Raw genomic sequence first — 144,179 nt, forward strand, 5'->3', positions numbered from 1 at the left:
CATTTGCATTTTTGAATTCACAAATAGGAACCATTAGATATTTTCGGAAAAATTCATAATTCTTCTCAGTATATATTTTGCATGCAAGTGAATATAGCTATGCTGAATGTTGACATAATCTTTAAAAAATAATTTGTGAGCAAAAATATGTCATTATGCATTCCCATCTTTCACAATATTTATCAAAGCAATGAATACAGCAATATTTACTCATCTTCTAAAAAAGTCAATTTTGGAATAGAGGGGCATTTTGTTTTTTAAGAAGGGGTACCTAAATCATTGATTAAAGTATCTGTATTTACTTTCGTTTTTAAACATACGGGTACTGTACACGTCACCCAGTAAGTGTGCCAAGATATGTTGGTGAGGTGCGCAGTTTATGAGTGTACTTTAAACGGCTTTAAAATGTAGCTATACAGAGCGTTAAACATGACTGAAATTGTTTTACGGGAAAATTGTATTTCTTAAGAAGAGTCTCTTTGGGGATTAAAAATTATTTCAACGGATAGAGGGCTGCATATAATCAAACAAAGGTAAGCGCAAAACTTTGAACAAGTTTGGTAGTTTTGTTGTGTCGGCCATTTCAGGAGGTAACTGGCTTTTAAACACAGGTACGCATGAAGAACTTTAAACAGCTATTTCGCAATTCTGAGAAACTGCACTGTCTGTTTTATTAGAAGAAGCATGCAGTTTTAACGTTAATTAAATTTTTATGTATCTTTATGTATCTTTAAGGACTTCAGTGATAGAGAATGTCTTTTTCATTTTAGTCTTTTTGCTGATAAAAATCATTTTAGAATATCTAGGTCAACAAATATGTCCTTGTCTTATTGAAATTGGGGGTCTTCTTAAAAGACATAATTGATGTTAAATTTTTCACTTTTCGGTGTTTTAAAACGTTGCCACGGAACGTTTTGAAATACAAATAGATATTCGTCCTGTTGTCAGATAATACCTGTGATAAGGTTACCTAGAAGAAAGCTGTCAGACAGTTTTGAATGTACGTATTGATAAAATGTAAATGAAATGCAAATTAAGCATACACATTATATATTTTGCAATGTAAGCAGGACCCATTTCCGAACTGAAAAGACAACCTCAATAGTTCGGTTTAGGTTTTATATTTATATTTTTTCATAATTGAAAGAAAAGAATATAAAATGTCAAGACTTAAATAATAGAATATATAATTACAATTCATGTTATGCAAAGAGAGAAATTATAGTGCGTTAAGTATCATATTATTGAATCAACATTAAACATCGACAATAAATTAAAAATGACTTTAAAATGTTAAGCTATATGCCTACAGGAAAAACTTTCATTCAACCAGTGAGTAGCAAAACTTGAATGAAATGAGATTTTTTTTTTGTTTTTTGTTTGTTTGTTTGGTTTTTTTGTTTGTTTGTTTGTTTGTTTTTGTAAAGCTGTGTTTTAATCAAAACTTTCTTTTTACACAAATATAAGCCACATTTTTTATTGATTAAAACATTTCTAACCAGGTTGACTATCTATATCATAATAAACGTATTGACCTCATGCAGACTGTACTAGATTTGGTCTAGGAATGTTGGATAAGTATTCTATCTTCAGTCATGGGAATTCCATAAGGCCTTTCCCATTAAATTCAATAGTTTATGTTTTGCACCATATTGAGGTCAGAGCGCAGGATGTTCAAACACACTTACTTCTTTGTATCAAATTATCAAGTACACCTTGGTTGCATATGTGACAGAATCAAGCGATCCATTCTCGATAAAAAAAAATAATTATCTATGGTAGTATGTGTCATGCCAAGCATAACAGTAGGGATGATACTAGTCAGCAATGAATTGTTGAATTCTTTGTCACATTAACCAGTTGATCCTTATTGGCTTTGAGAATTCTGACTACATCCCATCTCAATTACTTGCGGAAGAAAGAACAATTAATTGTGTTAATTGGTACTTATGAATGAAAATTGTTCATTTTCTTTATAAATACGAAAGAGGAATCTAAAGACTTGTGGATGTCAATCATATATGTTAAGCCTTTTATCAAACAACAGTCACATGCTTTTTCATTAGTTCTTTAAACAATCTTTGATTTTGAAAAACACAGACTCTGTTTATATAATTAGATATATGTAACAAAGCAAGAGTAATTGTCTGATAGTAATGGATTTAACTTTGATTACTGATTTAACTGTTTAACTAAATTAGTAGTCCATGAATTAACTTGCTTACGTCAGACGATTTTTTTTTAGGAACGTTTATAAATACTTTGTGGTAAATAATGCTCACTACATTTTATTTATATAATGTTAAATACTTAAGATTGAGCAAGGTTTCATTCTATGGCTAACAATTTCTGTAAAGTGATTATACTGAGTTAGAACATTTAATACATAAGCGATCTGAACCTTTTATACTCTTCACAACTTCCGGTTATAATTTATATCGTTCAATCCGATGTTTACGGCATGGCTATAGTCTTATTCGGTCAAAAATTGAAAAACATTTTCACAGAACATACATATTGTTACTGGGAGAAAAGTTTTTGAAAGTTTCTATTGTCTCACTTATTTGTTTATAAAACAACAAAACAAAACACAAGGACATGGCATAGAACACTGAAATATCTTTGTTTCACTTGAGGGAAACTATTTCCTGTTGATTTAAAAAAAGAAGTCATAAAAGTGGATTCATATTACGGTTGATACATACCTCTGTTTTCTGATTCTGAGCTAATGGCATTTTTAAGGTGCCAATTGCATTTACTACATTATTCCCTATAACCTCATTATTCTATGCATTTGAGCATATATATGCTCCCAAAACCAAATATGATAGCTTGAAGAGGCAAATTGTTTATTCTCTTTACAAATAGCCCGCAACATTTGAAGAACTTTGTATTTGCAAAAAAGCACAATTAACTTATGACTAGACCATTTGTCATTTCCCTGACCAAAGGTCAAATGATAAAAGGTCACATTGTCCCTGCCATAATTTTTACAGGTGGAAAACTTTAAGAGCTCGCACTTCGCACTAAGGAATATTATATTAAAGGATGTCAAGGCCCTGACTCAAGATCATTTGTTCGAAAGGTCAACTTTGTTAACACCATAACTGGGACTTGCTCGTGGACTTCAGTGGCGGATCCAGGATTCTTGAAAATGGGGCCCAATAGATCTGAGAACTGCCTTAAGGACCCCAGTGGGTTCAGGCTAAAAGGATTTATTCATCTTTACTAAATTTTGGGTCACGAAAGGGGGCCTGGGCCCCCTGGCCCCCTCTAAATGTTTGTTGCACAAACACATTTTTTGTAATGTAGAACAGTTTAGAGAATCAATGTTTTTAAACACTTTTTTAATGTGATATATCATCAAATTTATGTAATTGTTATGTATGAAAAAGATACCAATATCTTTTTTTTTCTTTCATAAACTTTGAATTATGAAAATCAGGGATACTTTTTTGTAAATAAAGGATATATTCACAATTTCAAAATAATTGACTATAGGAGAGAACAATTTCCCGGAAAAAGTCACATTTAAAAATCATTATTCTTTAGTTGTTTTCTATCGTATATATTTCTAAATTTTTCAAATTTGTATTTTGCACCTAAAATTTATTATTTACAACTTTAGAATAAGCCTCCAAAGTTGGCAAAAACAGCATTTGTCCGTTAAAACGCCGATTTTTGCATGACTTTTGGCGTAGAAGTCCTTCAGGGCAGGTCTGCCCCTAAATAAAATTATGATATTTTGATAGGTTGTGATGTAAGGAATAATTTAAGATTAGATTTTATTAGGAGCACCCCTGCCCTACCGTTGAAATTCATCCAAAAAAAAAAAAAAAAAAAAAAAAAAAATACAAAAAAGGAAACTAATTAGAACTAGGGTTGAAATTCACCAAAAAAAACCTACAAAAAAGGAAACTAATTTGACCTACTAATTCAAATTTATACAGTATATTATTATAGTAATAATAGCTCAATTGATATAACCGCTATATAGTCAATATATATATATTCAATATATAATTGACTATTCACACCTCAGGTACTTTTTTTAAAGTCGTCGGTTTGAATCCACCTGGTGCCACATTTTTATAGTTTTTCAAAGACTTTTTAAAATTTTTTGATAGGCTTGTGTATTTTTCTTCAAATATTTATCTTTTATGTATGTTCATTCTTGATATAAAAGACACTAAAGAGAGAGCAAATCGTAACATTCCAGTATATCTTAAACACAGTCAAGCGGAATTATACCTCAACATAGCACACTTTCTTCGAGGACAAGAATAACTCACTCTGTGTTACTCGATACAAGTACATGTATTCTGGGCTGCAATGAGCTGCTATGAATTTCAGTTGTATGCATTCCTTAGAATTTAATCACATTGCTTTAATTCCGTTTGTGCTACTAGTGCTTGTCAGAGTTAATATGTTACGCATTGCTTGTATTATTTGAGCTTACTAATTTAGAATGACATGCATGTATTTTGTATGTTATGAATGTTCTAAACTCAGACCTTAGGTTTTGAAACAGTAGGGCTACATATCAGTAACTACACTCCCCTGGATTTCATTTATATAATTTGCATATATTATTGGCATGTTTTCATCATATCTACGGAAATGAGTTGTAAAATAAATACACATCAAGAACAGAATTAAGACTGTAGACATTACCATTACATAAGAAGAAAAGAAAAATATACATGTATCAATTATTACATTTCGAGATAATAAACTCAGAATACATTGACAATATCATGCTACATGGTCAATATCTATGAAAGGGCTCCTCTTCTTACTGAAATAAAAGTTTATGAAAAACAAATTATTATATGCATTTAGCCTGAAGTCATTCACCGGAACGGAAATCGAAGAGCTTTTTGTAAAGAAAAAACCAATCCGGGACCCACAGGTCAAATCCCTATTCATATAGAAGTGTACCTTTTGATATTATTCTTGAATTTGATAGTGGTATCTTTTGGTATGTAAAGAATTCTATTTATTGGTCAAAAAATATTATTTACGAGATAAGTGCATGAAGGAGTGCAGTTGTAGAACCTAAATTTTTGCCTTCATTGCCGTTGGTACATATGTAAACAACTCTTTTGAAAAGCATATCTAGGGAACTGTGAAAAAACTGGTTTGGGAGAGCAACAGAATTCGTGAAAGTAATTAATTTCCTTTCTCAAATTCAGACTGTAAACAGACTCACTTTGGATGTTGATCTATTTATCCACAAGATTTACATGCACACTCGTCTATTTAATAATTGTAGAACTCGGAGATTATATATCATAGTCCCCTTGAACGAATTAAGATGCACGCAAGTGCAAAAAGACTCTTGATTTATATATTTTTTTTTTATTTGGAAAGAGCAATGCATTATATGTTTCAAATCAGAGTAGACAAATTTACGTCCCCAAAATTGATCATTCGAAACCTTATCCGAAGACATGTCTTATGAGGTATGAAGTGATCACGTGCTCAAAAAATGATTAAAGGTAAATTCTTTATTTCCACGAATTCAAATATAAAAATAGAATTGTATGTTGAGCATGTTGAGAGCAGGCTGAAATATGACTTCCATACAACAACTGAATTGCTTTGAATTGTAATAAATTGAACTCAAACATTTTATAATTTCAGATTTAAAAATTCGTTTATGGGTATATCAAAAAGATATGTCCCAGTCGTTTTGACACCACTATACATGTAACTGGGAATTTACATAAGGGGAATTTTCTTTGGAATACCCGGGGTTATAAAGTGTAAGGCGCTTTTGCATGGTTGAACAACTGTGTAGACTATATTGGATACGTATCGGCTTCTTATCATTTCATTCATAAAAATAGGCGGTATATTTATGACATACTCTTATTAGTGATCAAAAAATATGTGCTGTTATTAAAAAAAAAAGTTTGTTATTGAATAATTAGAAAATAGAGGGGGAAATTATGCTGACCCTATAAAAGACTGAATTCAATTGTGCTTGAAATCATTTCATTAAATGTGTAAGCAATATGAAGAAACATTATTCATATAAATTTTTGCAATGCAGTGCTTAGATATTAATTTTTCCCAACTCACAATTTTTAAATGTTTATTACAAAGAAGTAATTCCATAAATGCAGAGTTCCTGGTCGAAGTACGTCAATCGTAAACCCCAAAGGTGAACATAAATAGGTGGATAATGCTACCATAATTTCCAACTAATGTGTAGTGGTCTAGGGATTTGTATAATAATGTTTATCAACCCTCTCCCTACATTGGAATAATTATTTACTAGTAATAGTCACTGTAGGGGACGAAATGTTCATATATTTAAAAATCAATTTAAAAACACATTAAAGTAAATATTTCTTAATATATGGCTGGTGTTTTCAACATTGTATTTTATCTTTTGAAAACAAGTTTGTATTGATGAGAGCTATAATGAGTCAGTATTCATATTGATATTTCCTTTATATGTTGGACTTTAAACACCATACGTGCAAATCATGCCTCATGTCTGAATTTTTAAGCGACACAGTTGTAAAAGGAGATTAAGTAAACAACAACTTATCAACAATACTTTGTATAGTGTCCTACTTTCCCAACCATGTGCACTTAAAATGGTTATCTCAGTATTTACAATAGTTATCTCTACATTTTTTTAAATAAAATGTTTTGAGTTGTCACCAAATCTTACCACCGGTTTCACACAATCGTAACCTTAGTCTAATAAACATAAACATATGGTTATAAAACTATAAAAATATTCAGTAATATAAAACCGAATTTGTATACGATATCCTCGTTTCTAGACTGACTCACGTAATGTTATCATAAAACGGTCACGAATGTGAACAGGTAGAGAGATAGCGAGGGACAATACCTCTAGCCCGACTCTTTAACATACAATCGTGGATCGTTATGGAGTTTGGATTATTTGTTGTGTTTGTATCCTGGTTTATTGACAATTACAGTAAAAGCCAAAACAGAAATATTTTTGCGGAAGGCCTTTTTTATGGTCATCATGCCATTTCTGGGATATTCTCTGGATATTCCCTGTTAGTCTGAACATATACAATAGGAAACAAGTACTGTTGTGAAAATAAAGATGTTTTATGTCACGATTTTGAAGGATTTCATGTTATAAAAAAGAAAATATTATATAGGACTGGCAGTGTTTTACAGCTATTTGTTTTTCATAATATATTTATGTAAGTGTGTGTTATTACTGTGCGGATTTAAATATGACAACTGATTTTCTACAAAGTGAACCCGAAGAAGAGGTTATTTCATCTAAAGGTACTTACAAATGCATATATGTTTATGAACAACTTTGACAGACCGCTGCAATCATATCAGAATATTAGTCCTGAAACGAAGAAATAATTTGTAAAAATAAATGACAAAAAGTAGTTTCTGTCATTTGAAACTGTTATGGCGAACATCTTTTCAGCAGGAAAGTCTTAAGTATGCGCTTAAGATTTTTCACTTTGGTTAGTGTGAAAAAATATTGTAAAATTCAGTAATTTCTCTTTATTGATGTTTGTTCACGTCCTTCTAGTTACATGTATTTTTGGTCTACATTGGCTCTCATATATACTTTCAGCGATTTTAATTTTTACCCACACTTTCCAAAAGCGTTCAGTTATTCCTAATAATGTTATCCTAGTCCATTTGTCCGTCATATTTTTTCTTCCTTTAACTCCTCTTATATTCTAAGAAGTAGCTAATTCATCTTTTTGACTATGATTGTTGGTGTACGTCCTGTACATATGAATTAAGATTTTAGAGTTTTCATTTTTATCTTTAGACCATATTGAGGGAGGGGGAGTGTAAAACGACGTTTGCCTACAAAAACCCGATTCCCACATTTCCTTTTACATTGTACACAGTAGCCAAATCATCCTTCAGAATATAATTTTGGTGCCGTTTAGACATTCAATAAGGATTTTGAATTTTCAGTTTTGTAACTGTAGCCGAAGGGAGTGGAAAAATCACTTTTTTTCTTTAAAAAACCTGTTTCTTAACACCCCCCCCCCCCCTACATTTTGTGCAGAAGAAAAATAATCTTTTGGAAAACGATTGATGGTGCCCTGTATATGTGCAATAAAATTTCAGAATTTTCATTTTTTTCCGGGAGATCTATTGGGAGCCCAGATATTGAGCTTTATTCTACAAAAAACCTGCTACCATAAACTCTTCTTAAATTTAACACTGTCTTCAATTGATTCATCTTTTGAATCTGATTGATGGTGTCCTGTAGAGCGATAAGGTATAGGAATTTTCATCTAGGAGGTCGTTTGGGGACGGAAAAATCAAAAACTTTTTTAACACAAAAACTATCTTTCTAAAACTCCTTTTAAAAATAATTTCTGATCATAAAATTCTTTAATTTCAGATTGGTAATGAAGGCATTAAATTGAATACTTACATTATTTACAGTCCAAAGGGTCACATGCTCAACAGAGCATTTTACGCCCAATTTGATACATGTATATTTTTATAAATATTAGAATAACTATTATAGAATCTTCACAAGTCACCTAGGTGTGCAGGAGCGTACATTTAAAAATAAGCATTTACACGCAAGTTAGTGTTATGAAAGTATTTAGTTTATAGTACATTTAGAAACAAAACATTTACATGCAAATTTTAGTGTTATGAAAGCATTTAGTTTAATGTTTGTTGCATTTCGAAATATTCAAAGAAGACTGCTCTTTTTTATAGGAATGGCCAGGAGACTGAACGATTTGCCCCCTTATCCTTTACATTGCATACCATATAACGCCTTGAATGAGCTTGCAGAGGTCTTTGATTCGCCATCTGTAGATGGTCAAAGGACACTGGAAGGATTAGCCGAGGCAATCTACACACTTAGTGACTACACAATCAAAGTCGATCACAATAAAGTATCGGTAAGTTTAACTGACTTCGATATCTGAACAAATTCATCACATGCCAGTTATTTCTTTTTTTCTTCATAAAGCTTATTTGATTTCAGATATTGCGATCTCGCTGTGCATCTGGAGAAAGTCCAACAGTAAAGTTTATCCAAGACCTCGCTAAATACAAGGATGCAAATCTTCGAATTTTACAAATGGCGATCTGTTCCCTCGAAACCCGTGCAGATGATATATTGGTGAAGTATTTAGGAGGTCAGTAGATAAGGTTGCTGATGCTGTTACAAAAATATCAATCATATATACCAGGAAATTGATAATATGACTTACAATGGGTTAAAATACTGTATTTTTAACTTTATTATAGAAATTACTCGACGGTATAAAAGAGAAGAGAAGCCAGGACTTGTGCTTACCCCTGACAATTGGTCACAAAATGATTGCAATTGTTATGAGTGCTCAGATAATGGAGCATTTTCCTTACCTGTAACTGATCGCACATTTCAAAATGCAAGGCATCCAAGACATAATTGTGGTATTAAAGACTGTGCTCACAATGGACCAAAACAATATAATCATAAGCGCAAACAGTCTAATTCTGTTAACAGAAATCAGATGCCATCTCATCATAATAATTTTAGAAGTGGCAGAAGCTTCTCAAATAATTCAAACTTTAGTGAAATTCAAAATGATGAAGTGAAAACACCTGTAATGGAGTATGAAATGAATACCTTTTCAATGAATCTGTTTGGCAATGGCACTGAATTTATGCCACCCGCAGACTTTGACCCCATTCCTCCAAGTGATTATGAAGGGGAGGATGAGGAATTTGAGGAAAGTGTTGTATTATCTGAAAGGAGAATACACAGTGAAAATATCCAAAGACAAAAGACGAATGTTCCAGCAAGGCGTGTCCAGTCAATGCCTGTTGGTTCAGATCAATTGAATACAGACCCAGCACGGAGACATTCACATCCGGTTTTCAACAAAAAAAGTCCACCAAAGAAGGACTGTGAAAGCGACGGTGACATTCCCAATATTCCAGACGCCTGCACATGTTATAGAAGTCCTGTTATCCACATAGGTAAATCTCTCTCTCTCTCTCTCTCTCTCTCTCTCTCTCAGTGAAATAATGACTGGTTGGTAAGGCATTTAGTTATAAGACTCTATGAATAATTAAATTTTCATTTTTTTCAGGACCTAAGACAGTGTTTGTATCTCTGGCAGATGATTCTAAACATCATATCAAGGAAGTCCTAACCATGTGTACCAAACTTCAAGAAGCAGGTTTTGAGGTTAAATGTGATATGATGGAGTCTTTGTTTACAGAACAAAATATTAACGTGAATGAATGGTTAGACCAATGCTTCACAAGAGCGGTTTTCGTGATTTTTTGCATATCGCCCAAGTATTTCAAATATATTGGTGTGGACAATTCGACAGAGGCTCATGCAAGTGATAACAAATTTCACACAAGATACATTTTTGATAGAGCTCGAAGTGAATTTATTCAAAATAACAGTATGAACAAACGTTTTCTACCAGTACTTTTCCGCAACTCCGGTGCAAAACTTGGGCATATTCCGGAATTTTTAAGATCAACCATAAGGTACGTGTTTCCAGAGACTTTTGGGCATTTAACAGCATTCCTGCAAAAACAGTGATTTTATTTTTGGGGAACGTTAAAAGAATAGTTCCTCGTCCTTGTGTGAATATACCAATGAATTTGAACAATGTATTGACATTTATTATTTGATAAATCTCATACATCTGTTTATTTCACTCAACATATACATGTAGATATGTAAATACACAAAGAATGTAAGTGTTTATTCACATAATTCAAATAATTTTGTCACAGTGGATCTTTCTTGAAATACGTACTCTATTAATCTATGTTTTAATGTTTTTAAATGTACATTTGTATATTGATTTATGTATTGATTAAAATTGAAAAAAAATATTTTTCACTCATTCTGAATTTTCAATTATGTCAACATTTGAAGTGCTTTAAGCCTTTGCATAGGAAAATGAGTGTACCTTGAATATTTCAGTAGCTTGCTTGACTTTGATTGCAAAATGTACAATCCATTTTAGAGAATTTTTTATGCTCTGATATCGGTTCTTTTCAGTGTATTAAGTTGTTCTCAAAACGGTTATTACTGTTCGTCAAATGCCGGTTTGTGAATTAAGGCAAAGACTCGATGAAGTTCATTTTGATGTTAATTAAATTTGTCTCTACTTGTCTTAATTGATACAATTCAAAATGAAAATCGTCTCTTCTAAAATAATATCTTCACTGGTAACATAAGATGCGATTTTTACCAAATTAGCAGGCTTCAATGTAAGTTTCTCCGTGGGTATTTTAAAGTATTGCACATTTAAAAAAAAAAATTGATAAACAACATGCCATTGTATCGTACGAGATATTTGAAAAAGGAATTTCTCACGATTAAGGTTTTTTTCGTGCGTAAGTCACCTTCTTTCAACTATCTACATCAAATTGCGAAATATTAGGAAATAATCTCATGGCTTTTATAGAAAAATATCTACCGACAAAGAAACATGATTTCCATGCCTTTTAAATCATTATAAGTTAGATAATGCTACAACTTTTTTGCATTATATGATACCCCTATTGTGAAAAAACTAGTAAAGCAATACAGCTTATATTATTACATAAAACATAAGTTAGTAAAAAATGTATTCAATAACACATTGGAAACTCGAGAAGAAGCTAAGATTAAAATGAAGAAGAAGTGGGACAGCAGTTACATGTACATGCATTCTTTTCTAAATTAGATATACATGTATATAAAAAAGAAATTTCACAAATTATCATCAGCACTGGCTTTATTCTTCTGAATAGTTCTACAAGATTTTTAATATCAAATTTAGTGTGAACTACTTTAAAGTTAAAAAAAGTGTTTAATGAAATATATTCATGAATAGCATTGTTTGAGCAATATCAGGGGTAAATTGCATAATTCTAATACTAAGGCATTTAAATTGTTGGGGGTTTTTTTTACGAAAGGTATGAATACAATGCGATATTACAGTACAATGTGAAAATTTGCCTGGAGTTAAGTATAGAGTCTGTAATATGAAAAACGGTATGAAAACTTTTTTAAAACTGATTTTTAAGACAGCGACTGCAGATACTTTTAAATTATTTTCTTTACCTGTCCTAAACATTAAGTCTCCAACACCCGGGGAAAATTGATGGAAAAATGTCAAATCTTTATTTCAAACTAAAATTTTGTTATGAATGAGAAAGATGAAGATAACAAACAGTGATCGATATATAAAAACTATTAACAGTACAAATATGTGAAAAGTGCATAAAACACGGACCCTTAGAAATTCCAGAGGTGGGATCAGATGCCTAAGAGGAGTAAGCATCCCATGTTGACTGGTCACACCCGCCTTGAGACCTATGTATAGATCAGATAGATGGAATATTCAGTATAAAAAAACAATTTGTTGTGAAACACACCAGCCAACATATGACCCAATGACAGGTTATATTTGCTAACAAGGTCATTATAAAGACCATAGAATTTACGAAATGCTGACTAATAACGGGGTTGTCGAAATCCTTGTAACATCAACTTAGCTGTCAGTAGCATGTACCTGGGTATCTGTTTAAAAATTGATCGTACTCGGAGCATGCTCGTGAGTATCGGAAAAGTTGGGAGATGTAAACACCACAGGCAGGTAATATTGGGATATTACTACATAAATAAGAAAAGTTGACGATGGAAAAGCTGAAGGCATCTCGTTTATCGGTCAATTTAGTTGTTAGTTTGCCTTTATCGTCTATAGTTCATAAAACACCCAAATATGAAACGGATGTGGTAGACTCTGTAGTGTCTTTTATTTCAAGTTCACAGGGATATATATATCGAGTCGACATATGAATGGAAGTAACTAATGTTAATAAATAATACGTCGTCGATATATCTAAATGTCGAGTTAAAGGCCACATTTTGAATAAATTCTGCTTCATAGGAATTTAAAAACAGATCGGAACACAATTAGAACCCATCGAAATTCCAACAGTTTGTTGGAAGTCTTGGTCTCCGAAGACTATATCAATGTTGTCAATGAGGAATTACAACATCCTTTTAATATCAACTTCAGAATACTTATTTGTGAATCAGGGTGAATTTTAACAAAGTAATTTTGTAGATGACCAATCACAAGATACCAAAATTTTCGACTTCCACTTCCATATTTATTGAAGAAGCAGTTGTCTATAATATCAAAAAGCCTAGTTTTTAATTTGTCGTGAGGATGGCTGCATAAAGTGTAGAAAACTCATAAGTCTTGATGTGACTGACTTTTGAAAAATTTGGGGATTTTAAATTTCTGTAAGTTCTTTGGAGATTTTAACTGAGAATCCACATCTAATTTACACCACTTCTAGAATATGCTGTAGCACAGTACATCTGATGTTTCTCCTTTACAGCAATCAATGTTTTTGTAAGGAGTAAATTAAAGACAGGGGCTTGGTAGAACATTTTCTGGACCCTGCAATGTATCTCTGTCTGTAAGGATATTTATGAAGTTTAGGAATCCAGTAAAGGTATGGTAGATTGAACTCACCTTGGTTGACTGGAATGTTAAAAGTATAAAACACTGAAATGTGATCTTGAAGAATTTCATCTTTAGAAAGTAAATTGCGAGTATAAGTTGGATTTCCAGACGTGGAATTAAAACCAGGTTCTTCTAAAATACAGTTACATGTATGATAATGAGCCTTACAAACAAAGACGATATAAGGTTTACATCAGTCCATGTACTCAATAGATTACATCACATGAACTACATGTATTTTATTTCAATTCTTTTGTATTTACAAAAAAAAAAAAAAAAATCGTATAAAGCCGAAAGATAAAAGAGAGGAAATTCAGAATACATTCAATATTCATTTAAACCGTTAATTAAAGATGTATCATCTGAAGCATAAAGCGATAGTACTAAAGAATGTAGAACTCTATGATGTGAAGAATTAATTTCTTTAAACACGAGTAATTTTGTTAAAAGGGAAAATGAACGTTAGGACGTGGTGGTTTTGATTTGATGATCAACTGTGAATTAAATATGCTTTCATAGATAACAGATATCATCAGTCTTTCAAAAAATATCAATCATATAATAAATTTTAAGCTGTGTCACACCGATGAAGAGAGGATTTTTGAGCTTTTGAGATCAATGTTTTGACGTTTCTAACTAAGCAAATAACGCATGCATTAAGTATTAATATTAATAATGATTTGATATTTGAACACAACACACAAATTAAATTATTCGTTGAAATATACATGGTGAATCGAGAATCATATATAAAGGTGACAAGGTGAGGATAGCGAACAGTGATCGATCTCATAAAAATATAATCAATTCAAATTTGTGAGCAGAACATAAAGCACAGACCCCTGAACTTCCAGATCTATAATTTTAAACAAACCATGAAATATGGCATCTCAATTTTATCTGTTTTCTTTCCCTTTTCGGAGGAAAAAAAGACTAAATGCCTTACAAACAATCTTATCTGATTCTAGTCGTACTAAAAGCTATTTGTTCAGTAGGAGATGATTAATTTTTGAGACCCTATATCCTATTACTGATCTTAGGATAGACGCTCCACCCTTTTGCGATGTAATGGAAAATAAGGTGAGATTATTACAAATGCTTATTCTTTTGTACAGAATATTCTTTTTGTGGGTTTCTTCGTCAGGTTTTTATTTTCGATAACAATATTTGAGCTACTATTTTGCCATGCATGTCTGAGGTTTAAATATTGAAGCTTAAGCATTTAATATTTTTAACTCCCAATCAATGCAGTTGAAGATGTAAAGCAGATTTTCATATTAATTGCGAATAATAAGATATAGATTCCCTCTCACCTATAGTTTTGTGTTTAGAACTTCATCAAAACTAATGTCTAAAGAAAGTTTCTTCCCCATAAAAAAAGAGCTAAATTATTGCATCTTAATTATTCATTAATTATTATATGAACAAATCAAAAATTGTAATAACTCAATCTGTGATCTCATATCAGTTAGATTCATACATTTTCTCTTAGCTATCAAATTACTTTAACTCTCTTCTTATATTTCTACCGACAATACAATTTAGTAGGTAACTGAATTTTCAAAGTCATGATTTATTATCTGATAGACTGCTGAATATTTCACAACAAACCCTGTTACCTGGGGTGGGATTGATTCTTTTGGAACCTTTACATATACGAAAGTAATCTACTTAGAAGGTGTGCAGTGGTATACGTGCAGTGATTCTTGGTCACAATGGCATGCCAAAACATTATGTAAGATCTGGGTCACCCAGGCATAGAGTCTAACCAGGTCTCTGGTCTAACAGTGTTTAAAAAGCAAATGCAGAATGGACTGTAAAAGAAATATGAACATTCATGCACTTGTACCTGTACTTATATTTTATTAGAAGAAAAGATATGATGAAATTTCAATGGAAATATTAAAAATGATTAAAAGAGACTGTCTTTTAACAATTTGTTATCACTTTTGAAACAGACAACTTATGTCCTATTCCTTTTTCTTAAAAACTTTCACTACTTAATATTAATGTTTTTTTTTTTTAAATTGCAGTAGCTCTGTTTCCATTTTCACAGCAAAATTTCGAACCCGAGGGTTTTGGTTAAGGGAACTGACTATTTCAAAAATTCATGACTAATTTACCTTTTGCAGGATCAATGGGTTATGTAGAGCAAAGGACCACACTGCTTACCTCCGGGTACTTTTTAGGCTGGGGATGACGCCTTTCTCGATAAAATCTGCTATGCTGCTATTGTGTAGAGACATTGTAACATTGATTTGGTATCACTCATCCAAGTTGTCTAATATTGAGCAGGATAGCAATAGAACTTTGATGTCGGAAAAGTTTGTTGCAATATTGTAATTCATTATTTCAATGACAGAAAAAAGGACGTTTATGAACTTCTATTATTTATATTTGCGAAGGAAGAACTAATTTTAAGCTTTGATTGAAGCAAAATTACATTATTGTCGTCCTGTGCAATACTGATTTCTTCTATTATAATTTACATTCCATTGCACAGAAATCTTTCTGATGAAACAATTAATACCTTATTTTAGTCTAATTGATCATAAAGGTTTAAGTTACATACAGTTTTATCATAACAACACATTTTAACAGCAAAGTATAATTCTCAAAATGCAGTTCATATTGCTTTAACATAACAATAACAAACTAAAGTTTACCTATCAAGGTAACTTTAAATTTTAGTCAGGTATTTTAAATTTGAATTAGGTGCTCGAGTACCGAGTACAGTACATCAAGGCAGTATTTGTATTTTTGACTGTATACATGTAGAAAATAGGTTTTGATGCTTTTGTTCTCTTGTCTTTGATTTTGTGTATTAGAAATATGCCGAACACAGTTCTGTATGAAAAAATATAAGACAGTTTGAGTCCCGTTAGGGTCGAAAACTGTCTGATATTTTTTCATACAGAATTGTATTCTGCATATATCGTACTTAAAACAATGTCCTATAAACATCATTTGCTGATTTGCATGTATCTGTTCTAACAATTGATAAAAGTGGTAATGATCATTGAAAAAATTCTTTAAAATATCCAGTCTTGAATGAAAACTACTCCGTAATCTTTAATCAGCAACATAAATATTTTAGGTACTTTGTCAATGATTGTTTGGAGTTAAATGGAGAGTGGGTATGAACATTTCCCTGTTTAAAACATGCAAAATAGTTTTAAGCAATGTGTTGGACTTAAGATATAAACAATCTAGTGAACTATATTTTTGGGAATGGAAAGGAAAATGCAGATGTGAACCCTGATTTGAGCTGAACAAACACAGAAGATAAAGCAAATGCTGAAGGTAAAATTTCTAAGTCAATTGCTAAATTGAGAATAAATTTACAAAAAAAAAAAATCATGTATTATGGATTGTTTTGTATCATAACCAGTATTCAACCTAGATGATGAATTCTTAAATTTTTAATTCTAAATGAAGTCATTATTTAATATTTAATAAGCCTATTGCAAGTCCAGAGGGCTCATGATTGATTTTTGGTCTGTTTGATTTCATTTTCACCCTTCCATTTACGGATTTTAGTTTAATTGTCTGCCGAAATACAGCTTAAATAGTGCCGACTCGGTGTTAACGAGGTTCGCTCCTGAGCTTTTGAGCAGATTTATATCTTAACCTATATTTTAAAAATTTTGCATAAAGTTTTAATTCTTACAATAAATTTGGATTCTACGATGCCAGTTAAACTATATTCAGTTAAAACTCCATGATTAAATTCCATACCAAAAGCATTAAGTGAGGAACTATATTTTGTGGCGGAAGGTTTTTTAGAAGAAAATGATCATTTTTTTCTCTTTCGAAGTGTTTAAAGTATGTTAAGTTTGGGTTCCTATTTATCCATGCAGCCTGCGCACAAAGTTATTTTGTACAGTGAACTGATTTATACTGGTCCTTAATTATATATCAAATAAATTGTCATGAATTCTATCATCATATTTCATAAATATAGCAAATATATTGTGAAAATCAAGAAAAAAAAATCCCTATTTTAAGCTTAAAATAAGCACTATTTTAGTAATATCTGAAAATTAACATCACAGACCCCCACTTTTTATTTTCTTTTCTGAATATTTAAGATACTTTTAACCATTCTTCTTAAATTCAGTAAAATGTCATGACTTTCAAATTATTTTTTTGCTTGTTAAATTTTTAATGTCAGAAAAATGAATCTTTTTGAGTGCAAAAAGGTCAAATAATTGAACATGTGGAGTAATTTGAAAATTTTTTCGTTGTCACAAATTTTAATGTGTCTCTTCAAGATGAAATAAGGCTGTGTTTGTTCCCATAATTTATTTGAATAAAAAATATTGTAGGAAAAACTTTAAATATTGATTTATGTGTAAGACGTATTTACACTGCAAAAAGGTCAAACTAAATGCTCTGTAGCGCCAAAAGAAGCGCATTGACCCCCATTTTTTGTTTTGATTTTTAATTAAGCTATGTGTATAAATTCTTAAAATATACTTGATAAAAAATTCTCATTACTTTTGGTGACAGGATCCAACCTCCTTAAACAATATCAATCAATCAAACAAATTAATTAGAAGGTTAATTTATCATTTTCAAATTATGAATGATTAAAACATTATCTTCTTTTTTAAAATAATCATTGTAAATATAAGATTAAACATAGCTTAAACTGAGGTAGGTTGAGATAACAAATAATATCAGACTGCTCACTTATATCGGATTGTCAAAGGTAATTTTTTAAGACTGCAAGAACAAAGGAATGCCACCACACCAATGTTTTTAATTCTGGTTATTCAGTATCGAACATGCGTAATTTTTATGACATTAAAGTTTAAATAGATGCTTTATATACACAAATAATAATGCTTATACCTTTGTTTGAAACAAAATCGAAACTAAATAAAACAAAATCAAAGCACAAACAAACAAACAAAACAAATAAGAAGAATGTTTACACAAAAAAATAGTGTTTTATAAAAGGGTAATAAATGAATGCTAATAAAAATCAATGTTAAGACATTTTTTGTTATTGATTTGAAACTTTAAAACTTTTCACAGGTAAATGAAATATGATGAAAGTTTTTATTCAATTACTTAAATCTTCTTTATTCAATCGTCATTTCTACTCTTATCTAAGATTTAGTGCAAATCTGGAGTGCACCATACCTTTTAAATACTGAAGCATATTGTTTTAAATATTTTCAAAGTAAGATAATCGATAAACTCTAGTTCAAGGGGTCGTGCACATCTAACACAAATGCTTCAATCTAACTACAGAAGTTTAAAGAGGCCTCGACACAGTTGTATATTGTCGTTTTATTTACAATTTTAAATTTCTATTTTTATCGAAAATAATATCAGTTTGATAATTGAAACTTGCATGAAAATTCTTAAAATTTAATGAGGAGGAAATTCTGGGAAAAAAAAATTACGCCAAACATCTGCTTTGTAAACAGGACCTTACAAAAAAATTACTTTAGTTAACTAAAGTTTACTAAAGTTAACTTTAGTGATAACTTTGACACTATGAAAACTAAAGTTAACTATAGTGATAACTTTAACACTTTGATTTACTATAGTGATCATTATGCAGACTTTCATCTACTATAGTGATCACCATATCACTAAAGTGATCACTATGAAATCTTTGATTTACTATGGTTATCAATCTTATACACTTTATATCGTTGTTTATAAGGTGATAACTCTATACATGTAAATCTTGTCTTATGTATTAAATGCTTTTAATATAATGTGCTTTAATAATATAAAAAAGACCAAGAAAAATGAAAGATAAAGAATATTCATTTTAGAAATTTTTAACAAGTAGTAGTCATTGAAAAACACGAGGTTTCAAAAAGAATCGCTAAAGATAAAATTTAAGTAAACCGTGCTGCATGCAACGTGCATGGAATTATTTGAAATACAAGACGTAAACAAATAAATTTGGTAAAATGAGAAAATCTGTAGAACTGGATATTATCTATGTTGTGCAATTAATGTTGAATTAATTGAGACTTCTATCACAGAACATTAAATACAGTTGTGATAAATCTTTAACTTTAATTTACCATAATGATCACTTTTGACACTTTGATTTACTATAGTGATAACTATGAAAACTATGATTTACTATAGTGATAGCTTTCAAAACTTCGGTTTACTATAGTGGTAACTATGACACTTAGTGATAACTTTGAAAACTTTGATTTACAACAGTCAACTATAGTTAATTATGATATTTTTTGTTAGTGTTATTCTTAATGTTTATGTTTTACTGGGTGTGTTCAATTCGTTTGCTCTGCACACATCACTTAGCACAGACTGACAAAACTGGTGAATTGGATTTGCTTTTTTATGTTTTTACTCTGAATTTTCTGTATTAAAGTTATGATATTGTTCATTAATACACAACAAATTTTGCCAAAAGTTTACTTCGTGGAAGTGCGAGGATGCGTGTTAATCAAACGCGTCCCAAAATTCGTAGTTTTGATAATTTCTAGACAAAAGAGTTGCTCAACACACTTTTGTAATATTTCTGTGTGAAATGCCCTAGCAACATTTAAGTCATGATATTAAACTGAAAATACTAGAAAATATTAGCCCCAAATCTGTAACCGAGCCCCTTTTAAGTTTTATGACATATTCAATATGTTTATACAGGATTTAATAACAGAGTACTACATTTTGGGCATTTCTTAATAACTGTTTTCTGAATTTGATGTCTTTATTGAAGTATAGAGCATGTGTGATATTAGTAATTGCCAAAAAGACAATTTAATTTGTAAAATGGTTCATTAAGTAGTTGTAAAGAATTCGTTTAGTTGATCAAACTCTTCAGCGTTAAAGTTAATTACACTAATATTTTACATGTGAGAACTGTTTTGCCGTAAATATTTCAACATTTAGTCCAGTCTATTCAGATAACCAGTACAATATGATCACACACGGTGAAAATCATTTCAATCCATGAAAATGCAAAATTCTTTGGCCTAATTACAAACACTGCCAAAATTTTCCGATGACATTGTCGAGGCTCCCCATGAGGTAAACAACGTGTTTAATGACGTGTGATTCACTGAAGATTAAACATCGTGTTATAACTTCTGACAATGTACTTTAGAAAAAAAAAGAATAAGAAAAATCAGCTTTCCAAATTGAACATAATTCTGCATGTAAGTTATCAAAATCTGTTTCATAATGCAGAAAAAAAATATTTGCATTCAATGCTGTCTTTGTATCTGATGGTTTCGAAAACAATTGGAAGGCTAACAAAGAAAAAAAAAACCCATTTAACTCCATTCATATAAATGTTGGCCAGTACTCAACAATTTTTCGGTCGCTATCTCTATATGGAAAGTAGGGTACATGAGGTGTTTTTAAATTTAGACTATTATCTGTATTTCAGAGAAATGATATCTAGGGTTAATGTTTGGTCATAACAGCTGCAAAACATGGACCTAGGACAACAAGGTACGTATAGCAATGATTTAAGATTTATTTCCGTTAATCGCTACAGTCTTTCAATTAATATATATGTTTTTTTTAATTAAAAAAGCGTGAACATTGCACCCGTAGTTTTTGCAAAGAAAAATAAATACGCCCAAATCTGATGTTAACTAAAATACAATAATGATAACTCCCCACCAAGTAATTTGATGCAACGATGATAACTAATGTAATGTACTAATGTATTCTTTTCGTTGAAATAAAATCTTGATTTTTTTCCCTAATGTCTTTCCCCTTTTATAATAGATTACGGGAATCTTGAAAAACGTCCTTCCAGTAAATGACTCTTTAAAGAGTAAACATGGAATATCCAGGTAAGTATTTTGCATTTCAGTACATCTCTTATTTTGTGTTCACATAATTGATTTCTTTGCTCAAGGCGTTCTATATGTACATTACCTGAGTAAGGATTGTAGTAATTTGCTTTCACATGTTTTAGTTGCACTATTAAACAAACTTTTCAAATTTGGCGAGTCGTCGTAGTGTGCGAATAAGACTTCTGTGAGTTTTGTAGATGATTTGTCCCTTTCTTAGTGATATCTTTTTAGAAATTCGGCTTCTCATATTTTCGCAGTGTACTTGTATTGTCGGTTATAGCAATCACATTTATTTTTCAAAAATACCGTTAAGGATTAAATAAAGAATTTGATTAATCTTTATTATAATAAAATAATGGATGTTTTTTTTTCTTTACAGCGAGCACAAAGAAAGCAAAACAGACCAGATGTGAATGTCCTGACTGTGTACGTTTCCATTCCCTTGAACATAGCACTACAAATACTGGCTCTGAAATTCAAGGTTCTTACGATCAAATAGATGAAACCCCTTTGCAAGTACCTGAAGTTCATGCTCAGGATGAAACTGACAGAAACAGACTTGAGGGAGCTTCTGCAGATTTATCTATCAACCAACAAACAAATTCTACGGAAATTTCAACCTCTTCCAGAAATCTTGATCCCACATCGGAACACGGGGACTGTACCTGTTACAGATATAAGAGTTCTGCTGCAAAAAGTCAGCCCATTCCGACTAGACCAGTCTGTTTAGAGAGCAGTATATTACGAACGATGTCATTTACAAGTCTTTACAGCATTCCCAGAAGGTCCACTACTGTCAGTAAGTTTCTAAGGGCTCTGAAGTACTGTCATAAAAGCAGGACAAGGTTTAAGAACATTTTTTGGGCTTGAATTATGATTTTTCAACACCATTTATAGAGACAAAATGTTGCAGACACTTTGATAATAGCAAAATAACATTATAAGCTTGTCCATATAATAAACATTTGTCTACTGTGATATACATGTAATTCATTTTATGTTATTCTATTGTTTCAGATGCAGGAAAACCAATTATCTATTTGACATTTTCCGATGAAAGTAAGAGACACACACGTGAAATTAGGAAATTGTGTGAAGAACTGAGGGATTCACTTGAATTTTCTGTGAAATGTGATAAATACGATGCGCTTAGAAAAGTAGGAGAACTGAATATTCATGGTTGGAGAGACTTAAACTACAGAAAAGCTAAATGGATACTCTTCTGTATTTCGCCTGGTTATAGCAAAGCGCTAAGAGCAGGAGAGTACAACAGTCCAGTGGCTGAAATAAATGAACAAGAGCAAGGCATTGTCTACATTCATAACATTGCGAGAGCAGAGTTTCAGCAGAATGGTAGCAAAAACTACCGTATGATACCGTTACTGTTTACAAAAACTAAAGCCTCTGTATCTGATATTCCATACTTTTTAAGTTCCTCGCCATATTTCATGTTTCCAGATCATAAAGAGGATTTATTTCGCTTATTAAGAACCCAAAGGCAGCATTGACAGTTAGTAAAACTGTCTTACACATCTTACACCATTCTGATTCATGAACAATGTGTATTTCATATTTCCAAATAATTTTGAATGCATGCACAGTGATACAATTGAATTCATAACAAAACAGTTCTTGTATTAGCTACATAGAAAAAAATCAAAATCTCTTAGAATAATGTGGTTTATCTTATTTTCCCTGATACGGAAATAAATATATCCAATGTATTTGTCAATATATTTTAAGATTACGGTTTTGTATCTTTTACAAAGAAAGAGTTAACAAGTACTCCTTCTTGTGGCATCTGATCAGATGTCCGTGTTTTTGCCCTGTTTACTACCCGTGTAATGACGATGACGTAAGAGATCATATCATATTTGGCGTTATTTCAAAAATAATTCGGAGCAGGTGAATGCAACCATAAGTTTCCATTTGATCATTTTGAGAAAAGCAAACATAAATGGATTTAAATGTTCAAATGTATGTCAACTTCAAAATTGGGAACTTGACTTTCATGGCAATAATTCATCTTAAATCAAAGTGATATAAACATTTTTTTGTTAAATAAATAACACGAATACTGTATTTGATTGCACATCTTCATTAAGTTCATATTTAAAAATTCAAGGAAAATTTATTATTTCAAATCTATAATTAGAAGTAATCATTTTTTTTTTCTAGTTGATGCTCATTGATACAATACAATTCATAAAGGCAAATTAAGGTATCAATTATTTGAAAAAAAAATGTTTCCATGAAATGATACAGTTAAAAAGTTCCATATAACATATAAATAACAATGGATATAACTATACAAATCTCAATTCGGCCGCAATTGCCATCTAAAACCTCACGTAGACAATGTAACCAATGAATGCGTTTTCAGCTTACCTGATCCGAAGGCTCAAGTGAGCTTTTCTGATCAAAAAGTGTCCGGCGTCCGTCTGTCGTCTGTGAACTTTTCACATTTTCGACTTCTTCTCAAGAACCACTGGGCCAATTTCAACCACACTTGCCACAAAGCATCCTTGTGTGAAGGGAATTTAAGTTTGTTCACAGGAAGTGCTGTGCCCTCTTTCAAGGGGAGATTATTAGGAATTCGTGAAAATTTGGTGGCATCTTTTAAAAATCTTTTTCTCAAGAACCACTGGGGAAGAAAAGATGAAAATTATGTGAAAGCTTCATTACATAATCTAGATTCAAATTTGTTCATATGATAACCCCCTGGGGTAGGGCGGGGCCACAAGAGAGGGTCAAAGTTTTACATAGGAATATATAAGAAATGTATTTAAAAATCTTCTTCTCGAGAACAGCAAAGCCATGATTAGTCATATTATTACAGAAGTATCCTCAGGTAGTGTAGATTCAAGTTTGTTCCAATCATGACCCCTTGTGGTAGGACAGGGCCACAACATGGGGGTCAAAGTTTACCATAGGAATATATAGGTGTAATTGTTAAGGGCCATTTGAGTAAGACACATTGAAGACTTTAAATAGTGAAATGACCTGAACTCCCTTGGAATGGACTAGCCTAAGGGTATATAAGGCAAAGCTTTGGGAAAGTCAGGCATTCAGAAGCTAGCTGTAGAAGTTGGATGATGAATCAGCAATGAAGAAGTTAAGGTATTCCATCCCTAATAGAACATATTCAATGAAATTGAATGCAAAACGGATGAAAGGTGATGAATACTCGGTATATTTAGACATAATTCCCATTTATAACTATTAGCATGCAAGGATGGGATGTGTCCTAATTTATGACATTGAATTTTAGTAAGAGTTATCTCCTTCTGTTTTTATTCAATAAAAAAAAATCAATGTTAAGAAACTTAGCTGGTAAAAAAATGTTTTCAATTGTCATTCTATTTCTAATGTTTAAGTGCATTTTTCCACTGCAGTTTTTATTGATAATCTTATTATTTGAATTTTTATTTTTAAAAAAATTGCTCCATAGACTTCAATGCAATCTTTGTTAAGTACTTACTGCTTAGTTAATTGCATTTTTGACGCTTTCTCTTGGTAAATCCTTTTCTACTGTAAAATGCTTTAATTGATATCAGAGTATTATATATGTCAGGGACATTTAAGGATAGAGGATGGAAAACCTTAAGGGTAAGAGCAAAATAAAAGTATAAAAGTTATGAACACCAGTGGCAAGTATCCTAGGGAATTGATGTTAAACTCTGGGTGTAGTAAATCTGAAGAAGATTGAGACAACTGGTTCTTATCTATCAATGGGAACGTAGGGAGAAACACGGTGCAAGCAGTACCATACCCAGTTCCCATCTCTAGATAAGAGAAATTTAAGTACTGTGTGATATACCCTCAGACAGAGATGTCTTAATAATCATTCCAATCATTACTCAGACAGAGTAAAAGGAAAACTACATGTATATATCCCTTGTAAGAACCTGATCATACGTTACATAGGAAATTTCTTTGAAATCTTCTCAAGAACAACTAAGCCATTATTAGTCATATTTATACAAAAGCAACCTTAGGTAGATGTATTGTAGAATCAAATTTGTTCAAATTATGCCCCAGGGGTTGGGGCACAACAGAATGTCAAAGTTTTGCATAGGACTATATAGGAATCATCTTGAAAAAATCTGCTATCCAAGAACAGCAAAGCCATGATTAGTCATATTATTATAGGAGCATCCTCAGGTAGTGTAGATTCAAATTTGTTCAAATTTATCGTGGGAAATGTGGGGCCACAATGAGCAATCAGAGTTTTACATAGTGATACATAGAAAAGAAAATCTTTAAAAGTCTTCTGTTTAAGAACAGCAAAACCTTTATTAGTAATATTGATATTAATATTGAAGCATCTTGAGATAGTGTAAATTTAAGTTTGCCCCCTCCCCGACTTTTCAATACTGAACTGATTTCTGGTTCTCCCTAGCCAGTGTGCTCGGGTGAGCGATGTGGCCCATTGGCCTCTTGTAAAAAAATCTTTTGATTTTTTTGAAAAATTATAAGAATGGAAGCAATGAATGTTACGAGTACACGAGTCTTCATCGCTAGTGTTATGAAGAATTGACCACTAAAATTAACTGCTCAATGTAATTTATAAAGGAAGAAACTAGGAGAAATGTCAAATTGTAGGAAGTGCGCATGTGCTGATCAGGACTGAAAATTGCGATAGCTTAGTTCTAGTTTTCCGCGTGGTATTAATTTACGCCATGTATGCAGTCACATATTTTTCTGCGGAAAATTGTGCCAGCGTAATGAAGTATATTTAAGGATATTGTGTAAAATCAAAGGTGAATATTTGCATATTTTATTCCAAAATGAAAGCATGCCTTATACTTATTTCGGGATTTTTACTTTCAGCTTATTTCCTCCTATAATCTTAAGTAGGCCTTTTTCCTTTGGTTGGGGGGGGGGGGACCATTTCTTGAATAAGGATACATGTAAGAATGGTTACGTACGGACTTTCTATAAAAAGAAAAAATGGAGACCAGTGCTTCAATTTTTGTTCTACTGAGAATGATTTGTTCTTATGTACGTTTATGACAAAATTGCTTTTCCAAAAGTTAAAATCTTGCCTTTGCTATTGTGGACATAAAAGAGAACATACAAACTTTATTTCCTTTTTAAAAAAGTTGTTTAAAGTTTATAATCAATCTGGAATGGCCATTATCGGGAGAGAAAAAATCATGGGTAAGTTGTTCCCAAGCATATCTGAGGTCATTCAAGGGCTCTTATCAAGCTGGCTTTACAGCAGACACCTAGCAAACGTTTGCTCTTTATATATGGTAATTACCCAAAATATATAACCAGCCAAAGTCTTGTGCCCTCGATCATTGTCAACTGAAAGCTACGAAATAGAACATGCATTTCACAACTGGACATAATGATGGGGAAAACTTCATATTATCATGTAGACTTCTGTGACCGATTGATTTCTTAATATAAGAAAGATTTAAATTTATCTTTAAATTGCTTTAATCGCTCAGGTCACAGTCAGGTGCTCTCGTTGTTACGATAACAAACCGTCACCGGTGACCCAAATTTGCTCTGGGTATAACCACGTGACGTGCTTGTATTTACATATGTGTTTATCAACAAAGAAGGGGTACTGAAAATATGTCTGCTAAAGGACTTTCAATCAGATTTGGTAAGGACAAGATAGAGTTGAACTGATAACTGGTTTTATAATTGCTTCTAAATGCATTCTATAAGTCTTAAATTTTATTTCAGATGACTCATGCTCTTGTCGGGACTGTCAAAGTTATCAAAGTCATATAAAAAATGAATCTTTTGCAATTTATGTGATATGTGAAGATTTAAGTCCGGGTCGATGTAAAAACTATTTGTTTCACCAAACTTCAATTGAAAGTAATATACAAAGAATTGCGTTTCCCAATCCATTTCCGAAGGACTACAACTCAACCTTGTCTCTCAATTGCCCATCTCTTCCCAAATCAGTGTTCGAAAATGTGTCTCAGTTTCAACGTACAGAACATTTGAGCAGTAACGATTTAAGTTATACAGGAAATCAGTCAGAGCAGAAAAATGATCTTTCCAGCATCGGAAACCATTCAGTCAGTACTGGACATTTACCAAACAATTGTTATGATATAGACAATTTCAAAGACCGACCATCCATTTCCCATAGTGCACCACAGTTAAGCAGCAACATACCACGTTGTAAGTACAAAAGTCATGTATACTTATTATGCTTATGTACAAAATATACTACTCGTATATTAACATGCACTTCATACAATTTAAACAATAAAATGCTTTCCTTGGTTGGTTGTTTGAAAAAAAAATATTGCAGTCGTTGCATAAAAAAATTACCAGCGTAAGCTGGTTATGTAATTTTTCTGCAATAGCTTCAAGGTTTAAGTCCACAGTTTAACAAAGAAAGAAAGACATCTTATTGTTTATATCTAGGACAGTAAAAATAATCATATAAAGAAGGATTAAGTACGTTAAATATTGTATCATTGATGTGCTCGTCAAATTGTGTTTCATTGATGGAAGAGCCACTGCTCAAGAAATCCATATAGATGGCTTACTTAACGGCGTTAAAGTATTGTTAAGTTGCTGTCCTTCAAAAGGACTGCAATACGTGGACAATAGGCATGTTTTTCTGTTAAAAATAAAAAAAAAATATTCTTTTGTATAAATGAAAATATGTGGGTACAGCCCACTAATACATTTCCCATAGGTGACAATGATAACGTTTTCTCACACAGCTCCTCCCCTAATTTTCGTTCAAGGATGGGACACCCCTCAAATGAAAGCTCGTCAAATTCTCTCTCACTGGTTAAAATCTCGAGGTGGCATGTCAGATTCGTTTTCCGCTAAAATGCACATGTTCGCAAAAACATCTGAAAATGAAAGTAAAAGTACGGTAATTCCCAAAGTCAGATATCAACAATTCAAACAAGAACATATCAAACAATTCAATTCCTTTCCTTCCAAAGTTAACACAAAAATGAAAATGGTTTTGAACATGGAATTTTCCCTTCTTTCATATATATCAAGCATCTTTAGTTCAAATGGCCTACTTATTTTATATAATGCTTGCATGTTAAGGAACTATTTCGTTTTAGTGAACTACTTTCTTCCCCTACTCTAAAAATAATTAGAGGTATGTATCCATGTGTTGTAAAAAAGTTTTTATCTTGAAACTTGTAATTTTTCACCTCAATTTGACGTAATAGTCTAATTACTAAAACTGTAATGCATGTATCTAAAACTGGATATCGATTATTCTTCATCAAGCATCTGATATAGCCTTGAACTTCAAGATGGGATGTTGAAATGAAATGGGTCATCCATGTATCACAATTACCACATATGTGAAATGGGTTGCTCAAGCCAAGAATTAAAATATGGTCCATGTCTAAGCAGTGCTGATCGCCTTGACTGGGAAGATATTTCCTTTGAGGAAAGGAGACATTTCTGTTGACGATAGCAGATATGATGCCAGGCCCATAGGAATCGGAGAGAGGGAGGCAATAAAATTTACAGTTGTTCCCGTGCAATAATTTTGTCCGTAAAACTATACAATAGAAATTTAAGCTAATTTACGGTCATACCACCATCAAGAAACGTCAGATTTTTCTTTTGCCATCCCAATATTTCAGTAATTTGTTGACTCCCACATCCCCAAATTGTTTTTATTGCCAGCTGTAAAGTCATCTGTCATCTTCCACATTTTGAAATGTTTGTACCATAGAATACCCTATCTTAACCGTAAATGTTATTTTTAGCATATATGTACACCTGTACATATCTAGAGTAGAGTATTTTTATTTACAGATTTAGAATCTTATTTTGGATATGTAACAGACTTGTGTTGATGATAATACAATATGATGATGAAAAACAACAAGGCTGTTGGTTCGAGTTTTAAACAAGACGGATCTCTTTATTACGATGAATCAATAGTGATGGAAAAATAAAGAAACCCTGTAATGAAATAACAAATTATAAGTATTCAGCATAAAAACTATAGAATTATTGATCAATATACAATCAATATATAGTTGTGTCAGAATCAAAGGGAGATAATCCAATTATATGAAATATACACAATCAAATTTCCCATTTCTTTAATCAATATATATCTATCATAAAAACTTTACAATAATTATCTTGACAATGCATATGTACATTATTAATTATCGTTGCTCATAAAAACAATATTATTCATACCATTCAATGGGAATGGGCCATAATGCAGCGCATATATAAGCTGCATAAACTAAACAGACAGATGAATATCTACAAATTAACAATGAACAACTTTGTAGATATCTACACTAAGCATAAAATAAAGTTTACTTTAAAAAATATGAAAAAGTGAGACATCCATGAATTTACTATTTACATATAACTTTATATTTACAGTCTCACTCTCACTATTCATTTACTCCAGGAAAAGTGACTTTAGGAATTAAGTGCAAAATTACAGATTTCACATTTAATAAAATTAGTATAATATATATTAACATTAGTATGAAAGAATTACTTACCATGCAAGTGGAAATATAAGTCTCAATGTCAAAGGTCTTTTATGACAACTTGAAAAAACTCAATCACCAAGATATGACTACAGCTTTCCACTGCTAAAACAGAATTAACCAAAAACACAAAGAAAACTTGGAGGGAAAAACAAAACCCAATCCAAAAGCATGAGACAAACTAAAAATACCATTGAAATAAAAAGATACAAAATGACCTTGGCCAGAATATAATTACAGCCCTGAGGCTAACTCTGGACCTCTCTGGAAAAGAACAATTTAAAAGTCAATACACTTAACTACAGATTAAATGAATAATTCTTTAATTCAGCTGTAGAAGTGTGCTGCAAATAAAAATATATACATAATTAGATCAATGAATAAATGCACATGTAATATGCATTGCTATGCACATGTGCATAATAAATAAAAACATGAGTCTGTCACAGATACATAAAAAATAAACAAATAAGATGTACAGAATTTATGCATATTGTCCTAGAGGCGAACTGTCTAGCATTCTGAAGCATATACAATCTTATACTTATCCCCATTGCATCCGGTTTAACCTTGCTTATATATTTTATATATTTTCTGCGTTGACGTCAGGGTCAATGCAATAAACGACTGAGCATTTCATAAAAAAATAAAAGAATATAACATTCAGAGGATGGGAATATATAATGATAAATACTATGCATTGTGTCATTTCAGGCATCTGCAAGGATAGTCCAATTGTCTACGTAACATTTGCTTCTGGAAGCAAGAGGCATGAAGATGAAATAAGGGATTTGTGTGAACTATGTGACAGAGCAGGATTTACTGTTAAATGTGACAGTGACAGGGCACTGATGGAGAATGGCGAGTTGAACGTTAATCAGTGGCGGGATATCAACTTTCAGCGGGCTGCACTCGTTTTGTTCTGCATTTCACCAGCTTATAATGGAATGGTTTATTTGCTGGAGGAAGATAACATAGCCACAGCAGAAGAAAATGATCATTTAAAGGGAGCTTTATACATCTTTAATTTAGCTCGAGCTGAGCTCGTAGACTCTTACTCAATTGATAAGCGCTTTTTCTGTGTTTTGTTCACGAATGCAGGAGGGAAGCTGGGAGTCCCGAGGTGCTTTACACCTTATTCAAAGTTTAAATTTCCTGGAGAGTCAGAAATTCTCATCAGTGCAATGCAACATCGTTATAAACGTAATCAAAGAAGACAATGAAAATTTACAATACTTCATTTCATATCAATATTACAATCTTTTCTACTGTAGTTAAAATGAACAAAACCCCACATTTTTCGTGAATTTCAATAGTTTTCTTTGTGGATTCTAAAGCTCTTATTTACATAACAATTGTAGAAAGAGAGAATTCTTTTTAAAAGATTGCTTCTGAAATCTGGCATTTAGCAATACTGAACTAGAATTTACAGGGAATTCCAGAGTTTAAATTTAAATCTGCGTCATTAGGGGTGTGTCTGTGTACTATCAAAAACTGGTTTTCAGTTTTCAAAAAAAGATTTTATATATATATATATATATATATATATATATATATATATATATATATATATATATATATATATATATATATATATATTCTCCTTGAATCATGTTGTTTATCAGAATGTAATAAAAACACCCGGATCGTGTCCATTAATTATCTTATTTAAAAAAAATAATTAAGATATCTGTTTAAGTTTAGTCAACAAGCTTTTTCTGTTCATTCCATATCCTTTTATTTTAATCCTTGAGATACAACATGGTAAGTAAAGATTGTTCTATTCTTTGCGATGATAGGCCATGGTTGTGTAAATCATTTATATAATATTAAAAATTCTTCAAATAATGTCAAATATTAATGTTTACTGGCAGATACAGGGTTTCTCGAGCTTTGAAAATGACGGCTCTTCAAAATAAATTTTATAAACTTAAATTTGTTGCATTTTAACAATATTATTATATGTGTGGTTTAGTGAAATGAGATGGAATAAATGATATTTTACGATTTTTTTTTAAACTTAACTCCAAGCCTTTGAATGCATTGAACAATAGACTTTAATCGCAGAGACATTTCAATTTCATGTAGACAGAATGGAATAAACATTCTTTCATCACTGAAAAATCTGAAACAGAGATATCTGAAAGTAGATACCAAGACAACCTTTGTGAATCCTTGGCAATGTTTTATACTACGTATACAAAGCAAATTTTCAAAAACTTAATAATGCAAGAGTATCTTCCCGTCATAAACAGTATATGTATTCACTGCGCTTTTTAAAATGTGTAGACACTTTTTCGACTCAGTTGATTGTGATAAATAAATTTCTTAAACTTTTTATCTCTTTCACACCACGAGGCCCATAGAAAAGATTGGTACAAATGTATTGTTACCTAAGATAAAAATAGGAAACTGTGTACGTGACAAGATAAACCGTGTACGTGACAAGAGAAAGGGCAAGGTCCCTCATTAACTATTATCTGTGACCGACACTTGGTATTCAGAGGTTGTTTATTGTTGGGTGGAAGTATACATATGCAATTTTTCAGCAATCTTAGCTTTTTTATATAAATTTATATGCCAAAATCAGATCGAGAAAATTCAACCTATATAAACATGTGTTATACGTTTTCCAATAATTTTTCATCAATTGCAATTAATGATAATCATATTATGTATAAGGCATTATTTGGATTGTGAAAGCTAGGGAGTAGGTCTGACTTTTGTCATGAAAAAAGATAGGATAAAAGGCCTTTTTTTTTACATTTGCAGCAAGGTAACTTCATGTATCCATCAAAACTAAGGTATGTACAAAGTAACTATCAAAATAAACAAATGACAAATATATAGTTTTCGCATTTTCTTTTGAATGAAGAAGTTCCTTTCTTCACGTTCAATGTTGTTTGAATAATTTTAAACATTTGTAATGAAAATAAAATTTCGGGTTTTGAACTAATTTCTGAAAGAAAAAAAAACTTTGCTTAAAAGCCGAAAGATAATAATGCTTATTAAAAGTAAATTAGTCAATTTTTAAAAATGATTTTACAAAAGGTGTAAACAATGTGATACTGCAGTACGATTCAACAATTCAGAGTTCAGTGTAGAGTGTATAATAGATGAAACGATGTTTTAAATTTGATTTTGTTGAATTATACAAACAGTGCGTGCAGGGTTTTTTTTTCTTTTCTTCAACTAAACAAATTCCTCATATTGGGTAAAACATTTTTGAAGGGAAAATGTGAGATCTTTATTCTAAATGATTTTTTTAATTACACCCTACATCGTTCAATGCACACATGTGCATCATACATACCAAATGACGAGAAAAAAATTATGTTTTACGGATAATCCTATCTGATTCTAGTTATTCTAAAAACCATTTCTTCAGTGGGAGATAATTAATATTTGATATCTCGTTACAATAGATGCTTTTGTGATGTAATGGAAAATAATATGTTTATTTTCGTATACAAAATACGTATACTTTTACTTTTATATTTCCAAAAACGGAATCTGTATTGTTCTGTTGCAATGCTTTTCATCTCAGTTACCCAGAGACATGAAAAAATTGGAACTGAAAAAATTTACGAGGATCTTGACAACAAACAAGTTTCTGTCAACGTCCACACACATGACAGAAATATGTCAATTAACAAACTAGTCAGGGAACGTGAAAATGGATTTACCTGCAACCAAAACGACATTTGGCATGGCATAAAAAATATTAAGAAGGCCATGTCTGTCATTTCAAGTGGACCACGGTACAGGGAAGGTAAAACGTGGTCCGAGGAGCTGTACGATAAACCAGAGGCCGTGTCTACACATTTCTATTGGGCCATCAAGCACTGCGGTGGAGACATAAGTACGCTCAGAGAGATGTTGGAAAATATTGTAGACCACTATAAAAACAATCATGAAAGATACCATCCTTCCTCAAGATGTAAAGTGGATCCAAACTACGAATCTTCCCGAGTGGTGATTCAAAACCCTGTCGCAGAAAAACTATTAAACGGTGTGATAATTAATTCGGTGATTTATAAAAATCCGGATGATTTTCGATTAGGACGTGATACTTATTTTGTTGAGAGTTTTAATAACACTTTAAATATATATGAGGATAAAAGAATCGCTTTTGGCAGTGAACAGTATAAAGTGCGAGCATTCCTGGGAACGTGTCACTGGAATGAAAATGTGGGTAGAGACATTATTTCCATTACCTATACACGTAACCCCAAAACCCCACGAAAGCAACTTGGGAAAAAGAATTATAAAAAACAAAAATTTCAGTTCAGGAATAACATTTGGAGCCGTTACATAAAACATGTCTTTTCTAAACGTAAAAATAATTAAAACATTTATGTATTTGCACAGTCTTTGTTGTCTTAGTTTTAGCACGTGTTAGTGGTATGCTGCTGTCTATTAATAGCATTACACTGCAGTCTTATCAGTGGGGAGGTGTGACCTGCTCCCTAATATGCTTAATTGCTGTCCGTGTGGATATTTATCTAGGTCAGATCCGGCCTTTAAATGATGCAGATTTAAAATCCTCAAAACTTTGAACTTTCTTATCAATGCAAATGAAGATGGAAATCCATTATTAGATTATGTGAAATAAAGAGATTTTTTTAGTTTTTGACTCACTGGTTAGTTTTATGCATAGAAATTTTTCAAACTATTGTTTAAAAGGGACTCTTTAACAGTTTTAAAAGAATGACATTACTTGCTGTTTTATTTTTTTTTTAATCATAATTTAAAATATTCCAAACTTTATTTAAATGCTGAATATATGTATTCATTTTATCTTGGTAATGAGCTCTTTTCTTAACTCTCCACCAACGATACAATTCTGTCAGTAACCGAATTCTCGAAGGCTGTGTAGAATATACATTGTAATTGACAATAAAACTGTTACCTGGGTAGCATTGAATATTTAGTAGCCTTTACCTATAGAAAAACAATCTTCTAGAAAGTTGAGGAGTGCTGCACGTGCAGTGATTCCTGGTCACAGTGGCATGCCAAAACATATGTAAGATCCGGGACTTCCACGGATATTGTGCACGCATTGAGTCTTACATGTTCACTTGACCGGTATTTAAAAAGCAGATTCAGATTGCATTTTAAATGAAATATGAACATTTTCAATGAAGTCTTCAAACATTTATGATGAAATCTAAATGGCAGTGGTTTTAACTGAATAAAACAGAGAGTCATTTTTTAATTTACAATGTTATATCAGAGTGCCTATTTAAACACAATGCATATATATATAAAATGCTAGGAGACAGATTCCGTAGGTAGAGAGTTCAACCCCGGGCTGGGGCGGAAGTGGGTATCCTTATAAAAGTGAATTTCTTTGTGCTTTCTATATTAATATTCCTTCACTTAGGGCAGTTATGTTAGTTTAAGAGTTGTTGTAAAATGTGCTTTATAAATAAAAATTAATTTCATTACAACGCGTATTGGTAACGATCCTCTAATAAAATTAATGTCCAAATAACTGTATCTCACTTCCATTCTCAATGACCGTGTAGTGTAGAGCAGCGCCGCGAGAATTCCATCGGCATCGCAAGCATTTTTTTTTGACTTGCCTAGATAGCCGAGCGGTCTAGCGCGCTGTTCCTGTACTGCTAGGAGACAGATTCCGTAGGTCGAGAGTTCAACCCCGGGCTGGGGCGGAAGTGGGTATCCTTATAAAAGTGAATTTCCTTGTGCTTTCTATATATATATATATATATATATATATATATATAGAATTTTCACTGTGGCATAAATTGGGCACGGCTGCAGAGCCAGAAACACGGATAATTAGGTGGGTGACTATCAACACTATTAATGTCTCTTGCAAAACAATGGATGGTCCGCCAACACAAAGAGCACTGCCTGCAATACATTAATGGACAGACCGCCAAACAAAGGGCAGCAATAATGGAAATTTTACAGAATCATCAAATATTCAAATCAAGTTCAAAGTTCATAATGTCACAACAAATGGTAAAATCCTTGATCCTGGGAGGTGCAGAGGCCCAGTCCTTGACCCTGGAACTTATTTATATACTATCTAGAATGTTAAGTTTTAAAGTTTAAACAGTAACATTACTTTTTTAGCTCACCTGAAAAAAAGGCTTAAATGAGCTTTTCTTATCAAAGAGTGTCCGGCGTCCGTCTGTCGTCTGTAAATTTTTCACATTTTCGATTTCTTCTCAAGAACCACTGGGCCAATTTCAACCAAACTTGCCATACAGCATCCTTGGATAAAGGGGATTCAAGTTTGTTCACAGGAAGTGCTCTGCTCTCTTTCAAGGGGAGATAAAAATGAATTTGCGAAAATTTGGTGGCAACTTTAAAAAATCATCTTCTCAAGAACCACTGGGCAAGAAAAAATGAAACTTATGTGAAAGCTTCATTACATACTTTAAATTCAAATTTGTTCATACGTATGTAATGAAGCTTTCACATAAGTTTCATTTTTTCTTGCCCAGTGGTTCTTGAGAAGAAGATTTCTTAAAAAAAATCTTCTCAAGAACCACTGGGCAAGAAAAAAATGAAACTTATGTGAAAGCTTCATTACATACTTTAAATTTAAATTTGTTCATATCATAACCCCCGGGGGTAGGGCGGGGCCACAAGAGGGGGTCAAAGATTTACATAGGAATATATAAGAAATGTCTTTAAAAATCTTCTTCTCAAGAACAGGAAAGCCATGAATAGTCATATTATTACAGAAGTATCCTAGGGCAGAGCCACATAGGGGGGGGGGGGGTTCAAAGTTTACCATAGGAATATATAGAAAATATATTTAAAAATCTTCTTCTCAAGAACAGTAGTCAGTATTAGACGTATTAATACAGAAGAATTCTCACGTAGTGTAGATTCAAGTTTGTTCAAATCATGACACCTGGGGGTAGGGAGGTACCACAACAGTGGGTCCACAGTTTGCATATTATAGTGTAATATTAAGGGGCATTGGAGTAAAATGCATTGAAGACTTCAAATAGTGGAATGACCTGACAACCCTTGGAATGGACTAGCCTAAGGGTATATAAGGCAAAGCTTTGGGAAAGTCAGGCATTCAGAAGGTAGCTAAAGAAGTTTGATGATGAATCAGCAATAAAGAAGTTAAGGTATTCCATCCTAATAGCAAAAGATTCAATGAAATTGAATACATAACAGATGTGTAGGTTTTGAATACTCAGTATATTTAGACATGATATCCATTTATTATTATTAACATGTAAGGGTGGGATGTGTCCTAATTTATGACCTTGAATTTTGGTAAGAGTTATTTCCCTCTGTTTTTAATTAATAAAAAAAAAAATCAATTTTAAAAATCTTACCTGGTTAAAAAAATCATTTTCAATTGTCATTCTATTTGTAATGTGTTTTAGTGCATTTTTCACTACAGCATTTATTGATATTGTTATTATTTGAATTTTTATTTTAAAAAAATCCCCCATAGACTTTAATCTTTGTTAAGAACTTTTAAAAGTTCTTGGTGTAGTAAATCTGAAGAAGATTGAGACAACTGGTTCTTATCTATCAATGGGGACCTAGGAGAGAAACACGGTGAAAGTAGTACCTTACCCAGTCCCCATCTCTAGATAAGAGAAAATTTAAGTACTATATGATATACCCTCAGACATAGCTGTCTTAATAATCATTCAAATCATTAACTCAGACAGAGTAAAAGGAAGACCTATATATCCCTTGTAAGAACCTGATCATACACTTTACATAGGAAATATCTTTGAAATCTTCTTCTCAAGGACAACTAAGCCATTATTAGTCTTATTTATACAGAAGCAACCTTAGGTATTGTAGAATCAAGTTTGTTCAAATCATGACCCCTCAGGGGTTGAGGCACAACAGAGTGTTAAAGTTTTGCATGACTATATAGGAATAATCTTGAAAAAATCTGCTATCCAAGAACAGCAAAGCCATAATTAGTCAAATTAATATAGGAGCATCCTCAGGTAGTGTAGATTCAAATTTGTTCAAATTTACGGTGGGTAGCGTGGGGCCACAATGAACAATCAGAGTTTTACACAGGAATACATAGGAATAAAAACTTTAAAATTCTTATGTTTAAGAACAGCAAAGCCATGATTAGTAATATTTATATAGAAGCATCCTGAGGTAGTGTAAACTTAAGTTTGCCCCCCCCCCCCTCCCGTAAACTTTTCAATATACTGAACTGATTTCTGCTTCTTCCTAGCCAGTGTGCTCAGGTGAATGATGTGACCCATGAGCCTCTTGTTAATTGTTTAGTTTTAAAGTATAAGCAGTTACATTACTTTTTTTATTTGTATAAGCAGTTACATTACTTTATAGATAAGTAATATATCTGAATAATATCGAATTTGAAACACACACATTATGTCCAATTCAATTCAATTCAATAGTAATACTTGTGAAAGATGCAATAGCTCTGTTTAAATTTTCACAGCAAAATTTCAAATCCAAGGGTTTTGGTTAAGAGGACTACCTATTTCAAAGATTGATGAATTCTTTATCCATTACAGAATCAATATGTTTATATAGGACAAATGGCTACATTGATTACCTGTTAGTGCTTTTTTGGCTGGAGATGACACGCACATTTCTGTATATTGTACATAGACATTGAAATATGTTTTGATCAGTGGAATAAATCATCCAAGTCGCCTATCATCGGACACATTAGAGCTGATAATAATCTTAAAATTATAATCCCATTGTGCATATGTTTATATTGAAATATCACTGCGCAGCATAAACGACGTAATATTATGTACATGAAGGATACCTTAGATATATTAGTTTAAAATGATGATTTCGAATTTTTTTTTTAAATTTGCTCTATTTTAGCAACTTACAACATTTTAAATGCAATGTAAAATAGATTTTCAATGAATTCTTTAGTGATAATGAAATCAATGACCAAATCAATAAAGGAACACACATTTCCACTGTATATTTAACACTGATGAAAGAAATAAAATAGTATACATGTATTTTTGAGGAGGTCCAGAGTTTGTTGTTAACGCAAAAAAAAAAAAAACAAATAAACAAAAAAATTAAATTCAATTGTGTATCTTAAACATATTAAAAAGACTTTTTTTTAAATTGTTAAAATGTACTGTGACGGTACATATTGTCGTTCTGTGTATATTGTCGTCGGCGACAATATGTACCTACCTTAACTGCACATATTGTCGTCCAACGGTACATATTGGCTACAATATGTACCGAGATAAGTCTTATTTTCCTCCTGCATAATGGAAGCCAAAATGTACAGTCATGCACAAATCGTCGTCATGCACATTTTGTCGCCGATATATTGTTTTGAGGAATATTTACCAGGTTCGTGAAGAGGGAGATTGACAAATATACACACAAACAGGGAGGGATAGACAGCATTTCTCGCAATACTGTAAGGAAAAAAACTTTTTGGTCTGAAAAGTGTGTCCAAAATCGTTGTAAACAATTATGATATCCCGTACAAATATAGCTTACTACAGTTATATTAACTATAGTTTACTACAGTTAACTGTAGTTACGATAGTATCAAATGTGTTACAATAGTAAATTAAAGTTTTACTTTATAATAATGAATCAAAATATTTTTTCTTTGGACTTCAGATTGTCATATGTTATGTTCTCCAATTCATACATACACATTTTTTTTTTATTTTAAAGGGAGCTATCACTTGCATATTCACATATTATTTCCAAATTCCACATCACTGTTACCGAATTAAAGAGATTTTAAGCTTTGGAATCTGGAATAAAGATCTAGAATAAATCAAAGTGTCAAATTATTTACTATAATAGTTAACTATAGCAAACTATAGTTAGTTATGGTAAATTTTAGTTAGGGATATGCTAAAATACCGGAATTCTTGATCTGTGGTACATGTGTACCTCTTAACAATTGTTCAAACATCACAATATATTACAATATTAAGGAACTAAAGAATATGTTTTTTAAGAAACAGGTCGTCATAGCTATGTAAGGTAAACACTAGAGATTATTTCCATTTTTTAAAACATCAGGTCGATATGTATTTCAGATTCTTTAAATAGTTACACAAGTCTATATGCTGTTATATACTTGATCATGTAATCAAGTTTTAGCCAGTCAAAGAGCTCAGAATAATAGAGAGAAATATATATATATATATATATATATATATATATATATATATATATATATATATATATATATATATATATATATATATATATTAGGGATGTCAACGAATATTCGAACAATCGAATATTCATTCGATGAGTTGATATTCGAATATGAATTTAAGATTCGAATATTCGGTGTTTTTTTCAGATTTCATAAAAAAAAGTACTGTGAGTAATAAATTTTGATTAGAATATTGCTGGAATCATCCCCGTTCAAAATAAATGTGTAAATTACTTGATTATCTTGGGTTCCACATAATCCTGAATTTTATATTTTATTATCGGGAAATTAGTTAATTACATGTACCTGGGAAAATTGTCTATGAAATGTTTGTTTATATTTTAAAAACATTGTATCAAAGATTATAGTCATATCTCTTATTAGGCTGATAATTGTAATTAATTACATGGATTGAAATCTGAAAAGTATACGGCTATTCTGCCTTTGGTAGGACGACTGGTTCCTCAGTTGGAGCTACTGTAGAAACACGTGTATCATTTGTTAAAATTATACTTTTCTACATTTAAATCAAATATTAATTTCAGACATGCATTGACAAATATCAAATGGAATTCCTTATTGTACACCTACAAAAGTCTCCATACAATTTTACTTCCAATATAAGAATACCTACGCTGAACCTTTCATGAAAGTAGGATGATGCATCTTTAAAATAAACCAGATTTTATCTAATATTCGAATATATTCGAATACTTTCATTGAATATTCGAATATGAATTATTGACAAAATTGACATCCCTAATATATATATATATATATATATATATATATATATATATATATATATATATATATATATATATATATATATATATATATATATATATATATATATATATAGCAAAAATTAAAATAATATGTTTAAAAAATTATGATAATCATGTTTAATAAAAATGGGATAGGCATATAATAAAAAAAACAATGTAAAGAAAAATACTTATTTTTTAAACTTTAATACTTTTTATAATGTTTTATGTTATTTGTTGATTTTATTTCTAGTCTGTTTATAGGAGATTCAATAATAGAGCAACATATTTTAGGCATTTCTTTGTGACTGTTGAGTGAATTAAACATATTTTCTGAAATTAGTAAAATGTGTAATATTAGTAATTGTCAAAATAATATTTTATTAGTAAAATAGTTTATTAAGTATTTGTAAAGATATTTATTTGGTCTACCATTGTCTCCAGTGTTAATAACATTGAGGTAATAAGAATTGTTAAAAGTCATGCATTGTTATTTGTGCTGAACATATATTTACATTTACTTCTTGAATACTATATTGTAGTATAATAACTCAACTATACTATCTAGTCTATTCACACAACTGGTGCGGTGTGATTATACAGATAATTTCATTTTGGCCCAGGAAATGAAAAATTCTTTGGTTTACAGAGAATTTGCTAATTTTTCGCAAATGAATAAATTTTTGTTGAAGCTCTTCGTTAAGTAAACAACTGAATAAATTATGTGTTCTTCACTAAAGATTTACCTTCGTCTTGTATCTGCAGAAAATGTTATATCTAAAAGAAATATAACAGGAAAATTCGGAAAATTGCCTTTCAAAAGTAGAAATGCATGAATCATGCATTCATTGCTCTCTTTGGATCTAACGATTTCAAAAACAACTTACACTTACAAAGAAAGCACATAATGGCATCATAATAAAAAAAATACTCTTGGCCAGTATTCAACATTTCTTCGCCTTCTATTTCAGAATGAAAAGTAGGGTACATGGGGTGTATTTAAATATAGACTATTATACCTGTATTTCAGAGAAATGTTCATTTTGGCCATAGCAGCTGCAAAATATGGACTTACAACAACAACGTAAGCAAGACTAAAATGCTTAAATCTCTTCTGTATTTCAAAATGATTAATTTATATATGTATAAATTTTAAGTTCCTGAATATATTGAACCCGTATTTTTATTAAGAAAAAATAGACCTCCCCGGACCTTTGCTTTTTTGGATAACTACATCTTGTTATATTTTCTTTAGGGTTCAAACAAATGGATTCAGGTTTCATTGCCTGTTTAAATTTTAGACAAACGTGGATAACTACTGTTTTTGATTTTAAAAAATTGTTTGGACATTTTTACTAGCTGCCGTTTGCACTCATTTGTCAAAACATAGGGTAACCGTTTACTAAGCTTTTTCAGTGTCAAATGTTTCTTTAAAGCAGTGTGAACTACCCCAAAAGTATACCTACTAAATTTGCTTAACGTCTAACAGCCAATCAAACATCATCAGTGATAAGTTGTTAAATTTTAGCAAAAATTGCATCGATTGTTAGTCTTAGTCACCAAGGACGGTAATTATCTTTGATGCTCTTTTTTCATTTTTGATCATTGAAATCCACCTGCTCTTTTGTCTATAAGACAAACATTATAGTTGCTGGAAACATCACATATTTCTTTACGATTCTAACCGAGTTTTACAGTGCTTTAATGAAGCTTCTAATTTCAGTCTTGTTTACTGATTCTTTACCAGTCATTGTCATGCAGTGTCTCGAATAACTTTTATGTTTTCCAGCCCTCATAATGGACCTATATGATGAAACGTGGTCACCTGAACGATTGTCAGTTTATAAGGAAAGTCCTATAAACTGCTGTTCTTAAGCAGAAGATTTTTTTCAAGTGATTCCTATATATTCTTATGCAAAACTATGTCCCTCTGTTGTGCACCACAACCCGCGGAGGGGGGGGGGGGGGGAGGAGGGTCATAATGTGAACAAACTTGATTCTACAATACCTAAGGTTGCTTCTGTATAAATATGACTAATAATGGCTTGCTTGTTCTTGAGAAGAAGATTTTAAAGATATTTCCTATGTAACGTGAATGATCCGGTTCTTACAAGGGCTCAACAGGTTTTCCTTTTACTCTGTCTGACTTAATGATTGGAATGATTATAAAGACAGCTCTGTCTGAGGGTATATCATATCTAGAGACAGCAACTTGGTTAAAGTCACTACTTGTATCATGTTTCTCCCCTAGGCTCCCATTGATAGATAAGAACTATAGGTGTCTCAATCTTCAGATTTACCACACCCAGATCTTAACATCAATTCCCGAGAATACTTGCCACTGGTGTTTACAACTTTTATTTTGGTCTTACGCTTTTTCATCCTTAATAGGACCAATTCTCTATCCTTTAATGTCCATCACGTACATAATTTAAAGCCTTTTGCAGTAGAAAAAGATTTACCAGGAGTAAATTTCAAAAAGGAATCAACTAAGCAGAAACTAATTAGCAAAGATTGTATTGAAGTATATGGATACAAGTGATTTCTTTAAAAATAAAAATTTAAATCATAAGAATATCAATAAATACTGTGGTGTGGTGGAAATATAGCATTAAAACAAAAGAAAGAGAATGACAATTGAAAAACGATTTTTTCACTAAATAATTTTTTTAATTGATTTTTTCGATTAATTTAAAACAGAGGGAGATAACTCTTTCAAACATTCAAGGTCATAAATTAGGACAAATCCCACCCTAACATGCTACAGAAGTAATAAAACAACAATTATGTAAATAATTTCATTTATGTGTTGAATGCTGTTTAGTTTTCTTTTGTTTAAATGTAAGTAAGCAAATATTGTATTTTGTATTGTTTTAAATCTCAATATTTTGATTTTTCTTCATCGGCTGGAATTCTCCCATGCCTTGCAGGTGTCAGGTGCATGTTATGCAATTTTTCCCATTTCTTCAGTTTCAGCTACTTGTTACGTGTTACACAACTCCAAAATTTTCTATGCTCAAACCTTACCCCTATGTATGCTACTAGCCAATCAGAAATGACCATCATGGTCACGTGTTTTGATGCTGTCGGTAGCTGACCAGTCAGCGTTGGGTCATTCTCGCCTCATCTATGCTATTGATAACAACAAAAAAACTTGGCACACCCACCACCACCCCAGTCTTTCCTACCTTATTTTGCATTTATATATTTTAATTTTACTGGCATATTTATTTTTGATGTGCAATCTTTTTGCTGTACTGTTTTCTATATTTTTTGCAAATATTGTTTATCTGTAAATTTAGGGGATCAACATATTGATATGTATTGTGTGAATACCTTTTGGTCTGATCCCCTATCATGTTTATGTATATATATATTTCTTATTTTCGTCATTTTTAATAAATGACATATTTCATCTCAACATTGGTGTTGATTTCATTGATCATAACTCAGCAAAAACACAGCTGCGGTGAGATTGTGCAGCATGAGGAAACATAAATAGGAATTATGTCTAAATAAACTGAGTATTCAACCCCTTCACATCTGTTATGTATTCAATTTAATTTCATTGAATCTGTTGCCATGAGGGATGGAATACCCTACCCTCTTTGTTGCTTATTCAACGTCCAACTTCTTCTGCTAGCTTCTGAATGACTGACTTTCCCAAAGCTTTGCCTTATATACCCTTTGGCTAGTCAATTACAAGGGTTGTCAGGTCATTCCACTATTTGAAGTCTTCAATGCGTTTAACTCAAATACCCCTTAAGGTGAAATATCCCTTTGCTCTAAATTTCACGAATTTTTTTTTAAATTTCCATCATTGATTTTCATCAACACCAAATACATTAGATGCAAACAGAAAAAAGTTTGAAGTATGATTTTTCAGAAATGAATATTATGCCTAATCATGATATGAAGAAAATTTGATATGGTGAATAGAAAGATTAATAATTTTTTATCTCAGCATAAAATTAAAAATACGGTATATGAAAATAATATTTACTGTCATGCCTGTTTAATTCACATTAGAAAGCACAATGAAGTGTTGCTTTTTTAAAATCAGAATATCACATTGTTTTCTATGCTTATAAAATAACAAAAGGCCCATGGGCCACATCGCTCACCTGAGCACATTGGCTAGGCAAAAGCACAAATCAGTTCAGTATTGAAAAGATAACCACCGGGGGGGGGGGGGGCTTGAATTTTAAACTATGATGCTTCCATGTCAATATAACAAATGGCTTTCTTGTACTTGAGAAGATGTTCAAAAAAATTTCCCATATATTCCTTTGTAAAAATTTGATCCCCCATTGTGGCTCCTCCCTATCCCAGGGGTCATCATTTGTACACTACCTGAGGATGCTTCCAAGATATTATCCTATATATTTCTATTTAAGACTTTGATACTCCATTGTGGCCCCACCCTACCCCCGGGGGTCATGATTTGAACAAACTTGAATCTACACTACCTGAGGATGCTTCTATATTAATATGACTCATTATGGCTTTGCTGTTCTTGAGAAGAAGATTTTTTAAGGTTTTTCCTATATATTTCTATGTAAAACTTTGATCCTCCATTGTGGCCCCGCCCTACCCCCGGGTGCATGATTTGAACAAACTTGAATCTACACTACCTAAGGATGCTTCCACATGAGTTTCATCTTTCCTGGCCCTGTGGTTCTTGAGAAGAAGATTTTTAAAAGATGCTATTAATTTTTCACTAATTCTTTATTATCTCCCCTTGAAAAAGGGTGTGGCCCTTCATTTTAATAAATGTGAATCCTCTTCACCCAAGGATACTTTGTGGCAAGTTTGGTTGAAATTGGCCCAGTGGTTCTTGAGAAGAAGTCAAAAATGTTAAAAGTTTACAGACAGACAGACAGACAGACAGACAGACGGACAGACAGACAGACGGACGCCGGACAAAAAGTGATCAGAAAAGCTCACTTGAGCCTTCGGCTCAGGTGAGCTAAAAATGTATCCATCTACAAGAGTTATCATTCCATCTACAGAAGTTATCTTTCTTCAAAATTTTTTTAAGAGAAAAAATATTGATTATAAAAATTCTGCATCTAAAATTCCTGTAATAATTAAGAGAATTATATTTTGAGAGATAGAAATATCTCAATTTTAACAGTTTAACGGAGTTGAATATAAATGTTTTAGGTAAACTATTATAAGTAATTAATAAAAATTTTGTCATTGGAAAATAGAAATCAATATTTGTAACCTAGTTCTGATTTGTGTAATTGACAACATATTGATCCTCATTAGTAAACACTGGCAAGACAATTCATTGGATTGCTTGGAATAATATCCTTCAAAAGTTATCTTTCTTATCAGATGGACATAACACCTTAACCATTACACATATATATTCCTATGTAAAACTTTGATCCATTGCTGTGACCCATCCCTACTCCCAGGGGTCATGATTGGAACAAACTTAAATCTAAACTACCTGAGGATACTTCTGTTATAATTTGACTAATCATGGCTTTGCTGTTCTCGAGAAGAAGATTTTTAAAGACATTTTCTTTATATTCCTATGTAAAACTTCGACCCCCACTTGTGGCACCGCCCTATCCCCGGTGGTTATGATATGAAGAAACTTCAATTTAGAGTATGTAATAAAGCTTTCACATAAGTTTCATCTTTTCTTGCTTAGTGGTTCTTGAGAAGATTTTTAAAAAATGCCACCTAATTTCCTTAATTTATTTATCTCCCCTTTCAAGGGTGTGACACTTGCTGTGAATAAACTTAAATCCCCTTCACTGTAGAATGATTTGTGTTAAGTTTGGTTGAAATTGACCCAGTGGTTCTTCATCAGAAGTTGAAAATGTGAAAAGTTTACAGACAGCAGACGACGTAAGACAGACAGACGCCGGACACTCTTCGATCAAAAAAGCTCACTTGAACCTTCGGCTCAGGTGAGCTAACAAGTCAATGTTAAAAACATTTGTCTTTGCCAAAGGGTTGCCATGTAAGAATTTGCCAGTAAATGGCTAAAAAAGTGACACCTGTTAAAACGAATTTTCGAATATTTTGGGATCGAATTTTTTTGGAAGTTATCACTCTTATCAGAGGGACATTGGACTTTAATTATGTTTTATTTTATTGTTTCAGATACAGGAAATCCCATTATTTGTTTGACAGTTTCTGATAAAAGAAAGAGACACAAACATGAAATTAGGAAATTGTGTGAAGAACTGAGGGATTCTCTTAATTTTTTCTGTGAAATGTGGTAGTTATGTTGTGCTGAGAAAAGCAGAACTGAATATTAATGGTTGGAGAGACATAAACTACAGGAAAGCTAAATGGATACTCTTCTGTATATCACCTGATTATAGCGTAGCGCTAAAAGCAGGCGAGTACAACAGTCCAATGGCTGAAATTAAAGAACAAGAGCAAGGCATTGTCTACATTCATAACATTGCAAGGGCAGAATTTCAGCAGAATGGCAGAAACAACTATCGATTTATACCGTTGATTTTTACAAAAACTGAAGCTTCTATTTCTGATATTCCTGATTATTTAAAATCTGTGCCATATCATATGTTTCCAGAACAGAGGAAAGATTTAATACAATTATTGAGAACGTAAGGTAGCAATGACAGTAAAGAAATGCAATTTTCATCTTATTCTGGTTTGTGGATAGGTGAACATTTTACGTTCGCAATTGTGTTTGAATGCATGTAAAAATAACCGATTTTTATATTTTCTTGTAACAGGTAATGCGCGTGTAAACCAAAAGTCTCTGACGAGACAAGCTCTACTGGTGTGTACTTATGATAAAGAAAGACGTGTATTAGTGTAGTCTACTTGTGTAAAGAGTCTAAGCAGCCTAAAACTGTAGGATGAGTAGCGTTTTAAAAGGATTTTAAAGGAATTTCTTTTTTAGTAACCATGGCAATACTGTTGAAATCAAAAGAGGCCTATGGGCCACAACGCTCACCTGAACCAATATGGCCCTATTATTCTTGGTCAGCAGATTTCTTCCCCTATATATTCATATGTAAAGCTTTGATCGCCTGTCATGGTTGAAACAAACTTGAATCTACAATACCTGAGGATGCTTCCATATCAATATGACTCATCATGGCTTTGTTGTTCTTGAGAAGAAGATTTTTAAAGATATAAAGATATTTCCTATATATGTTTTTTGTAAAACTTTGATCCCCCATTATGGTCCCACCCTACGACTGGAGGATGCTTTGAACAAACTTGAATCTACAATACCTGGGGATGCTTTCATATCAATATGACTACATGTAATTATGGCTTTCCTGTTCGTGAAAAGATTTTTAAAGAGTTTTCCTATATATTCCTATGTAAAACTTTGATCACCCATTGTGGTCCAACCCTACCCCCGGGGGTCATGATTTGAACAAACTTTAATCTACACTACCCGAGGATGATTCCATATCAATATGACTAATTGTGGCTTTGTTGTTTTTGAGAAGATTTTTAAAGATTTTTCCTATATATTCCTATATAAAACTTTGATCCCCAATTGTGGCCCCACCCTACATCCGGGGGTCATGATTTGAACAAATTTGAATCCACACTATGTAATGAAGATTGCTCATAAGTTTAAACTTTTCTGGCCTAATGGTTCTTGAGAAGAAGATTTTTAAAAGATGACACCAAAAATCACCAATTCTTAATTATCTCCCCTTGGAGGACGGCGTGGCCCTTCATTTGAACAAAGTTGAACCCTCTTTAACCAAGGATGCTTTGTGGCAAATTTGGTTGAAATTGGCCCAGTAGTTTTGGAGAAGAAGATGAAATTGTGAAAAGTTTACAACAACGACAATGCCGACGACAACGGACAAATTTCGATCAGAAAAGCTCACTTGAACCTTCAGCTCAAGTGAGCTAAAAATGAATGCCCTAGCTTTTCTCATTCAAAATTATCACCAATGTTAAAGTCATATATGTCGTATTTTTGATAAGTTCAGACTAACTAAAATTAAAGAGATATATCTATTTATTTTATTACTTTATATAAAGATAGGGCTTTCCTGTAAATTACACAATTCAAATCATCACGTTCCAAATATGATAGAAATTTAAAACAATAATCGATTTATTTATTGACTCCCAATTTAATTAACAGACACAGTTTAAATTCAATTTAACTATGGAAACATGGGATTATTAAAGTTCAAAATCGGTCAAAAATTTTAATTTGAACGTAAATAACATATATCATGTTTATCTACACTCTATCTCGTATTTTTATTTTTTAGCTCAGATACGACATATATAGCTTTACATTTTTTGAAAGGTAGGTCAAATTCATTAACCAATATCTGTGACACACTTACTACACTAGTTACTGTTTAGATTACTTTAATTCGCTTGTGTCATTTTTTTTCACACACAATAGTAACTGGAAACTTTGTGTTTAAAGTAATTTTAAAATGAATGTTAAGTTCATTTTTTCCCGTAAAATGTAATGCAAGATACAAATTATACATGTGAAAAAATTATAAATATATTCAGAAAATTTGTTTTGCCTTTTGTTTTGTTTTTTCTTCCTCTTTTTTCTAAAAATACTCGGAGTATTGTTCTTCTTGAGCCTATAACATAAAAAGACCCGTATTGGAGGGTGACCTGGCCCTCGATACTAGTTACAGTGGGAGTGATGGACTCATTTTCTTTTTTTTATTAGAAATTCCCACTGTAAGAAGGGTCATGTTTGTATATGTGTAGGTTACATTACTATTGTTATATAAAAAAAAAATCAATTATATATGCATAAAATTTCCTTTTTTCCAAATTTTTCTTCACTTTCTGAGTTTTATGTATCTATTACTGTGTATTGTGCATATATATATATATATATATATATATATATATATATATATATATATATATATATATATATATATATATATATATATATATATATATGGTTTTATACAGATGTTGGTGGCATTATTAATAATTTATTCCTTTTTGAATATAGTAGTATAAACAGTTGAATTGATGTGATGGAAGAGTAATACGCCCTGTGTACTAAACAATGTTAATTAACGTATCATTTTAGATTGAAATTAATTATCAGTTGATTAAGTGTATTGTCATATTATCTGGGTATTGTCTGTGTATATTACATGTATATAATATTATAAAAATGAATATATATTTAACTAAAAAAATAATAATAATTCATTAACCAATTAGAGAGGTCGTGCCACAGGTAATGTACATGTGAAATATGAAAGCCCTTTATTTAAAAGTTATGCTTCAGGTTTAAGTTTAATTCTTATGTTTCAAAAATATTCTATAAATGGCTTCATATACTTCCTAAATTGTAATAGGAAAAAGTGTGTTATTTCAGTATTTATATATTAAAAGTATGATTTCAGAAATAAAATGACAATTTTCAATGCAAGAAAAAAAGAAATTTTACACAATCATAATGGTAACAAAGAAAAAGTAACAAAAACTAGTATTCAAAAAACAGACTCCTATACAGAGTGGTTCCCAATTACATGTGAACAAGGCAGCTGACATTCACATTAGTTGTTAATTAACTTGCATTATTCCGATTTTTGAACATCATAATAAAAGTTCAAGAGTATACATCAAATAAACAAAGTTTTATAGTAAATGCCCAAAATACACACCAGTAAACTGAAAAAAGGTTTGGTTCCAGATAACATGATTGTGTTTAATGAAGAATTCATATGCAAAATATTTCTCATCATTCTTATTTACAAAATTAGAAACAGACAACTTTTTGACATACTGTACAATATTAAATCATTTATATAGAGACTTTATTCTTCTTTTCACTTAGCCCTCCAACTTTGAAATGAAAGATATTTCATGCACCTTTATTTAAAGAACTTTTTTCTTACCGAAGAAAAGACGTTTCGTTTTGTTACATTTTATATTGCATGCTCTTTATAATCAGGCATTCATCTCAAAGAGTTTCACTTTGATGGATTATTTATGCATTCCTGTATCTACCACATACATATATGTACATTTTTGTGTCTGTAATTTTCATTAATTTATAATGAAATACTACCAGTACTGTTCAAAGTGATTTACATATTTGTAAAGAAATTCGCAATCCCAAAAAATGATCACTATGTGTCATAAGATTAGGAAACAAGTTTTCAAGCACAATGAATTCCAAGAAACAGACCTACATTAAGAGATATTTTTAAGGTTTTATTTTTATTCTGAAAAGATTTGATGCCAAAATAAAAACTGTAGAAATATCTTTACTAGGCAATAATTAAATCTTAGATGTACAAGAACAGTATCTAAAGAATATCCATTTGGGAGAACAGTAGTTCACTGCCTATAAAGTAATTTAAAAATCTGGAGAAAATGGTACAAAATAATGCACAGAAATCATATCCATTTATTGGTTTTATGTTTAAAGGCTTACAAAATATGTTTTAGCAATAAAGTTCTTCACCAGTTTTCATTAAACCAGGGCTGATTTTTCCTGATATTTTTGTCATTGTGTCATTGGCACAGATGTGCTTTAGTTGATATTTGAAACACCTGAGAACAATATTAACTTTCTCTGTTATTGAAATCTGGCATTAAAGAAAATATACCTTCAATACATATACATAGTTCGAAACCACTGATTTCATACAATATCAAAATGTATGTTTTGTCTAAATCTCTGCTCTTAAATTAACATGTATTTTTCATTTGTTTGCTTCCAACAGTACATAGTTGTCTATGTACAATAATTTTAGACTTATATAGCTTAAAATTGTAGTCAAAAACAGAGACTGGTGATGGTTCATAAAAGAAAAAAGAAAAAAAAATCAACAGTGAACTCTGTAAGTCTTTCAACACTGTTCTCCCACAGTGCTCTCATGTGACAGATATTTTTCTTCATTAAAATATACACAAATGTTATGAATTATCACAGACAGGGAAAATATATATAAACGATACTTAAACATTTGAAAATTTAAATTTTCATATGCAAAGGAAATAAAAGTTCTAAAATGTATTGAAAGGGACTTAACATAATATTACACAAAAAACTACATTACATTTATAAGAAAGACTTGCCATAATTACCCAGTTAAAATATTATTAATATTACTGAAAATTCTTAAGTCACTGCATTCTGTGAATCTGCTTCTTTTTCTAAAGCCCATTCATCTTCTGACATGTCTTCATCTTCCTCAGCACCGAGTGCCTTCCTACAAATTTCTACCCCTGTGTCCACTATCATGTAGGGTAAGGAATCTCCCTCCTCCTCAGAGCCTTCCACATTAGTAGAGGATGGATCAGACAAAGCTGAAGACACATTAGATTCAATGACATTTTCTTGAAAATTTCGATCTGGAACCCTACTTACTTGTTCACTATAATTTGTACTTGTGGGAGTTTGCTGTTCTTGTGGTGATTTTTCCTTTCTGAATATCAGTTTTAGTGAATGACTGTTGTTAGTGGGTGAGAAGGAGCAAGTCATGGAAGGGAGTTCATCACGGTTATCACAGTTACGAAGTTTCTGGTTTGATCTATCACAAAATGATGAATTAGCACTATGGCTGTAACTTCTGGTTAATTCTGGTTTTGAAATGAATGGGTTTGTATTGATTTCTATGTTACTTAAAGTCCTTGGTCTATGGTGCTGTTTCGGGGTATTGAAAATTGATCCAGAACCAAGGTAATTGTTTTGTTCTGTTTTCTGGTTCTGAAGACACTCTGTCTTGTAATCCTCCAAGATCCTGCTCCAGAGTTGATCTGGATCTGGATTGGTGTCTGGAATACCTGAGGGTAAACTCATAATCTCTTTATCATTAACAGGAACTTTTCCAATGACAAACACATCAGAGTCAGAAAATGCTGGTTTCATCTGAGATTCTTCTATCACATATTCTTGGTTAGATGTCTGAAGAACCTGAATTCTTCCTTCTTCATATACTGTTGTGGAGCTTGACATTTTGCAAGTATTAATATGCTGATTAGGAGAAAGGAAAGTTGAAACAGCATGCTCATTTTGGGGAATGTTAATTTTTTTCTTGTTCTGGTTATCATCTGAAACAAACCCAACTGGAATTGCATACATTGGTAAATCCCCATGACTTTGCAAATATGGTTTTTCTAATTGCTGACTCCTCAATTCCCCTGTTTTTATGGAGGAAACTTCTGCACTTGTTACTTCTTGCTCTTTGTTACTTTGTATATGATTTGCTTGAATAGTGGAAGTCTCATCATTGGACTTTGATAAAGAAAAAACATGAGAATTTGGTTGAGGAACTAATGACTCACTAGAACAAAAACTGAAATGTATATCCACAACTTCACTGGCTTTAACTTGAGGACCAGGTATCAGATGAATGCTGTTATTGACTGTATTATCCTGGGTTACAAATGTAGGTATTTGATCAGTTTTAGAAGCACTGGGTTGAATAGTGTTGTAATCTTCAAGAAATTCATAAACTTCTTCAGGTATTGATATATCCCCTGGTACGTTATGGCTTGTTCCTACTCCCTGCTGTACAGAGTGTCCTCCAACCAAAGCTGCACTATCATCACAGAAATGAAGCCTTTGAGATCCATCATCTTCAAAGACAACTTTATTTTCTAACTCTGATACAGCTTCCTTCAGCTCATCATTGATGCTTTTGGGAACATTTATGACATCAATACCCATGGTATATTCATTAGACTCAGCTGTATTATTCATGACAATTATCTGCATTCCACCTTTCTGGTCTGCTACATCTTCTTGGCACTTTTCCTTGCATCTCTTTGGCGTTTCATTCAAATGACTCTCTTGATGTTTGGGTTTTGTTGATGGAAAGATCCCTAGAGTCTTTGCAATGATCTGAAGAAGATCCCTCCCATTCTCTGGACTAACTGAATCTAGCTCGGGTGGTTTTCTAATTACAACATCGTCATCTGCATATGTTAAAATCTCTTCATTTGAAGGAATTGTAAAAGTTGGCTTGTTATGTTCTAAATTTTTGGGGTCAACTGGTTTTGGATACACTATGACTTCTTCTACAGCATTGTCAGAAGTATCTCTTTTTTCACTGCAAGATTGTGTTAAATTTTTGCTCTGGTTTTCTTTGTGATAAGTAATGTTATTAGACTTGCAAACAGTTTTTGAATCTCTAGAAACATTTTCCAGACTTTCAAATAAATTTTTCCTTCCTGAATTCTGTTTTTGAGTCAAGGGTTTAGGGTTTGGAACATTTTTGTGCTTATTTTCCAACCTCTTAAGGCACTTCAGGATGAAAGAGGATCTTGGATACATGATTTTATCTGTTGCTGTTGGTATGTCTGTCTGCAATCCCACTGTCACACTATATGAAGGCTTTGTGGCATCATCTTTTAGCTTGGTTTTAGTGAATTCTGATTCATCTGAAAACGTGTCACTTGATACATCTATTGCATCTAAGAAATGTCTTTCACCAAGAGTTTTGTTTGGAGATTTTAGGGGTGACACAACTTCTGTCGTAGGAAATTTCTCAGATGAATTTTCAACTTTGCTTGGGGTGCAAGGTTTTGAATTTTGTTCAGTCAGTTGTGATTTTACTAAAACATTTTCACGCTCAAAATTATTCTCCTTATTAAGTTCATTAGTGTTATTGACATTATCCTTCATAGGCCCCTTGGTGCTATTAAAGTGAATATCATCCGAGTTACTTAAAGATGGGCATTCCAAGACTGCCAGTGAACTACCTTCTTCAACACTTGGACAACTTCTATTTAACTCTTCTACAGTCATCAGAACAGGTGGTTCTATATCATGGTTGATTTCATCCCTCAAAATGTAGATATCCTCCTGTATTCTGCCCACTGCATCAACTACTTTCTCCAAAACTGGGGGTTCATCTATTAGAGAATGCACATCTTCTTCTTCTACAACATCCTGTAATACCCGAGACCCATTTTCTTTCAAAACATGTTTGATAAGAGACTTTGGAGTCTTGTAGTCTGTTGGTAGATGAACTTTTGCAACAAGACCTAAATGAAAGAAATGCTGTTCTTTCTCATCTAGAGAGTCATACTGTACTAAAACGTCTAAACTTGCATTTCTATAGTCACTACTTCTTGTTATGCAGAAGTTAAAGTCATACAAAGATTTCCTTCTTGTCTTCAACTTTCCTTTTTTGTCCTTTCTGAAATCTAGACTGGTATCTGAAAACCTTCTGTTAATAAGTGTGATCATTTTTGGCTTATTTGGGACTGGTTTCTGTTTCTTCTTTTTCTTTGTTTGTAGAGGCACTGGTTTCTCTAGTCTCTTTGGCCTCAACACTTTCTGTGTGAGATTCCTTGTCAGTCTTATCATGCATGGAACTTTATTGTGTTTTCGAAGCAGCTCAGTTGTTTTGAACTGCTTATCACAAACTCTACACTTTGGAATTCGTTCAGTTCTGGGTTTCTTTTTGATCACTTTCACTTCAGATACAGACTTGACATATGTTTCAGAATTTTTTGCCTTTGAAGGGATTTGAGAATCAGATTCTAGTTTATGATCTCTTTCATTTTGAACTTCTTTTTGATTTTCACAGTCATGATTCTTTTCAATTTCTTGAAAGTTAGAAGAATTTTCATTTTTTGACTCTTTTTCGCCATTTGATAAACATTTGTTTACTGCTGCTGCTGAAGTTAATTGCTCTAAATGATACCCAATAATTTGTTCATCATTTTGGGAATTTAAACATTCTTTTGATTTTAGTTTATCTTCACCATTACTATTAATGGTGGCTAGTTCATTGACATCAGCACTGTGTTTCAAATTTTCAGAGGTATTAGAATATTTTCTTTCTTCAGTTAAGGTGCCTTGTTCACTTGCAACTGCTTGCTCACTTTCTGCAGAGTTTTTAAGCTCAACAAAATTAGAAACAGGAGAAAAACTGAACTTTGGTGCTTTGTTTGCATCACAATTTGTTGCTGTGTCAGCAATTTTTGAATTACATGAATCTTTTCTGGATTTTTCGTCAACTGGCCTTTGTTCATTCAAATCTTCACCTATAACCTACTCAAAGAGAAAATGAAATTATACCAGATTTATTTCATTTGGTTATGTCAAGGAGTCCGACAATATCACAATCATGCTGATGGACATCATATTCCATTACATAGCAGTTTTACTTCATGTTTTCATTACACATTGTAAAACATCATATGTCATGCACTATATCTTATTTCCTTTCATATTTAGACATCATTTAAAACCTAAAGTAAAGACAATTATAAATACATATACAAATATATGTACAGTCACTCTACAAGAAAATGAGTATTAACAGATACCTGTGAAATGAGATCAAACTCATCCACTGGATTTCCTGTTTTCTGCACCACCTCACTGGATGTGTCAGAAGAAAGGACCACTGTGACTGTCACACCATCACTTCCCACTAGCCTGACTTCACTAGGAATAACACCTGGATTAACACTTGGCAAAACACTAGGCAGAACAACAGGATTAACACTAGTAGTGTTCAGTTCTTCCTGAGTGGCCATAGTCTGTTGCAATGAAAATTAATAAAAGTTTTCAAACATCTTAGATTTGTTTTCATTCATGAAAATTAACAAGAGGCCCACGGGCCTTATAGGTTACCTGAGTATCATGTAACAACTTTGCAACAATTAAATTGGGTTCACGTTTTAAACCAGAGGCCATGAAATTCACAATTTCGAAAGAGGCACACTTGCTTATCAAAACTTTACATTTAGTTTGCTTACTTAATACCCAGAAGCAGAGCAGAGGATTATCAAAGAATTATTGCATTTTCACAATGTAATCATTAGAGCCCTGCCCTAACACCAGAACCCTGACCCAGGGGCCATAAAATTCACAATTTTGGAAGAGGCACCCTTACTCATCATAACTATACTCTTAGTTCATTGGTTTAGAACCCAGGAGAAAAGATTTTCAAAGAATTATTGCATTTTTACTATGTAATCATTAGAGCCCTGCCCTAACACCCGAACTCCTGACCCTGGGGTCAAGAAATTCTCAATTTTGGAGAAGGCACCCTTACTCATCATAACTATGCATTCAGTTTGTTTGCTGAATACCCTGGAACTGAGAAGTAGATTATCAAAGAATTAATGCATTTTCACTATGTAATCATTAGAGCCCTGCTCTAACACCAGAACTCTGACCCAGGGACCATAAAATTCACAATTTTGGAAGAGGCACCCTTACTCATCATAACTATACTCTTAGTTCATTGGCTTAATACCCAGGAGAAAAGGAGAAGATTGTCAAAGATTTATTGCATTTTTACTAGTAATCATTAAAGCCCCGTCCTAACACCAGAACCCCTGATCCAGGGACCATGAAATTCACTAAGTACGAAGAGGCACCCTTACTCATCATAACTATGCATTCAGTTTGTTTGCCCTGGATAAGAGAAGAAGATTTTTACAGAAATAATGCATTTTTACTATATATTCAACAGAGCTCTGCCCTAGCAGCAGAACCCCTGAACCTGGGGCTATGAATTTCACAATTTAGGTACATGTAGAGGGCTCAATGCTTATAACAATCATGCAAACAGTTTGCCTGCTTGATGTCCAGGAGTAAAGAAGAAGATTTTTAAAGATTGCATTAATTTTGATGGTTTTAGCCCCACTCCTCAGGCACCAAGAGGGTAAGGGTCATGAATTTCACAATTTTTACTCCCTCTCGCCCACAGATGCTATATGCCAAATTTGAAATTGGTTCCATGGTTCCAGAGAAAAAGCTGAAAATGTTCAAATGTTAACGCAAGATGGACAATGCGCACCAACGGACAAAAAAAGATAGCAATAAGTAACCTGAGTAAACTCAGGTGACCTAAAAATCGTACATGTGTAAAGGGGCTTGGACACAGATTTGAAGTTCACATTTTCTAAAATTTTCTAAATAATATGATGACTTATATGTTACTAGAGCATTTCACAAAGAAATATATTAGAAGTGTGTTAAGTAAATTCTTTTATCTGGAAATTATTAAAACTAAATTTTTTGGGACAAGCTTGATTGACATATATCCTTGCATCTCACAAAGTAGATTTTATCCATAACACTTAAAAGAAGAAATTTTGTTGTGTATCAATGAAAAATATGAAAACTATAATCCAGAAAGTTCAGAGTAGAAATGCGAGAAAGCAAAACCAGCTCACCAGTATTGTCAGTCCGTGCTCAGTGATGTGTGCAAACTAAACAAATTGAACACACCCAGTAAAACATAAACACAATGAAAGAGCTCATGGTCTGTTTACAAACACAGGAGTTTGACCTGATGTTATGGAGAAAGTCTTTGTCACTGAATTCTTAGAATATTCATGTAAGTTCAAATCATTAAACCTAGGTGATTTTTTGAATAAGAATAGACATTTAAAATTGTAAACAATGCAACTGTGTCCAGGCCCCTTTCAGAGGTTACTTGATATTTGAATACTGTTGGGGAAATACATGGATGTTTTTAATGAAAACACAAAAGGATAAAATTAATTTTGCATGTCAAACATGCATTTTGTTCATATTCACAATTGAAAGTTCATCTATGAGTTAGAAAATTGGCAAAAAAATTCAAACGTTTTAATTCTATATCTGTATATATAGAAATATATTTCTTTTCTCATTTCCACCCTTTGGACTAAGACATAACTCAGGATTTCATTTTTATAAAACAAAAATTAATTTACATTTTAATTGCTGCAGCAAGCTTCTTCACTGCAAACTTCAATGGTCTTCAAAGCCTGAATTGTTCTTAACAAACAGATAATTTGATAAATTGCATTCTGCATACCTGTGGCTGCAAGTTTTCAACTATTCCAACAGTTGAAAGGATGTACTCGTCATTGGATGAGCATCCCTGTGTATTGTTTTTGCAAATTTCAAATGAAGCTTGCAGGTGGCCTTTCTCAGTGTTGACGTTAACTGGTCCACAAAGTGTCGTTGGAGCATGGTTTACAAATGCTTCTGTTAAAATAAATTAATTCTTACATGATATGAAAATATTTGGGAAAATGAAGGGAGGGAAGATATAATAGTCTGAATTAAGTCTGACCTTGCCCAGACGAGGTCAAGGTGATTTCCTGAGAAGGTAGTTGGTGATACTCCTCTGTTGTGAGGCTTATGGGAGGTGTATGGAGACTACGATCCTCGTCAATGGGGGGAGTTGAGGATACCTGCTCAACTCGTACCACATGCATCTGTTACATAAATAGAGTAAATTTACAATAAATTTTTATCAACATAATACCATGGAAGAATATTTTTTTCTATGTCCTCTAAAAAAAGGAAAAGAGGTAAATTAATATGCTGTAATCATCACTATACAAATTGCAGTCAAGATCCATGTTTGTCTCTTTGCTTTTTATAAGTTTAAATATTAAGCTCTTATTGGCCTATCATGTAATCAAAAGTTGCTTTGTTTATTGATCCCGTATTTGACATCTGCACACATAGTTTATAAAATGTATAACAACATCCACCTGAGTAACCTTCACTCTGATGTTCTTCAGAAGAGTTTTTTCCCCTCTACAATCCAGTGAAAAATTTTGTCACCACAATATGACTCCATGAAAAAGATCCCTCACTGCTCAATGGCCCTGAGTGCCGAGTATAGGTTAAAATTTGCAGCTCTCCACCAGCAAGTGGTGGTGTCTCCATATGAGTGAAAAATTCTCGAGAGGGACGTTCAACAAGAAAGAAACAAACAAAACCATCCTAGCCTCAATAGGTTATGGCTTCATCAAACTTGAATCCACAATAAGCGGGGATTCTGAATATCAATGTGACAAACATGGCCTTGAAATTCTGGTCCCGGGGCCATAAAACTCAGACGAGCTCACTTTTGATCTCAGTCTCACTTTTCCACTATTAATTCCTTTGCATTGGTAAAAGTGAGACTGAGATCAAAAGTAAGCTCATCTTAGTTTCATGGCCCTGAAGCCTGTACTACAAAAAGATTTTTTATTGTTCTCCTCAATATACATGTACATGTATTATATAAAATTGTATCCCCAATTTTAACCTACCAAAGTCATGTGTCCATAATTCTAACAAAGTTGAAACATGATATAGGAAATGTAATAGGAATGTTTACATATCAATGTGATTTGGTGTCATCCTGCTACTCTCAAATATGGAGAAAAAAAATCCTATATATTCGAATGTAAAATGCATACTCCTTTCTAAAAACCAAGGGCCTTAAATATGTATGTACTCTTAAGTTTTTTTCCCTCTTGATATTCCAAATGAATATCTGATCCCTTATTTTAGCCCAACCTAATTCCCAAGGTCATGGTTTGTGGCTATTTCCTATCCCCACGGGCCATGATTAGAACAAACTTCAATCTGCACTAACTGAGGATGTTTACATATATAAAATTTTGATCCCCAAATGGGGTATCACCCGAAGGCCATAATTTCTCCACTATATTAAGGTGGCTCTGCTGTTCTTCATCAGAAGATTTTTACAGATTTTTTCATATATATTCCTGTGCAAAACTTTCATTCCCTATCTTGGCTGCAAATTAATGTGAAAAGTTTACAATGATGATAATGATACCTTCAGTGACATACAACAGACAATTTTTTATCAGAAAAGCTCACTTGAGCCTTCAGCTTTAACCTATTCACTCTTCACTCATATGGAAAATGTAGTTCAGAAACATTCAAAGCAAGATTCATCAGTGGTAGTGTGCATCCCTTTCCACACTTATTTTCAGTTCATCCACATATCTGATTAAACATCTCACATGGTTCTTTTTAATAATTTAACTGCAATTTTGCTATAAATCGTCTTGTTTTGAGTTGTTGTATCAAAATTATATGAACTTTGTTTAAATGTTATTTTTAAATTCATTCTTCTTGCGTAGATCTTTTATGCAGACGAACAGAAAATGAGTGCCGAAGAGAAACACCATAACGACATTGATAACATCCTTGCCATACGTGTGGCAATAGACGAGACCCAACCTTGTATTTATTTTAATATTTGAAAAAGTACTGCATATATCTAAATGAAATTCTAAGGCAAAAGTTTTTCTCAAAATAAATAGAGATATAAGTATATAAAATTTTGTTGATAACATTCGATTACTAAATATTTTATAGCAGTTGTGATATTACTTTACAATCAATCCACATACTGTAAACGTGGAAATTTTGACGATGTGCTAATTTTGACTATATTGACGATTTTTCTTTCCTCGTCAAAATTTCCACTCGTCAAACTTCATATCATATATATAGCGTCACACCAGACATATTGACCGTTGTACAACTTTATCGCTTAATTTTCTCGGCTTCCCCCATTAAAACTAGATCAAGGTTACTGTTTATTTTTTTGTAAATAGTTATGAAAACATATAATCACAGTTTTAAAAACCGTTGAGTATGTCATATACTATTATTACCCATGGTCACAACATTCTAACTTTGCGTAATTATCACGCCGTGTTTGACCTACTTTGTCACCTCAGGCAATCGGTCTCGTATAATGAAAACAAAGACTAGTACAAAGAGCAATTAATTCAATCAAATCTTATACACTGTAGATGGTTTTTACAAGCAAAATTAAATTTTATTGATGAGAACGCTTGTAAATGAGTTCCCGAGGAAGTCGCGGTCCTTGCATGCTTATTATAACATCGTGAACTCGCACAGATCTACGGCTTAATCGTAGAGTGACGTTCTCAAGTAAACTGAGCCAATGTTTCCATCAAGTGTTTGGTCCTCTAGCTTCTGGCGAACTTACTCTGAGTACTAGTTTTGAAACTTTTTTTTTTTAAGGAGTTCTTTGTATTCATTTTTGTTTTAATCTTGTGAAATCAAAGATATACATAACTCTTGATTAAATATTTCGTCAAAATTAACACTCGTCAATTTTCGTAAACAAAAAATCGTCAATTTTTCAACTCGTCAAAATAACCACGTTTACAGTAACTGGTCCCAAACTACTGCCTAAAGCTGGGGGAGGTCATTTGGAAGTAAAGTTGAACCTACACTAACTGAGGATGCCTCCATATTTCTCTGACTAATCATGTCTTTAGAAGATTTTTAAAGATTTTTTTCTTATATATTTCTATGTAAATATTTGATCTTCTATTGTGTCCCCACCCTACTCCCAGGGGATATGATTTGAACAAACTTAAATCTAAACTACCTGAGGATGCTTCTGTATTAATATGAGTAATCATAGCTTTGCTGTTCTTGAGAACAAGATTTTTAAAGACATTTAAAGATATTTCCTATATACTCCTATGTATAACTTTGATCTGTTGTGGCCTCACCCTACCCCTGGGTCATGATTTGAACAAACTGGAATCTACATTACCTGAGGATGCCTCCATATAAATATGTATTTATCATGGCTTTGCTGTTCTTGAGAAGATTTTAAGAATATTTCCTATATATTCACATGTATAACTTAGACTTCCTGTTGTGGCCCACTTAAGTCCTTTACCCCCCCCCCCCCCAGCCTTTGACTCAGGTGAGCTAAAAATAAATCAAAATAATGCACTGTTTGACTTCATCTAATTTGTATATTAAGCTTGAATGTATACTTCATGCAAATATACTCAACAAAAAAAGTTAAGGGCCACTTAATTTTTTTAAAAATTTTAAAAACTGTGACTATATTATGTTGTATCTTTTGCCTTATCTGGGTTTCCATACATGTTCATGAATTGTTATTCAAACACACTCTTGAATTGTGCTCTTTTCTCGGGATTTTCGGTTATTGAAAGTTTGGCATTATCCACATTCCTGTGATATTGGTTGTCTTGTATACACACTGGCAAACTTCAAAAGGAACAAGATTCGACTATTTGTCTAATATTACTTGCTTTTTGCCCTTTAGTAAGTTATCATGCCTCAAAGAAGACATCTGACAGTAGAGGAAGCCGCAAGGGCCATTGGAATGCTAGAAGCTGGATGCTCACAACGTCAAGTTGGTGCGCAACTGGGTGTAAGTCATTCTGTAATCGGACGTTTGTTGGAACGATATGAACAGACTAATAGCGTCAAACGGAGACCTAAAAGTGGTCGCCCAAAAAGTACAACTGTCAGACAAGATAGACAAATAGCACTACTTGCCAAGAGAAATCGAATGTCATCAGCAGTTGCACTCAACAGAGAGCTGACAGTAGCAACAGGTATACGGATCTCCGCACAAACCTTACGAAACAGACTTCATGATGCGGGATTGCGTGCCAGAAGACCTGCAGTGCGCCCACCTTTGACCGTGGAGCATCGCAACCGTCACCTCCAGTTTGCTCAAGACCATGTCAACTGGGACCATCATCATATCCAAGGAGTGTTATGGACTGATGAATCCAGATTTTGTCTAGATTTCAATGATGGCCGTAGGCGTGTGTGGAGGAAGAAAAACGAGCGATTCAGGGACTGTTGCGTTGCTGAACGTGACCGGTTTGGTTGTGGGTCAGTCATGGTTTGGGCAGGTATAAGTTACGACGGTTCCACAGACCTCTATGTCATAAGGAATGGATCTCTCACCGGTGTCCGTTACAGGGATGAGATCCTTGCACCTATTGTAAGACCTTACGCTGGCGCTATCGGTGATAATTTCATTTTGATGGATGACAATGCCAGGCCCCACCGTGCGAGAGTGGTCAACCATTATTTGGAAGAGGAAACAATCGAGAGAATGGATTGGCCAGCAAAATCGCCTGACCTTAATCCAATAGAGCATACATGGGACATGCTCCAGAAACAAATTTTAGAAAGGCAAAACCAGCCTAACACGCTCCGTGAACTTGAAATTGCTCTTGTTGAGGAATGGTCAAGAATTCCCCAGGATAACTTCCGGAATTTAATTAACAGTTTTCCAAATCGATGCAGGGAAGTGATAAGGGCTAGAGGTGGTCACACAAGATACTGAAAAGAAAGTTTGGACTGTTCATGCATTAAAACCCTCAAAGCCCTGTTTGGTTTTCCTTTTGAAATCTTGTGTTGTTGGATATTCTCCTTGTTTTTCCAACTGCATGTTGTTCAGTTGTTCATTATTGGAAATTTATTATTGTTTAACGTTTAATGTATCATTTGTTTCCACTAGATTTACGAAATATCTTGCATAAAATAAATTTCTCTACTTGGCCCTTAACTTTTTTTGTTGAGTGTACATCAGAGGTAAGTAAAGATACAATTTTATATATATTTTTTTATATATTATTTATATTTATTTTGGTAACCCCCCTCTTTTTCATTAACATAGACCTCTCATGCCAATGTAAATATACTTACCCCATCTGATCCATCTATGGAGGAGTAATTAGGAAATCCAGGTCCTCCATATTCTTCCATACTACACAACACTGGTTCACCCTGGTTATACAACCAATCTGGATTACCTCCATCTGGTATCACCTCGGTTTCAACATCTACAAAATACAGTTGAAATTCGGTATCACAAACACTAATATCTCAAATACCAGGGATATGTTGAAGTGAGTTGGGAAGTCCCAACCACTTTTTCTCAAATGTATTTCAACCTTGATATCTTAAATCCCTAGATATCTTAAAAAGAACATGAAGAGTCTGTTCAAATGAAAGATATTTAAAAAAACATATGAAAAGGACAACAGGTTTGAAATCAGGTTGTCATGCCACCTAATGTCAAGAAATTTCAAGTGGTTGCTCTGTGCATATTATGACCCTAATGGCCCAGATTAAAATTCATTTTATTGTATATTTTCAAAATTTAGCAAATGCACCAGATTTTTTGCATATTTATGAATATAAGATAAAAAAATTCAATGAAACATATGTCAATCTTCATCAATGTTCATACATACACAATAAATATCCCATAAATCATTGTGTCTGCATAACAGTCCTCATACCTATATCAGTCATTCTACGATAAATGGACCAATTCAGAGTAAAAACATGAAAAAAAATAATTGTTTCAAATAGCAAAATGAACATCATAATTCTCTAAAGGACCTATCAGTGAACTTGAAAACAAAGAATTGTCCACAAATTTGATACCGTTAACTTTTTACAACAATTTCAAGATACCATTGATTTTAAGGTAATGTTACGGAAGTTAATGCTTGATCAAGCCTTATTATTTTTAAACAAAGCTGAATTTGACCAATTTTTCGTTTCTGATGTTCAGTAAAGAACACTTAAGTATGATTCATGAAGTCTCGCATGAATCCGAATTTAAATTAAATTTTCGGGAAAAATATCGTTACGGAAGTTAATCGTTACGGAAGTTAATTCCCAGCAATTAAAGTTAAAATTCTCTACAATAGTTAAAATCAAAGTTTGGTTTAGGGTATTAAACAAAAGTATGAAGCATTTCGCTCCCAAAATGATCAAAAATTTTATACCTTAAATGCAAAAACTTTCCTGAATTACCGTTACGGAAGTTAATTTTTTAAGAGAGACAACTGTTTTTGTTTAATTCATTTTATTATGTCGAAAATGTAAACGTGTAAAATTGCTGACTCGCAACTAGAATCGATGATATAAGGTTCCGTGGTCACTTTCAGATAAGTTTCAGTTCTTTTTGAAATCTGCATTCTATGCGTGAAATTTAAAACAAAATCATTACGGAAGTTAATCGATTTTAAGCGACATGCTTATAAATTCGCATGAAAGGAGATCTATACATTTCTTTGCGAGAAGTGGTTTGATTTCTTTTTATATAGGATAAAAGACATTTTTTTACATTCATTGCACTCTATTCGAAACGATTTTACGGCTGAAAATTTCATCTTGAAATTTGTATATAAATGAAGTGACATTAAGATTTGCAGTGGAATATGTTTTTCAACATTACATTATGTTCATATCAAAACTTTAACTGCATAAATATCGGTGAATATTTACAAAACCATGTGTGTATTTTAAGTCTTAGAGCTGAAATCGACCTTTAGATTTATAATTAAGATATTACAACGGTAAATTTGCAAGCATCATGAAAAATTCTTAATTGGTCATGTTTTTGTAGAATGACTGATATATCCATGCAAACTGAAGTACAAATATGCAAGGTTGCACAACCATAAAACTTCGAGAATATTTTTTTCTAGACAGACAGAAAAACAAAGGGATGGACAGTTATACATTCCAAACAGTCAAACCCCATTATCTCAAACTTGATGGGACCAATAAAAAACTTCAAGATATCTGAGAGTATATCAAGGGTAAAATACTCGAAGAAGTGGTTGGGACTTCCAAATCACTTCAACATATCCATGGTATTCAAGAAATTGGTGTATGAGATACTGAAGTTTAACTGTAATTCTTGATAAATGAATATATACTGACTCTGTAGCTGCTGTGCTTGCTGCCTTTGTTGCTCCTGTTGCTGCTTGTGCAAAGTTTGAGCTGCTTTCAGCAACGACTCAATTTGATTGGTGGCAATATCATCCCCCTTTGCATCCCGTAGCTGTTGAAGTTGATGTTCAAAATTCTCTAAATCTGGATTGGGTTGTCCCAGTGACTGGGATTTTGGAACAAATGGCTTGTTACATGGCTGTTTGACATGCTCTTTCATCTCTTCAAGGGTGTTGAAGACAGATTTACAAATGAGACAGTTGAGAGGGTTTTCTTTCTTCTGTCGTTTTTTGCTTGTCCCGGCTTTTGCTGCATGCTTTAAATGACAAGAGTTTGAAAATTGTAACTACTGAAAATACTATTATTAACATTCTTTGATTTATACTGTTTATAGCTTTGATTTCAATCAGGTTTATTTACAATTTCCAAAAAAACCTGTGTTTGCTCTTCATTGAACTTGTGATTTTAGTTTTAGTAAATCATTTTATATGTACAGGGCTCGACATTAACTTTTTTTCCTACTTGTCCATTCGGACAAGTGACCAAGACATTTACTTGTCCGAACTTCAATTTCACTTGTCCGAAAAATTTTCAATAAATATCTAATACTGTCAACTGGAAAACTAAAATTAAGTCTATTACACATGACATGTGCTTGATTGATTCGAGATGTTATTGATGAATACAACAAACACATAAAAGGAAATTTTATCTGGTCTTTCTGGTCTGACAACAACATAAATGTCCACAAGTGAACCAAACTTCGTCAAGTTCGTAAGTTCCATGTCTTTTCAGTAGTATGCAATTAGTGAACTTCGATCCCGATCGAATGTGAACTCAATTAATAGCGATCCCTATTGGGATCGAAGTACCGTTTTTATGTACAGCTTCCGTCTTGAAACTACCAATTAACTTTCAACAGTCTTTTTTTTTTTTAATTATTTAGAGACTACTTTACATTAAAATGCACTTGTCCAATCGGACAAGTGCCCAACAATATTCACTTGTCCGTAATTTTTTTTCACTGGTACCGGAGAAGCGGACAAGCATTAATGTCGAGCCCTAATGTACACAGTATACACAATGAAAAATATACATTCTAAATAAAAATCAATAGCCTGAAAAGCTTCAATGGCATCAAACATGAAAAATATTTTTTAAAATTATTTTTGAATTTGATATAAACATGATAAAATTTTAATTTTAATTTTAAAATAAAACAAAATTTGACAATTACAGTTTGGGGTCCTTTTTACTGAGAAATTAGCAAAAGTTGAAGAACAAGAAAATAAAGCTGCACAGTAATCGGGAATAATTACACTTACAAAACATCTTATATGACTGAATCTACTACATGTTCATATACTAACAAACCATCTTTCCATGGGCCTTTAAAGTCACCTGTTTCTGCTTTTAATCTACTTTTTTGTAAAACTTGAGCACAATATCAAAGGCCCTTGGTCAAAATTTTGAAGGTCTGTGGAAATCTGAATTTACACTGCATTGGGATCATTCAAATTTGTAGTCCTAATCTCTGGATGATTAAAAAATCTTTTATATTACAGTTAAGTAGACAATGACTCCTCCCGTCCCTAAACTTCACTAAAATAGATTCGAAAAAATTCAGAACATAATTATAATTTTTGTGCAGTTTGACAATTTGTAGCCTGAGTTTCTGGAAAAAGAATATTAAATTTTACATCTACTTGCTAGACCCATTTTATGGCATGGCCCTACCTTAGGACCCTTAATTTAAATGAGTCAAAATATTTGATACACATGATACATGGGGATCCTTGTATGGTGTATGTTTAATTTGATAATTTGTAACCTTGTAGTTCTGAAGACAAATATTTTACAGATTAAAATATAATTCTGAAAGTAAAAAAAAAAAATGTTTAGGGGCATGGCATGAATCGAACAACTACATAGCAATGTTTGCATGCATATATACTTACAAAATGAAATTTCATATTTACCTCTGCAGGGTATTCCCTTTTGCTTGTACCATTTGGTGATGGCGATACATCTTTGCTTTTTGGTGGAGCTTCTTTTTTGCAGCTCTTACTATGACGCCATCTTTGAATAGGGTCATAGAACTTGGCCATGCAATGGCGACATGTAAAGATCTGTTTCTCTGTATTGCTGAGATTATGGCAAGGGTGTTCTGACATGATGCCTAGTTTCTGTAATGTGTAGTTAAGTCCCTTAAATAATAACATGAATAAAATTCTTTTGCATTGAAAAATCCCACTAAAGGTTAAAAAAAAAATGTACAAAATCTTCAATATTTTATTGTCAAAAAGGCAAGGTAATAAAATTTCATTATGTTCTCATCTTTGTGATCAGCTTTAGCGGATCACTGTTGATTCCATGTGAGGTAGATCTATATATATATGGCAAGTGTAACCATTTGAGCACACAACATGACAGACTACTTTTGTTTACTATGCACCAACTGCTTCATGCAAATCTATCATAAAATGTTAAGTACTTAGAAGCTTTTCTATTTAATTCATTTACTTTGAGAAACAAATGTTTATATAGTCACATGGTGAATAAACTTTTCTTTGTATGTGCAAGAATTTCATTAACTCTCAAAAAGGAAGTATTCCATTTCCATTTAGAGTGAAGTTTGATCATTTCTTATTGCTGTTTTAAGTAAGTCAAACTCACACAGGGTGTTTCATAATATATGTTACATTTTAAAATCTAATTATTTTTCTTACCTATCATAATTCTATTACAAGCTATATATCATTTTAAACATCAAATCCTGCATTTTTATTCCATGCGAAGAAGTCAAGGAAATCATGGCATCACAATGATTTTTTGTGACATAAACGCCGATGTCATATTTGAATTTTTTTTGAAATGGACTTATCAACATATTACTGAATTGCAAAGCTGTTTTTTTTTTTTTTTTTTTTGCAATATATGTCGCCAATATTCATTCAGAAGTTGGAGGAAATATTCCAAAGGAATGGAAGCTTTTTAGGATGCTTATCAGAAGGCTAGTAACAAGGATAAAGGACAGGGACAAGGGTAAGATGCGATTAATGACACGGTACTCCAGAAAGCCTGAGGAATTCAATAACCGAAGATTTAAATGGTGGAGTGGAGACTTAGATAGTTTAGCAAATTCCTGAGAAAAGTGTCAGATAAATGTTTTCAGAAATTGATCATGGCAATACATGTATCAGCATTTCCAGCATATATTGAACTTTGAAATATGACATGAAGTTATCAGCGTACAAATTTTCAATAATGCAAAGCCCCAAGAAAAAAGTTTGATCTCTGCATTCGCCAATCTCAATCTTTGTGCCCTTTTCTGTAAGGTTCTCTAGGAACATGGTCTACAATCCTAGACTAGAAACTGAATGAGCTCAAAAGAAAAATTATCCATCAAATGAGGATTGTCTAAGCAAAAATGTGTGACAAGGTTATACAAATTTCGAGAAGCAACTTTCATTTGTAGTTGAAATAGTGGAGATCATTTAGAACATGTAATGTGGGCGTTTGACGTTGTGAAATTCAACGTAACATAAATAACGTAATTTAGAAATTTCACTAATTTTCATTAATGTTTGAGATTTTGTCCAATGTGTAATATTTAAGTTGGTAATTGTACATAATGAATCATATAGATACATGCATCAAGTTGATAAAAACACTTGTCTGTATCTTTTTCTTGTGTTTGTGAAATTGAAGATTCAAAATGTAACATATATTATGAAACACCCTGTACATTGGTTCATTCATTTATTAGGTAAACTTTTATTGACTGTTCTATACATTCTGTGCCATTACATAGGCCACAAGCTTGACATCTGAATATTACACTTTCCGATCACTTCCTTTAAAAGGAATGCCAACAGTTTCTCTTTTCAATTCCTTAGAATTGTGAATATCTTAGAAAAATATAAATGAATATATGTCTTCTACATTGAAGGCTGTATGACATAAAAGAATTGCATTCAGTGAAAGCAAACATCACATGGGTTTGACTTCCAGAGAGTCATTTACTCACAGGTATGGCTAAGGTGCCAATTTATCAATATTGTTTTATTAGGCTCTGGATTATCTTCAAATATCAAGTGCATCTAAGGACTCATTTTGGTTGTTATAATGTATGTGTTATAATGTATGATTTATTATTCTATTTTTTTATTAAAGTTTTTCTCTCTGACCACTCTTTCCAATGCACCTCAAACCATCTAACAGTGATCTAAAAGACACATATCAATCAAACATCTCTTACAATTTCGGAAAGTAATTGCACTAAAATTGGACACACAATATGATAATGACAGAAAAAAATAAACTACACAAAAATATACATTGATCCCTACAATTACTTCCTAATTCCTTTAAGGCTGTAATTAAATGCTCCTAAATAAAATTTTGTATTTTTAATATATTCGATCAGTGCATATTATCTATTCAAGATATATTACTAAAGTCAGGTACTCTTCACACAATTGCTCCAAAGAAAATAGTTCCATTCATGATCAGTAGATAAAACATTACAACAAATATTAAGAATAATCAAGTATATTTAATACGTTAAAGAAAACAAAATTAACGTTAAAAGATTTTAAGAAAATCACTTTTTCCCCAGAAAAGCAAATAAAAAGTTTTCATATTCCTACGCTCGCTGCCTCCTCAGTCTTTTTCACGAAAATATATAGGTCACACTTCGATTGATAATGATAAATCTTTTCACCAATTATATTACTGTCATGATTACTGTTCGTTAATTGCCGTATATTTTCTTTTGAGTTAGAATGTTAATCATTAACTGTGTGTGTGTTTTTTCTCTCTTTTTTTAAATAACGGAATGGTTATTATGGTTAAACACTTCTCGGCAAAGCAACGTGATTTTCCGAGCTCGGAAAGATCTTCGCACGTGTGTAGACCTAGGCTATTTGGTCTTGCAAGAACAGGTGTGTGCACCGTTCCCTAGTGACGCTTAGATCAGTAGACTGGGTATCAGTACTTGCTACGGACATAAAGAAGTTTAGAACTATACACCAGTTTCATAACAAGTGCAGGTTTTTTACTCCAGGTGAAGCCCTAGACTGGGCTAGAGGGGCTGAGTTATGGTCATCGATCTAACACGAAAATGTACTATTTTTGTAAATAAAAACATTTCTAGAAACAAAAATGAAGTTTATCTTCAAAACGTCTGTATATTCAAAATCAGTATATGGTGGAGGAATATTCAGTGATGCTCCATAGCCACAACCGATCTCGCGCTTTCCTTTGCGTTTGACAACGGCCGTCAATGCATCACTGGACGAGTTCATTGATTACTCTAAAAGGTGACAGGTTGGACCATCTTTAACATCTGCCTATACTTTGAGTGATAGTACTTTTTAATAGCACAAAATCAAAAAATAAATTAAAATCTATCCTTGATAGATCTATAGTTTTGCTATTTATAAAAATGGGCTATCTTTGATAATCCATAACGGCTTGGACTTGTTTTGATTTTTCTTTTTACAGAAGATTCTATCATTGGAAAGTTAGATGGTACACATGTAGCACAGGCCCATAGTACGCGGGATTTTTTGGGAGTCCCCCCCCCCCCTTCACTTTGAAAACGTTGCTATAGGCCTGTAACATGCTATTTGGATTAAATATTCCTGAAAATGAGTGAGGCGTTAAATACATTTTTAAAATTATACGATTAATTATATTTAGTTTATGTTCTATGTGAAATTAAAACTATTTTTATGCATGTGCAACTTTGTGATAAAGTCACTACATGCAAGTAACGTTATATATGTACACGCAGTTTGTTTCCTACTATATGCATATTTTATTCAACAAAAGATGTTGAAACTCAGTAGCCTAAATATTATGTCATTTTAGGATATTTATGTATATGGCACTTTTATAGTTGACTTTCTACAGCTCGAGTATCTCTGACGTTTTGTCAGTAAATACTTGTTTTTTTATTAGAAATCATCTGAACACAATGAAAATTCGAATAAATTAAAAGTCGAATATCTTGGATATGGGGTAACCCATATCTATTCTTGTTTAAAACAATCATTTGGTCTTCTTCATGTAGGTTGGATACCCTGACAATGAAGGTTTTTTTTATTTGGTTCATGACCATGAACCATAATTCCAAGAACCAAAGAAATGAAATTTTTAGTTTTCTTGACTACTTAAATTTAGGGAGTTGTCTGCTTCTGTATATAATTGTATTTTAATGCAGTCAGCAGTGACAGGTGCCCGGGGTAGTCTTATACTTCATAAAACATATATATCTCAAAAATCACTCAAAGCCTAAAATCGGACAAGTTTTTAAGTTAAACTATAAACTGAAAACATGAGTTGTCAATCAAATTACTTAAATATGGCCAAAATTGATGCAATTGTTAATGGACACCAAGTTGCCGATGTAAAAATTTAGAGTTACTCCCCTTGATATATGGGTAGATGTTAATATTTTGCAAATCAAAGCGCTAAACATGGAAATAAAAAATCCCCATATGCAATGATAGGTTTTAGCCACTGTTCTTCACTATAAAATATACTCACTCTTATGTTTTCCAACCCATTGGGCAAGACTTCTCGTTCACACCAAATCTAACTCTCGGAACGCTTCTGTATTGTTCTCCAAATCCGGGAAGATTCCTGAGGCATAGATGGCGCTGTTTTTTAATGTGTGCCATTTATCTTTTAAAATGTAGTAAAATATTTTTTTTTTTTTAAGGAATTGCGTTTATAGAATACTATGTAATTCTCTTTATGTGTATTTTTTAAAAATAAATAATAAGATTATGTCTTCAATTTTTCGACACTACAAATGTGCAAAGAACGACAACTCTTTATATTTACAGTGGTGGATCATACATTTGTACACCGAATTTGGGATCTTTGTTCCTCTAACAATTTAGGAGACGAATTCCATTATCTTTTAGAATGTGCTTTTTTTTCAAAAGAGAACAAAAAAACTTGTTCCAAATATTTTTTATGCTAACCCTAATGTTATCAAATTTCATGACCTGTCAGGGGCGTCGGCAAGTATTTGACATTGGGGAGGCGAACTGGATCGAAAAGGGGGGGGGGGGGAGGTCCTTACCAACTTTTGTGAAATACATGTAAACTAAGTAATTAAAGTTTCCGCCAATATCTTAATATTTTCCCATTACGTCAATAGCCTGGAGGTATTTTCTGATAAATAAAGAACAATTAACTGATTAAACATGCAACCAAAAAAATTTTATGTGTTTCAAGTTACATATACTATAAATAAAACGAAACCAAAATATTTTTAAATAACTAGGAGCTAGTTTTTTTTTTTCCCGAAACAGCATAGAAAGAACTTTGAAGGGTTTATGACGAGGTAAAGATTAAAATACATATAATTTTCTATTATTGTATGATATTTATTGTTATTTGCCGAAAGAATGCATAATTATGAAATTTAAAATGAATAGGTTGATTAATCCTTCACAATCCCTCCATTTTTAAAATGCAGAATTAAATATGTAAAACAGTATGACATCATAAAAAATCAACTGAAGTTGTTTTAAATATATAGTAATTTTTACCCAGTACTTTAGTATTTTGCTCTAATTTAATAGCTTATAACTTCGATTCATCAAAGATTTACAAACATCGATCGACCAATTCATTAGACAACGAACAGGCCAGTTATACGCTGGGGAAGGTGTGAGGAAGGGGGGGGGGGTCCAATATTTGCCCAATTTCTCAGCTTTTTCTGAGAATAGTTTTTTTGCTTAAGTTTCGATATGTAAAAACATAATTCATTTAGACGCTGCTCCCCCCCCCCCCCTTTTCATCAAACTTTTTGGTGGTGTTAGGTCAAACTCGGGCAAATTCCAGCATTTGGGAGAAAAAAAATCCGGAAACTTAGAGAATCCCCAACCGGCCCCCCAAAAATAGAATTTCCAAAACGTTGCTAGCCGTGGGCCTGATGAAGAATTTGTAGCAAACTTGCACATTGAGCGATGGATACCATGCTTGTTTACACATACCAGGTACACTGTCAGGTATATATGTCACAGGGTCATCGTTAAAGAATATAACGCTGGATTCGGATTTATGAAGTTTTAATGAGGATAACAAAGAAATGAAACCTAGAAAACATAGAAAACACACTCACAACACACACACATTAACAAGAGACAAATACAGCACATTAAACAAAATTACAAATTACACAACATGAAAATTCTCGTCGCTGCCAATAAAGATAAATTACGTATTATCGAAATTGGTTTAATAAGTATTTACATCATTAGAAATAAATCTTACCAGGTATCCAGTATTATAAAATATGAAATATAATTATCACATCATCGTGAAAGTCGATGACTTCAAACATAAAGGTTTGGACCTCTTACACCGTAAAGGTAGAAATCTAATAGTTATTTGATTTGGCGGGATAAGCGCTTATGTAGTGCACGAAGTTAGTATACATGCATATTAATTATCAAATAGTGGTCTATCATTGGTCCACTGGTCGTATTCGTATACCTGGTCAGTTTGTAAACTAAAAATAGAAATATCACGTGACAAAACAAAACATTCACACATGGCACTCATTCACACAGACGGCGCTATGTTTGATTATCAATGCGCGCTAATCAAATATAATTTATTAACAAAATATTTAATTAAATATCAACTGTGACATATATATACACGTACAGTACATCCCAATTTGCGTCTGTGTAAACAATATCTTTCACACTTTGCCGCTCCATTGACCTCAGATTGCCGTTATTCTTGCCGCTCCCTTGACCAAAGATATTGCCATTACAAATTTTGTAGTTCTGTATATCGTATTTAAAATTCTTTTTTTTTTTTTTAAATTATTGGGGCGGCGACCGCCGCCCCTGCCGCCCCTTTGCCGACGCCCCTGCCTGTTAAATTGTCAGGAAGCTATATATAAAGTCATTTTTGGACTTCCCAAATTTTGCAAAATTTTATTGTCAGTAATAAATTTAATGATAACTACTGTTTAAAATATGTTGTAATACATATAGATTTATTTAATACTAACAGAGGCCTTCTATACTTTGATGTTTTGAACATGTTGAATTATACATGTATATAATTAACAGTGCCACTCATTCATGCATTCATGCTTGTATGTTATTTTGTTGTATCATTTGTATTCATATACCCAAGTTGGGGTCTTTGTCTTAAATAAAAACTTGAAACTTGTACATAAGCAGAGGAAAAATTATACTGTTGTATTCTAGATCTATTGTACACCTTTTTGAATAGGCAAACTGCATATCCAGTATATTATGGCATGTCAAACGTTGCAATATTCGATCTTTTCCTTTTGCATTGTATAATTTTCCATATGTATTGTATAATTTTCCATTTGTATTTTATAATTTTCCATTTGTATTGTATAATTTTCCATTTGTATCCTATAATTTTTCATTTGCATTGTAAATTTTTATTTGTATTCTATAATTTTCCATTTGTATTCTATAATTTTTCATTTGTATTCTTTAATTCTCCATTCGTATTGTATAATTTTTTATTTGTATTGTAAAATTTTTATTTGTATTGTATAATTTTCCATTTGTATTGCAAAGGCACAACATATAAGAATTATTTGTTCATACATTTAAACAATATTCTAGAATGTGAAGATATTCATAAATCATACAATCATTTGTACAAAAATTATGTAATATAATCTAGATATATGACATTTTTTAAATAAATGAGTGTGTTATTTTCAGTATTTCAGGTCATTGGCTATTAAAGCAAAGCTTAACTTTTTTAGTATAAGACATATTTGATGTTTTCCCTTGATAAAAATTCAACAAGTTCCTTTCAAAAGTTAACCCATGATTATTGTATTTTTGGCAGCTGAATAGAAAATGAAACTCATCTTCAATCTCTCCTATGTTGCAAATATTACAAAATCTTTTATCTGTGGGTATAGACAAAAGTCACCCTTTTTCTATGGCAAGATAATGTGCACTAAGTCTCAACCTGCTAATAATTTATCTAGCTCTGTTCTCTTTTTAGCCTAATATATCGGTGTATCCACAGCGTTTAAAATTATCAAAAACAATTTGGTAATATTTTAGTTCTGGTGAATTATGAATCTTTGCATATTTCTTTTGTAAGCATTGATCTGATATTCTTTGCTTTATGCTTCTCAGAAGTGATTTTATTGAATTCTCTTTTTTTATTAATGAATGAAAATCCTAACTTGCTGAAAATTGAAAAAAAGTATTTTTAGTCCAAGAGTTTGTTTGGACTGTTGCTTTATAGATTTTATATATGCTAAAGTATTCTTGGAAGTAATAAGATGGTTCTAAAATTTTATATGTATTGTTTATATTAAATCACGCACCTGTTAGATTCATATTAAACAATTGTTAATTATCATGGCCTGACTGCACAAGCACAGACAATCAGTTTTTGTTTATAATTACGCACACAGAGAGCTAGAGGTCTCAAATAAAATTTTCATGAAATTTTCTTCTGAAGTAGAGAATAAGGAGTATTTATATTATTAGTGAGTTTGTATTTGACAATTGCTTTACGGGGGGGTGGGGGGTGGGGGGGTGTGTGTGTGTGTGTGTATATATATATATATATATATATATATATATATATATATATATATATATATATATATATATATATATATATATATATATATATTTATGATACATATGTGCATTTCAGGCTCCTTCCAATGCAAGCAATTTCTGTACTTTTAGCATCCGGTGTAGCATGTTTTCTCACGACGGTGTTGCAACTGTAATCTATGGCATGTCAAACGTTGCAAAATTCGATCTTTTCCAATTGTATTTTATAATATTCCTTTTATATTCTATAATTTTTATTCTACTACATGTATTTTTTTTATTTGTATTGTAAAATTTTTCATTTGTATTGTATAATTTTTATTTGTATTCTATAATTTTCCATTTGTTGTGTATAATTTTCCATTTGTATTGTATAATTTTCAATTTGTATTGTATAGTTTTCAATTTGTATTCTATAATTTTCCATTTGTGTTCTATAAATTTCCATTTGTACTGTATAATTTTACAATACAAACGGAAAAGTATACAATACAAAAGGAAAATTATACAATACAAAAGGAAAATTACAGAATACAAATAAAAATTATACAATACAAATAAAAAAAATATACAATACAAACAAATGCAAAATTATACAATACAAATGAAAAATTATACAATCAAATAAAAAATATACAATGCAAATGAAAAATTATAAAATACAAATGGAAAATTATACAATATAAATGGAAAATTATACAATACAATGGAATTTTATACAATACAAATGGAAAATATCGAATATTGCAAGTGACATGCCATAGTAATCAGTGATACAGATTTTTTCTTTTCTTATATATATATTATACAGTTATGGAATAGGTATGAGGGAAATAGCAAATTTATGGTTCCCCGAGGGAGGAAACTATTTCCCGAGGCGGCGAAGCCGCCGAGGGAAATAGTTTCCTGCCGAGGGGAACCATAAATTTGATATTTCCCGAGTACCCATTCCATAACTGTTTTATTATACCGAAACAAACAAAGGAGATTTATTAAGTATAGAGACTTCGACATTTTTAAAACAATATAGAGACATTTATATAAATAAAAAATGCACGTGATTCCAATTTTGTTAAATATATAATGCATCAATGCGGAAAAAATAAAATTATTTAAAAAAAAAATAATTTCACTGATATTTCCAAGGATTATCGTTGTCCTCTTTTTGCTTAGAAATTCCAGTATGATTTTGACATCGCATGTCGAAATGTTTTGACGTCATAATTACATTGCTAATAACATTACGTCACGGACTCGAGATTCCTTGAACGCTCCGCCCACTGTTCATTTTATTTGGTTAAAATAAATAATAAATATTCATGAGGGAGTAGTCCCAGGGAGTAGCTCTGATTTTTCAGGGAGTAGTTCTCAGATGGGGGAAATAGTATCTTCTCGGGGAAATAGTTTCCTCCCTCGGGGAACCATAAATTTGCTATTTCCCTCATACCCATTCCATAACTGTATATTATATATATATATATATATATATATATATATATATATATATATATATATATATATATATATATATATATATATATATATATATATATATATAATACTTTCATATCAATTAGTTGAATCTGATTCTTCGAGAAACATTTGTTAAAAAACACTATTATCCGCTGAGTAATGAAGCCACGCCCTCCAGCGTAGCAACAGTCAACATTGCTTGACGACGGGTGTTATTCCAAAAATATTGACAACGCAGAATGTATAAGCGCAAGGTTTCACTATAAAATGTATTTGTATAAAGCATTCAGTTGCGCCTCGGTTGACAATGGTTTTCTTGGAGTGAAAATTTTCAATGTTATACACTCAACTACATGCAATATTTATATAATATCGGCTGCGCCTCAGTTGACAATGGTTTTTCTTGGGGCGAAAATTTTCATTGTTACACTCAACTACATGCAATATTTGTTATATTATACTGAATGTTTTATACAAATCCATATTACAGTGAACCTTAAGCGCATAAATTCTGCGCAGTCAGTATTTTTTGGAATACCACCCGTCGTCAAGCAATGTTGACTGTTGCTATGCTGGAGGGCGTGGCTTCATTATTCAGCGGGTAATAGTGTTTTTAAGAAATGTTTCCCGACGAATCAGATTTAACTAATTTTCATAAAAGTATTATATATACAGTGTATATAAAGAAAATAAGTAACGTTATGTGCCTCTGCAGTGACAGTAAGGAAACTTCTTTGAAGAAAAATGCGGGGGTTGGGGTGGATTAAGAGGCGATATCTACAAAAAGACAAAAGAAATCAGCATAGGAATATACGACGATATGTTTCTTATCAGGACTTTTGCAACTTTAGGCGCTGAAGGCAGCTGAAGACAGGTCATGAATTCCTCGTATAAAAGTGATAAGGAGGGGTCAAAAAAGTGGAACAGTGGTCAGCAATGAGGGAGATCGGATGTGCCCTACTTCTGGTCACCTTAGTGGTCGCCTCTAAACAATTTTACCCTGAAGTCTCCATCACCGGAGAGTCAGGACTGAGGCTGGGACTTGCAGGTGGGTGTTTTCTTTTTTTTTTTTTTTTTTTTTTTTTTTTTTTTTTTGTTGCCATATTTAGTATAATATAAAATGAGTATCTTGCGTGAATGGTATTAAAAACAATGCTCCTTTCTTATATTATTCTTTTGTATTAAACAACAAGTCGTCGGTAATTAAGAATAATGTAAATTTAATACATAAAAAAGGAAAAAAGATAGAGAATCTCATGTTTCTTGTTCCACTCTGCGTTATATAGCGTTGATAATTGTATAAGATAGCACCTCTTACATTATATCTACAAAAAAGGAGAAAAGAAAAATATATCTTGAAATATTAAGGATATAAATAACACAAAACATGGCAAACCATGCAAAATTTCAATGCATGAATTGATAGTTGAAGTTAAAAATATTTTAAAATTGTAACTGATTTTGAATGTGAAAAATAAATTCCCGGAATATAGAGAGAGAAATCGTAGATTTTAAATCGTTGATTTTCTTTGGGGTTCAAAAATGTGATTTTGTGCCATTTTCTATGTCAATCTATACAAATTTATGACATTATTACAAGATCTTTCTTTCTCAGATAAAAATTATAGGAACATAAATCAATTACAAATTGTTGATTTCTTTGAAAAAAAAAAGTTTGTTTGTGTTATGCATTTTATTATTAATATATCTTTCGTGCAAACTGAATTATAAAAACAACTTATCTTCATTTTACAGATGAAAATGGTATATCCCATGTAATCTATGCAGTCCGCACTGAGAATGGAGAAAAGACATTTAGAGTCGAATCCAAAAATGGTAGGGGGCATTTTGATTTTCAATCTTTTGCATTTCTGTGACCTGACATAATTCATTTTGCAATATAGCATTCCACAAAGCTAGTCATGATGAATTTCACATTTTTTGTTTGACAAAATAAAACATACATCTGAAACAAATTACATGGTGAGAAAAGACACCAGTAAATAATGTGGATTTTAACCTACTCTAGATTTTCAATGCTTTTACGAGAAATTACCAATATTAAAATGAAGTGTGATATACGAATATAGAATATTTTAACAATCCATTCTCTGTTAATGTAAATAGATGATGATCTTTGGGAATACGTGGATCTTGATGCAAACGCTCAAACTGGGGACCTCGTAGAATACAAAACTTCTGTTTTAAATCACAATGAATGGATCGACTCCACTTGGAACAAAGGTGGGGCTTTTTTTTTTAAATTGAAATCTCATTACTTGATTTTTATAGGATGCAATTTTTTTTGAAACTTTAGAGTAAAACAATGGTTTTTTTTTTCCCATTCTTAATGGTGAAAGTAAAAGAAAAAAGTATTGGACAACAGGCATGGATGCCTTAAGCAAAATTAAGCGAAGAGGAGAGCTATTATCAAACTCCTCTACATTTCTAAGACTTTTTAAATTTTTTCCCTTTATTTCGTATAGTGATTCTCGTACCAAGAGATTTTATGATGCCCAAAAAGAGCAGGAGGTCCTACACCGTATTCAGGGACGACTTCAACTCCTTCAACAAAGCCTCTTACACAACAGAAGTCAGTTCATGGGGAGGCGGGGTAAGCTATCAAACGTGATATAATAACAAAAACTCGAGGAAATATACAAATTATTCATTTATTTCTTTAATATTTAAAAATCATTTATTCATTTAATCATTTTGGGAAGTTGGGGTTGGGGTTACTAGTACATAAGAATTTTTAAAGAATGTTATGTTTATTTATTTATTTATTTTTGTCACAAATATACCGTAACGCTTTCGTAAGGTAAATATTACTGTCAATTGCGTTACTTCAGAATGGCGAGTTCCAGGTTTACACACCGGAGCATAGCAACTTGCATGCAGCCAATGGATACTTGTACTTGAAACCGGTAAACCAAAAATTATCACAGTCAAAGTATTTACACTTACATTTAGAATATGGGAAAAGGAAGAAAGTCTTTTATATATGCATATAATTATGATGTTCATAACCAATATTCCAAACACATCGAAAAAAAAAATTAAAAGATGTTTGAATACTTGTAGACACTTACCGTCGACCATCCATCTTTTGATAATGGCAAACTTTACAACGGAAGAATGGTCTGTAGAGGTGAGCTGTCTTGCACCGAAAGCATTGATATATATATATATATATATATAATATATATATATATATATATATATATATATATATATATATATATATATATATATATATATATATATATAATTATTGTCTTAAAGGTGCTTAGACACAGATTTGAAGTTAATATTTTCACAAATTTTCTGTATAATATCACGACTTATATATTTCAATAGCATTTCACACGAAAATAGATTTAAAAACTTATTTTATCTGGAAATTATTGGAACTACGAATTCCTGGAAGCGTTTGATTAACACATCCTTGCACTTTCACAAATTTTATCTTTATCCTTAATATTTAAGAAAAGAAGCGATTTTGTTGTGTATTAATGAAAAACATTACATCTATAATCCAGAAAATTCAGAGTAGAAATGTGCAAAAGCAAACCCCCTCACTAATATCGTCAGCCCGTGCTCAGTGTTGTGTACAGAGTTTAACAAATTGAATACACCCGTGAAACGTAAACTGTTTTTGTAAACACCTGCACGAGCTCTGTTATTGTTAATGTTTACGATTCACCGGGTGTGTTCACTTGTTAAAGTCTGCACACACCACTGAGCATGGACTGACAATACTGTGAGTGGGTTTTGCTTTCGAACATTTCTACTCTGAATTTTCTGGATTATAGTTTTAATATTTTTCATTAATACACAACAAAATTGCCAGTTTTCTTAAGTATTAAGAATAAAATTAAAATTTGTGAAAGTGCAAGGATGTGTCAATCAAACGCGTTTAGAAATTTGAAGTTTCAATAACTTCGAGATGAAATAAGATTTTTATTATATTTTAGTATGAAATGCTATAGTAACATATAAGTCATGAAATTATACAGAAAATTTGAGAAAATATTAACTTCAAATCTGTGTCCAAGCACCTTTATAATATCTCATGATTCTAAAAAAAAAAAAACTTAGCATTTTTGTCTATTTTCAAGAAATATTTGTTTAGATTTGTGGGGAACCTGTACAAATGGAGCAAACTGGGGCTGTGACAGAACAGCATTTGGGCAGGAAATTCTCCCGCCAATTATGTCAGGAAAAGTGACGTCACATGCTGCAATCAAATATGGGCGTGTCAATGTTCGCGCTAGAATTCCTAAAGGAGATTGGATTTGGCCAGGTTTCGTTCAAAACTCTTAAAATACAATTTGAAATTTACTATAGCCGATTTAATGGAGATTCAAATTATTGTTTTCTTTTTTGAATAGCTATCTGGATGCTGCCCCGTGATAATCATTACGGAGGGTGGCCAAGATCTGGTGAAATTGACATGATGGAATCTAAAGGTAAACATGTTCCAGAGAGAGTCAGAATCTCTCTGTAATACTTATGTTTCAGTGGAAGAAAACTGCATTCAAGATGACAGATGATATTTAGATAAATTTTACATTATGTACAGTTAATTATTAAATATACATGTATACAGTACATAATATTGCAGCAGCATATTGTTAACTAAATTTCCAGAAAGATTGTAAATGAAATAGCTTGCAATTCTTTTATATGTTAAAGATTACGGCGAAATAAAAGCAAATTTAAAATTTAAAAGATATTTTTGTACATAGGAAATTTGAGAGTAATGGAGGGTGGATCTAACCATGGTGTAAGCTATATTGCCTCAACTTTACACTGGGGTCCAGACTATCAACACAATGCCTATTATCTCACACACAAGGGAAAGTAAGGAACACTTTGTAATTATCAGCAAATACGAAAGAGACAAGTACCACAATTGATTTGACAGCAGTTAATTTCTTTTTTTCTACATAAACGCTAACTGATTAAAGAAAATCATATCATTGCTATTGGATATGAAAACACATTCTTTCCACAAAACAAAACAACCGCAGAATATTTTTTGAGTATATAATTGTTTTTTTAACTATTTTCATTTTACCTAAGCTTCTCAGCAAGTTATTTATCAAATTCAGTGCTGAAAATAATATGTTTTAGAGTAAAAATGATCATGAATAGGCTTCTTCCAAAGCAACAAAATAAAGATTGAGAAGTGCCTAAATTTTCAGACACTCTAACGGAGGAGACTGGCATGGCTGGCATACCTATTCTCTGGAGTGGACAGATCGTCACATTATGTAAGTACATGTTTTGCAAATGTTAGACAGCTTCCCATCAGTAATGAGATAGAACAAGGTTAAAAATGACCTTCTACAAATGAATTCAACATGTATGACTAAAATCAACATTTTAGTTCATAATTATTAACATGAAAAAGATATATTAAAAAATATGGAATTCAATTAAGAATTAAGGAATTCAATCGCTTTTCTGTTGAATTTCATAGTTTAGGAGAGCTAAACATTTCTGAAAAAATACATCTAAGATCTAAAAAAAAAAAAATCTAAGATTGGGGAACAGAAGACGAAAGTAAATTCCCGTACACCTTGCAGCACATATGTTGATAACCAGGAAATCATGCACATTACCACTCCATCCCAAGGATTCTGGAACTGGGCACATTTCTCCGGGCACAACATCTGGGGAAACTCACATAATGCACCCTTTGATCAACCTGTATGTGTATCAAATTACTCAATCCCTTGCATTTATTATGAATTTCAAAATCTTTTAGTATTTATAATGCAATTAATTACTTAGAGGAAAACGTAATATATTTAATAAAAATTTAACATTTTTAAGAGAATTTAAAGGAAACTTTAAATATTGTTTTTAGTTCCATCTTCTCCTCAATGTGGCCGTAGGAGGTGGTTATTTTGGTGACAACGCCCAGTATAACACACCCAAACCTTGGCATGGAGGTTCCTCTCACCCAATGAGGGACTTCTGGGAACACAGGGGTAACTGGTTACCCACTTGGCACGGTGACGACGTGGCTATGTTGATTGATTATGTAGAAATGATTCAGTATTAGTGATTTTGATCCGTAATGACTTGAATACGAAACATTTATTTCTATGAAATATAAAAATAAATCCATACAAAGCTTGAATATTCGTTTATCACAAGACTTGTGTTAAGTGTTATAAAATCGTGTACGTATAGAGTAACATAAATACGCGTACAGCTTTTTTGTCCCCTGCTTTTGCGAAAGCGAGGGGACATTAAATCTTATTAGTCTGTCTGTTTGTCAAATCACTTTGACCTTGGTCATAATTTTTGAATGAAAAGAGATAGGGCTTTCATATTTCGCATTACCTGTGACAAGATCTTTCCAAATATATATGATTTTTGACCCCGTGGCGTTGAAGTCTGAACCAACTCATAAAAAATTTTAACATTACTTTAAAATTGTCATAACTTTTGAATGAGAAAAGATGGGGCTTTTATATTACACCTGTATATTACCTTTGGCAGAACCTTTCCAAATATACACATGTACTATGTTTTTTTATTCTGTGACCTTGACCTTGAAGTTTGGCCTATTTTTCGAAAAAAAAAATTATCTTTGCTAATAACGTTTGATTGAGAAGAGATAGGACTTTCATATTTGACATGTGCATTACCTGTGATAAGAACTTTCCAAATATACTATGATTGACCTCGACCTTGATGTTTGATCTACCTTTCAAAAATTATAACATTTATTTACTTTAAATTGGTCATAAAATTTGAATGAAAAACGATAGGGCTTTCATATTACATATGTACATTACCCGTGACAAGACCTTTCCAATTATACTATGGTTTTTGACCCTGTGACAGACTTGAAGTTTGACCCAATTTTCAAAATTTTTATCTTTGCTTATAACTGATTGAGAATAGACAGGACTTTCATATTTAACATGTTCATTACCTGTGACAAGTGTTTCCTAGCATGCTATGATTTTTGACCCCTTGACCTTCATGTGTGATATAATTTTCAAAAAAATCAACTTTGTTTATTACTTTCGAATGACATATGATAGGGCGTTCATATTTGACAAGTGAATTACCTGTGTCAAGATGTTTCCGAATGTGCTGTGATATTTACCCCTTGACTTTGACCTTCAAGTATGACCTAATTTTCCAACATTTCATCAGTGTTGCTTACTTTTGAAGGAGAGAAGAAAGGGCATTAAAATTTAATACGTGCATTACCTGTGACAAGCATTTCTACTATGATTTTTAACCCCATGACTTTGAAGTTCGACCTAATTTTCAAAAGAATTAACATTGTTCCATGATAACATTACATTTGGCATGTGCATTACCTGTTTCAAGAACTGTATATCAATATATATTTTGATTTTTTTCACACGTACATTACTTGTGACAAGAACTTAGGGATTTTATTATGATATTTGACCTCATGATCTTGATCTTAAAGTTTGATGTAGTTTTGAGAAGCTATAATCTTTACCATAAGTGTTATTAATTCAGTAATGTATGTACTTATTGGTATAATGCACAGACAAATCAGGACACACAAACAAGACTTTAACAATATGCCATAAATAATGGCATTCTGTCCACTAAGACACCAAAAGCGGGGGACCACAATTCTTTGAATTTGCTTGTTCCCCCCTAAATGAGTTAGAGAGATCAAACGTTGAATTAAATGGCAAGCATTCATGTATACCAGTAGTTGATTTAAAAAAGAGCGCCTTCAATAATGAATCACAAGAATCATATAGTTTTTGTTTTCAAAGACACCAGAGTAAAACATTGTTATTTGCAAAGAACCTTATCTGTATGCACATATACATATATACTATATACCCTCAACAATTGTAGTAAATTTTATTACATGAGATCGATAGATCATTTTGTTTTTTAAACAATACACATACTTCGCCAACAAAATCTTGAATCAATGACATTTTTGCTTCTATTGTACTGTCACAAAGTTCTTCCTTCATGGCGAATTTTCAATATACTTACATGTACCTTAATCACATATATACAAAAAAAGCTATGGTTTTTATCAGAGGGACTGGCATAACCATTCTGTCTTATCTGTGAATTATAAGTGACTTAGTCATAATCATAAATGTGTCACGTCTAGATGTACACTGTAGTAGGTGTACAGTATGCTTGTTATGAGACTATTGACCGGAACACTGAGTGCAAAAGTAGAAAAATTTGTCTTTTTTAATTATTTATAAAGGCGATAGAAATTATACTTGAAAAAACAATTATTTTTTTCCATTACCATTTTATTGGTATTCATGCAAATTATATGCCTACCAAATCGTCCTCAAACTTAAATCGATACAAACTCGGATAAAGAACGTTTCTTTCATACTCTACTGTTTTTTTGATATTTTACACCTTGCAACTTTCTTTAAAAATTCCAAAGAAGCGGCATACGTGTTTATATTTTGTGATATAAATAAAATACATATAGTTTATGTTATATCTTATTTGAATACATAACTATTACAGCTTATTCGTGACGTTTTCATTTTTTCACTGGTATTAATGTATTATGGACAAATTTAAGCATACAAGTTAATAAACATATAAAGTTGTTTAGATGAACATTTTTTTTAAAAAAATGCCCCAGCTTAAAATAAGCATATGACAGTTTCGATGAACCACGTTTGAAAATATATAGACTTTCCATTGGAATTAACCTACCTCTGTTTCAGATCCTTTCATATCGTTTTCAGACTAGTCTCTAATTTCATTGTTTGAGACTGATGGTGCTCTACAAAGCAAGAATCTGATAACGTTATGCACAAAGTATCTTCTGGGCCATACATTATTCCATTCGAAACTTTATATTTTACAAAAAATAGGAAAATAAAGATTTTTTCCAGAGCCATTTAGAGTATGTCTTAAATATATTTTAGGTCCTATCCAAAACCCCACATATTTTGAATTTAAAATAAAGATACCAATTTTGAACACATGTACCATCTTCACATTTCTCATTTTGAATGTACTGAAGATGACGTTTGGTTCATGAGGTGCTGTGTTCTTGTTAGCCAATGATATGTTTTTATACGTCTATATCTGTAAAATGGCAAATTTGCTGTCCGGTATTGTATTATCATTTATCGATGGATACCTTCATTGCCCGACTTCTGCATATCTAGTTCATTTCATTAAATACAGAGAAAAGGTATTCATTATAATATCGAACTTGACACATTCTTGTTAAATAACGTATTTATATGAAAAGATAGACAAATAAGGTCAGATAAGGTAGCTTCTTTCTGTCTATATAAATGAACACGTTCGTCTAAAGGAGACCGTAGAAATCAAACATGCGGTGTGCGGTTTGCCTGTTGTTTCTAGTTTCTGTTGTTGTGACCTCTAAATCTTTCTACCCAGAAGTCACCATAACAGGGGAGTCTGGGTTAAGATTAGGACTCGTTGGTAAGTAGAGCAAAACGGACAATTATATATTTTTTATGAATTTACAAAATTTTGCAATTATTGCTTGCAACAGCATCAGGAAAACCATGTCTCCTTTGCTTTCAAGGCTCCTTAGTTCCAGTCTGATGGACTGAACTATGTTGGCACAAAGAATAAAAAAAAATCGCTGATCTCCAAGTGAACAACTTCAATAAGTTCATTTTCTTATATATATTTTTTTTTCTTAAGAAAAAAATAATTATACTCCAAGATATGATTAAGACATCGGCCATGGGTCATTTGATCGTTTTACATAGAAGTAGAACGTAGAAACACACAGACTTTGTTGGAGGCAAGAGTATTGTGTTAAGGCAATATGTGTATCAAAATAAGTCACATATAGTACAATATTTAGTTGGATATTTCAGAGCATAAAATTCAGATTTCGGACACTTTGATGGTAATCTTCAAAAGCAAACCGTAATTTAAGAAATTACCATTTTGCTATTTCTCAAAATTCAATATTTTTTTCTTTTGCACAATTGCACAAGAAAGCAGTCGTAGTCGAAAGAAGAGAATTACAAAATAAATCACTGTTTGATACTATAAATAATTTAAAAATTACTATAATCTTATTTACTACTGACGATTATATCTTACATTTATTTCCTTATCTTTATTGTGATTAACAATTCAAAATACCGTATACAAATATACAAATTTCAAGAATTAAGTAGTGAGAATGAACTTCACAATCATGAAAGTGTTAATTTAAGACATCTTAAGGTTTAGTAAGTCTTTCATATATATTTTGAAAACAGATTAGACTCTTGATACATTTCATACGTGTTATAATTACATCTATATAAAAGAACTATTGAGAATAATTTTGAGTAAGCTCATTTCAGTATAAGATTACGAGATTTCTCATGAACAGAAAATAATGTACGTTTTTTCCAGAAGTTTGAATCATAATTTTCTTTATGAGAAAAATCATAATACACAAAAGAGAAAATATTATAATGATAAAGGAATGAAAAGATAACCATATTTTAAAAGATTTATCAAACTTTTACTTTTAAGATGAGGATGGTATAAAGCATGTTATCTACACAGTCCGCTCAAGGAATGGAGAGAGAAAGTACGTCGTTGAGGCCAAAAACGGTAGGAATAACGATATAGTGCCCCTAAGTATTCCATCAATTTATTTTCCTTACAGTTAATAAAATATAGACACATTATATATTCTTCGTAAAATTGCTCACTTTCAACAGGAAAACTTTATTTATTTTTTTTTTAAATTTAAGATTCAACAGAACTTTTTTTAAAAGATTTTGTACATTTTGTATTGTAAGCATGCATTTAACATTTTTTTTGGAAATACAGAAATATTATATTTTATTTTAGATGACGATATATGGGAGTACGTAGACATTGACGCTGATGCCCAAACAGGTGACCTAGTAGAATACAAGACTTCGGTTCTCTACAACAGCGAATGGATTGACTCAGAGTGGACCAAAGGTATGTGCAGGATCTCAGCATACCAGCAATGTTAACTAATAAAATAATACTTTAAAATTTTATGTTCTCTTAACAATATATGGATTAGAAGAAGAAAATCTTTTTCTTGAACAAGGTTTTATATTGAAGGGATTTTAGATAGATCGAGGCTCTAAATTAAAAATGTTGACCAATTTTTTTTTTTTTTTTTTTTTTTTTTTTTTGCGATTCATGATTTTTTCAGGCAAATGTATGAACGAACCATCAAACCAATAAAGCAATAAATATTTAGAAAATAAGCTGACTTAAAGTTAATATGTGATTTTTTCACTGAAAGTGGGGAATTTAATTTGGGTCTGTCCGTCCGCCCGGCCGTCTGTCTAGCTCTCCGTCTGTGATTCTGTCTGTGTATAACCTTTTAATCATAAGCCTTTGAGTTTTTGCAATGCAATTTTATACCACAATTCCCTATGGTCTATAGAAGACTCATATTGATTTTGAGGTCAACGGAAATTTTTATATCACAATTCCGTATGGCCCTAAAAAGATCTCTATTGATTATGAGTTCAAAAGGTCAAGGTCAGAATTACATACGTTCTTCTGTTCGTGTGTAAGACTTTCACTTCCAGAAAATATCTTTTATAAAGCCTTTAGGCTTTTGCAATGAATTTTTATATCACAATTCCCTTTGACATTCATGTGATCTCATTTTAAGGACAAAAGGTCAAAGATCTATGTCAGAAATATATATTGCATACATAGTTGTACGATGAAAGTTTTAGTTTTTCTGTAAGATTTTGCAATGAAACTTTATGTTTTGAATTCCTTTAATTTTAAAAAGACTCATATTAACTTTAAGGCAAAAAAGCTGAAATTTCAAAGTTGACCCTTTTCTTTCTCTATTTACATATTTTTTCGAGTTACACCTTCTTTATTTTCCTCAACCGGGGTACACAAATTCTATGAATTAGCTTGTTTATTATTTGTTATTTGTTTTCCAGTTTCTCTGGTACCACGGGGACTTATGGTACCCCGAAAAGGAAGAAGATCATACACAGTGTTCAGGGACGATTTCAACTCTTTTGATAAAAGTCATTACACTATTGATGTCACTGCGTGGGGAGGGGGTGTAAGTTGTTGTTACTTTTTATATACTATCTCTCAGAACTAGAGTTTACTGATCATTTGAAAATTAATAATGAAAACGAAGTATCGATATTAACTGTGAAAAAGATTTATTAAAGATACACACTGTATTCGACAATATTTACAGTTTTTTGAAATGAAATGATGGGGTTATTTTTCTTTTTCAGAATGGAGAGTTCCAAGTTTATACACCAGAACACAATAACTTATACGCTTCAAATGGATATTTATACATGAAACCAGTATTGACTTTCTCTTAATTCATTTCAACATCAATATTTTTTTTAGAATCAAACTGAAAAAGTAAGAAAATAAGTATTAACTAACAAATAAAAACATTTTCCTTTAATAGACACTTACAGTAGACCATCCTTCTTTTGATAACGGTAAACTCTACAATGGCCGTATGGACCTAAATAGTATGTTTTCTTTGTATGCTAATTGAAAACTAAAATTGCTATCGCCATTTTCAAAACTCATAGATCTCATATAGTATTTAGAGGTTTCAACGTCTTAAGTTCAACATTATAAAGAAAATACTAGTATACAGAATCAAGATTTTGAGAAATTGAAAATTTCGTAACTTGTGGATTGTTAATGGGAAGTCTTTAAGTAATAAATCCCCCCCCCCCCCAAAAAAAAAATCAATATGTTATTTCCATTGAACACCTTTTAGAAGTCAGTTTACTGTCTATTCAGGCATGTATCATACCTGTACTAATGGAGCAAATTCCGGCTGTTCTAAGTCAGCTTATGGACACGAGATTCTCCCTCCTGTAATGTCAGGCAAAATTACCTCTCATGCTTGCCTTACATATGGGCGTGTCAATGTACGTGCTCGTATTCCAAAAGGAGATTGGCTTTGGCCAGGTAACAAGAGCAAACATTTTTAACAGGTTTATTAATTCACTTGTTCTTCTTTGTTTTTCATATTTAAATTAAGTGAGCATTAATGTTGAATTACTTATTTTATATTTTTTTTATTTCTTGTGAGGAATTTAATTTTTGATATCTTTATTTAATATCATTATTATCGTATTTAGCAATTTGGTTACTGTCCTGTCATAAGCATTATGGAAGTTGGCCAAGATCTGGTGAAATTGACATCATGGAATCAAGGGGTATACATGTAGATTTTATCTGTAACTGACATTTTTTTTCAAAATTAAAGATCGACCTTTCTCATATTGTTTCATGATATATTTTTAATAGGAAACCTAAGAGCAGAGGAACATGGCTCTAACCATGGTGTTAGTTATGTAGCATCCACTCTGCACTGGGGCCCTGATGCAGCACATAATGCTTATTACCTAACCCATAAAGGAAAGTAAGGCGTAATGTTTTATACATCCAATTTTACATATGCAGGCGTTTTGATTATTTTTTTCATTAATCAAACACGTAAGATTAAAACTGCTGATTAAATTTATTAATATTTTTCAGACATGCTCCTAGTGGAGATTGGCACGGATGGCATACCTACTCACTGGAATGGACAGACCACCATATTATGTGAGTACATCATTTAAAAAGTCGTACATACATGCACACAGAAAATTTATTAATCTTTTTGTTAAATTTTCGTAAACTATGAAATACAGATGCATTTTTTCATATAACCCTTTTGAATATATATTTTTTCTTTGTAGAACATATGTTGATAATCAGGAAATCATGCATATTACCACTCCTAGCCAAGGTTTCTGGAATTGGGCACATTTCCATGGCAATAACATCTGGGGTAGTCATCATAATGCCCCGTTTGATCATTCTGTATGTAAAATTTATATAACATTTCCTTTTAACACAATCATAGGATAGAATACTATGCTGAGATGCTTTGTCGGAGAACTGTTGTTCACGAATTTATGTGAATTATTTGCATAAGGGAGGAAAAGAGTTATACAATGCGTTTTTATAGCAACATTTGTACATATCAATTAACTCTGTTCAGCAAAATGTCAAAATAGCCCATACTATACCTGCTAGAAAACACCAACTGATTTAAAATAGTTTTGCAATTGAAACAAGAAATGTTCTGGGAAAGGACGGTATAGGAAATTTCAATGTATTTGACAGTCAGGTGAACTACCCTTGATTTACATGTAAATGACCTATACGATTAAGAAAGCAGTGTATATATATATATATAATCTTTTTCTCTCTATATTTTTTTTCTTTTTTTTTTAGTTCCATCTTATTTTAAATGTTGCTGTTGGCGGAGGATTCTTCAGTGATAGTGCCCATTATAACACACCCAAACCCTGGCACAGAAGCTCGCCACATCCCAAGAAGGACTTCTGGGAAAAAAGGGGAGACTGGTTACCCACATGGCACGGAGACGACGTGGCTATGTTGATTGATTATGTAGAAATGATTCAGTATTAAAATATATCATTGCTGTATACCATAATGCTTTGTTTAATGTGTCTACAATTAAAACTCTGGGAGAAATATTTTGAATACTATTACAGTAGGTGGAATAAAAGTTTGAAAAATGTCAGTGACCCCTGGGTCGAGGCCTCTGCTGGTGGACTGTTCGTCCTCGAGAGTTACCTGGTACTCGATACTAGCTTGAAAATACGGGATATATATTTAATTGCTGTGGTAAAATTTAGAAAATTATTTCAAAATTAAGGATTATCTCCCTCATGCATAGCTCTGATCCTTCGACGTATTTAGCTCCAGTCTTTGGCACCTTTTTTCAGCTCTTCCAAGTCTTTTTTATTTAAATATTTTGGATTTCCGACGTTTCGGCTTGAGCATCACTGAAGAGACATAATTTGTCGAAATGCGCATCTGGTGCATAAAAATTGGTACCGTATATGATTTATATTACTTGTCTATATTCGTGTAGAAATGCTTGGGATAATTGGAAGGAAAATGAAAATATATTTGTATGAGATATTAGTCCTGTGATGTTAAAGATTGACCATTTATTAGTTGTCAAATCCTAAGTGTGTCAACCTTTAGCAATCAATCACTCATCACTTTGTCTTGCCTAACTATTTTTCCAAATTTTTTTTGGGGGGGTTGTTCGTTTGTTATCGGATTTTTTATTGTTTCATTTATACATTATGCTCAGAGCATTATTTGCTGTAAGCATAGTGTCATATTTTGATTTTCATCGTTTTGCTTGTCATAATGACCTATAAGTTTTCAGAGAAATGAATGTTTAAACATTTTACATAAATGTATTTACAATAATTATGTGAAATGATGATTTCTGACAATCTGTTGGAAATTTTATGGGTACTAATTTGTCCCGTTATAAGCATTGCTGGTTTTGTATTTTTATGAATCGGGCTTTATTCAAAAATTTCTCCATGCTGTGGTCTTCAATTCGACATTTAGATATATATATCGACAACGTTTTATCAATTAACTACATGTATATTGATTTTTAGCTCACCTCAACAAAGTTGGGGGACTTATGTAATACCCTCGGCGTCGGCGTCCCAGGTTAAGGTTTTTGGAGCAGTTTTCTTTTCAAGTACTTCTATGGCCTATATTAGTCAGAGATGCATGGAAGATGCTTCTAGTGTGTTTCATTGTACCTGTCAAGGTTTCAGATGCTGCAATTTCAGCTAAAGAATGACCAGGTTAATGTTTTTGGAGCAGGTTAAAAGTTTTTGGAGCAGGTCTCATTTCCAAGTAATTATAAGCCCTATATTGACCAAACTTGCATGGGTGATACATCTAAGGATGCACACTACTGGCCTTGCTTCGGATGCTGGATCTGACTTATATTTTCCGGATGAGTGACCTGGTTAAAGTTTTTGGAGCAGATCTCATTTCCAAGTAACTATAAGTCATGTATTGACTAAACTTGTATGGATGATACATCTAAGGATTCACACTACTGGACTTGCTTCGGATGCTGAATCTGACCTACATTTTCCGGATGAGTGAGCAGGTTAAAGTTTTTGGAGCAGATGTCTTTTCCAAGTATCTTTAAACGCTATATTGACCAAACGTGCATGATTGATAACCTAAGGATTCACACTACTGGACTTGCTTCGGATGCTGGATCTGACCTACATTTTACGGATGAGTAACCAGGTTAATGTTTTTGGAGCAGATCTCATTTCCAAGTAACTATAAGGCCTATCTGAACCAAACTTGCATGGATGATACATCAAGGGACGAACAATCTCATACTTGCTTCGGATGCTGGATTTGACTTACATTTTCTGGAAGAGTGACTAGTTTTATGTTTTCAGATAAGTTTATTCCCAAGTAACTGCAAGCCTTATCAGACCAAAATTGCATAAATGTTGCATCTAGGGATGCACAAGATTATTTGTTTAGTGTGGGACTTGCCTTACTTAAAGACAACATTCGTTGAGGTGAGCTCTGTAATCTCTGATTACCTATGTTTATTTCTACATTGATTCGATAAATCCCAATCAAATTGAAATAAAAAATACACAGTCTGACAAACCTGTTTCATATTTGAACGTTTTCCTAGAAAAAGACATTGTTTTACTAATTAACAACTTCAGTTTTTGATAAACGTGGTGACTTTAACTTGTTTACTAAGCTCACAATCTGTATTGTTTGATTAGTGTTTTTGCATGAAATATGAAGATAACAGACAATAATTAAGCTTAATAGTCTACTGAAACAATACATATTGGGAGCAGAGCAAAAACAGACCTCTTAAAACATGAGAGGTGGGATCAGATGCCAATGGAAAATAATCTACTGTAATGTCATGTTCTAAATTTTGAATTTACTGGATGGGAGAAAATACAAAATTTAGAACATGACAACTAGTTGTCATGTTCTTAATTTTGTATTTCCTCCCACCCGGTGAATTCAAAATTTAGAACATGACATTAACAAGAAAAATTACGCTCTTAATTACGCTATAGTTTGCCTTTCTGGAGCAATTTTGCCAAGAGTTGCATGTTCATTTGGTTAAAGTGTCAAGATCAAAGAAAAGAAGTGAATAACTTATGTCAAAGCAACAAAAGTTTTAAAACGATCTTTAGTCTTAACAAGAGCTAGACATAAATGCTTTTTCTTCAGGTCTAATTTTCTTTGGATTCTATTTTATTTTTAAATTGTAAAACGTAAAAAACTGTTGGAGATACAAATTTAAGGAATGCAAGCGACCTTTACCAATTTATTGATGCAATGGCTAGGATAGATCATTTTTATTTCTCAAAGAGTATCAGTCAACTGATTTCAGGAAAAAAAAATATCGGTAGAATTGGGTTAATATATAGTATAAAAAGTCGAACGATAAAACACCAAGGTCATTGCCTCTAGTATAAATGATAAGAGGCACCTGCATAAATCGCAGAGAAGAACATGAAAGGTGCAGGTTTTCTCCTACTCTGGGCTGCTTTGGTGGCCTCAGCCAAGAACTTCTACCCCGAAGTCTCCATTACGGGAGAGTCGGGTCTTAGATTAGGAATTGTAGGTAAGTTTTTTAAGGAATCTATTTTGATTTAGTTTTGTGTAACAATTGTGCTTTGTTTATTGTATATATGAAATAAAAACATATAGATTCAATCACATTGGTTTTCAAAGTCTTAATTCATGCATTATTAAATATACATACACAGAAAAAAAGAAAAAAAAACTAATGCCGAGATTCATCATTCATTTTTTTTTTTTTTACATGAGATCAATGCTGTAAGACAAAATCAGGGCTGTCTGATTACTAGCATAGCAATCAAACAGCAGAGTTTTTACAAAATTACATGTAATATGATTTTGAGTTAAAAGTCAGGACATGTACCTCATTTCACATAGTTGAGTACTAACAAGAAGAATATAGATTTGTTTTTAAGGAGAGAAAAAGATTACTTACTCTTGGTAGTAGATAGAGCAAGCGGAAAGGTTTTAAAGCTTTATAAGTAAGAAGTGCAATATTTTTTTTAAAATCATTTCAATTTTGTTTATTCAGATGAAGATGGCATAAGGAGGGTTCTCTATACAGTACGCTCAGAGAATGAAGAGAGGACATATGAAGTTACATCTAAAAATGGCAAGAATCAGAAATTCTTAATCAATGTTGAATTTTATCTGTATGACAATGCCTGCTTTCAGTGCTTTCTGTTGTAAAAATTGTATCTTTAAACACAGATGACGACATTTGGGAGTACGTGGATCATGACGCTAATGCTCAGATAGGCGATTTGGTAGAATATAAAACATTTGTTGAGTACGGAGAGCAATGGATAGAATCCAAATGGAATAAAGGTTTGGGGAATTTTATATAAAGGTTCGAAGTCTAAGAAATCATATAGTATTTGATTGTTTCAGATAATGCAATTGACTTCACAGATACTAGTTACCTGCATGCAGTCACGAATTTTATGACAGTTTTGACAGAATGATAAGAATTAAGTTGTAAAATTGTAATAAATTTCAATTACTGCAAAGAATATGTACATGTATGAAATATATGAAGATAACGAACAGTATTCAAGTTCAAATGCCCATTTAAACAATACAAATGAGGAGCAGAGAAAATTCTAAACCATATGAGGTGGGATCTTGGAGGAGTGAGCATCCCCTGTTCACATTCTTCCTGCTGGTATAATTTGAAGAGAAATGACAATTTTGGATCATTTCAGTTGTCCTTGTTCCAAGGGGACTTATCATGCCCAGGAAAAGTAAGCGGTCGTACACAGTTTTCAGAGACGATTTCAACTCATTTAACAGGGGTTCCTACACTGTAGAAGTCAGCTCCTGGGGAGGAGGGGTAAATGGCTATAAACTTTTTTTAGAATCATATGTATTCAATATTTATTGATGAACGGATTAATTTTTCTGTCCATTCTACTTTGAGTTGAAAGAGAGAGTATTTTCAAACATTTCATATAATGTATAGGGAGGGGGCGAATGACATACCCAGTCACAATATATGTATTTATTGAATAATATATGCTTAAAACAATTCCGTATTTCAATTACAATAAATTTAATCTTTTTTTAGAACGGAGAATTTCAGGTGTACACACCCGAGAATGTTTATGCAGCAAATGGATACCTTTATCTTAAACCGGTATGTTGTTCTTAGTCGGTAACTAGGGCAATTGACACATCGCTATCAATAATATTAATTTTAAAAAAAAGTCTTGAAATAAATAATATAGTTTTTCAAGGATCATTCATTTAAAAAAAGTTATGAATTTAAAATACATTTTAAATTCATAAAAAAGTATCCTGGACGCAAAATTTTGATTTATTGCAAGACTTTATACCTTAGAGACATAAGGCTTTTAAAATAACATACATGTATATCATTAACATTTTCATATGCTCTGGATTTATATCAAGCTGTTGTATTTTTAGACTTTAACTGTAGATCATCATGCTTTTGATGAGGGTAAACTTTACCATGGGCGAATGGACGTAAATAGTAAGTTGATTTTTGAATATAATCTTTTCCAACAAACATTTGATAGAAATATTCCAACAGGTATACACGTACACGTTGGTTTTCAAAGTTCCGTTTTTACAGGTCTCTGGCACACATGTACAAACAGTGTTAACTGGGGCTGTGACAGAACATCATTTGGGCAGGAAATTCTCCCGCCAATTATGTCAGGAAAAGTGACGTCACACGCTTCTATCAGATATGGACGTGTCAACGTTCGAGCTCGTATTTCCAAAGGAGACTGGACCTGGCCAGGTAATATATCTCAATAAAAGATTCTTGTAGTTATTCCTAAAAGTAATGGGATACAAAAAAAGTTTTATATTAATTGAATTAGCAGTGCTTTCTTGGCATTTTGGAACAATAATACATCTGATTTACATTATTTTGTCTGAAGTAGTAGTATCAATTTTATTCCAGATAAATTGAATATTTGGTGTAAAATGTTAGAGGTTGACGTCATGAATATTGGTTTGCAAACATTTGTAACCTTAAAAATTGTCAGTTATATTGAATGTATTCATTAATGCTGTAACACTGTGTATATGAAAGCATCCTTCTTGCATGTCTTCAAGCCATGTTTTTTTTTCTTCAAAAAATTGAATCTGTTAAATATTAGAGACTAATATATATATATATATATATATATATATATATATATATATATATATATATATATATATATATATATATATATATATATATATATATATATATACACAGTTTCTGGTACCATACCTTAATCAATTGACATGATTCTCAAAATTCTAGATATGAATAGCAAATTAGTGTGCCTCAAAAATTATTTCAAATAAAAAAATATGCAACATAAAAGACCATAGACAAATTCTTTCTTTCGTAGTTCACACATATTCTTTACTACATGAACGAAAGGTGTAAATATTAGGAAAATTAGCAGCATAGGAAACAAAAGATAATAATTTATTAATTATACAATAACATTACACGTGCAATCATTTATCTTTTTATGGAAATTTAAAATAGAATACTAGTATGTGGATATATACATTTAATTATAATACCACCTTTTTCAGCAATATGGATGTTGTCACGTGACAGACATTACGGTACCTGGCCTCGATCTGGCGAAATCGACATGATGGAATCAAGAGGTTGTTATTTAAATTCATTTACAAGATCACTTTGTATTATTGCATGTATGCCTAGCTACCAGAATTCATAAACTGAAGAATCGTTAGAAATAATAGCCACTCTCTCGTTCTTGTGAAGATTTCGTGATTATAGGAAGTAGGGTACTTCAGAAAACCTAAAATAACTTCTCTCTCTTTAAATAATTTTTGCACAAGACACTGTCAAATTATGACTGTGGACAGCAAATGTTTGACAAATCGTCTCGTAGAGGCATGACTTTATTCGTTTGTATTTGCAGGAAATCTAAGAGTGATGGAGGGTGGATCCAACCATGGTGTTGGTTACGTTGCGTCCACATTACACTGGGGACCTGACAGCGGACATAATGCCTATTATCTCACTCACAAAGGAAAGTAAGGAGGATTTTATTGAAACTGTGTTATATATTAATTTGTAATTGGCCAAGAAAAAAATAATTTTCAGTCTCAGTATTTCGCTCAAGTAAGTACACTATACCTTCTTTCAGGCACGGAGACTGGTTCGGATGGCATACTTACTCACTGGATTGGAATGAACGTCATATAGTGTAAGCACTTTATAGTAAAGGGATATTATCTATTTCGAATATAGTTGATGAAGTTAAAATGCTTCAGGTCAATTATCATAATTCGAAGCTTATATAAAAAACCATGTGTCTCACGAGCATGTTGGTAAGCTGTTTTTAGAAAGATTTTATGAGCATAACTAAAAGCCCACATGAAACCGACAAATAGGTTAAACTTGGTTGAAGATCTCGCCTTGAACCTTGTAAAACCTGTTTTAATTCTATTCATTGTGTATTTCTGCACAAGGTGTTTTCCTCGGCATACGGCGACAGCTATCAAAGTTTGTCAAAATGCATTTTGAATAATTCATTTTCCTTTTACCCATGTACATATCCAAGGTTTTGAATTTTGCCATTTTCAGAATCACCGTAACTTAAGCCAGAACGGATGAAGATTAGGCAAAATGTTAGTTGTCAGTACATATTCAAACCTCCGAACCCTTTTGTTTTTAGCTCACCTAAGCAAAAGGCTCATGTGAGATATTTAGTCGAATGGTGTCCGTGGTCTATAACGTCTATAAACTATTTATATTTTCGACTTTCTCTCAAGAACTACTGGGCCAATTTCAACAAAACTTGCCACAAAGCATCCTTTGATAAAGATAATTAAAATTTATTCATATGATGGACCACACCGTCTTTCAAGGTCATATACTTAAGAAATAGTAAAAATTGGGTTGGGTAATTTAAAAACCTTCTTCTCAAGAACCTCTGGGCCAGAAAAGATTAAACTTATGTGAAAGCTTTATTAAATAGTGTACATTCAAGATTATTCAAAACATGCCTCCCGGGAGAGGGGAGGGAGGGCGAGGCCACAATGGGTTCAAAATTTTACATAGGAGTATATTGAAAAATCTTTCGAAATCTTCTTCTCAAGAACAGGAAAGCCTTGATTATGTATATTTATATGGAAGCATCCTCAGATATTGTTGATTCAAGTTTGTTCAAATCATGACCTCAATGATTGGATGGGGCCACAATGGGCGATCAAAGTTTTACACAAGAATACAGAGGTAAAATCTTGGGGGGGGGGGGGTTCTTCATGATAAGTCATATCTGTACTGAAGCATCCTCAGGTATTTAAAATTTAGTTTGTTGAGATCATATCCCCGGGGGATAGGGCGAGGCTACAAGTGTTCAAAGATTAACATGGGGATATATAGGAAAGATCTTTATAAATCTTCTCAAGAACATCAAATGTATTAGTAATTTTTATATTGTGATCTTCAGGTAGTGTTGATTCAATTTTGTTCAAATCATTACCCCTGGGGTAGAGTGGGACCACCATATGTGATCGAAGATTTGAATATAAATACCGTATAACGGGTATTTTCTGCGGTTGGAAATTTTTGCGATTTAACCCCTAAAAGGTTGCAAATTAATTTCTGCGTTTTCAATTGCTGCGGTTGAACTATACCGCAAAAATTTATTTACGGGTATGATCATGCACTAAACTTTATGAATTATCAGAACGCTATTATGTTTTCGTTTTATAAATTCATTAAGACATATTGATCAAAGGTGCATGAAAACTGTTATTAAGCTATTATGCTTAATTAAACTACTATCTTTTAGTTAGTTTTTGTAAAAATATTTCGAGTACCAATTGAAATGAATTAATGCAGTGTCATTCCACCCAAACAACAATACAAATCTTTATTCTAACAGACGTTTTATGCGATATATTAAAATACTAGTATTTAAATATATGTAGATAATGATAATAAATGCATCCAAGCCATATTCTAAAATACATTTCTAGTTAACAGCCATCAAAATTAATTTGGTGTTTATATTTTAAGCGAAAACAAACAGTTGCATAATGAAGTATCCAAAAGTTGACGGTTAACAATCACAGGTGCCATGTGCATTGAGGCGTAACTAATCCTGATCCTGTCAGTCTTATGCATTAGATGAAATTCACGAGACAATCGAGCCACATTGTGTATATACAAGCAGTAATTATTGTCTCAATATAAAACACATGTTTAAAAAAGAAAAACTACTATGTGTTGTTTGCAGCTATCGGTGTTTGGACTAATAATTGCGAAATAGGTACAAGTAAAGATGTTTTTGTATCAACTTATTTAATTGATATTATTTACAGCTAGGAAGGGATTGATTCAATATGTTTTGGACAAATCCTGACATCTAAAATCTTCGAAATTCGATGACACCCGAATTTTTTCGCTAACGAGGATGTGGCCACTCATGAATCTGCGGAGTCATCGATTTTAAAAACCTTGCGTTCCAAATAATTTTGCAGTGTCCAGTACGTAGGTTCTTACGTCAATGAGAACCCTGCCAGACATACGCACCACTTATCATAATTGCATGTACAAAATATCTGAATGAATATTGAAAAAAATATTTTGCGATTGTAATTTTCGCGGATTTGTCCTATCCACAGAATTCCGCAAAAATTGGACAACGGCAGAAAATACCCGTTATACGGTATATAGGGGTAAATCTACTGAAGAAGAATAGCGGGACCATAGTGACTCGGGCGAGCGTTGTGATCCATAGGTCTCTTGTAAATTTAACTTTTAGTTCTTTAGCAGATCTCATTTAAAGTTCGTTAAATTGTTTTGCGCAAGAAATCGTGATAGATTTGGCTCATTATCCCTAAGTAGTATAATTTCGGTGATTGCTCCGCGAATTAAGGCAAATAAGGTGGTAAAAGTTAAAGATTTTAAAGTATGATTTCAAATGAATACACATAGAAATTTGGTCAAAGCAAAATACATTTTATATCATCAAAAATAGGTATTTTAAATTATAATTTTTAGGTCACCTGAGTCACTCAGGTGACCTATTGCTATCTGTTTTCGTCCGTCGTCGTGCGTCGTCCGTCGTGCGTCGTGTGTTAACATTTGAACATTTTCAGTTTCTTCTCTGAAACCGCTGAACCAATTTCAGCCAATTTTTGCATATGGCATCTATGTATGAAGGGGAACAAAATTTATGAATTTCATGGTCCCTACCCCCCTGGGGCCTGAGGCGTGGGGCTAAAACCATCAAAATTAATGCAATCTTTAAAAATCTTCTTCTTTACTCCTGGACATCAAGCAGTCAAACTGTTGACATGATTGTAATAAGCATTGAGCCCTCTACCAAAATTGTGAAATTCATGGCCCCAGGGTCAGGGGTTCTGGTGATAGGGCGGGGCTATATAGATCATATAGTGAAAGTGCATTATTTCTTTGAAAATCTTCTTCTCTACTCCTGGGTATTATTGAAACAAATTGAATACATAGTTATGATAAGCAAGGGTGACTCTACCAAATTGTGAAATTCATGGCCCCAGGGTCAGGGGTTCTGGTGCTAGGGTGGGGCTATATAGATCATATAGTGAAAGTGCATTATTTCTTTGAAAATCTTCTTCTCTACTCCTGGGTATTATTTAAACAAATTAGATACAGAGTTATGATCAGCAAGGGTGACTCTACCAAAATTGTGAAATTCATAGCCCCAGGGTCAGGGGTTCCGGTGCTGGGGGGAGGGGGGGTATATAGATCATAAAGTGAAAGTGCATTATTTCTTTAAAAATATTCTTCTCTTCTCCTTGGTATTATTGAAACAAATTAAATACATAGTTATGATAAGCAAGAGTGACTCTACCAAAATTGTGAAATTCATAGCCCCATGGTAAGGGGTTCTGGTGCTGGGGGGGGGGGGGGGGGGAGGGGGGAGCTATATAGTTCATATAGTGAAAGTGCATTATTCCTTTGAAAATCTTCTTCTCTACTCCTGGGTATTATTTAAACAAATTAAATACATAGTTATGATAAGCAAGAGTAACTCTAAAAAAAATGTGAATTTCATGGCCCCTGAGTCAGGGGTTCTGATGTTAGGCGGGGCTCTATTTATTATATAGTGAAAATGCATTAATGCTTTAAAAATCTTCTTCTCTGCTTCTGGGTATTATTTAAACAAACTAAGTACATTGTTACGATAAGCCAGGACACTTCTTCCAAAATTGTGAAATTCATGGCCCCAGGGACAGGGGTTCTTGTGCTAGGGTGGGGCTATATAGCTCCTACAGTGAAGGTGAATTATTTCTTTGAAAATCTTCTTCTCTGCCCCTGGGTACTATTTAAACAAACTAAGTACATTGTTATGATATGCAAGGATGCCTCTTCTAAAATTGTGAATTTCATGGCCCCAGGGTCAAGGGTTCTGGTCAAAAGGTGGGGGGGGGGGGTGGGGGCTCTATTGATTATATAGTGAAAAATCAAAATTTCTTTGAAAATATTCTTTTCTGCTTCTGGTTAAAAAGGAAAGAAGCTAAGTATATAGTTATGATGAGCAAGAGTGCTTCTTCCAGAGTAGTGAATTGCATGACCCCTGGGTCAGATGTGCTGGTATAAGGGTGGGGCTGTTGATAATGTAGTGAAAATGCATTAATTCTATTAAATAATCCTGTCTGCTCCTTAATATTAAGCAGTTAAACAAAGTGATTACTTATGATGAGCAAACTTGAAACTTCTGGTCCCAGGGTGAGAGGCTCTGGTGTTTCTCGGTGGTGAAAGGGGGGGGGGCTCTATTGATAATATAGTGAATCTGTAGTGAAAATGCATTATTTCTTTAAATCTTCTCTGCACTTGGGCATATCAGAGGCAAAAAGTGTAAAAGTTGTAATAAGGAAGGGTATTTTTACCAGATTTTTGAACATCTGGACCATTTGGTCAAGTGTTCTTGTCCTAGCCAGGGCTCAATTAATTTGCATTCTACTGAGAGGAGTTATTCCCCTTTGCCGTTTACTTTTGATAATTAATCATTGTAAATAATGTACTTGAAAAATTAATAGAATAAGAGAATTATGCAAGAATTTTTATTGTATAATACAAAAAGTATTTTCATAGTTTTAATGATCATGTGGACTTGTAAGTAATAGATAAATAAAAATGAGACAAAAATAACTTGTCTTATTAAATGTTCATCAAAGACCAAGAGAGGCCAATGTTAGAGATTACAACAAGGAATTAAAATAGTACAAAAGCACTGATAGTTTGTTAATATACTATATGGTGATAGTGATAAATGGGGAACAGATTAGAACCTAATTTATGAACTGTTAATGAATAGTAGACTAATTATTTTGTTGATCCTGATCACCCTATTTTTCTTGGTTTTGGGCAACAAAGCTTCACCTTTCATTTCATTTTAATACTCTATGGATCCTCTAAATTGTTGTATTTTACTCAGGTGACCGTTAAGGCCCTTGGGCCTCTTGTTTTTTTTTTTTTTACATTGATTCTCTGACTTAAGTCTTCCATCAATCTATTGCAGAACATATGTTGACAATCAAGAAATCCTGCGTGTAGACACTCCAGCACAAGGATTCTGGAACTGGGCACATTTCTCAGGACACAACATCTGGGGAAATTCACATAATGCACCTTTTGATCAACCTGTGAGTGAATATCTATATCTGAAACAGAATTCTTATATCCCTTTAAATTTGCCGGAAATGTAAAGTAATTGCTGGTGAAAGTATTTGCTTGTGTGGTATGGAGTTATTAGTCCCCTACCGGTGAAACCGGAGGGGACTATAGGTTTCCTCTGAGTCTGTCCGTCCGTCTGTCTGCCCATCTGTCTGTCCGTCTAGCTGTCCCTCTGTCTGTCTTTCTGTCCCACTTGGTTTTCCGCACTTTTTTTCTAAACGCTTGCAGATATTGAGCTGAAATTTGGTATGTGAGTGTATCTAGATGAATTACAGATGAAGTTTGCATTTCGTTCCGCTTCAATGATTTTTGACGGAATTACGACCATTTGAATTTTTCAGGGTTTTTTTCTAAACGCTTGCAGATATTGAGCTGATGTTTGGCAGGTAACTAAACCTTGATCAGTTATAGATCAAGTTCGCATTTCGTCCCTCTCATTGATTTTTTACGGAATTATGGCATTTTCAATTTTTAGCTGGAACCAGATTACACTTGCCGGTAGGGGACTAGTATTGCTAATGCAATTCTCTCAGAATGCTTGTTTTCTTTTTTCAGGCTCATTTGCCAGTCAATAAATAGAATTCTTGTCAGCTGTATATTTTATATACGTACAAGTTAAAGTAATTATGATTTACCTATCGACTAAGTGACATGTTCATCTCATAAAATATTCATATATTGCTGCTTAACTATGTTTCCGAACTTAATTTGGGAAGATAATGTTTTTGCGTTGTTACTTTTTGTCCCCCGCTGTCACTGAAAGTGGGGGATATTAATTTTGGTCCAGCTGTCCGTCCGTCTGTATTTCTGTCTGTAACACTTTCGTTTCCTCGCGATATCTCAAGAAGCCTTTGAGCTTTCGCAATGAAATTTTACATAACAACTCCCTATGCCCTAAAGAAGAACCCTATTGATTTTGACGTCAAAAGGTCAAAGTCATAAATTCTATCTGTTTTAAAACTTTCGTTTCCGCGCGATATCTCGAGAAGCCTTTGAGCTTTCGCAATGAAATTTACATAACTCCTGTGGTCTGAAGAAGACGCCTATTGATTTTGAGGTCAAAAGGTTAAAGGTCAAGGTCGTAAATTCATACATTCTGTCTCTGTGTAATACATGCATTCGTTTCCGGGCGATATCTCAAGAAGTAGTTTATGTTGAAAATGGCACCTATAATAGAGAGGAAATGACTGCTTTCTAAAATTATACTCGTTTTTCGAAGTTTTATCACAGTATGAATTAAACTTAATAGAATATTTTACTTGTTACTTTTGTTTTCCGTAATTTAGTTCCATCTTCTCCTCAATGTGGCAGTAGGAGGTGGGTACTTCCCGGACATCGCCCAGTATAACACACCCAAACCTTGGCATGGAGATTCCTCTCACCCTATGAGGGACTTCTGGGAACACAGGGGTAGCTGGTTACCCACGTGGCACGGTGATGACGTGGCTATGTTGATTGATTATGTAGAAATGATTCAGTACTAAGTAGGAAATATGATTATTCTTATTTTTAGATACATGAATTTTGCATGCAGTGTCAGATTAAACGCTTTATTTGAATTCTGTGAGTTCTTTTTTCTCCCACAGTTGTTTTTTGTCCCCCACTTTCGCGAAAGCGAGTGGACATTAAATCTCAATCGTCTGTCAGTCTGTCCGTCAGTCTGTCATAAAAACTTTAACCTTAGTCATTACTTTTGAATGAGAAGAAATGGGGCTTAATATTTAAGATGAACATTATTACCTATGAAAAGACCTAATATACTATGATTTTTGACCCCGTGACCTTGACGTTGAAGTTTGACTTACATTTCAAAACTATTATTATAACTTTAAATTGGTCATAACTTTTGAAAAGGAAAAGACAGGGCTTTTATATTACACATGTATATTACCTTTGATAAGACCTTTCTAAATGTACTATGACCTTTGACCCTGTGACCTTGACCTTGAAGTTTGACCTACTTTTCAAAAATTTTATCTTTTGCTTTTAACTTTTGATTTAGAAGAGATAGGGCTTTCATATTTAATATTACATTATCTGTTACAAGACCTTTCCAAATATACTATAATTTTAGACCTCGTGACCTTGAAGTTTGACCTACTTTTCAAAAATTTTAATCTTGGGTGATTCCTTTTTAACGACTTATGAAAGAGCATTCATGTTTGACAATTGCTTTATCTGTGTCAAAATGTTTCTGAATGTGCTATATTTGACCCCATGACCTTCACCTTAAGTTTGACCTATTTTCAAACATTTTCTCAATGTGCCTAACTTTTAAAGGAGCGAAGATACGGCATTCGTATTTGACACAGGCATTACCTGTGGCAAGCATTTCCAAATGTTCTTTGATTTTTAACCCCTTGACCTTGAAGTTTGACATAATTTTCAAAAATTTTAACATTGCTAATAACTTTTGATTTAGAGTAGATATGGCATTTACATACTACATGTGCATTACCTGTTTCAAGACCTTTCCGTTTCTGACCTCGTGACCTTGAGCTTAATGTTTAACCTACAATCTCTTTTCAGATTAATTTTACATTTGTAATAACGTTTGAATGGGAGAAGATACAGCTTTCATATTTCTACGTGTACATTATTTATGACAACGTCTTTCAGAAAAGTATATCATTTTTAGCTCACCTGAGCCGAAGGCTCAAGTGAGCTTTTCTGATCAAATTTTGTCCGTCGTACGTCTGTCCGTCCGTCCGTCTGTCCGTCTGTAAACTTTTCACATTTTCGAATTCTTCTCAAGAACCACTGGGCCAAATTCAACCAAACTTGCCACAAAGTATTCTAGGGTAAAGGGGATTCAAGTTTGTTCAAATGAAGGGCCACGCCATCTTTCAAGGGGAGATAATCAGGAATTAGTGAAAAAATAATGGCATCATTTAAAAATCTTCTTCTCAAGAACCACTGGGCCAGGAAAGATAAAACTTATGTGGAAACATCCTCAGGTATTGTAGATTCAAGTTTGGTCAAATCATGACCCCCGGGGGTAGGTTGGGGCCACAATGGGGGATCAAAGTTTTACATAGAAATATATAGGAAAATATCTTTAAAAATCTTCTTCTTAAGAACAGCAAAGCCATGATTGGTCATATTTATATGGAAGCTTCCTCGGGTAGTGTAGATTCAAGTTTGTTCAAATCATGACCCCCGGGGTAGGGCGGGGCCACAATGGGGGATCAAAGTTTTACATAGAAATATATAGGAAAATATCTTACAAAATCTTCTTCTTAAGAACAGCAAAGCCATAATTGGTCATATTTATATGGAAGCATCCTCAGGTAGTGTAGATTCAAGTTTGTTCAAATCATGACCCCTGGGGATAGGGTGGGGCCACAATGGGGTATCAAAGTTTTACATAGAAATATATAGGAAAATATCTTTAAAGATCTTCTTCTTAAGAACAGCAAAGCCATGATTGGTCATATTTATATGGAAGCATCCTCAGGTAGTGTAGATTCAAGTTTGTTCAAATCATGACCCCCGGGGTAGGATGGGGCCACAATGGGGGATCAAAGTTTTACATAGAAATATATAGGAAAACATCTTTAAAAATCTTCTTCTGAAGAACAGCAAAACCATAATTGGTCATATTTATATGGAAGCATCCTCAGGTAGTGTAGATTCAATTTTGTTCAAATTATGACCCCCGGGGGTAGGTTGGGGCCACAATGGGGGATAAAAGTTTTACATAGAAATATATAGGAAAATATCTTTTAAAATCTTCTTCTCAAGAACAGCAAAGCCATGATTGGTTATATTTATATGGAAGCATCCTCAGGTAGTGTTGATTCAAATTTGTTCAAATCATGACCCTATGGGGGTAGGGTGGGGCAACAATTGGGGGATCAAAGTTTTACATAGAAATATACAGGAAAAAATCTTTTTTCTCAAGAACAGAAAAGCCATGATTAGTAAAATTGATATGGAGGCATCCTTGGGTAGCGTAGAATGAAAATTGTTCAAATGAAGGACCCCAGGGGTAGGGTGGGGCCACAATGGGGGATCAAATTTTTACAAATGAATATATGGGAAAAAATCTTCTGCTCAAGAACAGCAATGCCATTTGCTATACTGATATGAAAGCATCATCAGGTAGTTTAAAATTCAAACCCCCTCCCCCTTCGTTAACTTTTCAAAACTAAACTGATTTTTGCTTTTTTTTCCTAGCCAATGTGCTCAGGTGAGCGATGTGGCGCATGGGCCTCTTGTTTACTTTATGACCTTGACCTAGAAGTTTCACCTACTTATAAGAAATTTAACCTTGACCATAACCTTTATGCTCTAAAAGAGACACGGCTTTCATATTTTTTTTCACATGGGCATTACTTGTGATAAGACCTTTCGGATTGTATTATGATAATTGACTTCATGATCTTGATCTTGAAGTTTGATGTAGTTTTGAGAAGCTATACTAGTAATCTTTGCCATTGCTGTTATTAATTCAATAATTTATGTCTTTTTGTAGACAAGACACACAAACAAGACATTTACAATATGCCATAAATAATGGCATCCCAACAACCAAGACACCGAAAGCGGGGGACCACAATTTTTGAATTTGCTTGTTAACATATGATGCTGTCTACTTCGTATTTGACCTGTTTTAAATCCACCCACATGCGACGAACAATTTTCAAAATAATACCGTAAATTAATTTTTTCGTGAGAACTTTATCTTCGTGCAATTACGCGAGACCGTCTCATCGTAAAAATTTCATTCTCGCCTTTAATTCTACTTTTTAAAGATGATATAGAGCAATAACCAAAATTTGTGAAAATTTTGTTTCCCTTACAAAAACCAAAGAAAATTCTCGCGAAAATAAGATGTCGCGAAAATTTAGTGATCTACAATAGCTGACGATAGTCGATTTCAAAAGCAGGCATCCCCAGGTCTGCTCAGTAGAGATGGGGTAATCAGTACAACATAGGAATATTTTCAATCCCCTCTCGTACATATTTTGTCATTGCTTTTAGAATAGGAAATCGAAACAAAAGAGCATGGTTTATTCGTTGACATTACAGCAAATTCCTGTTTGTTTGTTTGTATGTACATAGTTACGGAAGTGATAAATATATAAAAGTACATGCGGGGTGTATTTTTCCTGAATGTTTTGTGTTATTGTCGATATCTTACTCATCAAATTTTCAAAGTGGTATTTTAAACTATTTTATTATAATATTCAAGGCCTAGTCCTCAATCATTGAATAACTACTGGCCTTAATTTCAAATGCAATTGTACTTTAAATTTTAAAAAAAAACATGCAGGTTTCCCCAAAATACATTAAAAGCTATCAATTTACTCATTATTTTGATATTTACAGGTAAAATGCGTATTGTTCTTTCATTATCAATAATTCTACGGATGCATATGATCTATATCCGTATTGTAGGTTAAAACAAGTAAAGGTGGCTTAGATGAGTGGATCCGGTCACCTAGCATAAAACAAAGGGTTGTCACCTAAATAGATATAGATTTTATGGAGCAGAGGCATATAGATAATTCATTCTGCAATTACAGGGGCAAATATCTTTGTAAAAATGTAAATATTGCTGAGTGTCGGTTCATGACTTGCAATCAATGATTTCAATACACTACCATAAAAGCTAATGACTCCCGAGCAGGTTCCGAAGTAATCAATGATCCTGCTACTCTATATGGGTGAAAGGATGGTACAATCTTGACGGGTGAGTTTTGTTATTAATGTACTTTTTGTACTGTTAGAACCAATGAAATAAAAACCACTATGTTCTCCAGAAAACATTACAGAAATATTGCTTTGCGTTTTTCCCATACTGGTACTTAAAAAAAAATTATATAAAACTCGTATGGCACTATCCTGTTCGGTTTATTTAACCATGAATTATTAAGACACTCTTTATTTTTTTCTGAGATATTTTCAGCATACATGTATGCTCACGGATAGCGTATTTTCATATCTCTTATTGATTTTAGGAAGTCGTAAAACTTTTATTGTTTCATTGATTATTAATTTCAACCGAGCCCCTGTTGACATAGTCTGAAATTCTCCAACTCTGTGGTGCAAACACACAAAAAATGATCTTATCATGACTTCTAATTAATACCAAATTGCTTTGCAGTATTTGATTAACATTTCTTAGGTAAATATACTTTTGAATTAGTTAAATAGTATAAACTAAATAAAGACATTTCGCTTTTATTTCAACACATGTGACTTTAATTACAGTTTTACTTTTTTAAAGTATAAATTTTCTAGCATTTCAAAAGTATTTGCTTTTATTTGTACTCAACAACTCTATGTATGTGGAAAATTAAATACTGCTTAAGTGCATGCTAACCCTGAATTTGACGAAAATATTGTTGGTGTATAGGATATAATGGAAGTCTAAAGGATAGCATCTATTTCCCAATACAAGTCTATATCGTTGTGCTGATAGTAGCCAATTAATGAAGCCGAAATAGTTCAGGCATTGAAACTAGAGATTAATTCAATAAAATTGACAATTCATGGTGCGTCTTTGAACATTTGTGAATAGAAATGATATAGTTAAGAAATCAATTTAAAAATCCTCGGAAATTAAACCTCACGAAAGGCACAGGTAGAAAGGCATCAAAGAGGTGATCACATTATGTGAAAATCACATAACGGAAGTTCTACAGATAATTTTTATGGCTAAATGTTGCCAATTACTGTATCTAGAGAGGAACCAATACAAAATAAATATTTTTTGGAATGTTTTTTTTTCCGATATGGTTATCCATGAATTCCAAACAGCACTTTTTTTCAAATTTAAATCTTGGCAAAGGTGTGTATTATTTCGCTTGTAAAGTCCTGGTCAAATACTAGAGTTCAATAGTGTTTATTACACGTATCCCTTAATTGTCCGCTGAATTTATTAGGTTTGTAATAATTAACAAGAAAATACAAGAAAAAAAGTATGATTCATGCAATTTTGAGAATTTCTGATTATCAAAACTACTGAATACATGTACTCGCCTGAGTTGAACACTGTATATAAATGTGAAATAGATAAAAGTACAACCTGCATGGGCAAGATATTTCAGTTTTTAAAAATCACATGAAAATTGAAATGAAAATAGTGTTATTTGATTTAAAAGTATACATAAAGCTTTGGACACAACTAGAAGAACATTTTGGAAATATATTTATATCAAAACGTAATACTTTTCATGTTTTTTTTTCAAGTCGATCTCCTGATTGAAAAGAAAACTCTTTATAAACAATACTGTTTAGTCACATATTTTCGTGGTTTCATATTTTCAAGGTTTAAGGAAAAATTTTGGATTTGTGGGGATTTGCATTCGTGGATGAAGTATTGTTGCGTAGTTATATCATATAAACAGAATTTTACATTTCGTGGTGGACCTGTCAATTCGTCGGTCTCTTTATATCTCAAAAACAAGGTAAATTGAGCCCCTACGAAAATTAGTGATTTCACAATATACATGTATAACAAATTCTATCAGGATTCTGTGTATTTTTGTAACTTTTATATCTTAATTGTTGATATTGGACCCTTTATGTACTGTGTATACACATGTAAATTCATTACATCGTATGTAACGCTTAAAGCGGGTAAAACTAATTCGTTTATATTTGACAACATGGTACACTCTGAGTGTGGTATTTTGCAATAGTAAATTTTCCTTAAGATCCCCCCCCCCCCCCTTTTGCCGCTGTAAGGCCGAGCACTGGAAAATTCTAGGAGTTATTTAGATTTTTTTGGCTTGTCAGATTATTTTGGAAAGTTGCCCCAATCCCACCTCCCTCTTTTTTAGGGATGTCAACGAATAGTCGACTATTCGACTGTCAGTCGAATGGACCGACGATCGAATAATGAAACGACATTCGAATATTATAATTTAAAAAAAAATGCAATAAAAGAATGATAACGATATGGAATTCTCATTTCAAAATTGAGAAACCGTCTTTCCTCGGAGACAGTTGATAAGATAATTTTCCTCTACCAAAAAGACTTGATTTTCCATGTGCGTATAGAAAGTACAGTAATTATAAATGCTTCGCTACCGCGAGAATTAATTATCTACCAGTTACTGCTTGTGTTGTTTTTGTAATAAATCAACCATCAATATATATCTGGGCTTTGTTTGTAAAATAATTAATTGGACTTGATTTTATACGATGTACCAATTATCTTTTATTTTAAGATTGCTCAAATGAGAGGAACATGTGACATGTTTTGACGCTTCGATAATTATTAGAACAATTTGCTTGCATTTTAAATTGTTCATAATTAAGGAAATTTTGATAGCCAGAACAATCAATAAATGAATAAACAGTAACTAACTGCTTATCAATTTAACAGCCACCTGGCGTTTGGATAGTGTGAGATTACCCCCCCCCCCCCCCAATTTATTTCACAATAAGCTTTAAAAAAATATCGACTAGCAAATTTTGAATGCTAACTAAAATAAAAACTAAGTGCATGTACAGACCAATTTATGAATTCGATTGATGGGGAATCATGAATTTGGGAATATTAGATTTCTAAATTTTATCATATAATCTTGCTATCCAACGTTACGCTGCATTAATTTTTTTTGTTACTTTTTAAATAGATTAAGGGTTTTTGAGTTATAAATGCGTCATGTACCAGTGAAGTTTGAAATAAAATTTTATTTTCAGAAAATGTTCCGAATATTCGACTATCGTTCGAATAATGCAATCGAATAATCGACTAAGAAAAATAAATATTTTGACATCCCTACTCTTTTTACATCCTTACAACGGGTCTGTTCTTAGCCAAAGTTAGGATGCTTGTGATATTGTATAAATTGAAAGCCTCAATAAATTACAGGAAAAATGGTTACAAAGTTAATGAAAATGCAGCCTGAGTCTATAATAATTATCTTCATATTTACTTCTTCGTATCTAATAGATTAATTGTTTGAACTACATTTATGGTAACACTGAAACCTTCGAATCTGGAAATTTCTTTCCCACGAGTCCAAATTACAGTCTCCAGGACAAAAATGAACATATTTACATACTGTATTTAAAACAAATAATGTATATACCTCGCTTGCGTCATTCTCTCGCGATCGCGAGGTCGTTTGTGAAGAAAAATCGCAAATAATTTCGCTGTTATTTTGTTGATAAAAGCAAAATAAAGAGTTGCAAAATAAAATACCACATAAATATAATCTGAAATTACAAAATTAAAAAGTGCATATTCGATTAATCTTATATCAGCATATAATGTCAAAAAATCAGCATATTTTTCAAGGTAATCTATTAAAAAAAATAATTCATTATAAGGTCTGAAGTATCAGCATTTGAAATAAGACAAATTATGAGCAGATGATGGCGAAGTATCACCGTTTAATGAAGAAAAATCAGCAGGTAAAGTATCATTGTGGAATGAAGATTTATCGCCATATACGTACATGTAACAAGATGTGTTTGTGAAACACTATGCCCCCGTATGGCAGCTTATGTCGAAGGTTAAAGTTTCTCAAATGCAAGTCAAAATCCAGGCCAAAAGATAAAAAATGTTGATACCCAAAGAAAGATCTTGTCTCGAGGAAAACACCTGTGAAATTTGAAAGACCTAGATACAACTGTTCAAAAGTTATGGTGAAGGTTAAAGTTTTTTAAATAAAAGTCAAACGTCAAGGTCAAGGTCAAAGTGGCTGGTATCCAAAGGAAGATCTCGTCACAAGGATTACATATGTGAAGTATGAAAGCCCTAGCACCAACCATTCAAAAGTTATGGCCAAGGTTAAAGTTTTTCAAAAGTAGGTCAAACTCCTAGGTCAAGGTCAAAAGGTCAAAGTCATTGGTATTCAAAGGAAGGTCTTGTCACAAGGATTATATATGTGTGAAGTATGAAAGCCCTAGCTCCAACCATTCAAAAGTTATGGCCAAGGTTAAAGTTTTTCAAAAGTAGGTCAAACTCCTAGGTCAAGGTCAAAAGGGTCAAAGTGGTTGATATCCAGAGGAAGGTCTTGTCACAAGAAATACACAGGTGAAGTTTGAAACCATAAGCACCAACTGTTCAAAAGTTATGGCCAAGGTTAAAGTTTTTCAAAAGTAGGTCAAAGTCCAAGGTCAAGGTCAAAAGGTCAAAGTGGTTGGTATCCAAAAGAAGGCCTTGTCACAAAGAATACACATGTGAAGTTTGAAACCCCAAGCTCCAACTGTTCAGAAGTTATGGCCAAGGTTAAAGTCTCATAAAATTTTGCAAAAGTGGGTCAAATTCCAAGGTCAAGGTCAAAAGGTCAAATATGATGGTACCCAAAGAAAGGTCTTGTTACAAGGAATACACATGTGAAATATGAAAGTTATAGCTCCAACCAATCAAAAGTTATGGGCAAGGTTAAAGTTGACAACAGACAGACAGACAAACGGACAAACAAACAGACAAACAGACAGATAGGACAAAAACAATATACCCCCGGGATCTTTCGATCCGGGGGCATAAAAATAAACTTTCAGCATATCGAAGGATCATCGCAACATTGATAAAACAACGAAGTCGAGGCGTTCCAGAAATCTGACTATGAAACTATTTAGAAATAATTATTTTGATGTTTGATGATTGTTTTCTTTCAAGATAATTTAAAAATTATTTGAAATGTCAAAAATGAGATAGAAGAGTTCATGTGAAACAAACTGAAGCACAGTGTGCACACGGAGCAGAACAAACTGAGGATGCGCTTGGCAGACTTTCAAATGCTGTATTACAGATACTGAATTGCAGTGGCGGATTCAGGGGGGTTGGGGGGGTCGGGACACAAGTGTCATTTTAACAATATACTTCATAAATGAGACTCCATCCAAGCCCATTGTTTTACACAAAGAGGTGAAATATACAGTCATCACGAGAAATCCCTTTCCGCTTGAGCGCACACAATACACAGGTAAATAAATCAATAGTGCAGCGATCATGATAGTCGATAGTCCGTGCAGCTAGTGATGATACAAGGTCATACACTGACAACCAAAACTGCACATAGTTATTACGGTACTGTTTTGGTATTGCTAAAGTAATATTCTTTCAAGAATTTTCTTCTTCGATAATTCAATGTTACTTTATCAGTGTTTTTTGAACTACGTGAATAAACTGAGAATATTTTTATTATTTAGAAAAAAAATCATTTAATACAATATTTTCCTGACATCGTCAGGTTGCTTTTACTTCTGGGAATTAAAGTAGACCCTTCGAGTAATAACGGTTTACCATTTGTTTAGATTGTGACCTGTACCAAAAAGCACATTGAAAGTGTTCCTTTTGTAGATGAAAGTTACAATGCAATTTTAAAATACAAAAGATCTGCAAATATTTTTTTTTAAATTACAGTTGAATGATGTTTGAAAAAAACCAACTAACGGTTACAACTTTGTATAATGAATTGTAGTAAAAGTGATGTGTATAAAGTAGAGGTCCTGTGAAAACAAGAATTGGCCACTTTTTTATTGATTGTATTTCAAGACTTTTTTTCAAACATTGGGCTGGTAAGTGGGTAAAAAAAAAATAGAATTAAAGAGTGCATATAATTAAATAATTAACCCCCCCCCTCAAATAAATAAGCAATAATTCCAACAATTTCCCAAAGACTTTTTTCAAACATTAGGCTGGTAAGTGAGTAAAAAAATAGAATTAAAGAGTGCATATAATTACCCCACCCCCTCCAAATGAATAAGCTATAATTCCAACAATTTCCCAAAATAATTTATATTTATTCTTCAATATAAAATATCATTATTTGTTTATATACTGCAAATTATTGAAAGAGTAATTAGACCCGGATTTCTACACAGAATCCAAATTTTCTAAGTGTTGGGAAATTGCACATCAGTTGTATTTTTGTAGTCAGAGCTTCAAATGCCATGCACACATTGGACGTGCATTTTAAAATGAAGAATTGGATACTATTATAATATCAAATTGCGATATTTCTAATTTTATCATATTTTACATTTAATTTTTTTTTCTAGAAAAGTCTAATTTTTCATGTGTACATGGAAGTTAGAAATAATCCCAAATTTTAATTTTTTGTTCAAATTCTTGAAATTTTGGGTAGGTCGGTCTTAAAAACCAACTTTAAAAAAAGTGGCCAAAAACTAACTACAATTCAATTTAAAATGCTGGAAAATGCACTATTTGGAGCCATTTTTAAAGAAAATTTCTCGGGGGAGCCCCCGACCCCCACCAACGGGAGGGGGACACCCCCTCCCATGCCCTCCCCCTTCGGCCCTCTGGGCCTCAACCCCCCCCCCCCCGTGAACCTCTGGATCCGCCACTGAATTGCATGTAGCTGTTAAATATAAGAGTATCAAGACATATTGAAAACTTGCTGGTTTTAAAGGCATTGGATGCAGCGTATTCAAAATTTTAAGGAAATTCAGACCTGGAAAAGTAAGCAGCAAGATGGTACCTAAAGAATTTGTCCCTTTTGAAATGAATTAATGGCAAAAATGAAACTTGTATCGTGAGCATTATAACTGGTGATGACGATACAGGTCAGTAGCAGAGCAAACATGGACCTCTAAAACATCAGAGTGGGATTAGGTGCCACGGAGGAGTGAACATCCCCTGCCGAACGGTCACACCCGCCGTGTGCTCCTGGTCATGATAGGAAAAAACGGAAAAATCCGTAGACAATTCAATGTGTAAATAATGGCCTAACAAGAAGTATGTCTGTCAGTCAGCATTTGACTTAATGATAAATTGTATTTGTTGACAAGGTCGTTGTATCGACCATAGAACTTGCGAGATGATGACTTTACACGAGACTGTTGATATTATTGTTTCATCAACTTGTTTGTCAATAGCTTGTCTCGTTTAGAAATTGTTCGTACTAAGAGCATGCTCTTGTGTATCAATGTACGCAAGAACAAATGTACAGAATTTTTGTGCTAAAATCATAATCACAATTATTTACGCCAAACAATGGACCTCAGACGTAAGCATACTCAGTACTATATGTATGTATGAAGTAGTAACTGTTCCTTCGCCAAGCGCCCTACAAGAGAAGTTAATATTACAGGTTTTTCGGTTGAGACCAGTCACCTTAGAAACCGAGGCCCCGTGTCACGGTGGGCGTCAGTACAATAAAGAACCCTCACCGCTCAATGGCCCTTATTACCGAGTAGAGATCTAAAGAAATACGCTCGCTAAAACTTGATTCCCGCCAACATTTTGCACCTATTTCATCCCATATAAATGGCAGTTTAGCCATTAAAACTTGATTGAATGGAAAGAAGAGTTAACATTCATTATTGATTAATTAATAAATTTAAAACCAGTGTCAAAAACTTGATTGCTCTTATTTACGACTCTTTTTAAAAGGGGGGGGGGTAAAAATTTTATTTACTGAAATCAGGCTTTAAAAATCGCTAGATTTTCAAAAACGCATGGAAATGGATAAATGACCCTTAAATCTTTCCGTATGTTTAACTTTTGCAAAATTCAACATAAGAGATTTATAAAAGACCTTTTTTTATTTGTAATCTCATTTGAAATTGGTATTAAAATGACTAATTTTGCAGTTTTTTGTCTGTAAACATACCCCCCCCCCCCCCCCTTGTGAAACAACAAAAGCTTTGGTAGGATTTGTGAAATAATAATTCATAAAACCCATAAAAGGGAATTTTTGTTTCACGGAGGGGAAAATGTTTTAAAAATATTTTCCCTTTTCCGTTGATTTCTAGTGAAAAACGCTATTTCTACCCAAATTAAAGAATTATCTCTCTTTGTTTTCCCAAATAAGCTATGTTTTACGAAAATTCACATAAATATTTATATAAAAATCATTCAAATATGTTAACTTTTGAAATTTGACTTGGAGGTAGGCGGCAGAACAATACTATCGTTCACAGTTCTTTGAATCCCCCTCACCGCGGCATATCAACAACGGGGTCTTGATCAGTCAAAAGGAAGATTACGATTTTGTAAATTTATTGATAGAACTTGTCTTTGACCATAATATAGATGACAATTGAAAACATAATGCAAATTATCCTCTTGGAAATAGTCACAGCTTTTACATGATGAATCTGTTATAAAATAATTGATAAACGTGCTGACTTCAACTTCTAATGGATTTTTCCGTTTACCCGATCATGATAATGAGCACACGGCGGGTACGACAGGGATGCTTACTCCTACATGGCACCTGATCCCACCTCTAAAGCTTTTAGAGGTCTGTTTTTGTTCTGCTTCTGATTTGTATCAAATTGTTTCAATGGACTTTTGAGCTTGTATCCATATTTCAGTTGAGTAAGTCTGCATATAGACTACTGGTTCTATTTTTAGTTGACAATGCAAAATGTGTTCTTTCCGCTTCCCATTATCAAATATTTTATATTTTCAGTGTTCCATCATTTGATCAGATTTATATGCAGCCACCGATGGGACATTTTTTTTTTTACCTCTGTTGATAGTTCAATTCAAAGCACTGTACATATATATAAGTAACAGTTGCTGCGTTAATGGAAATTAATTCGAAGTCCATTCTTATTCCTTCGACCTGTTTCCAAGCGATAATTTCCTTTCCTCCAAACTAAAACGCTCTTTCCGTTGATTTCATTTCCTGTCTGATGATGAGATTATGGAGACCGTCGTAGAGTGGTATGAATGTAAACTCCCTGGCTTTTTTCTTAGAATGGCACATATTTGACAGAAGTGTTAACCCTGGCGCTTACCACTAATGATACAAATTATATCATCAATTGTTGACGATTTGATTTACTGACGCCATGAAATTAGTATTCAAGAAATTTAATGATAATCGACGTCCAATCATGATACAAATTATATTGTCATAGGATAATGATGTCGTCCACACTTGATTTCCAAAGATCTTGGTATGCGGCATAAAGGGTGACTTGTTTGTAGCTCACTTGAGCTGAAAGCTCGAGTGAGCTTTTCTGTAGGATCACAATTTGTCTGTAGTTCGGCTGTCCATTTGTCTGTCTGTCTAGCTGTCTGTTCGTCCGTCTGTAAACTTTTCACATTTTCGACTTCTTTTCGACCGGAACCACTGGACCAAGCTAAACCAAACTTGCCACAAAGCATCCTTGAGTAAAGGGGATTCAAGTTTGTTCAAATGAAGGGCCATGTCCTCTTTCAAGGGGAGATAATTCGGAAGTACTGAAAATTCGGTGGCATGTTTTAAAAATCTTCTTCTCAAGAACCACTGGGCCAAAAAGTGGAAACATATACTAGGAAACCTTCTTTGAATAGTGTAGATTCAAGTTTGTTCAAATGATGACCCCGGGTGTACGGTGGGGCCACAATGGGGGATCAAAGTTTTACATACGAATATTTAGAAAAAAATCTTTTAAAAACTTCTTCTCAAGAACAGCAAAGTCATGTTTTGTCACATTGATATTGAAGCATCCTCAGGTAGCGTAGATTCAAATTTGTTCGAATGATGACCCATGGGGGTAGGGTGGGGTCACAATTGGGGATCAAAGTTTTACAAAGGAATATATAGGAAAAATCTTTAAAAGTCTTCCTCTCAAGAACAGTCAGACCATGTTTAGTCATATTGATATGAAAAACATCCTCAGGTAGTGTAAATTCAAGTGTGTTCAAATGATGACCCCCGGGGTAGGGAGGAGCCACAATGGGGGATTAAAGTTTAAGTTTTAGATAGGAATATACAGAAAAAAATCTTTAAAAAATGATTTCTCAAAACAGCAAAACTATGATTACTCATGTTGATATGGAGGCATCCTCAGGTAGTGTAGATTCAAATTTGTTCACACGATGACTCCCGGGGATAGGGTGAGATCACAATTGGGAATCAAAGTTTTACAAAGGAATATATAGGACAAAATGTACTTTACAAATCTTCTTCTTAAGAAGAGTAAAACCTTGTTTAGTCATATTGATATGGAAGCATTCTCAGGCAGTGTAGAGTCGAGTTTGTTCAAATGAAGACCCCCGGGGGTATGGTGGGGCCACAAAGGGGATCAAAGTTTTACATAGGAATATATAGGAAAAGGTCTTCTCAAGAATAGAAAAGCCTTGTTTAGTCATATTGATATGGAAGCATCCTCAGGTAGCGTAGATTCAAGTTTGTTCAAATCATGACCCCCGGGGGTAGGGAGGGGCCACAATGCGGGATCAAATTTTTACAAAGGAATATATAGGAAAAAATCTTTATAAGAATCTTTAAAAATCTTCTGCTCAAGAACAGCAAAGTCATTTGTTATATTGATCTTGAAGCATCCTCGGGTAGTGTAAAATTCAAGTCTCCCTCTCAACTTTTCAATGCTGAACTGATTTGTGCTTTTTCCTAGCCAATGTGCTCTGGTGAGCGATTTGGCTAATGGGCCTCTTGTTATGGTTTGTATTCAGAAAAAAGGCAGCTGCAAGATAAGTTGAGGCAATAGGCAAGGCTCTTGGGCAATTTTGTGTTTTTACCTTTTGTTAACGTAATTTTTTTTTTTATCTTTCCATCTTCATAACATGTAATTTTACCTTTACTATTTATTAAAAGATTGTTCTGTGCAAGCTTAGAAATTTCAAATTAATTAAATCATTATAGTATATTTTACTGATTATAGATTTCTTTTTGCGTGCAGAAAAAAAGGCTGTTGGCAATTTCATCAATATAGCATATAATGCATGAAAAAACCCTAATATTAATGTCTTAATGAGCACTTTTATGAAATATAGGAAGTGATCGAAATATTTTGTCTTAATTGTTTCTAGAAAAAAATGAGACAAGTCCCGCATCCGGAGGGCTGATAAGAAGTGCGAGGAAATCGTAAATCAGAACTGTACACGATCCCATCGATTTACCGGTTTCTTTGTCGTTTTAATTAGCATACAACAGCTGGTGTCCTTAAACTCATTTCCAGATATGACTAAAGTGTTTGTCTTCCCCCTGTTCTTGATTCAATCGCATTTAACCATTCTATTTGAATTTAAAAGTTTTTTGGTTTTTCGTCTTTAGTTGAAGCTGATGTGTTTCAAGATCTGAGTTGAAGCTGTCTGGTTTTCAAGAATTAATTACCAGAAATGCAAACGATTGTATTATTCTATAACCTCTGAGGACATCATGTGTAAACGTCTAACATTTGGCTATGCATTTTTTTTTTATCGCTTTTGTCGGAAAGCAAGTACAAAAATAAATCAAGTATATAGCTAAATGTCTTTACCATATATATATTCATGTTTAGCACATAGCTAAATGTCTTAACATATATATTAATATTTAGCACATTCAGAAATGTGCTTAAATCTACGTTAACTAATTAATGAATCAGTTTCCACCAAATATTGTAAAATGTTTTGTGCACTATAATGAGTAAATATGGTACATTTACAGTATTAAATAATGTAAATTTCTGTAATATTATTCTGTGCGATTTTAGGTCCTGACCGTAGTAGCTATTTTGAAAATGAATGAACCAACTTTAAAGCAATGGGGGTGGGGCGTACACAAAGCTAAATTTTTCGCATATTTTTTTCTGTTAATGTCACAGGCACCGGTAACATACTATGCTTGATTTAACGTGATCTCTCTCTCTCTCTCTCTTAATATATATATATATATATATATATATATATATATATATATATATATATATATATATATATATATATATATATATATATATATATAATTTTTTCGGTTATGAAAAAAAATTGACATACTAGAATATAGAGTTACTCATCTGCTATTTGTCCCTTTTTACACATATGACAAAGTCTATCATTTTGGGGAATTCCACACCATGATGATTTGTTGTTTTGAATTTGATACAAATTGTTTTAAATTTTTTAGGTAGTATATTCAATTTTTTTTCATATCCAAATTTTGTTTTAATTGAAACATATCCACAACCATACACTCCAACCCTAGTAGCTTGTATACTAGTTATTGCTATGATGTACACCTGTCATGACCACAAGCGGACCCAGGATTTGGAGTTGGATGCCAGCTAATATCAACCATGAGGTCCATGACAAAGTCCCTGGAAGCTCCTGGATTCTAGAAGTTTTGTAAGGCAAAAATGAAGTACTCTAAGTAGATATTTTACTATTTCTTGTCATCATGATCAAGATCATTCCAAAGGAGAATTTATTAAACTACAAATATTTTTGTACATGTATATCTGATTTGTTGAATCAAAGTCTAGTCCTGTGTCAAGAAACTCTCCTGCCTTGTAAGGATATAGAAATGAAACTTTATATTTACACCGGGGCTTTGTCCGATAATTATCATTTCTTTTCATGGAAGAAACCATGATTTATATTGAATTTTACAACTTTAGTGGAGGGGGGGGGGGCACGCCGGGTGATCCCTTCCTTTAAATCCGCCACTGATTGTTATTTATTGCAACCCAATAATTAGAGAAATGTTTAATTATAGTTTTAGTCTTTTTGTCTGGAATACGTGTTTCTGCGGTTTCAAAAATAAGTTAATTAATATATGCACAAGAAAAGCAGTTTTAACTCTTTGCCTCTTTATTTAACCACATAATAAATAAAGAAAGAAAGAAAGAAACTAAGAAAGAAAGAAAGAAATAATTTGTTAGATAAATAATAGACATTGATTGTTTTCTGTTCATTTTGCTTTAATTAAACCAACTGCCATATAGCCGCAATTTAAAAAAAAAATCTGCTGCTGCTGATAACAAAAATAAAGACAAATTCAAATTTAAGTGAGATTTTCATTTAATAGCGAGCGCAGCGAGCGGCGCGAAGCGCCGCTCGTCACTGCGAGCTCTAACGACAACGCCTGGGCGAAGAGAAAATTCGGACTACTGCACATTCATTCAATAGAATTTTTTTCCGCAGTAATTCTGACCCACAATGCATTGCTTCTTGTTCTCGCTGCTAACTTCATTCACGCGGTAGCAACAACTAAAATTTCACAAAAAATAAACTCACCTTAATTTAATGGATATTGCATGCAGATAGTAGATTAAACGTTCTTTGTTAAAATATGTGCACTTTTTAAACTTTGTTTATGGAAATGCAGCTAACGTACGTCATGTGACGTCACAGTCTAGACGTTCCAAATGTCTCGTGCGGTTTGAAGAGGCGGATCTTAAAATGAAGTGAACAATGCGCTCGCCCCAACGGTCGCACCGTCAACATATTACTATGCAGTGATTTTAATATTCTAATACCCTTGTAATTTATGAAAGAAAAATTAAAACCAATAAATATAAAATATAAACTTATTCTATTCTACATTATCAAAGATTTATATACTTCTTTTCTCCCCTACAAAATATATATATATATATATTTCAAATCGAAATCTATGTACAGAATCTCGTCCAAAATGACAAGCAAATTACATCATCGCTTAGCAACCAGTGCATAGTGCCCATCCGAGTCATTATAGCGTTTTAATCGATCTGAGAAAAACATTGCACTTCCTGTACAGGAAAGCGCGCGTTACACTCGGATACACAACCAGACGATCACGTTGTTTACTTGATTTTTCGTTCAATAAATTGGATATGTATACATGAAATGATTGACGGGAGTATAAATTTAGAATGCTGGTAAGTATGTACCTTTGCATCAGTCGATTGGGATGCAGTAGGTTTTGAGGAAGTTAAACTGTTGAATGGTAGGTTTATATAACGAATTTTGGTTTTATCACTATGGCCAGTACGGCGTACGACGGTACGTAAGATTAGTCCTGCAATATGCCAATGGTGCCTTACAAATATCAAATTATCGTACTGTTATGTGCATCATGACATATTTTTATTCACTGTATATTTGTTGATTACAGGAATCATGCTGCATCTTATGTTCCAATGATAATCAATTAACTGAATTATAATTTATTACGGTAGGCCTACCGCACAACTGTACAGCTGTACAGTGAATGAGTGTATGTATAATCAGGTAATGGCTGAAAGTGGTACTCTCTAGTCTATTTAATGTAATAGGCTTATACATTTTTATATGTCAAGATATTTTTATCCCTGGCCCACGATCCAAAATGCTCAACTGAGCTTGTCTGAACAAAGAATGAGGTCTGTTATCAGTACTCACCGGGATATATCGTATCGACATAAGAATGGAAACAACTTTTGTTAATTGACAATACGTCGTTGATATATCTAAATGTCGAGTTGAAAGCCATAGCAAGTGTTTTCTTCCTTTCACATATTATGATTTTGAACAAAGTCTGCTTCATATGAATACAAAATACAATATACCTTCATCATCTGCATACGGGGTTTATATCTCTTGGTTGATTCGATATGTATGAGCATGCTCTACGTATGAGCAATTTCAAAAATGAGGTAAGTTATTGACAAACAAGTTGATGAAACAAGAATATCAGCAGTTTTGTGTAAAGTCGTCATTTCGTAAGTTCTATGGTCTTGTCAGAAAATACAATTTATCATTAAGTCAAATGCTGACTGACGTTTTTCATACTAATTTTTAGGCCATTATTTACGCACTGAAATGTCAACAGATTTTTCTGTTATTTCCCGATCATGACAAGGAGCACACGGCGGGTATGACCGGTCGGCAGGGGATGCTCACTCCTTCATGGCACCTGATCCTGCCTCTGATGTTTTAGAGGTCCGTGTTTGCTCTGCTCCAAAATTTGTATTGATTAATGGACTTTTGAGTTTGAATACTGTTCGTTATCTCCATACATTTCATTCCATTAGTGTATAGCTTCAAATGTCACTGAATCGGCAATGCAAGCATGGCATCTAGGGCTAGGGTAGGACTGTAAGAGGATTAAGGTACATTATACATAAAAATAAAGTGGTTGGGATTTCCAACTCAACATATCCTTGGTATTTGAGATATCTATAACAAAGTTCAAATCAATGTAGTCTTTTTATTATGCTTATATATATGCATTTTTATGTACTGTAGAATCAAGTTTGGTCATGTAATAGATTCTGGAGCTATAGGAATAGGATTGGGCCATAGTACAGACCTGTAGTGTACGTTCAGGGGTGGGATGGGGATTGGAGTATGATTTCACTATTTTCTGAGAAGAACCTTTAGCTGATAGTCATGCTTGGAAAGGTTAACTATTTACACTTTATAGTATATATCTATAGAGAGATGATTTAATTTGTATGACCCTATTTCTTCAATCAGCCATAGTTTGAATTTGTAATGATGTGTATTTCATATTGATTCAGCAGTTGTATCAGCATCATATCAAAGGAATCTGTATCAATGATATATCATTTAATAACCCAGTAATAAAAAGCCACCTTAATACAATACAGTGTTTATCTTTTGTGAAGGCAACAAGTACATGCTAGTAAAGTTTACAATTTCTCTGGTATATTTTACAACATTAATCAAAAAAAAAATAATAAATAAATGTAATAAAAAGTGTTAAAAAAGGTTGAAATTTGTTTTACAAAATGGTGTGGTCAACCTGTATTACTCCCCAGTTGTGTTTAATTATAAAGTTTATATATGTTAAAATGAAAAAAAATATATATACTGGTAAATAAAAAAAATATTAAAATCAGTGAGTTTCAGTTACAAACACAGCATATAACATATAGTAAACTAAGTTTACTGCAATGTACATGTAAATATATATATATATATATATATATATACATATATATATATATATATAGATATAGATACATATATATATATATATATACCAAATAAATTAGAAAAAAATATGATCATGTATTTCATTACCTGGGTTCACTGACTAAAGCTATCGGTTGAGATAATTTAATGGAACATTTTTTTATTTTGAAAATTCTAATGTTTAAAATCTTTTTTAGAATTACACAATACGCTGTTGATCAACATGTAAGACAGGAAGGATGGCCTAACTGAATGGAGAAGAAAGTAACGAGGGTCAGTCCAGCTGACCCCTCCGACACCATATCATACGAGATGGGGACCCCTAAACGCAACAAGAGTTTGGTCAGTCTCCATTTCAATGAAGAGGCAGTTGATGCCCAAAATGTTGGGGCTGCCCCTGAGGTAAGGTAGAAACTTTACAGTGAATTAAACTTCTTTGTCCTGGGATAATTTAATTCATATAAGCTTTTATAAACTGATTATAAGGTGTACCTTACCTCCTCTATCCTTTGCAGTTACCTATCAAATTATATTCTCAAACAAACATCGTAAGTTAAGCGATAATTCAGACTTAATTTTGATTATGGCGACAATGCAGAATGAACTTTCTTGACATCTTTTCTGAAATTTTTTTAAAGCATATGCAATTTCAGTTTAAAATTGAAATACAATATATGTAGTATTCTGATTATATATAAATATAAGCACAATGTTACTACATGTACATGAACATCTTTATAGTCTTACAGTTTACACTTTATAGTGTAGCTATGTCGAGAATTTTTGATACGATTAACCGACTAATCGGTCGGAACGTCTTGCGGTTAACCGATTGGCAATTTTGTATTTGATTGCCATCCCTAATGTATATATATGCAGAACCAAGTATAATGACATTTCCTGTAATATACAGTATGACCTTCAATTACAAATGGGTGGAGTAGCAGAGATAGTATAACAGTTTTCATAGATAATGGATTAATAGAGCAAAAGAACAAAACAAACCATAAATCCAATGGGATCAAAACGATTATCAATACCAGTCACACTTCAGCATCAATTCTATATACCTGCATAAATACTGATGCATGTCTGTATACATTGTCTCATTAAAAATGCACATGACTGGAGCCTGTCAGGAGATATAATTACATAGAGTTTAATTATTTAGGTACATGTAGCATACAGTCAAATTAACTGCAATTCATTAATCCATTGCATTTGCAAGATGTAGATACTAGATAATAAATCTGAATAATGTAATTAAAGGTTGTAGAAACTGTCTATAGTTCACTGATTTTGTAATGGTGTATATATATATATATATAAGTACATCAGAGGACATATGTTCATTTGCATAATAAATGGCAAAACTATATGTATATATATATTTATATAATGTCATAAATCCAAAAACTCACTTTTTTCCTTATTACATTTTTTATAAACTACTAGATCTAGAAATTTTTATTGTGTCAACATTGACGCAACCACTTTTGCAGTATAATAATCATTGGTCAAACCAAATATAATTGTGATGTAAACCTTATACAATCTTTGATATACTAGGGGATTATATGATATATATATATATATATATATATATATATATATATATATATATATATATATATATATATATATATATATATATATATATATATATATATATGACTTAACTTCAAAAATACCAGTACATTACTCCTAAAGCACATTTTCTTTAATTAAATAAAAATACATGAATCATAGTCATAAATTTCTCTGTGTTTTTGCAGGTGAATATGACCTTTGAACAAAGATGGATTCGTGACAACATCAAAATGAGGGTCTGTAAAAAGTTTGTAGAGAAACCAGTGGAGGTCAACAGGTAATTATAGCCAGTGATTGTGTCCTTTGAGCAAGTTCTGAGAATGTACATGCTACTAACAAAAGAAAACAAAATCACTTTTTGTTCAAGTTACAAAAGTGAACATAGCATTAATTATAGATCTACTGTCTTTTTTCCCCCAGTTATTTATAACAGTTAGTAGCCCAGGGCTCTCTTTAATGACGATGGACCTAATTCATTTCTGCAATAGATTTTTTATTCAAATTTTAATATGAGGTAAAGTGACTTTTGGTGAGTTAAAATCAATAAAAAAAAATCATGTGGTCATCGATGTAGATTTTTAATGGGGAGTGTTTCAAAAGTTGGCGATGGGAATCGATAATTACCATAGAAAGTAATGGGAAATTGCCAGTGTAGGGTATAAGAGTGATCATTGAAAAAATTCTGCAATAGAATTTTTATTCATATTTAAGGACAATGTTAACAAGAAATGTACCAGAAAATTATGCCACAAAATAAATGGGTCATCTGCTTAGATTTTTTAGGGGGGCATGTCAAACTCAGGTGTAGGGCACATTTTTGGGGAAATTTTCAATGAAAATACTTTGGCCAAATAAATCATTAATTCATAAAATCAACAAATGAATATAAATTGAAATATTTACAATATTTTTGAATTGAGAGGAAATGTTTGAATATCTTTAAAAGAATTAAAAATGACTGTATAATTTTTTTTATCTTTTGCAATACATAATCAAGTCAATTTGATTCAAGGCATATGTGCAGTTTTCTGCGCAGTGGCGCGAAATTTCGAATTAGGTCCGTTGTCCTTCAATGCATTTATTCCTAAAAAAAATCTACCTCCCAAATCATGAATTTATTATAAATGCATCTCTGGGGGAAAAAAAAAGCTTTGGATTTGTCCGATGTAATATTTGTTTTGATCTGAGAGGATTAAGAGTGCTGTGAATATAACTATATATACGTACATGTATTTCCACTGTGCATTTATCCAATATTTGCAAATACATGGTAATTTAAGGCTCATTTGTGAATATAAAAATATGCATAATAAGTTGTGATTGAACATGTCATCATAGACTGTTTTGTGAGAAAAGGAAGTTTGAAATGGAACAAGGTTTTCATATTCTAAGAATTAGACATTGTAGTTCTATACAGAATTGTGTTCATATACAATGATGTGCACTGAAGTGGTAAAATTTTTCGTTTTAATGGAATGTTTGGGTCTTGTTATCGAATGTCATTTGTTACATAATGACATACCTTTTTCTTTAGAATTGAGAAAGCAATATTCATTGTGCTGGCACAATGATGTAAGACACCCCACTCTCTGAGACTAGCAACACAAGTTTTCCTGAAATGGAGATTTCATATACTGTAGATTTGCAAATAATCACTATGGTTTTAATTTTGCTATGTTCGTGATCCATCATTTTTCCGCGAAATTAAACCCATCGTGAATGCTATCATTAGTTTTTAAAAAAACGTGTAAATGCTTATATGAAATTTAAATTAATTTCTTGCAGCGAGAAATTAAAAACTATCGCGATTGGTACTCTTTGAGAAATCGTGAAATTTTAACAGCGTGGAATTAAAACGGCATACAGTATTTTTGGCCAGAGAGCTAGAGACTCCCTACTTCTGTAAAACTCAAGTATTGCATTGATTATGTGCATGATTACATGTATGCATTTGTCATGTCTATTGAAGTTATCACAACAGTGTGTAGATCCAACACATGTCTCGTCTACCCAGTGTTTATGTAGCTGCCAATCTGATAGTATCTGATTGAATCTCTTGTATTTATAGAATACCTCTTCTTCAGGTATTCAAATGAAGCATGTGAGAAAAATTTATGAGAATCAAAGACTTTCTCCCTCTCTGTGCATACTGGCGTCTCTCTGCCCACTAGACCCTACAATAAATCCTTTTCTCCTTTCTGGGCATGTCATTATGCAAAAACAACAATAAGAATAAGAAATTAAAGCTTAAAATGTTTCATTCAAGCAAAAATTTTACCACTTCAGTGTGCATCATTGTATTTAGTATGTATACATCTTTTGTATTGACATCAGGGGAAGAAAACCAGGCCAAACAAACCAGGCTATACAAAAATGTATTGTAATGATCTACTCCCCCACTAGATTTGTTCACAAGATCTAGGCTCTCTTTTTTCTGTTTAGATAATAAAATATTCAATAGGTTGTGAATTGAACATGGTTAATTTACAGGCATAATTGTGCTAGTCTAGTTGTTTGTATTGATGATTTATGAAGAGATGAGTTAACGAATGAAATTTGAGAACTTGGTAACAAGGTTTAATATTTTAGTGGAGTATTCAATATAATTGTAAAATCAATACATTTGCTTTAAAACTCAATGTGTGTCAATTATCTGCAGTTGGAATTTGTTAAATACAGTATAAATAGATCAACATACAGGCTCTGTATGGTACTTGTAATGTTTATATAGAAACATGTTTCAATGTATTCTCTGATTTATCTAGATATGTGCATTAATAGCAAATGTCCTAAAATATATGTTTCATTGTCTTAATTCTGTTTTATATTGTGGTAAATTACGTGTTTTATACTGCAGATGTATTACACATGCAACTATAAACATATCAAACAGGTTCAAAGTTGCTTTATAGATAATTTATTTTTTGCATGGACGTCATAATCTTCCATTAAATGATCAATTCATTATTTGGTTTATGGCTTCTTCTTTCAAGTGTTCTGTTACACTTTTTTGATTGTGTATTGATTGATTACTCTCACAGAATCCGAACAGTTTATGTTTTTTAAAAAATGCTTATCAATAAATGTCTTACTCATGTTACTTGCATGGTAAAATGAAAGTTGATCAATGTTGCCTGTGAAAAAAACCTAAAACATTATTCCTTTTTTTAAAAACAAAAATTAGTAATTATGTTAGCATTTCCTGAAATTTTTCTCTTTATATGGCTCAATATCTTTTTTTAGCTCACCTGAGCCAAAGGCTCAAGTGAGCTTTTCTGATCAAAATTTGTCCGTTGTCTGTCGTCGTCATTGTCGTCGTTGGCGTCGTCGTCGTTGTCGTAAACTTTTCACATTTTCATCTTCTTCTCCAGAACCACTGGGACAATTTCAATCAAACTTGGCACAAAGTATCCTTGGGTAAAGGGGATTCAAATTTGTTCAAATGAAGGGCCACTCCCTCCTCAAAGGGGAAATAATTACGAAATAGCAAAAAATTAATGGCATTATTGAAAAATCTTCTTCTTAAGAACCCATGGGCCAGGAAAGATGAAACTCATATGGAATTATTGTCAGGTAGTGTAGATTCAAGTTTGTTCAAATCATGACCCCGGGGGGTAGGGTGGGGCCACAATGGACGATCAAAGTTTTACAGAGGAGGATATAGGAAAAATCTTCAAAAATCTTCTTCTCAAGAACAGCAAAGCTATGATTGGTCATATTTATATGGAAGCATCCTCATGTGGTGTAGATTCAAGTTTGTTCAAATCATGACCCCCGGGGGTAGGGTGGGGCCTCAATGGACGATCAAAGTTTTACATAGGAATATATAGGAAAAATCTTCAAAAATCTTCTTCTCAAGAATAGCAAAGCAATGATTGGTAATATTTATTTGGAAGCATCCTCAGGTGGTGTGGGTTCAAGTTTGTTGAAATCATGACTATCAGGGGGTAGGATGGGGCCACAATGGACGACAATTAAAGTTTAACATAGGAGGATATAGGAAAAATCTTCAAAAATCTTCTTCTCAAGAACAGCAAAGCTTTGATTGGATATATTTTTTTGAAAGCATCTTCAGGTAGTGTAGATTCAAGTTTGTTCAAATCATGACCCCCGGGGGTAGGGTGGGGCCACAATGAACGTTCAAAGTTTTATATAGGAATATATAAGAAAAACCTTTAAAAATCTCAAGAACAGCAAAGCCACAGTTTGTAATATTTATATGGAAGCATCCTCAGATAGTGTAGATTCAAATTTGTTCAAATCATGACCTCCAGAGGTAGGGTGGGGCCACAGTGAAAGTTCAAACTTGTAGAGAAGAAAGTCACAGTTAGTCAAAAAATTATGTAAGCAGTGTAGATTTAATTTTGTTCAAGTCATATCCCCCCCCCACTCCCTTTTAGGGGTAGGTTGGGACCATTTATGCATTTAAGCTTTTCAATACTAAACTGATTTTTCCTTTTTTCCTGGCAACAGTGCTCAGGTGAGCGATGTGGCCCCTGGGCCTCTTGTTTTATTTCATAATTTCATTTGATCATAGAAGCAAATACATGTATCAAATATCTTTCTTGTCCTGTCTATATAAATATAAGATCATATTTTATGTTTTTGTGTTATTTGGCATTATTTTACTGTGTTTTGATTGGTTACTTGGCAGTATTTTACTGTGTTTTGATTGGTTATTTGGCTTCATTTTACTGTGTTTTGATTGGTAGTGTTTCATTGCCTCCCGTCAGAGTTCCAGGCAAGGGTCTCCTAGGGTAAGTCTTGAACACTGTCAAGATTTACTTTTTGCCGGATTGCTAAGCAAACAAGGTTTTTAGATTTATGATGTCCAACTCCTTATGATTGAAGAATACTGTCTGTCACTTGATTGCATCTTGTAAGATACCTTGTCCTTGTAGGCTAAGAAAAAGTTTTCCATGACCAGCTGTCCAATGGTAAAAGTACATCAAAGTCCTATAATTTTGTTGCTTGATGCTTTCACTCATGTACCCTTTCTTTACTTCATGTTGAACCAAAGAAATATACCTCGCCATAAAAAAATCTCATGTAAGTTTGTATATATGCAGGTGCCCAATAGTAATCACATTTTAGGGTCACATGGTGAAAGGTCAGGGTCAAAAGGCAAGATAATTAATATGACCAATGTGATAAGCTTGGATTGGATATTTTTTATAGTGAATCTTCTTATTTACTCCCTAGGTAGATAATGTTTTGATGAAGATCGACATCTATTGATTTTGGTGTCTCCATTAAAGATCAAGGCCAATGGTTGAGACTGTTGATTTGGTTAATGACTAAGACTTGCATAGTTGATGGGAGTAATTGTATTTCAGGATGTATAATCAGATTTTCAAAATAATGTGACCAATGTTTTTGATTTTAAGGTCATTCTGTCAAAAAGCTTATTTTATTACAAGCACACATTTGACTGGCACTAAAGCATTGATTATGTTATTTTTAACTTGCAAACTTTATAATTATTCACTACATAAATAGAGATATACATGCAAATTTTGAGGCCTCTCTCACAAAGATCATGAAGTCAAGATTAATGATATAAGTGCACTGCTGGACCCAGTATGACTCGGACTTTGTCAGTTTTCTCTTTATCAAGCGTTTACTGGATACTATCACCAATGCATAACGGTGTGTCTACTCAAAGACAATATCAGTGGAAAATTTTACTTGTCACCAGAGACGTGTTGCAGGGAAAATTACTCATCTTCAGTAGATTCAATTTAATTTATCCAGGTGAACTTTAAAGTACTTTTTAGTTCACCTTGTGGAAGTTGCAATATGCTTATGCTATACAGCTGCCATTGGTGTCAGCATGCATTGCTATATGAATAAAGTTGTAGGAGCAAGTTCAATTCTAAGTAACTATAATCCCAACTTGGACCAAACTTGCATGGATGATGCATTTAGGGATACACACTCACACACATGCTCCAAAAAATTTAACCTGGTCAATCATCTGAAAAATGTAGGTCAAATCCTTGGTCACTCATCTGGAAAATGTAGGCCAGATTCAACACCAAAAGCATGTCTGGTAATATGCATTCCTAGATGAATCATCCATGGAAGTTTTGATACCAAAGGACTTTTAATTACTAAGGAATGGACCTGCTTCAAATACTTTAACCTTGTCATTCAAAAAATGTAGGTCAGATCCAGCATCCGAAGAAAGTCTGGTAGTGTGTATCTTTACAGTTATTAAATGTTATTTGCAACTTTCCCAACTTGGTCTTGCATGGATGGTGCATCTAGTGATGCACACAACAAGACTTGCTTTTTATGCTGCATGTGACGTACATTTTCTGCATGAGTAACAGGTTTAGTTTTTAAAGCAGGTCCATTCCTACATGTAAGTTACTATTAGCACTATGGTGCCTGAATTTGCATGGATGGTGCATGTAGGGATGCTCACTACTAAGGCTGCATCTTACCTATACATTTCCAGATGAGCGATAGGTCTAAGTTTTTTGAACAGGTTTATTCCGGAGTAACTGTAAAGTCTACTTGGACCAAACAATGCATGAATTAAGTATTTGAGGATGCACACTACCAGACATGCTTTGGATGCAGCATTTGATGTACATGGATGATCTGACCTACATTTTCCAAGTAATTGAAATAAAGTTTTTGGAGCAGGTCTCTTCCTAAGAACTACATTCACTAATCCTACCCAGACCAAACTTGCTGTGATGTTGCAACTTGGTATGCACACTAACAGAGCATTCATTTGATGTGAGACTTTGCCTTGCTCATAGATAACATTCATCATGTGAGCTTCTTTATCTTTGATTACCTCTGTTTTCACCTAGAGTAGACGTTGACCCTTGACTTGCAAGTCAGTATTTAAGTGATGCAAATATGATTTAATGTGTTTTGAGTTGACTGACCTTGATCTTTAATACTAAATTGATATGTGATATGCAGGACACATAATTAGTTTATCATTAGTATGTAGGTAATATATCACTGCACACAATAATCATAAGATTTTTTTATCATTTAAATTATGAATAAGCTTAGCAATCCGGGCATACCATCTCTTGCTCGCAGTTTCTTGTTAAGATTGGCTTTACAAGTACACTTTACATTTGCTGTTCAATCTTTTTTCTACCCTTTGCACAGGAGTTCAATATATTCATGACCTTTATAGGATCATCCTCATGATGATGCATTTAAGGAGTAACTGTCTAGTTGTTTGGTTTTATGATTTGATCAATCAGTTTGCAATTTGCATAAAAGCTGAAGGCATTTATGCATTAAATTATTACTTGTGCAAACTGATTCAGAATCAGAAAATTTTATTTAAAGTCGGATCTTCAAACAAATAACATAAGCTCTGTAGAGCTTTTGACAGACATGGATTGATCATTATCATAAAAACCCCAAACCAGACAATTTTTCCTTATATTTACATTTTCACATGATCCTTGATTCAATAAGAAAAATATTTTTATCCAATAATGAAAAATCTCTGCAGGCCCCACCCAGTGTATTACTAATCAACACACAGCAAGAAAGCATGGAGTTTTGTCATGTGCTGAGCAATTAGCGCTTTATGAGGACATGAAGCTATTACCTTATTTGTAGTTTTATCTCGGACACATTTGAAAATGTAAATATTAATCATTATAAGCTTGCAGCATGCACATTTAACAAAGAAAATTGTGGAATAATAATATGATGGTGATGATATTATTTGTTTGCACTATATAACTTGAAACCTCTCTTATCGATATTTAGACCTATGCATTATATTCAGATAAACTTATATGTGTCAAAAATTTCCCAATCTTTGGCATTTAAAATTATAGATTGCTTTTATTGCTTTGCAGTTAGATTTGCTGCTTATTGTATAATTATTTATATCTTGTTGCTCCACATGAGCAATTTAAGGTGATATGCCAAGTGATTTTGCAGACTGCTTTGTCTTTTATAAAATGTTTACTTTGTGATGCATTGTAGATCTGTGTAATCATGCAATGAAAATAATTCTTTTCTTGGCCATATTAGGGCCTAATGTTAAGGTTTTCAGCAGACTGAAATGAATGTTAATTGTTACAGCATAAAATTTTGTTTCAAAAATTAAAGCAGTATAATAGTCCATCATAAAATATTTTTCAGTGGACAAATATTGAATGATAATATATGCTTTTGTATTTTTAGTTTCTGCAGTGTCATTAAACAATGAAAAGCATAATGTATATATATATACCTTGTTTACATAGATTTTTATCTTTTACACAAGAATGAAAAAATCAGTATGCAATTATTCTTTCAGATATAGAGCATAACAACTATTATTGATTCTGATTATATCCATGCACTTAGTATCATATTTTATGACAAACACTCTTTGAATGAACTGCTTACAGCAATTAAGTATCAATTTTTGTCATAAAGTAGAACAAAGTTATGAAATACTGAAAGTGTACTTGTACATGTACATGTATCACACTTGCAAACGATTTAACCCTGTTTCAAAGTTGTGTTAAAAGATAGACAACTCCTTTTCTGATGAGTATTTCTCTGTTTTAAATTTATCCACTTATGACAAGGATGAAAGGGGTCAAAATAAAATGGGGGCAAACATTTCCCTGTATATAAGCAGTGATTAAGACTCAGTTTGAGAATTTTATCTGCTAAGTATCTGAAGTTGTTTGCTTTGGTGAACAATGTGTGCAATTAGGATACATGTCCTATTGTTTGATATCAATGAAAATGTACTTTTGTAATGGCATAAATTTGTACACTAAATTATGACAGGGTAATGCTAAAATTCCATAAAATTTGCAAAATAATACCTTTCTACCTTTTTTTTGTGTAAATATAGTACATGTACAGTCCCTGAAACGTTCTACTTTCCCACTTGAACGGTGAGCGAACGCTGAACGAACGGTGAACGAACGCTGAACGAACGCAGAGCGAACGGTGAGTGAACGATGTGTGAACGCTGAACGCAACTTGGTGAACGATGTGTGAACGCTGAACGGTGAGCGAACGCAGAACGCGAACGGAGCGCAAACGCGAACGCAAAGTGAGCGGTGAACGAACGGTGAACGCAAGATGAACGATATATTCGGAATGCCTCTGATCTTTTCCTTGCATTGAAACTATTTTATTGTTTTATGTCAAGTGCCAAAAAATAAAAAAAATAAATCAATAATAAATAAGTAAACCAATAAATGAATGAATAAATAAGTCAATAATATAAATTCTCCAAAATTGTCCTGAGAAAGACGATGCATACATATTAAGTTTTTAATCACACGATTTTTATCACATTAAAACATTGCAATTGTTGCCGAACGCTGAAGTATAAGAGATATTTTTTAGTTGGAAAATAAAAATGTTTGTTCTTATTTGATAACAAATCAGAGAAAACTTCTGACTTATAGAATGAATTAAAGTGGTTGTAACATCCATTCATATATCTCCGTGTTAAGGCGATTTCGTGTAAAGAAATGAAAAAAAAAAAAATTACATAGGTCAGTGGACGTTTTGCATTTATACGCTCGTATTTTAAATTTTTAATACAATAATATATTATGTGTCATTTCTATTTTACATGATAATTTATCAGGCCCATAGGAAGCAAATTCGGTTTGGGGGGGGGGGGGGGGGGGGGACGGCACAGCCATACATTTTCAGTTGATAGTTGAAGGGGGCACTACCAAAAATTTCCTGACAAGCAAAAAAAAAAAAAAAAGATCATCAGACTTTTTATTGCGGGGGCACAAGCGTATAGTATCTATGTTTACTATAATAATCTATATATCGGCAAAATTATTGGGGAGGGGGGCACGCCCCCCCCCCCCCTCGGTTCCTACGGCCATGTTTACTGAGCAGACTTCTACATTTATCTGTAGATGGCCGTGATTATACTCGGACAAGATAATACAAAGATACATATTCATTTTATTTGTTATAAATTCAATTTTCAGAACTTGATATTCAAGTAATATGCTGTTATAATTTTTATTAAACAGACAAATGAGAGAGAGAGAGAGAGAGAGAGAGAGAGAGAGAGAAAGTAAGAGAGAGAGAAATATTCCGTTTTAGCCAGCCCCCCCCCCTCCCATTTCAGGCTTCACTACATGTTTGTATCTATATTAAACAAAAACCCTGAAATTTTTTTCTAAGTATATCAGACAGTGAAAGTAACTTTTTTTTTATCAACAAATCAAATCCATTTGTTTGACAGTCATACTCGTTTTTATTTTCCTGCTTCAAGTTCACACGAAGTCCACATGCTTGTCCTGTCAATCAAAATCATTCGACACTGTGCAGGTGTGAAAGTTTCGTCACATCGAAGACGAAGTGCGAGTATTTCCAACAAGTTATAACATTTATTTTTATCAGTTCTAGATTTGATTCCAACATTTAAATAGTAATTGAATAAAATACATAGGGCATTAACACTTGAATTTGAAACATACTCTCTGCCATTTCCAAATACCACCGCCGACACAAGTGTATTTTGAACTACTATTGTTTTGTGACTTTTTTAGATGCCTGTTTGTTTTGAGACTGAAATTCCTGTTCTAAAAAAGACCTTAACTTTTTTTAAAAATGTAAATTAAAATATTCTGGAAATACAATACTGACTAAGTAACCGATTTAGGGGGAAAAGGGGGGGAGGTATTAATCATATCGAATGACAAACATATAAAGTTACGGTGAAGAAAGATTTTTTTTCTCTATAACTATAGACTTTACATATTATAGTAGAGAAAATTCAGTAGTGCATTACATTTTAAATAAATATTTCCTTTAACCACACCATCAATTTAATTTGCTGCAAAGATAATAAATTAATACGATATCCGCAGTACTATGTATAACTCTCAGAACTAGTTCTATCATATTTTCTGTAGTAATTGAAAAAAAAAGTGTTATAAATAAATATTTTCGTAATTTTGCTGCGTAATTATTTGACTTGGATAATTATATCTCCATTAACGATTTGTCGTCTTTAACAAAACAACAAAATGTTGCAGTGCTTGAAGTATTTGCACATTGACCTTAGTTAAATTTAATATTTCAGCATCGTTCTACATAGGTACAGAATGTGCTTATAACAACATTTATTTTTCAGAGTAATTTAATAAATAACCTAACAGCTAAGTTAGAATAATAAAAATATATATCGTAGATATTTTCCCCCATGAAATAATTATTCTTCAAACACGATATGTAAGTTATCAAATTAAAAAAACCTGTAACTCCTAACCTACAAAAAGATAAGTCCTTTCACTTCGGAGTTCCGAATGACAATGAAAACTGAATGATAGGTGAACGCTGAACGCAAGGTGAACGCAAAGTGAACAGAACGAAGAGCGAACGCTGAACGCTTTGTGAACGGTGAACGCGAGCGCACGGTGAATGGTGAACGCAAATCTGTGAACGGAGAGCGAACGGTGAACGAACGGTGAATGCACGCTGAACAAACGGTGAGCGAACGGTGAGCGAACGGAAAAATGGGAAAGTAGAACGTTTCAGTGACTGTAACTAGGTAGTGGATTTCTTGTGTACAAAGATACAAAATGCCAATCAATGTTACTGAACACCTAGCTGCAACAGTTGCAAAACTCAGCTTGAAGTGCCTGAAGTAAACTAGCTGTGATGGGAATTAAAGAAGAAGAATAAGCCCTTGGGAAGCATCTGTGATTGTTCCTGTTATGGTTGGCACTTAAATTAGTATCTATGACACTGTATTTTCTTTATTGTAGTGCTGGGACAGAGAATGAGGCTATATGTAAATGTGGCTACCTCAGGTCTGCCCACATGTCCTTACTGTCCTCCCCAGGGTCCTCGGGACTCGAGGAATGGAGGGTAGAGACCAACACCAGGGCAGTCAGAACCAATGCCTTTGGCACTGTTGAGTTCCTTGGTTTTGGAGAAAATGAGAGAAATGTAAGTAAAATGGAAATAATATTCATTTGAAGAGACATGACTATACTTCTAATTGATTAACAAGATTTTGTTTTAGGACTAATTGTTATAAACTGGTTATTTATGTACATGCATGCAGTCTCAAGTTTCTTTGAAATATTATATATATATATATCATTATTTACATATGTTTACTTTATATCATGATTACTTAACTTAACAAAACTATTTCCCGGAGGTAGGAAACATCAATAAGCTGGGGGCAATGTGCTGTTGAATACAGTGGGAGCTCGTTCACTCTAGAATTTTAAAGGACAAGTGCGAAAGAAGTCCTGGTGAAATATTATTTTGCTAAATGTTTGGTGCACCATGCTGATAAAATTTAGGAGGTGCTAGTTGTATTTGTGTTACATTTCTGTAGATATTCTTTTGTTATACTTTCATGTTAAATAGTCAAATTTGATTGATTTGAAAATCAACATTCAATTTTGTAAAAAAGTACTGTTGCCCTACCATGAGCATAAACCACGCCCTCTGGGTAACTTTTTTGTACCTTTTGTACCTTGCATTGCATGACGGCAGGTAACAGTGTAAAAATTGTTAATTGTTAGAATGTCTGCACATACAGTTCACTGTGGCTTTTTCTTATATGTCAAGTAAATGCACTCTAAATACATTCAGTGTAACAAAAAAAATATTACCAGGTACATGTTTATTTAGGGTAATGTGAAATTGTTATCCCTTGAATACCATTGCTGACCTTGGCTTTGCCTCAGTCAGCAATGGTTTTTGCGGGATATCAATTTCACGTTACCCTTAGTAACATGTAATATTTTTATAATAATTAAAACTCTTCTAATAATAATTAAATTTAACCGTTTCTTTTTGATAAACATTACTTTTGCGTCAAGATTCAGAAGTCTAAACATTCTGAATAAGATGACTTACTTCTGAAGTGCAACCATTGGCAATACATTGTACTTTCAGCATAATCATTGTTTCACTGTCACTTCACTAGCATACAAACAATATGTTATGCCCCGAAAATTACATTTTTAGAGCTGTCTTGACTTTATTGCAAAAGATTGATAGTAATCGCGATACTAAGTAATGTCACTTTCTTCAACACCAGTAAAAATTCTAAAATAGCTATTGTGTTTCACTACAAACAGACCTTTTTAACATTTATTTTAAAAAAGTGAAGATGTACAAAAAATGATAGATATTAATTACCTTACAATTAATCACCTGACAGTATGTACGTGTGGACGTTAACACCAAGATGGAAGACATGATGGAGCTAATGATGGACGTGTGGGGTCTGGAGAAACCCAACCTTCTAATCTCAGTCACGGGTGGTGCCAAAAACTTTACCATGAAACAGAAAATCAAAGAGGAGTTCCGCCGTGGTCTCATGAAGGTGGCACGCAGTACAGGTCTGTAGTTTTGTGTGTAGTTGTTCACAGGTGTGAGTACATATGAGTAAATTACAGTTGAACTTCAGTATCTTGAACACCTCAAATACATGTACCATGGATATGTCGAAGTGAATTGGAAGTCAAAACCCCTTATTCTTGATGTATTTTATCCTGCCTGGATATCTTGAATCCTCGGATATCTCGAAGTTTTTTCTCGGACCCATCAAGTTTGAGATAACAAGGTTTGACTGTAATCTTAATAGGAGCAGAGGGTCTGGAAAACTTGAAACAGAAACTTTGATAATGATGGGGACTGCTGATTTGTAATTTGAAATAGAAGTAATAGTTAACATGTGTAGAAGCCTATATATACATGTATAGCTAGATATTTAACATGGTTGCCTGTGATACCTGAAAACTGGTATTTCAAACTTAATGGGGCCAAGAAAATAACTTGTAGGTATTGGAGGATTTAAGATATTAACTGGTTAAAATGCAAAAAGAAAAAGTTGTTGGAATTTCTAAACTCACTTTGACATATCCATGGTATTTGAGATATCAGTGTTTAAGATACTGAATTCAACTGTATATGTAAAGAATAATCAGTACTCAGACCTAAGTTCATATGGCGTAAAGTTATAAACTTAGCATTATTCATATTATCCTTTTTGGTCTTGCAACAAGTGAAAGTACATATACTTCGAATTGCTTGACAATATAGATTAAAAATAGTTTATGACAGCAAATTTAAATCTGAAGTCAGAGAATAAATTCAAAGAAGAATATGCTGATTTTGTTGTGACAGGAATTTAGACTGTACATAGCATTGTTATTATTAAGCTGAGCTGTCACAGTTCTTTCAGTCTATAGTTCTGTTTTCTAGGTGCCTGGATCATTACGGGAGGGACAAATGCAGGGGTGATGAAGCATGTTGGGGAAGCAGTCAGAGACTATGGGCTTGTGTCTGCCTCTACTAATCCCATCATTGTCATAGGAGTGGCAACTTGGGGCTGCATACAAAACAAGGAGGACCTCATTGATCCTGAGGTAACCTCCCCCTTCTTTTTTCTAAAATCAAAATGGGAAAAGAATCCAAGCTATATGAACTGCAGAAGATTTAGCACAAATGTGTTGACATTCTTTTTTCAATTGTTCTTCAATTCTAGAGATTTTTTTTAATGATTTTAAAAACTTTTATCCAAAGTTTGATGTGAATGACAGTTTACTGTAAGATACAATTATTTATTCTATCAGTGTCGAGGAAAGTGGCCCGCTTCATACAGACTTGGCAAGAAACAGAGACCAAAGGAAAGTTTCCTGGACCCAAATCACACTCACTTTGTGTTGGTTGACAATGGAACTCAGCATCAGTTCGGAGTGGAGATTCCATTCAGAGCCCGAATGGAGAACTCCATAGCAAACATGAAAACCAACACTGGCAAAAGTGAGATTGAGAGATGGTTACTTGTATTTTTAGATACAGTTTCTGTTGATTTACATGTAAAAATTTTTTTTTAATGATTTAAGATATTTTAAATAAAGTAACTGTAAAAAGGTAAATGTACTTTGAATTAGGTTGTGATGATACTAGTATTTACTAGATAATGTATTTAAAGCCAGCTTTAAGGCAATGCTGTGAGGCTGTAGATTACATTTAAATATTGAAATCGTTTTTTTTTTATTTATTAAAATGAGGAAGTGAGCATTATACAAATGTTAAAAAAGAACAAACAAACAAAAAACAAAAAAAGGCCACCTCTTTGTTCTTTTTCTGACTGAGCTTTTTAAATCAACTAAGTTCTATCATGGCAAAATACTGTGAAATCGCTAATTTCCAATGGGGGGGGGGGATAGGTAATTTTTGTTGCTTAAAGAGACCCACAAGTCCACCACAAAATGTTAAAATTTTCTATCTACAGTATTATGTTTGCTTACCAGCCTGGAAATCAAATCCCCAGGAACCATAATTTTTTTCCTCAAACCACAAAAATTTTACCCCTTGAAGTGTTTTTAGAGAAGTTAAAAATTTATTATTCATTGGACTTTTAATTTAGATTGAATGTTTGATTGTACAAATCGTAATATGCAAATTTCAAGATTGTAACTCTCCAACGATAGAGGCACAAAAAGTATCCATATCAGCATGGAAGTGGAACAGCTAGGTTGTTGATATATACAAATCTGCATAAATGAACAATGGCTGGGTTTTTAAAAGTCATTTAATGTGATAGAAAAAAAAAAACTTAGAAAACCTTTCATAGTCTTTTTGAAAAAGACGCTTCCTTAATTGTACAAACTTTTCTAAAAAGTTAGTGGGCTCCTTCAAATTATTATAAGAGGAAGAGTCGGTGTGTCATTCAGAATGCAGACGTGCAATGATCAGATGTGCATGCAGTTTTTATTAGAGATCCATATCTTGTCCCTCCTCTGATAAGTCTTATTCACTGTGATATTTTCTTTTGTTCCGATTTTTTTCATAGAAAAAAATAACGCCTTTTAAATTTGGTAATTTTTGAGTTGAAGAGTTCATCCCGACAATCAGTTATGATGGACGGGAAAATTGATGATGTAACATATCTAATATAAATTACTGTCCCACCTGCCAGTTTGCATGGAAACAAAACCCCCCTCTGTAAAGAAAGAGTGCACCAAGGGAGATAATTTCGAAACCTGTGTATTGTCCTATCCATTTTTATGCCCCGCCATGAATATGGCAGGGGCATATAGTGTTTGTCATGTCCGTCTTCCGTCTGTTCTTCCATCACACTTTGCGTTTAGCTCTGTTCAAAGCTCAGTTTCAAAGAAACTATCCAAGATATTTTTATCAAACTTCATATGCTGATAGATATTGATGAGAGCTATGCAACTACATCAACATTTTTTGACCTTGACCTTTCCTCTGACCTTGACCATTCAAGATAGAGTAATCAAACTTCATCTGTTGATACATACTGATGTAAGC

The 144,179-nt window shown here is 32.8% G+C and overlaps 8 protein-coding genes across 9 annotated transcripts in view; 7 read left to right on the forward strand and 1 right to left on the reverse strand.

Annotated features, from left to right (window-relative positions):
- The first annotated feature begins 392 nt into the window (after positions 1–392).
- Positions 393–10,767, forward strand: LOC133175745 (uncharacterized). 2 transcript variants are annotated; one of them, XM_061310853.1, is made up of 5 exons: positions 393–533; positions 8,719–8,906; positions 8,993–9,146; positions 9,259–9,975; positions 10,089–10,767. In XM_061310853.1, exons 2-5 carry the CDS (start codon positions 8,721–8,723, stop codon positions 10,553–10,555), a joined length of 1,524 nt encoding a protein of 507 aa, XP_061166837.1. In that variant the 5' UTR covers positions 393–533; positions 8,719–8,720; the 3' UTR covers positions 10,556–10,767. The 2 variants fall into 2 exon arrangements, with proteins under 2 accessions (XP_061166837.1, XP_061166836.1); XM_061310852.1 differs by lacking the exon at positions 393–533 and adding an exon at positions 6,863–7,290.
- A 10,518-nt stretch (positions 10,768–21,285) lies between these two features.
- LOC133175641 (uncharacterized) lies at positions 21,286–22,897 on the forward strand. The gene is made up of 3 exons (XM_061310755.1): positions 21,286–21,298; positions 21,681–22,100; positions 22,319–22,897. Exons 1-3 carry the CDS (start codon positions 21,286–21,288, stop codon positions 22,807–22,809), a joined length of 924 nt encoding a protein of 307 aa, XP_061166739.1. The 3' UTR covers positions 22,810–22,897.
- Positions 22,898–26,433: 3,536 nt separating this feature from the next.
- LOC133175642 (uncharacterized) lies at positions 26,434–31,071 on the forward strand. The gene is made up of 3 exons (XM_061310756.1): positions 26,434–26,464; positions 27,089–27,454; positions 30,499–31,071. The coding sequence occupies exons 1-3, from the start codon at positions 26,434–26,436 to the stop codon at positions 31,005–31,007; spliced, it is 906 nt and encodes a 301-aa protein (XP_061166740.1). The 3' UTR covers positions 31,008–31,071.
- An 18,992-nt stretch (positions 31,072–50,063) lies between these two features.
- LOC133175643 (uncharacterized) lies at positions 50,064–72,619 on the reverse strand. Its single transcript, XM_061310757.1, has 8 exons — positions 72,551–72,619; positions 67,975–68,181; positions 65,987–66,311; positions 63,950–64,086; positions 58,746–58,890; positions 58,485–58,657; positions 55,993–56,208; positions 50,064–55,714 (listed from the first exon to the last, which is right to left on the reverse strand). The coding sequence occupies exons 2-8, from the start codon at positions 68,167–68,169 to the stop codon at positions 51,830–51,832; spliced, it is 5,076 nt and encodes a 1,691-aa protein (XP_061166741.1). The 5' UTR covers positions 68,170–68,181; positions 72,551–72,619; the 3' UTR covers positions 50,064–51,829.
- Positions 72,620–79,003: 6,384 nt separating this feature from the next.
- On the forward strand, positions 79,004–84,157 carry LOC133175947 (beta-1,3-glucan-binding protein-like). Its single transcript, XM_061311103.1, has 12 exons — positions 79,004–79,129; positions 79,837–79,917; positions 80,209–80,325; positions 80,568–80,695; positions 80,934–81,008; positions 81,166–81,232; positions 82,217–82,387; positions 82,476–82,553; positions 82,833–82,947; positions 83,292–83,360; positions 83,676–83,799; positions 83,960–84,157. The coding sequence occupies exons 1-12, from the start codon at positions 79,018–79,020 to the stop codon at positions 84,155–84,157; spliced, it is 1,335 nt and encodes a 444-aa protein (XP_061167087.1). The 5' UTR covers positions 79,004–79,017.
- Positions 84,158–87,415: 3,258 nt separating this feature from the next.
- On the forward strand, positions 87,416–92,569 carry LOC133175948 (beta-1,3-glucan-binding protein-like). The gene is made up of 11 exons (XM_061311104.1): positions 87,416–87,549; positions 88,936–89,052; positions 90,033–90,160; positions 90,345–90,419; positions 90,530–90,596; positions 90,877–91,047; positions 91,221–91,298; positions 91,390–91,504; positions 91,621–91,689; positions 91,827–91,950; positions 92,368–92,569. Exons 1-11 carry the CDS (start codon positions 87,438–87,440, stop codon positions 92,563–92,565), a joined length of 1,254 nt encoding a protein of 417 aa, XP_061167088.1. The 5' UTR covers positions 87,416–87,437; the 3' UTR covers positions 92,566–92,569.
- A 3,633-nt stretch (positions 92,570–96,202) lies between these two features.
- Positions 96,203–106,299, forward strand: LOC133175711 (beta-1,3-glucan-binding protein-like). Its single transcript, XM_061310821.1, has 11 exons — positions 96,203–96,218; positions 96,277–96,393; positions 96,771–96,898; positions 97,133–97,201; positions 97,492–97,558; positions 97,661–97,831; positions 98,632–98,709; positions 98,988–99,102; positions 99,216–99,275; positions 104,586–104,709; positions 106,027–106,299. The coding sequence occupies exons 1-11, from the start codon at positions 96,203–96,205 to the stop codon at positions 106,222–106,224; spliced, it is 1,143 nt and encodes a 380-aa protein (XP_061166805.1). The 3' UTR covers positions 106,225–106,299.
- A 17,899-nt stretch (positions 106,300–124,198) lies between these two features.
- Positions 124,199–144,179, forward strand: part of LOC133175991 (transient receptor potential cation channel subfamily M member-like 2) — a 104,301-nt gene continuing 84,320 nt past the window's right edge. The window contains exons 1-7 of the mRNA XM_061311169.1: positions 124,199–124,258; positions 126,497–126,701; positions 128,075–128,166; positions 139,637–139,820; positions 141,055–141,235; positions 142,101–142,264; positions 142,472–142,661. Of these exons, the coding sequence (XP_061167153.1) occupies positions 126,552–126,701; positions 128,075–128,166; positions 139,637–139,820; positions 141,055–141,235; positions 142,101–142,264; positions 142,472–142,661 (961 nt within the window). The 5' untranslated portion in view covers positions 124,199–124,258; positions 126,497–126,551. The remainder of the gene's footprint in view (positions 124,259–126,496; positions 126,702–128,074; positions 128,167–139,636; positions 139,821–141,054; positions 141,236–142,100; positions 142,265–142,471; positions 142,662–144,179) is intronic.

The sequence above is a fragment of the Saccostrea echinata genome, unplaced genomic scaffold, assembly GCF_033153115.1.
Source record: "Saccostrea echinata isolate AGI-Se365-2 ecotype Australia unplaced genomic scaffold, CSIRO_AGI_Sech_v1 ptg000064l, whole genome shotgun sequence".
NCBI lineage: Eukaryota > Metazoa > Mollusca > Bivalvia > Ostreida > Ostreidae > Saccostrea > Saccostrea echinata.

Bases quoted from the DNA above. Each gene is read 5' to 3' on its own strand.
- LOC133175745 (XM_061310852.1), top strand. From the start codon at position 7,236: ATGACAACTGATTTTCTACAAAGTGAACCCGAAGAAGAGGTTATTTCA. The intron at 9,147-9,258 runs GTCAGTAGATAA...ACTTTATTATAG, and splicing joins ATTGGTGAAGTATTTAGGAG to AAATTACTCGACGGTATAAA. The intron at 9,976-10,088 runs GTAAATCTCTCT...CATTTTTTTCAG, and splicing joins AAGTCCTGTTATCCACATAG to GACCTAAGACAGTGTTTGTA.
- LOC133175641 (XM_061310755.1), top strand. The intron at 22,101-22,318 runs GTAAGTTTCTAA...CTATTGTTTCAG, and splicing joins CAGAAGGTCCACTACTGTCA to ATGCAGGAAAACCAATTATC.
- LOC133175642 (XM_061310756.1), top strand. From the start codon at position 26,434: ATGGCCATTATCGGGAGAGAAAAAATCATGG. The intron at 26,465-27,088 runs GTAAGTTGTTCC...TGATATGTGAAG, and splicing joins CGGGAGAGAAAAAATCATGG to ATTTAAGTCCGGGTCGATGT. The intron at 27,455-30,498 runs GTAAGTACAAAA...GTGTCATTTCAG, and splicing joins AAGCAGCAACATACCACGTT to GCATCTGCAAGGATAGTCCA.
- LOC133175643 (XM_061310757.1), bottom strand. From the start codon at position 68,169: ATGTCAGAACACCCTTGCCATAATCTCAGCAATACAGAGAAACAGATC. The intron at 58,891-63,949 runs GTAAGTATATTT...TTTATGTAACAG, and splicing joins CCATAGATGGATCAGATGGG to ATGCATGTGGTACGAGTTGA. The intron at 56,209-58,484 runs GTATGCAGAATG...TCATTGCAACAG, and splicing joins TTGAAAACTTGCAGCCACAG to ACTATGGCCACTCAGGAAGA.
- LOC133175947 (XM_061311103.1), top strand. From the start codon at position 79,018: ATGAGGGAGATCGGATGTGCCCTACTTCTGGTCACCTTAGTGGTCGCC. The intron at 81,009-81,165 runs GTAAACCAAAAA...GAATACTTGTAG, and splicing joins GATACTTGTACTTGAAACCG to ACACTTACCGTCGACCATCC. The intron at 83,800-83,959 runs GTATGTGTATCA...TATTGTTTTTAG, and splicing joins ATGCACCCTTTGATCAACCT to TTCCATCTTCTCCTCAATGT.
- LOC133175948 (XM_061311104.1), top strand. From the start codon at position 87,438: ATGCGGTGTGCGGTTTGCCTGTTGTTTCTAGTTTCTGTTGTTGTGACC. The intron at 90,161-90,344 runs GTAAGTTGTTGT...TTTCTTTTTCAG, and splicing joins TCACTGCGTGGGGAGGGGGT to AATGGAGAGTTCCAAGTTTA. The intron at 90,420-90,529 runs GTATTGACTTTC...TTCCTTTAATAG, and splicing joins GATATTTATACATGAAACCA to ACACTTACAGTAGACCATCC.
- LOC133175711 (XM_061310821.1), top strand. The intron at 97,559-97,660 runs GTAAGTTGATTT...CCGTTTTTACAG, and splicing joins TGGGCGAATGGACGTAAATA to GTCTCTGGCACACATGTACA. The intron at 104,710-106,026 runs GTGAGTGAATAT...TCCGTAATTTAG, and splicing joins ATGCACCTTTTGATCAACCT to TTCCATCTTCTCCTCAATGT.